The sequence below is a fragment of the Sesamum indicum genome, linkage group LG9, assembly GCF_026168435.1.
Source record: "Sesamum indicum cultivar Baizhima isolate 11 linkage group LG9, ASM2616843v1, whole genome shotgun sequence".
NCBI lineage: Eukaryota > Viridiplantae > Streptophyta > Magnoliopsida > Lamiales > Pedaliaceae > Sesamum > Sesamum indicum.
Window position 1 is genome coordinate 16,794,969 of NC_142665.1, and position 128,644 is coordinate 16,923,612.

General features: G+C 32.2%; 6 protein-coding genes, 1 long non-coding RNA gene and 4 other non-coding genes across 12 annotated transcripts; 4 read left to right on the plus strand and 7 right to left on the minus strand.

Moving 5' to 3' along the window:
• Positions 1-4,252: 4,252 nt before the first annotated feature.
• LOC148786947 (uncharacterized) lies at positions 4,253-5,772 on the minus strand. 2 transcript variants are annotated; one of them, XR_016067477.1, is made up of 2 exons: positions 5,726-5,772; positions 4,253-4,465 (listed from the first exon to the last, which is right to left on the minus strand). It is a non-coding gene; the product is annotated as an uncharacterized LOC148786947 (long non-coding RNA). The 2 variants fall into 2 exon arrangements; XR_016067476.1 differs by having other exon boundaries at positions 4,253-4,495; positions 5,726-5,770.
• Positions 5,773-10,125: 4,353 nt separating this feature from the next.
• Positions 10,126-13,015, minus strand: LOC105178419 (transcription factor bHLH94-like). Its single transcript, XM_011101881.3, has 3 exons — positions 12,428-13,015; positions 11,518-11,901; positions 10,126-10,440 (listed from the first exon to the last, which is right to left on the minus strand). Exons 1-3 carry the CDS (start codon positions 12,851-12,853, stop codon positions 10,345-10,347), a joined length of 906 nt encoding a protein of 301 aa, XP_011100183.3. The 5' UTR covers positions 12,854-13,015; the 3' UTR covers positions 10,126-10,344.
• Positions 13,016-51,968: 38,953 nt separating this feature from the next.
• LOC148786948 (uncharacterized) lies at positions 51,969-52,370 on the minus strand. Its single transcript, XM_088885028.1, has one exon. It carries the CDS (start codon positions 52,368-52,370, stop codon positions 51,969-51,971), a length of 402 nt encoding a protein of 133 aa, XP_088741154.1.
• An 11,049-nt stretch (positions 52,371-63,419) lies between these two features.
• LOC105178274 (putative clathrin assembly protein At4g40080) lies at positions 63,420-64,926 on the minus strand. Its single transcript, XM_011101722.3, has one exon. It carries the CDS (start codon positions 64,717-64,719, stop codon positions 63,688-63,690), a length of 1,032 nt encoding a protein of 343 aa, XP_011100024.1. The 5' UTR covers positions 64,720-64,926; the 3' UTR covers positions 63,420-63,687.
• A 6,832-nt stretch (positions 64,927-71,758) lies between these two features.
• On the plus strand, positions 71,759-73,015 carry LOC105178417 (uncharacterized). Its single transcript, XM_011101879.1, has one exon. It carries the CDS (start codon positions 71,759-71,761, stop codon positions 73,013-73,015), a length of 1,257 nt encoding a protein of 418 aa, XP_011100181.1.
• Positions 73,016-90,276: 17,261 nt separating this feature from the next.
• LOC105178415 (protein MIZU-KUSSEI 1) lies at positions 90,277-91,290 on the plus strand. The gene has a single exon (XM_011101878.3). The coding sequence runs from the start codon at positions 90,361-90,363 to the stop codon at positions 91,033-91,035; it is 675 nt and encodes a 224-aa protein (XP_011100180.1). The 5' UTR covers positions 90,277-90,360; the 3' UTR covers positions 91,036-91,290.
• Positions 91,291-104,551: 13,261 nt separating this feature from the next.
• On the minus strand, positions 104,552-104,625 carry TRNAV-AAC (transfer RNA valine (anticodon AAC)). Its single transcript has one exon. It is a non-coding gene; the product is annotated as a tRNA-Val (tRNA).
• Positions 104,626-106,548: 1,923 nt separating this feature from the next.
• Positions 106,549-106,621, plus strand: TRNAE-CUC (transfer RNA glutamic acid (anticodon CUC)). Its single transcript has one exon. It is a non-coding gene; the product is annotated as a tRNA-Glu (tRNA).
• Positions 106,622-108,469: 1,848 nt separating this feature from the next.
• TRNAV-AAC (transfer RNA valine (anticodon AAC)) lies at positions 108,470-108,543 on the minus strand. The gene has a single exon. It is a non-coding gene; the product is annotated as a tRNA-Val (tRNA).
• A 5,669-nt stretch (positions 108,544-114,212) lies between these two features.
• Positions 114,213-114,286, minus strand: TRNAV-AAC (transfer RNA valine (anticodon AAC)). The gene has a single exon. It is a non-coding gene; the product is annotated as a tRNA-Val (tRNA).
• A 7,250-nt stretch (positions 114,287-121,536) lies between these two features.
• LOC105178273 (Thioredoxin superfamily protein) lies at positions 121,537-125,991 on the plus strand. Its single transcript, XM_011101720.3, has 9 exons — positions 121,537-121,725; positions 122,629-122,716; positions 122,998-123,092; positions 123,679-123,798; positions 123,884-123,962; positions 124,130-124,216; positions 125,055-125,117; positions 125,536-125,608; positions 125,705-125,991. Exons 3-9 carry the CDS (start codon positions 123,037-123,039, stop codon positions 125,716-125,718), a joined length of 492 nt encoding a protein of 163 aa, XP_011100022.1. The 5' UTR covers positions 121,537-121,725; positions 122,629-122,716; positions 122,998-123,036; the 3' UTR covers positions 125,719-125,991.
• Positions 125,992-128,644: the final 2,653 nt, after the last annotated feature.

A 128,644-nucleotide genomic window follows, 5' to 3' on the forward strand; every position in this document is an offset into this window, starting at 1 on the left:
ACTTACTGAAAATGAAGAGGAAGGCCTTATCCTTCCAAACAATTTGTGGAAGTGGAATCCAAACATTATGTGTTGTGCTTGGTGGGTCGGTTATTATCTGACAGACAATAGAATTTTAAGGGTCTGTGTCGATCGGTAGGAGCATGATGACTCCGGTGAGAGGGATGGAGATTCAGAGGCTTCTAGAGGGCTGTATGTCGTTTCTGTTCAATCACGCTATTGACTGAAACAGGGTCTTTTAAGGGTCTCCATGGAGTTTTGAGGAAAGCATATTAATTTTTAATGGTATTCATGAACACAAAACCCCATGCAAGTGCCAATTACTCACTGTGATTTCTTTGTCCATGTCCATGATTTGCCAATGAATAGAGAGGTGGCTTCTTTGATCGGAAATAATTTGGGAGTCTTCCAAGATGTGGAAATGGATGAGTAGGGACGATAGTGGGGGACTACACTTCGGATATGAGTATCTCTTGAGATTAGTAGGCCACTGAAACGAGCTCTTAAACTTAAATCAGTTGGTGGGGAGGAACTCTTGGTGACATTTACATACGAAGGTTTACCAAAATTTTTTTACTTATGTGGAAAGCTTGGGCACATCCAAAAATATTGCGAATTAGTTCAAGGAGGACTATTAAGACCCAGGAGATGACACACCGTATGGTTCATGGCTTCGAGCTGTTCCCCAATTTAGAGGCCGACGCAGAGAGGTTTTCATTACAAACCCCCTTTTTGGAGGTAAGTTGACTATCGCAACTTTCCCCCACCAAAGGAGAAAAATCAGATTTTGGTGAGAGTAAGGACGCTGGCCAGTCTTCCCTGTCCACTTACCGTAAGGTTATTAATAAGGATGCAATGTTGAGCAATCCACGGCGGTGGGGGAGGGGGCGGTTAACTTCCATAAATTCTATCTCAAATGTGCCAGAGACTGACCTTTCATCTCATCTTTAGTTAGCAAGCAATTTAGGACTTCATGGTAAGGGCATTGAGGAGAGTGAGAAACAATTTGCAAGGGCTAAAGATGCTTCTTCCATGATTGATGCACAAACACTTCTTTCTGAAGGATATAAGCCAGGCTCTTTATTCCTTAACTTCGATGTGCAGCGAACACCACTTTTGGGCTGTAAATCGTCTTTGATTAATATACCTTTTCACTTTAGTACAAGGGGGAATGTAAGGCGGGCAGTGGGAGACAGATAGGAGGCAAGCCAAAAACTCAATTGTTAAGAGCAAGTGCAGCTGGGGTGTTATTCCAATTGAGGATAATCCAAATGTCGTGCAAGAATAGAAAAATCCTTAATTGGGGATGAAAATATCGCTTCTATATTAGCGAAGGCTGCCATATTGCAGCCTCGCTGCAAACCATGAAAATATTTTGCTGAAATTGTTAGGGGTTGGGGTCCCCTTGGACAGTTCAATCACTTGGCAATCAGGTGAAGTTCCATAACCCCAACTTGGTTTTTATCTCCGAGACCCCAAGTTTTCTACTAGAAGATGTGAGAAAATTAAAGAATGCCTTAATATGTTCAGTGTCGGGGTCGATTCCAAAGGGAGGGGAGGTGGTTTGTTACTTCTATGAAAAAGGAGATCGAGATTCAAGTTCAATTCTTTTGTAGCAATCACATTGATGTTATGGTTTTAGATTCTGGTAATGATGGGGCATGGCAATTCACAAGTTTTTACGGTCAGCAAGAGGCTTCACGAAGAATGGAATCTTGGGATTTGTTACGTCGGCTTCGGGATCAGTCCGTTAGATCCTAGATGGTAGTAGGAGATTTTAATGAGATTCTCCATGAGCATGAGAAACATGGACAGAAACATCGACCTGCATGGAAAATCGAGATTTTCGGGCTTGTCTTTTAGATGGCAATCTTGTTGATTCGGGTTTTAAGGGGGCCCGATTTACATAGTGCAATAGAAGAGAACACCCTACAACAGTTAGTGAGAGACTTTATAGCGCAGTCATCTCTTCGTCTTGGGCGTAGATCTTTCCACGTTGTAGAGTCTCTGGCATCAAGTTAGGCTGCTTTGATCACCTCGCTTTGCTTATTAATCTGGACCATCAATCGGATCAGTGGCATGCACAACGACAACGAAGATTTTGTTTTGAACCAGCGTGGCTGCGAGACCCTGGTTGTGAAGAAGTGGTCACGACCAGTTGGCGAACCTCCTCAAGCTTAAACCCGACAGAATCTGTCTGGAATAACACTATGGCAGTCCGCGTGGCACTCGTAAATTGGGAATGGAGCAGCTTTGGTAACATTCAAAGATAAATTCGAACTTTGAACGAGGAAATCTGTATTCTGCAGAAGAGGACAACAAATGAAAATGTTAAGAAACAAATTGAGATTAAGAAAGATGTGCTAGAGGAATATTTGGAATGAGAAGAACTCATTTGGAAACAAAGGAGACTTTGCAAAGGAGACTGAAATACAACATTTTCACTCTAACGCTAGAGAGAGACGCGAGCACAATATGGTTTGTTGGCTTGTTTCGAAAGGAGGTTTCTGTTATTACTAATCAGGAGGATATTCAAAAAACGATTTCAGATTGTTTTCACTCTATCTTTCAATTTACTAAGCCCGAACCCCATAAGGTTGATGAGATTCTAGAGGTTATTGAACTGGGGGTCACAGAGGAAGCAAACGAGGAACTACTTTATCCATACATAGTTGAGGAAGTCAAGGCCGCCTTAAATCAAATGTATCCATTAAAATCTTTAGGCCCCGATGGTATATCTCCCGCTTTCTATCAAAATTTTTGGCATGTTGTGGGTGATGATGTTACTGCTTTTTTCTTGACTTCTTAAATAATCATAGCTTTAAAGCTAAAGTAAATGTCACCCATATTGTTCTCATACCAAAATGCATCAAGCCGGAATTGGTCTAACAGTTTCACCGATTAGCTTATGTAACGTTGTTTATAAGATTGGTTCTAAAGCCATTTCTAATCGTCTCAAGCCCATTCTTAATAATGTCATCTCGTAGTCATAATCAACTTTTATTTTGGCTAGACTAATCACTAATAATGTCTTTATCTCTAACCAGATCAACCATTTCTTGAAGTTAGATATCAGTAAAGCCTATGACCTGGTTGAAAGGATTTTCCTTGAGAGAGTTCTTCTAAAGACAGGCTTTCATCCCCATTTGTCGCTTTAATCATGCTTTATATATGTACTGTATCGTACTCTATCATTGCTTAGTAGGGCCCAATTTGGTTACATTAAATCGACAAGGAAAATCTGACAAGGAGACCCTTTGTTGCAATATTTGTTTCTCTTTGTGTAGAAGTTCTTAGCTGACTGATTCAAAGAGAGGAACGAATGGGTCGTATCCAAGGTGTTGGAGTCTGTTATAGTGCGCTTTCTGTTACACATCTGTTATCCGTAGATGACACGTTGATTTTTTCTCAAGCAACAATCGATGCTATGCTCTGCATCTCTTGAACCCTAAAAGATTTCGAAGCTGCCTTAGGCCTCCAAATTAACCTGGACAAATCTGCAGTAGTTTTTAGGAAAACTATCCTAGTTCTAGTCAGAGAAAAATTGGTAGCACGGATTAGGGTTTTGGCAGTGGAAAGACATGATAGGTACTTAGGTTTGCCGTCGATTGTGTGCATGACCAAATGGGAGGTGTTTGCTAGCTTGAAGGACCGGGTGTGGACTAAGATTCAAGGCTGGACACTGCGAAAATTGCCGCAAGCAAGTCAATTGGTGCTCATTAAATCCGTGATCCAATCCATCCTATCTTATGTCTTGAGTTATTGTCATGTACCGGACGTTCTATTTAAGGAATAGAAACATGCAATGAATTTTTTCTAGCAAAATGGGCTCGAACAAAAAATTCGTTAGGTGTTCCGGAATAAATTATGCAAAACGAAGTTGGATGGTGGCTGGGATTTCGGAGTCTTCACGCTTTCAATACGGCTCTACTCACATAGCAGCCTTGGAGGATTTGGAGCAACTCGGATAGGACACTTAGTTGAATTGTCAAACAAAAATACTTTCAGTGGTCTGATTTCTTTGAGGCTTAATGTAAGATTCACCCTTCCTTCACTTGGAGATTTATTTGTGAGGCTAAAGAGCTATTAAGAAGCGGTCTACGCTGGAGAATAGGGAACGAAAAGTACTGTTGCACCCCCTTCGCTACAAGGGCTATATCTACCCTAAACGTCATACTTATAGTAATCCCTGTGTTTATAAACATAAATACACAAAATAATTTAATCCATATGTAACGCAACCTCAACGTCATAACAATCGTAATCAACCTTCAATATCATATATGCACATCAAACAACACAAGTAGTCCATCATAAGTAATCTCCACGCTTGCGTTCTCTCTATACAACAAAAGGTGATTTGTACTCTAACTGACAAAGAGGAGAAAACAACATACTGGCCCGACCTGGCTGAGTATAGTGCGTAGACCTACTTTTCAACAGTCAGACACCTCAAAGTCTATTTCTGAAAGAAAATGTCAGCAGAGGGATGAACCTGCCACTCAATAAGTAAATAACCAGCCCTATCTATATATGAATATCAAACACAGCCCAAACAAGATGTACAGGTAACACGCATGGAATACAATCAATTTAATTCCAACATAATCAGCTTTATTATACCATATGACTATCTCATAATAAGACAATTAACCAAACTCTATTTTTTTCCTAGTTTGCTTACCAGAAGGTGATATTGTGTTTTTCCCAATAACTCAATCTCACCGTTATATAAATTTAAGTGAATCCCCTTGACAACCGGCTCATCAATCTCATTTCGCATCATAGCTCTTTTATTTCGCATCATAGCTCTTTTCACATCACATCTTTTTCATATCGCATCAAAACTCTTTCAATTTCATTTCTTTCTCATATCATATCAAAGATCTTTTTATTTCATTTCGCCTTACAGGGTTTTCAACACATCAAGAGGTATTCACACCACAATTATATTCAATTTCCACTGCTCTCTCATTTCCACATATCACCATTCTTGTAAACAACTAGTAACGTAAAACAATATATTAACATATTCTCATTTTCAGATATCCACAACACATCAAACAACAAACATAATATTTCAACGTATTTCCTCATTCCACGAACACAATACCGTCAATCAAATCAAATCATCCATCACTCATATACTTCAGATAAATCAATGTCAGCAAGAACCACAAATTCATATAATAGTAATACCACAAATAAAGAAAACATATATAGATAACGCCTCTATCTATTCAATAGGTAGTGGTTTGGTCTTTTCACTTTACCCCCATATCCTATAATGAGTTATTAAATCACATTCAGTTAATATATCGAGAATATCGTAACTTCTTTTAAATATAATATTAAATATTATTCGTACGATTTCCAATAATTCTTTAATACTCCACTTCTATCGAAATACAAATCTTTGTTCTAGTTCTTCTCAATAACTAGACACTATAGGCTTCATAAAAATATTTATAATTTATCAAGTGATTCATAGGAATTTATTTAACGAAACCCCTATACATTTATAACTATTATTTTTAATAACATCCTTAAATTAAATTATCATTTTTATATCCGATTTAATATTTAATTCGACCTATTTTAAATAGTCAAAATTATAAAATATTCCGGTTAAATGGTAGATCACTCAATATAATCAACATTTAATAAATAGACTAATTGAATAATATAATTATATAAATTAATAAAAATTAAAATAAAAACTTACCTCCCGCGGCGACTGTCGAACCGACATGGAAATTGCACAAATTTGACATATATTGAATTGTGAGTAATTGAACTCACTTATATATATAGGTGTGTAGGGGGTGGGACGGTGGGTGGTGGCCCACCCCCAAATCCCTTTGCTCCTCCTTTTCTTTTTCCTTTCATATATATATATGTATATGTACATATGTTATTCACATATATAACTTACTAATATATATATATATATATATATATTATATTACTTATTATTATATATATACATATTATTTTTATATATATAATATTATTATTATTTTATTTATTTAATTAAACTTTTCTCAAAATATCATTTAGGTCCTTCCTAATTTTCTTAATTAATATAAATTGCCTCAAAATATTATAACGAACTCCAATTTAATTTATTCAAATGTTATTATATTCCAATTATGGCCCATAATTTATTTACTAATTAACTAAATTTTATAAAAATTTACTAATTAATCTCCCAATTATATATTATAATTTTTGGGGCATGACAGGTACGTTCGTGTCATGGAATATCCATAGCTGCCTAGACCATCCACGTTTAAGCTAATATAGAATCCTTGCTCTTTGGGTCGTCAGACGGTGGTGGCTCAGCTTATGAATAATGATGAAACCACTTGGAATGAAGAATTGAGCAAGAAAAAATTCTGTGAATCTAATGTTGTTTTGATCTTGGATACCCCAATTCAAGGCAGTAACATAGAAGATTGTTTAGTCTGGCACTATAACAATAATGACAAATTTTCAGTTAAAAGTGCATATGACGTTGCGCTATGGCAAGCCACAAATTCTGGTCCGTCTGCTAAAGGGGTGTGGGGGAGAAATGGATGAGCATGATTGGTGTTTCCTCTGGAAATATAGGTTGCCTCCAAAGATCCAATTATTCGAGTGGAAGGTGTGTCGGGAAGCTATCCCGATGTTGGTTAATCTTAGGAAAAGGGACGTCCAAGTTGAGGCAGTATGTGATCATTGTTCGCAAGGAGAAGAGGATTTGTTGCATGTGTTGCTGTCTTGTTCGTTCGCTAGACAAGTTTGAGCACTTTCAAACTTGTCGTGGCATATTGTTTCTTTAACAGGTCAATCTGTGACGTCCATACATTTTATACGTAATTGAAAGACTAATTAATAATTACTAAAAAAAATTTAAATTTAATTATAACTAAATTATATGTTTAAATTGAAATATAATAAAATTTGAACGGAGTAAATTAGAGTTCATTATAATATTTGGGAGCAAATTATATTAATTAAGAAATTAGGTAGGACGTAATGAAAATTTTTGAATTTTTTTTAAATATACATATATACATACATATTTGAAGAGGTGAGGCGGTGGGGGTGCCCCACGCCACTTCCATCATATTATATATGTATATATATATATAATAGAAGTAACATACATACGCACACAAAACACAACTCACACACACAATTACGACACACTTTCACACTTTTATACACACTCACGCGGAACCACATGACATAACGATAAAGTAGAAAATTGAGTAGGCATTGTATTATTATAAATCATTTGATATTTAAGGTAAGTATAACTAATTAGATTTATATATATATATAAGGATATTATATGTTTGTTGTTTATGGATATTTGATCGTGAATGTTGACTATTTATTTGGGATTACCTGAATATTTATGAAATTGTTATTATGTGCTCATGTTGTATGAAAGTCAAATAAATGATTATGTGACTATATAATGGATTATGGAATGAAAATGAATAAGAAAACTATTAACGGGAAAATACTTGTTAAATGAAATTGAATAATGAAGTTAATGATATTGTTGTGAATTGGAATAAAAGATGATTTACCTTATTGGGAGGGGGCAATACTACAATGGCTTATGATGATGCGATGAATGACGAGCTCTGTGCTGTCATTGATCAATGCAGATGATGTGGCATATCATACGAGCTGTTCGTTATGTGATATCGTGGGAAGGAAAGGAAGAGAAAGTATTATGATTGAGATGATGATGAGATAGCCGTCGAAAGTCATTAAGTGATGCACTCCAGTTTGGTTGTATAGGGCCCTAAGAAAAATAAACGATAATATCAAATATTATGTCATCAGCTGATTTATGATTGCGGGCATGTGTTACTTCTTACATATGGTATTGCTATATGATGTATTTGTTGGTAGATGTGATTGCATTATACTTGACTTGTTGCATGCGTATATGTATATAGACTGGTCACTTATATTTATTGAGTAGGCAACTTATCCTTGCCGTACATTTTCAGGGAATAAATCACAGGACGACTATCCAAATTGGATCACAAGCCGATCAACAGTATTACTAGGTGTGGTCATCAGTGTCATGTTAAGTATAGAGTGCGAGCTATATAACTGGATAAACATTAAACATTAGTGGATTTGTATTTTAAGCTCAGTAACAACTAGAAACTGTGATTTTTTCCTTTTCCTATATTTATAAATGCTAAATTTAAAGATAAAATACAAAATTTGATTAAGTGTGTCATTACATAATGTCTGCAGAATATATCAAATAAACATATAATTTATCTTATTGGGTTAAATATAAAATTATCATAAAATGTTATATAATTACGCGGGTGTCGCACAATCTATCAAGTGCTGGTTGGTGGCTGTTAGCAGAAAGCTTGGTTGATCTACTTTTGATTTTTTCTTAGTAGGGTGCTGCATAGTTTCAGGGTTCATTTTGTTAGTGCGGTTTTGGTTTTCTTATTTCAGCTCTTGAACATCTATTTGTCTTACTTGACTAATAAAATTTTAATCGTCTTCATCTCAAAAAAAAAAAAAAAAAGAAAAAGAAAAAGTATATTATTATATTCTGAAATTTGATGTAATTACACGTAAATCTTTTATAATTTGGAAAATTATATCCAGTATTGCTGGCGTTTGTTTCCGTCTAATAAATAGATCCACGTGTTAGTCAAAATTTACGAAATTTACTGATACCAGCAAAACAATTTAATGAAATCCATATTTGCCCCCGATGGACTTACTATTGTCTTAATACAGATCAAATAAATCTTTTCTGAACAAACTACTCTTATCATTTTCATACGCTAATGCATGTGAATATATTTTCAATTATAAGGGTAGCTTAAGAAAATTAAGGGGAAATAATAATTTTGTAAGTTCCACCGTGTAATTATATTGAGATTCTGACAAAAATAAGATATAGAGATAATTATTCTGGTCCTCTTTTGGTGTCATTATACTTAAATTTTTGTTGGTTTGAAAAATTATATTAATATTTCAGGAAAAACGTAAGCAACCCCCTTGTAATATCGTAACAAATTACCCCCTTATGATAAAATAAATAGCGATTTACCTCCCTATATTTTTTAGAATACAACAATTTACCTCCCTATGATTTTTAAAATGAAGCAATTTTACTTCCCTGTATAAAGAAATAAATCGCTTCATTTTAAAAAGTACAGGGCGGTAAATTGTTATATTTTATTCATAGGAGGTTAATGTTCTCATTTTTTATATCATAGGGGATAAATTGCTAGTCACCCTTAATATTTCTAATATTTATTTCCGCTAAACAAATTAATCTTTCTATTAATAAAATTTAAGAAATGTGTTGACATGAATAGAAGAAGTTGAATGATACTATTTTCCCTTAATTTTCTTAAACTCTTGCAAACACTAATTAAACCTGGTACCAACTTATACATCAACCTCTTACTAACCTACAACTTGTAAGAACTGCATCAACGATGAAGCTTCGATATTTCCAACTCGAAAAGCAATCAAATGTCACTGAAATGATTGATATTCACATATATATAAAAAAGTTAAGGGATTATTTTACTTTTCATATCAAAAGTATGCTTTTTTTTTAATTTTAATATATCAAGTTTTCAAATTATCAAACTTAGTACTCGAAGTTTTTGGTTTCATTCACCTGAGTGTTTTAACAGTCAATTCAATTTTGGAGAAAAAATTAGGCAGAATTTGTCTATATAAAAACATGTTTTTGGCTTCTAATTTGTTCAACAATAGAAGCTAGACCCCCCAACCCTAAACTCATTTTTTTCCGAATGAGGCCAAACAAAATTTCAAAGACAATATAAGAAAGATAATCTTCCACTAGATCTCCTCCAACCCAAAAAAAAAAAGAATAAAAATAAAATAAATAAAAGATAAAAAAAATTAATCTTTGTAACAATTATGAGCAAATCTTTATTAAAATCGTCAACATCATTTCTATAATATATTAAATTAATAAATTAGGCCCGATAAATCAGCAAAATTTGGCATTTCTATCGTCGGTTTGCTTGATTCATACACATAGTGATAGATATTTAAATATTTATACACATTAATATAAATATATATATATATATATACATATAGTAGGCAAAAACATATTATAAAATAATGAAACATGTTCCCGAGTAGGCTGTATCATATGGTACAAAATATTCAGAGAGATAGAGAGAGAGATTGTGAGAGAGAGTTCCACCTAAATCTTTAATTAAAAATTTAGACAGAAAAGGAGGCAATGATTAATAAAAAATTTGGACAGGATGAGTAGTCGTCTTGGGAGTGAGTTGTGTGGCGGCCTGTCTCTCAGGGAGACAGTGACTCTTCTTGGATCATTCCCACTATATCATGCACAGTCGTGGCTATTTCATTCACTGTGCTCAACTGACATTCATCCTCCACCTGCAATTCATTCATTTTGTTTTAGATATATTTATTGAATAAAAGGAATTATATTCTATGTTATATGAATCATAATTTATCATGCTAAACTAAAATATATACGAAAATATAAGTTTTGTTCATAATTAATATGTGTCATCATGATTTTATATATGGTCAAAATATACTAAAAGGAATTATGACTTTTTATTATAGTTAATTACTATAGTTGAAAGTAAAAAATAGAAGAAGATACTAATAAAACACGGTTGCATAATGACTATTAGTCGATGTTTTCCGCAAGCGAAGCCAAATTAATATTTGTTGCAACTAATTAAAAATGTGGCAAACATTTTGATTTTAGGTAAAATCATGGTAAATGTTGATTAATCATGATTAAAATTTAAGGTTTTGCATCGATTTTGTCTAACCATGGTAAATAGTATTGATTTACTATAATTTTCAAAACGTAGTGATTTGTACAATAGGGAATAATCAACTTCTTTTTTGCATTGGTATTTTCTATGGTTCTTAGTTGTGGATAATTTTGTGCAAAAACAACGACTTATAGATATTACGCAATCTTAGTTAATTAATTTTTTTATATTTTCACCATGGTAATTAATTCTAATAATGTTTCTTAATTGTGGTGATGGTAAGAAAATAAAAAAATAGAATTAATTAATAAAATTTGATGATTCAATATTCTCTATTGTGCTATGGTTGGAGATGGGTGAAAATAAAATTTTAACAAATACAAAACAAAAATTATATTTGAAAACTTAATCATTCCCGATGAAGTATTAACTATAAAGATAATATAAACTTGTAGAAAAATGCTTAAAATAGTAGTTGGTAGATTTGATATATATAACTTTTTTTTATTTTTAGATGAGCCGTTTAATAATAATAAATGTACTATAGATTCTAATGGCCAAAATAAGAATGTGTCGTGACACTTGCATTTTGTTTGGTTGTATATGTCTTTTCTTTTATTATTATTATTATTATTATTATTATTATTATTAAAGATGTATTATTCCTAATTAAAATCAAATTACAAAGCAAGGGCAGAAGTGGAAATTTATAATTACATACCTTAACACTGAAAGAGTAGAGCACTGACTGATCGACGGTGGTAATGTTGAGGTGAAGAATTGTGAGGCAAATGGACTGAAATCCGGCCACCATTTTCAGGAGCTGTCTCGGCCGTTTTTTTGTCAAAATCTTGATGTTCGCATGACTCTCCACCATCATCACCTCGACGTCGGCCACGCTGGACAGCCGCTCCGCCGCCGCGTCCGCGGCGGTGCTTGGACATGTTGAGTATTGTGGGAAGGTGAAGAAGTTGGAGAATAAGCTGGAGTGGGCGGCGTTTGGATGCTGCTGATTGGAGGGCTTATGGGCCTCGAGAAATTGGAGAAGTTGCTCAAGTTCCTTCACAAAGTTTATTGCCCCTCCCACAATTGATGCTTGATCTCCCTATATTATTGAAAAATGCCAAACACGTCTTAACAAAACTATGTAATGATAATAATATGTACGTATATTTTTAAAAAATTAATAAAAGGGCCCTAAACTATATATAATTAGAGACTATGATAGTTCAATATTATTATTATTATCATTATCACTATTATTATTATTATTAATTTTTCTCTTTCTCAAATTAATTATTAGTATTTGGTGTAATTATTTTCGAATATACACTTATAAATATCCGAATTAATACATGCATGCACACATCAATTTTTATGAATTTAATTCGATTAACTAAAATAATATTTTTGAAAAATTTTGATAATATCAAAAATTAATTATTTGATTTTTGACATTCTTGAGATTAATTAAAATTTAAATTAATTATTATAGACTTGTTCTAGTTTTGTTGTTTTTAATATAGAAATTTTCATCCAAATTTTTGAGTCATATACTATTTATTAATAAAACTTTCTACTGTGTATAGTGTGTGTATGGGTTGGGGTGGGTGGGGGTATAGCGTATATACCCTTTGAGAATAGGAAGGCGGCATCAAGGAGCGGAGGACGGCGAGATAGTCATTCATCTGTCTCCGGCGATTCCTCTCCACCGCAATATGAGTCATCCTCTGGTTCTCCATTTCCTCCTGGTTCTTCAAGCTCTTAGTCCGCCGTCTCTTGCGGCGGCTCCCGGCCGCAACCGGGGCCACAGGCGGAGAGCATCCTCCTAACCCATCCCCGGCGCCGCCGTAAGTCTCCGGGGAAGAAGTGGTGTTCTGGGCAACCGAAGAAGGTGGAGGAGAGTCCCAATAATGCCCACTAATATCAAGATTTTCAGGGTTTGGGCTCTCTTCTTGAAGCGGCGGAAGGCCAAATCCGCCGAACCCTCCCATGTTGTAGCTATAATCTTTGCAGCCATAAATAAAGGGATCGAAAATGACAGCATCAAGAGCCATTCTCTCTCTCTCTCTCTCTGTGTCCCTCTTTCTCTCTCTTTCTTGTCTGAGCACTTGTTTCCTCTTTCTCACGGGAGAACTACACGTAAAGGCAAGGAATAGGGTAAGGGGGTGTTTGTGATCTGCATTTAAAGAGTTGAGCTTGGGAATCAAGTATCACAAAATAAAAACAAGTTGCATCAATATGTACAGCAACTCTCACACGTGAGACTTGGTCACTTGTATGTGAGAGAGACTTTTTGGTCTGTTTTGACTGCCAATAATTACCAAAAGAGTTGCATATATAGATCATAGCATGACACACAGATATATGGATGAGTTCTTGGAGGTGGAAACGTGTAAGCGTGTGCCCTACATGCTTACTACTTGCTTAATTAATTCATTTCATCAATCATTATTTTCCTGCAATTTTCTTATCTTTTATACCAATTAAATATAAATTATGGTAAGGAGCAAGCAATTATATATATTTGATCATTGAGGTGGTACGTAATTCAGTTGGGAGAAATTAGTCCCGTAAATTAAAGGGGATAATAATTTTGATCCTGCTTAAATTAAAATTCACAATTTAGTTCTATAATTTTAAAATTATGACAATTTTAGTCTTTCAATCGAAAAGTCCCTTATCATCAACCATATCGGCATATAAATTTGGCTTCTGGGGAATTTTATGATGTGGCATTCTAAGTTGTGATTTTTAATTTCAATCTTGGTCTTGTATCTTTAAGGAATTGATAATTTTGGTCCTCTCACTTTGAATGTAATGATTTTAGTCATCTATCTTTCAAAATAATAGATATTGGTCTTTAAGCCTAATTCGTCACCATTTTGTCTTTTTATGATAAAAGCTCAATAGTTATATCATATGCTTTTAATAAGACTCAATATATTTTCAAAATAAAATTAAGCCTCGATAAACTTATGCCTTGGTACCAGGCATTCCAAGCCCCTGGGTTTACTAATTTCTTCCAACCACACTATTGCAGTAAATGGTTCACAGGTACTTGGCTAGCTCCTTCAGTAACAAATAACAAAACAAATGCGGTAAGGCATCTACAATCCACCTTGAATTGGGTAGAAAAATTTTATTTTTTAATGCCTGTCATAGAGAGGGTTTAGTACATTTTGAAAAGAAAACCATTATAGTTTTCAATAAAATTGAAGTTCTAGGAATTCTTATTGACGAAATAGGTATTGATCTTGCAAGAGCATATTTTGGAGAAATTTTGCTATTTTCCTGACATTCTTAAAGACAAGAAGAACTCCAAAACTTCTTGGGAGTAATTAATTTTGCAGGAGTCTTCATTAAGGATCTTCAAAATACGGAAAGGATTTTCAACCACTTCTTAAGGAAATAAAAAACTCGAAGTGAAAATGGGAGGAAATTCACACCTAAAGGGTTCGTGATTGAAACAGGCTTGCAATAACCTGTCAAAGCTTGTAATCCCACATGATGAAGATAAATTGATAGTCCATACAGACGCCATGACTACAAACATGCAACAGTGCTCATGAAGAAGACCACTACTGGTGAAGATATATGTAGATGTACAGGAGGGTTGTTCAAAGAACAACAAGCCAAAGTTTGGCATATAAATAAAAAGGAGTTCTTTGTTGTTTAGAATGCATGTAAGAAATGACCTTTATCTCTACTAGCCAAAGAATGTATTTAAAAAGTTGATAATATGATATTAAAGCTTTCCTAAAAATAAACTTGAATAAAAAATCAAGAAAGCTTGTATTATTAGATGTCAACCTAAATATCAATATTATCCTTATAATATTGTTATTATTTAAATCTAATAAAAATGTTCTTGCAGCTTTCTTGGCAAGAGATGGAGGCATCTGAACAATCTTCATCACCATAAGGCTCAGGCATCTTAGAGAAGACCTTGAAAAGTTTGATAAGAAATTTGGACAACTGACAATTAAAGCCCAAATAGTTGGCCAAGTCCAACAAGCTAATCTTGAAACTGTCCCAATCACCATTGGGAGCACCATCATTATGAGACGAGTTACTCGAACCAACTTGAAAGGCATCACTTTCAGTGATGGCTCGAGAATTAAGAGGGAGGGATCTAAACCTGCAGTTAGAGAGTAGGGCCTTAAATATGTAGCACCAGATTCAAGTATTGCTTGCACAAGGCTATTACTAGGCTCTAGTGAAAAGACAACAGTTGAATTACAGGAAGTGCAAACTATTAATAATTGCAACAGAATGAATCCTTTTAATTAAGAGATAAGAATTCGAATTTATTCTTCAAGAAGTACAGTCCTAGAGTTAAAAAGAGAAAAAACTGATACTAACAGATTAAACTACCAGAGAACTGCTTAACTAATAAAGGTAACGACTAGCTAAAGTTGTCAAATAAAAAACACGACTTTCTTTACTCTCAAATGAGTACACTGTAGCTCTATCTTCTTTCTTACCCCTTCAATCAGCATTCTGAAGCTCTGCTCTCTGATCTTCAATCATCTCTACTGGTTTATCACAAACTCTTGATGATTTAAATTAACACAGCATCTCTAGAGTAAAAGAGAAAAAGATTAACCTTAGATCGATGACAAACACTTCTAAGGTTAATATTAACGAATCACTATCTTTTGTTTCCGCTTGGTAGGTGTACTAAAAAATATGGAATAAATTGGTTTTGTGCAGAGGAATCAACCCAAGCAAGACTGTAGTAGACGCATCAGAAAATATAACCAAATTTGGATGCTCGAATGGTCAAAATGGGCATTGAAGGAGACAGCAGCCTTCCTGATCCTAAGAGAAATTCAAGAATGATATGATTTTAGAGCTCTTTTTTCGATTCACACTATGTCACCAAGATTTTTAAAAATCTAAAAGCTTCCGGAATGGATCAGTGGAACATTTATGACTCATGAAAAAATAATCCGCACCTTAAACGAGGAGATATTTTGGAGCTTAAGTTTATTTCAACAGCTCCAGATATCGCAGGAAAATGGTCTCATCCAGTATTCCATTCTATCAAGTTACAGAGACCTGACATGGTAGTGTTCAACAAAGTCAAAGCTACCATAGAGAAATTCCCTTGGTATCATCCCTCAATAAAGATGAAAGATCTACTAGAAGAGCTTGGGGATACTTGGTCCATCTCACTGAGATGGACAAAGTCAAATATCCATTTAAATTATTTTTGAATAAATTAAATTGATCATTTTTGTTAAACTTTATGATAGAGGAAACATCGAGTTTGCAGAGAGCTTATTTGAAAAGAAGAGAATGCTCGTTTGGGAGAATAAGCTGCCTGTAACAAAGGCCACAAAGAAGATGCGTGCAACATGATGCATGCCAAACAATGGTATAACCACATATGCTCTTGTTGTAGAAAACAAGAAAAATCCTTGTTCGACAAAGATCCAGGTTACCTAAAAGAAATTAAAAGGAAGACTATTGGTAGAAGAGGACAAAGGCGCTAATAGTAAAAACAAGAGAAGGACAACAACTAGCAAGCACATGGTCGACAAGCCATAATGACCACAGCCAGAAAGTTGAAGGATCAAAATTGGTAACGAATGCAATTACGTCATCTAAAGCAAGTTTAAAGTCCATCATTAAAGTTCGCAGACTTTTATAAATAAAGAGGTAGGAAGCAGATGGAGGACATCAGAAAACTTCCCCAACACTTCAGAAAAATAAATTGAGTCTTTAGAATTTTAATTATTAGGATTTTTCAGTGTATGAAGATTTCCCCAAAGAGTTAAGTCCTTTTTTCATGAGAGGTTAAATAGTTGTCTCCTTAAATAGAATAATAAATATCCAAATAATATTTCATATATTTCTTCAATAAGTTCAAGGCTTCTGTTCAACTTGCTTATCCAAAATCTTAAATGAAGTCTTTATTTTGCAGCATCTTTACGCCCTAAAATAGGAAAAGAAATAGGTTTTGTTGTTTATTGTTGAATGAGCTAAATACTTGCGAACCATCTGTATGATAATGTGGTTGGAAGAAATCTATAAAATTGAGGACTTGGAATACATGGGAGTAAGGCAGTCAAAAAAACTTATAAAAATTTATATAGGCTTAATTTTATTTTTAAAAGTATATTGATCCTGATTATAAACATAAGTATTTACTTTATGGTATTACTCAACTATTGATAAGTCTAGGTTGAGTCCTACTTTATCTTAAATTATTTTATAATTAATTAGTATTTTATTTATGGCTTTATATATCCTCCCCAAGTGAAAAGGTGCATATTAACCTCTAATATGCAACTTTCCACAAGTGAAGACTAAGCTAGCATGAAAAACACAAAAATTTACATGTGCTTTTTGGTACTTGTAATGCTACTGCTTGTCTTCTTCCAGCTCTTGATTGAGTAATATATTGTGAATGAGGGGTTTTCCCAGACAGGAATTTTTCACTGAAAAAGGGTGGATAAAAAGGTGAAATTTCAGGGGGAAAGTGAGAGAGAAACGCACAGTTAAGTGGGTCAGTGAAATTGTCGTTGGCAGTGGATGGAATCCATGTGACAAACCACACCCAAACAAATGGAAATCTGCCATCCTTTTCTTATGATAAAAGACCACTTTTATTCTCCAAAGACTCTAGAATTACATCTTCTAAATAACACTCCTAATTATTTAAAAAATTATTGAGACCTCCTAAATATATGATGTAATTATGTAATCTTTAGACGATAAGGTGCAAATATGAATTTTATCATTACAGAAATTTTAATTTTTTGAAAAGAATTTTCAAAACATATAAAAAATTTGATGTTTAGCGGACGTTATTATATAAACATCTGATATTGGACAGATGTTATTAGCAAAAATATGTAAAATATTTACAAAAGCTTAATTCAGGGTTTAAAAGCGCATTTTGACAATTCAGTACGAAATTTGGATGAGATCCCCTAACGGAAGCTAACAACATGGACTAATTATAGGATATCGATAATTTTTTAAACATAAAGCGGTAGTTTTAATTGTATGAAACTTCAGGAAAACTCGACGTAATTTACTCCTTTCTTTTCTATTGTTTTTTTTTTTTTTTGTTTTGAATACAAATTAACATTTGCTTGTTATTTTATTACAACCTTAGTTTTTTAAACCTTCTGCAGACCAGTTAACTTAGAGCAACCTAGATTAATTCTCCCATGGATTATATATATTCCCGTGATGGTGTGACCTAGTTCTGCCAGGAGTTCCCTGTTCAGCCATGTGCAATAGGAATGAGACTTACGAGACCTGGATCCTCGAATATATTCTCCTACGGTACTAGTTTATGAGATTTACACCCAAGAACACGAACCACCATTTCACGTAAAATAGTTGATATAAATTATATGTATATAGTTGCATACAATACAGTACTATTTCCTTAAGGACAATCGGAGGTCATTTGTTCAGATCTTTTCTTTAGAAAAAATATAATTTTCATTGTAATATTATCGTGGTGGAAAATAAAAGACGTCATGAATAATCGTTAACTATATATAGATGAGGGACAACTATTAGGGTCTGTTTTAGCATATGCGGCTAAAATAATAATCATAGTTAAATATCATGATAAATATTTCATCATAGGATAAACCATAATAAATGTTAAAAAGTTATGTTTGGTTTCATTTTTAACTTGTTGTGGTGTGCTCTGTGGAGATAGAGAGAGAAAAACAAAGATAAATAAGTATGTGTTAGAGATAGTGTGTATGTTTGGATTTTTTTTTTTTTTTGAGATAATATAAAATAAGTATTGTATGTTTGATTCTGTTTAGTGGGAGACAAAAACTACTATTCATTGTCAAATCATGTCTCTTTTATATATATATTCATATATAATGTATGAGTATGTCAATAATGTTTTTAATTTTAGGGCTTATAATTAGTGTAGACTTATTTTGACAAAAAACAAATGAGGCACTCTTTTAATACATCTCAAAATACCACCAAAACTTTCAAAAGCAATTCAAGAGAAATATTTACCATGTCGGAGATGGGCCAAAAATGAAAACAAATACTATGTTAAGTTTCGACATTGATTTGCTTGTTTTTAGTTGATAACATTGATTTTCTTATGTTTTTAAGCCGTAATAATTTGTCATGTAGGAAGTAATGTTTTTTTTTTAAAGGTAAATTACATTGATATTTTTGAAATTAGGCCAAAATACATGACAAACATCCCGAGTCTTCTGCAAAATTACAGCCACATCCCCTAAGGTTATAATTGTAATTACAACTACACCTACTATTCACTAGCAAAATTTACACAAACAACCCCTGAATGACATTACACCCCTAGAAGATGTAGCTATATTTTATAAAAGCATAAAATATTTGTGTATTATGATCTAACCTCTGAAGGTATCAATACAATTTACCTCTTTTTTTTTTTAAGAGCGATTGGGTATTTGTGTGGTGTTTATTAATTCAATTAAACATTCTTAATGGTGAGCATTAGGACAAGTTAGGTCTGAAGTATGTCTGGTAGAATCTAAGTACTTTATGTTTATCTCTTGAAATCTATGTCACAAGATTGGTAGCAATGCAACTAAGTATTGTTGATAATTTGATACTTTTAAATTATTGATTGATGATTATTAATTGGTTATCACTTAATATATATATATATATATAATAAAATATTTAGCTCAGAAAAATATGATTATTGTCATAGTTAATTATCATAGTTAAAATTAAAAAATGACAACTAATACTAATTAACCATGGTTATGCAACAACGACTAGCCGTTGTCTTTGTAGGTGAGTCCAGAACATTAACCATAAATAAAAACTCTGATAAATATTTTAGTTAAAGTTATAATGAATTAACCATAGTCAAAATTTAAATTTTCGTTGATTTTGTATGATCATAGTAAATAATATAAATTTGTCTTGATTTTTAAACCAAGGTAATTTATAGAAAATAATTGATTTTTTTGCCGTCACTCGTAATAAAAGAAGTTTATATTATGTTAGAGTTTGCAGATTTAGAGTTTCTTCACTTGTTCCCTTTGTTGTATGTGAACTTTTGGTTAGTACTGTGAATAATAAACCATTCAATTTGTACCATTCAAACATATATATTATAATTTTGACACAACAATTTCATGAAATTTGTCCCAGTATTATTATCTAGATAAATCAAAATCCATCACAAAATCGTCTTTAAAATCGTCTCAGTTGATGACTAAATTTGTTCGTTAAATAGGCAAGCTTTGCGGCAGTCTTTGGGATGATAACAATTTGTTCGTCTCAGTTAATAAACCATGGCTATCATACCTAGGCACCTGTATATTATGTGATTATGGTGCAATGGAGACACATACTCATCTATTCTTTCGATGCCGTTATGTCAGAAGATGCCTGACAGCGATTCGACGGATTGTTCGGTTTGAATGGCCTAATAGAGAGTGGTCATGGGACGTTGAGTGGGCTGCAAGGAAATGGAGAGAAAAACATATCATTAACTTGGCTTATCGTGCACTCCTGACTGCTTGCATTTACCACATTTGGAGAGAACGAAATTTGAGACGCTCTGAGCATACGGAGTGACCAGCGAATATCATAGCTACCATTATTGTCGAAGATATTAGACAAAGGATTATCAGTGTTAATTTATCTCGTTCTGTTAGTTCATGTGCGTTATATAGATTATGGCGTATCCCTTAGCCTATCGAAGGATAAACCACTAGTTGAGCACTGTTGTACTGTACGATCTTGTTTTATTAATGAAACTTACATTTACCCAAAAAAAAAATAATTGTTTTTTTCCAATTGGTTGTATTCTGACGTCACTAGACAAAAAGTTACTATAGCCTATATTTTTAATGGTTATGAATTAAAAATTATGGTAGATAACTATTATTAATTATAATTAGATAAAATCGATGAAAACACTTAGTTTATTCACCCTGAATTTTTTTCCATAATTATAAGCCATGCCAAATGTTTTTGCCAGGACTTTTAGCCATGACAAATATTTTGGTCATACTTGAAATCAAAAAATATTACATGACCATGATCAATGATTATTTATTACAATTATGTATTTTTAACCATCATATTAATTATAGTTAAAATTTATATTTCTTCCCCTGGTAATGCGGGTTGCAAATTTTGATATGCGTCGGATTTCTCATAAGATCCAATGCAACATAGTTAAAATATTATTTTGATTATAATTAATTATTAATTATGATTAAATTAAAAAACAAGCATGGGTAAATACTAATTAATTATATTATGTATATAATGATTATTAGTTATTGTTTCTATAAGTGATACAAAAAAACAGTCATCATATCTAATAATTATGACAAATGTTTCGGCCATAACTAAACTATGATAAATATGAATTAACTATAATCAAAATTTAAATTTTTTGTATTATTTTATTTGATCATGATAGATAAATTTAATTTATCATGACACTTAAAATGTAGTCAATTACGCTGTAAAGAATAATCCATTTTTATTTTTTTTTGAGTGGTCAAACTATCAGCTTTTGGGTTCTTGATAACTTAATTTATAATAATTGTCAGATCTTACAAATTATTAAAAATTATTAAAAATTATATGTTGGAGTTATTAATGATGGCTATATATCCGTAATATAATAATAATTTGACAGATCAAATATATATATAAATGTTTTCTTTTTTTAAAAAAATAAAGACTCTAATGTTTGTTCTCCAAATTTCTTAATTTCAAGCTGATTGTTTTTTTTTTAGAAAAATTATTACCGTTTTAATTCTTTTTAGTATTATATCGATTCAACAAATATATCGATATACTAAAAATAGTAAACAATAAATTGCAATAACTCTCTATAACAACCAATACATCAATATGACTGTAAATAAATTACAGTTGCTCACACACAAATACATTTACCTCTGGTGGAACTCAAACTCATAATCTCAAAATTTAATAGAACCTCAATGTATATGTATATATGGATATATTATTTAAAAAGATGAACTATTATTAATTTGAAAAAAACTCGATTACAATTCTTTCTATCAAATATAAATACCTAACAAAAATAATTACAACAATCATACCCTAATCAATCATGTTAGATAAATGAAATGTAAACAACACCTACTATATATGCAGTAGAATAACGCCCCACGTATATGTGGTTTTCGAATCAGTAACTTGGGACTTCAATTTCGTCAATTGAGTTAGGTCTTACTGATGGGACCTCAGCTTTAACATTAAATTAAGACATCATCAACAGTTAGATGGTGATTTAGATAAGAACAAAAATATAATAAATTATTGATTACATAGAGACAAAGAGCCATACTAAGATCAATTGACTATTCTTCTCTTGTTTTTCTATTTCCAGTTGGAATAGTATACTGCTTTTCCAGTTCACGGAGCAAACATTATAGATTTTCCAGTTCACGGAGTAAGTATTATTTTAGTTTGCTAAATATGCCTAATTTTATTTAAGTCTAATAACTACGTCTATTTTTGTTTAGGTCTAGTAACTTAAGAAATTGCTTACTTTTAGTCCTCTGGTTGATTTTCGGACAATTTTACCCCTATGAGTGAATATGGACTAAAACTGTCTTTCAAAAGTTGCAAGGGGAAAATAAGCAATTTCATAAGTTGTTGAACCTAAACAGAAATGGACATAATTATCGGACTAAAATTAAAATTAAACATACTTAACGTACTAAAATAATACTTTTCCCTATATTTTGCCTTAATTCTTTACACTCACTTGCTATAAATACATTCTCATGTAATTAGCTGCTGATGATTTTTTTCATTTAATTTCGTTTTATGAGATTAATTAATACACAATTTGATGAATAAATTGTATACTGCTTTTCCATTTTTACAGTCATCTGTCAAGAAATCTATTATTTCATGATAGTGTAAAGATTTATTTATTTTTTATTTTTAGTTAATTTATTATCAAGATTATTATATGCTAGCGTAAAAATTATTTGGTACGTGTAATTTACCATTATTATGAAATTGATACATGAGTTTTGTATGCATGTCATATTCGAGTTTCTTCATAAATATCAAGTTGCACTAGAAAACAAAATTACTTGCCTATATATTAATTGATATGGACTAAAAGTCAGAGTAAATAATTATTATTAATCATGGTTAAATAAATAGATACAATAACTCACCTTATTCACAATGGCAAAAGTATTTCGTGTGGCTCTTATCTATGGCGAAAATGTTCTTCATGACTTTTAGCTATGACAAATATTTTAGCCACCCTTATCAAGATCATGTTCAGTGAATGTTGCGTGGTCATGGTTAATAACTATTTACTATGTTTATTTTATTTTAACTATAGAAATTAGCCATAATTAAATATTATATTTCTTCTAGTGTTAATATTGTATTGATACCTAAACCTATCGTAATAATTTTATGAAGGCGTATATGTCCTTTAATCTAAAAATAGTTTCTCTCTCTCTCTTTTTTTATGTGAATCAAACCTAGTCGTGGATTCATTTGTTTATTACGGTACATTCCATGGTTCAATAAATTATATGATTTTAATTATAATAATAAAATTATTAGTAGGTATACATATTTTGTTCTTTACTAACCAAATAAATTAAAAATATTCTTGATGGGCGCCACTAGTTTTGATAAATAAAAAGTTATGGGATTTTAAGAATAAGCAATTATAAAAGGAAAAAGTATTATTTTAGTCCGTTAAGTATGCTTAATTTTAATTTTAGTCCGATAACTATGTCCATTTTTGTTTAGGTCCAGTAACTTACGAAATTGCTTACTTTTAGTCCTTTGGCAGATTTTCGGATAATTTTACCCCTATGCAACTTTTGAAAGACAATTTTAGTCCATATGCACTCATAGGCATAATATAATTTTAAATTTTAAGAATAAGCAATTATAAAATAATATTTTAAATTTATTTTTTTTAAACTTACATCTAGAAAAAGAGTAGAATAATATAATTTTATTATTGTACGAAAATAACACAAAGAATTACACTACAATAAATAACGAGGGTAAGAAGTGTAAAAGTTCATAATTTAAAATAACAAATAAACTTAATGTCACCTTGATAAGGTAGATATTTATTGGAAAAAAAAAAAGAAGAAATAGGAGATAAGATTTCACATTTAATTTCTAAAAACTAGAACTTAGGGAGAAGAGTCGTGAAACTAATTTGCATTTTTATTCTTTTTGTTTATTTTACTCTCTATTTTTTTTTCTAAATCATAATATTTCAGAAATTAAATTCAGAAAAAATATTTTTAGGTTAAACTGTCATTAATTTTTATCATCAAACCTCCAAAAACATCAACATAATTATACAAACTACCCTTGTATTTTGGCTTTTAGGGGTAATTTATGTAATTACGTAAAAAAATATAGATAATTTGTGTAAATAGATTATAGATTAGATAATATAAATGTAATTATTCCTCTCACTAAAAAAAATTGAGTTTTCGATACACTATAAATGACCATGGGATAAAAATCGTAGTAAACTAATACTATTAACCATAGTTAAAAACAAAATCAAAGCAAAAAACTTAATGTTTGGATTCGTTTTCGAAGTGTTTTGTTGTTTTTATAGAGATAAAGAGAGAAAAACAAAGATAAATAAGTATGTGTTAGATATAGTAATAAGTATTGTGTGTTTAATGTTGTGTTTTGGAAGACAAAAATTACTGTTCATTGTCAAATCACTATCAAATCATGTACATTTTATATGCATTTTATGTATGTATGTGTATATATATGTATGTATTTATGTCAAAACAGTTAAAAACACCCAAATAAGGTGTTTTTGTATGATGACAAACATTGAGTATGTTTTGACTTATTCTAGAGATAACTTGAAAATAAAAACAAACATAGTGTTTAAATTTTTACCACGATTAATCGATATTCGCCATGATTTTTGGCTATAGGCGAATATTTGCTATGGTTTTAGCCATGGCTAAAGTTTTGGATGCACTTGCAGAAAACAACGACTAATGACCGTTGCAAAGCCGTGATTGATTTATATTTATAACGATTTTTTTCTTTTAACTATAGTAATTAATCGCAGCAAAAATTTATATTTTTTGTTAGTGTTTTTTTTTCTTTTACCAGGCTAGCTAATCATTTTTCCCCCAAAATCTTTCCCTCTAAATTTAAATTTTGAACTTGAACTAGTCCAAAAATTGTAGTTATCAACTGTCCCAACTCTTCATATATTCAAACATGATTAGAACTTTCAATTATTTTTATTATAAGTACCATTTTAATTAAAGAGATCCATATCTATAGTTCCATACTTAAGGGACTCTGTAATCTTCTTCCATGTTTTGTTCTGCACCCACCTCCATTATTACTCATTAACAATGCTATTAATTGTTAGTTGCACTTAACTAAGACAAAGTTAGTTCCAGAAGTAGACCAAACACCAAAGTTTAAGAAGACCACCTCTTTTTAGGACCACTCTTGGTCAGGATTATTACCAATTAACTGTAATTATGTTTATTAATTGTTAATTAAGATCCTTCAACTTGTTCCAAAGATTTGCAAGATCATTTCTACATATATATAAAAGAATAAGCTCTATGAAATCTGTACTTGTGAGGAGATCAGAGATCACATTTTGAGTTATCAGTTTTGATTTTCCATACTTTTATTACCACTAGTTAAGTTAGAAATTCGATACTTTTAAGTATATTTTATATTTTAAAAAATGAATTATTCCCATCACTGTAATGACTGCGACTTAAAATACTATAGCAAATTGATACTATCCACCGCAATATAAGAAAACTGATATAAAAAATTAGGTTAATGAAGATTTACGATATTTTTAACTATAGCTGAAACATTTACAGTGGTTTTTAACTGTGACTATCGTTTTGACCTCGCTTGCAGAAACAACAGCTAATAGTCGTCATTGCCGCCACACCTTTTTCTATTCTTAACTATAGTAATTAGCTATTATTGAAATATTATTTCTTCTAGTGTTATTATTTTTTGATTAATTGAGACGAGCTCGAAAGTTTTGTCGAATAATTTTTTTTTTCAAGTTTGATTTGTTAAATTTAATAAATCAAATTCAAAATAAGCTTTTGTTATATATATACCCAAATCAAATTTAAATGATAAATAGTTTAATTTATTTTTCACCCTACGCACCCGAAGCATGTACCCATTCTATTAGATATTTTTGGTCAGTTTTAACTATACAAAAAATAAATAATATAATTTATAAAATAGTTTATTTTATATAATATTTAAATATTATGTACAAACATAAGATGTACCACTCTTATTGGTCATTAAAATGACATAGGGATATTTTTTTTTTATCATTTAATACATATAATAAGTGGCAATATTTAATAAGATCACTTGAATTATTGTCTAATATTATCTTCTTTGTACTAAAATTATCTGTTCGCTACAAAATTAACTATATATTATTAGAATCTAATGAGACCTGGTTTATTGGTGAAGCTAAAGTCCACCAATATATGTTTATTAAAATCATAGTTATTATTTTTTTTAATGAAAATGATAATTACATGATTGTATCAATATTTTAATTACTAAGTAATTGAGAATATACCAACTCGATCAGTACATCAATATAACTAATAAATATAAAATATATTATAATAAACTCACATAAAATGAGACAAACACTCACAAGTTTGATCACTGATGGGACTCATTCCCGTGACATCGAATTTGTTTATGGGAATTTCAACTCTAAGCATTGAATTAAAACATCATTGATGAATTATTTGTTTGTTATTTGTATTTGATTGGTACTTTATGTTTATTGATCGAAATTTAAGATGTAATTTTAATTGGTTCATTTAAAAAACAAATATATATATATATATATATATATTACTAGAAAAGATTGATCTTTGTGTAATATTATTATTAAAAAAAATTAAAATGAAAAGGAAGTAATAAACCCTTTATTAGAAAAACCCAAAAAGAAAAAATAAAATAATAGCAAAAGGGGTTACTTGTTAGAGAATATTTATTTATAATCAAATAATTATGTATCTAACCTAACTGGCAGCATTTCGATGTGTCCAAACATTTCATTATTCGAGAGATTCGATGCTAATTAAGTCTATAATTAACAACCCACAATTTGATTAATCACACTTAATTAAGCCTATAATTAAGCTCGACCATGTACTTATATAAATTTTAATATTATTAGGACTTACTTAGGTCAGTCTAACTGCGTAATTATCTCAATTTTAAATAATAAAGTTATTCTCTATAACATAATTCCAAGGGAAATGTTGTAGAAGCTGACATCTTCACCAGTCAACTTTCACTTTTCTTGGTTCTGAAGAGGACTGAAGGGGTTGATAATTGCAAATTAGGACAACTTAATTATGAAAATTAAAGACCAATGACGACTTAATTTAATAATTAAGGTTGAGTTTGGGATGGTAATGAGGTAAGTTTGGGATGGATTTGTCAAAACTTAGGACTAATTGCCTGGTCAAGAAAATTTTGAACCCGGATCCGGACTCGATTGACCCAGTAGACCGATTAATATTTTTAAAATATTCTGGTTTTTCAATATACTATCATACTTCATAAATATAAGACGATAATATTATTAATAGGATTTTTTTTAAAAAAAATTATATATGCATGTTTTAGGCATTGAAATATTAAAGTTTTTAGAATATATGTTACTTATACAAACACTAAACCACTCGTAAACTTTTTTGTTATTTTAGTTTATATATGTAGAAATATATCTTATATAAGTATATATAAAATATATAAAGAATAATTAAAAAAATAGTCTGGGCAGGTCCGAGTCCAAACCACTAAGATTCGAAACTGGCTTAAGGCTCCAAAATCGGCCCAATTGGGGCGGCTCTGGGTCCAATGCGGCCCCATTACCATCCCTGCTGAGGTTCCGTGAATTGATTGAACATTGTGTTAGAATCTCAACAGACGTGTGAGTGTTTGTTTTATTAATGTGGGTTGATTATAATGTGTGTTTATCTGACTTAATGAGTTTATTGTAATATTAGTTTATTGTACCGTGAGATTATTGATTGAATCATTATATCTGTCAGTTTATTAATATTGATGTAATATATTAAAAAATGGTGGAAATTTGTGAAAAGAAGAAATTAATTATTGAACAGATTAATAATACTAAGAGGTTGTGGGTTTGAGTTCCACGAATGTGGTATATAGTCTACTTTTCATAGTGGCATCTTGTTTCTCGATTTACTTTGAATATGTTTATTGATTTATATATATTGATTTATTGGATTAGTATTGATTTTGAATATAATTATTGATGTAATAATAAATTGAATTTTATTAAAAAAATTATTCAATTTCATTCTATCACGTCTTTTTATAAAAAAACATATTACAAAACATCCTCATTCAAATATATATTTATTTTATCACGTCCAAACACATGTTCAATTTTCATACAACACCTAATATGAAAATAAAATCAAATTTTGAAAGAGTTTTATATACATCTAATGTTATTTTTTTCTTCGATTATCTATTCTGACCAAATATCGAATTTTTCTTTTTATATATATATATTTTTTTTAATTTTTCTTATACACTCATTTTTTACCTGAATTAAACAAGCTCAAATTAAGAATTCAAAAAATTGAGCACCCGTCAATAAATTTAAAATAATAAAATAAAGTAAAATCAAAATTTGCAAGTATAATAAAATTTCCAATGAAGTCGTAAATCTTCTTAAAAGAGTATTTATTTTTTTCCTTAATAAAGTACTAAAATAAAATAACGTGTACATGAGTGCATATGGCTCAAATTAATTCCAACAATTGAACTATACTCAGTGTCGGTGCTTAAAATATTCAGCAAAATTAGTGTGCATATAATTAAATCATACATATTTATTACATTTAATATTATATAAACAATTATATCTTTTTCAATAAATATAATATTAGTAACAAAATACCCAGTGACAATTTTAAACTTGTCACTGAAAATCTACACTAATTGATGATGAAAATTTTGATCTTTTCATAATATAATTATTGATGATTAAAATTATGTATAAGATTATCACTGTAGATAATTAGTGATACATCGATAGCGACAACTTACTGAAACATAAGTATAATAAGAATAATTAATTATTATCACTATATACACATACATCACTAATTACATGCTCTTCTTAGTGACTATTTTTTATTCACAGTTTTTTGTCGTGTGAATAGCAATTTATCCCCCTGCAATATTAAAAATAAGCATATTACCCTCTATAAAAAAATATAGTAATTTATCCCCCCCCTCCCGTACTTTTTAAAATGAAGCAATTTACCTCCTTATACAGGGAGGTAAATTGCTTCATTTTAAAAATCATGGGGGGGGGGGGGGGGATAAATTGTTGTATTTTAAAACATACAGGGAGATAAATCGCTATTTATTTTTTCATAAGTGAGTAATTTGCTCATTTGTAATATCACAAGGGGGTTGCTTGCATTTTTCCCATTTTTTGTCACTAATGATAATTTTCACAATATAATTGTGGTTGTTAAAAACTATAAAATATATTATTGTCAAAATATATTTTCTTTTATAATGACAATATCAAAAGTATCACTTAATATTTTTTCCACTAATCTTCCTTTTTTTTAGTGTCTATTTAAATATACTTTGAAAATAAAACTCTATGAAAACCAATAAAATTTGCAAAGTGATTTGTGCCTCTAAATTTTTTTGATATATTAGTTATTATATTTTCTTAAGTACATTAATATTCGAAAAGTGTATATAGATTAAATCTTTAATCGAATTCTAAGCATAATTATAATTTATCAAGTGGTTTAACGAATTTGATTTTGAATTTTTGAGGGTTAATTTACAATTAGAATGTCACAGTACTTCAGGTCATAAATTCTATGATTAGAGTTCCAATAAATTATCCCAACCAATATTAAACGAATTATTGAAAATTTAATATATAGTTTAACAAAGTTATTGATCGTACGTTACAGGACTACAAATTGTATTTAACTCAAAAAATAATAAATTGGGAGTAGTAAATGTAGAACAAGAGGAGTATTTTTTAAGTTAATATGTAACAATTACATTATAAATTTGAATTATGAGCAATCTGAGTTAATGCACATAACAGAATTAAATGATACAAACATGATGATCTACAAATATATATTATTACCACCAAGAGGAATGCAATATCTGTATGTCATGTCTAATTACTACAACAAAAAAAAATTATGATTAATAGTAATTAATTGCAACAACTATTGAATGTTGCTTTAGCTAACGAGAATAAAATATTAGTCATAACTAGAAACCGCCCATGGGAACTGCTTCACACACACACTCATGTATATATATATATTTGAAAATCATGATAAATACTTTGATCATACATAATTACGACAAAAGAAAAATTATTTGTTTAGTCCTTTAAGTTTGTCTGCTATTAATTTTAGTCCTTCAATTTTATCCATTTTAGTCCGATAATTTTCAAAATTGTTTAATTTTAATTCTTCGATCCAATTCTTGACAATTTTACCCTTATGTAGCTTTTTAAGAGCAATTTTAGTCCATATATATCGATTCATTTTACATTTCATAACTAATGCTTGCCTAGAATGTGAGTCTAAATTTATTGGAAAAATATTTATTTATATTACACTTAGAGCATTAGGATGGACTAATAGTCTTTATCATCAAAAGTGCAAAAGAGTCATAAATTAGGATAAAAGACCAAATCTACGCAAAATTAATAGATAAAGGACTAAATCTAATATTATCAAAGATAAAGGGCTAAAATGAATTCAAACCAAAGTTATAAAGACGAAAATTTTCTTTTTTCCCTTACGACAAATGTTAATTAGCATGGTCAAAATGTAAGTTTTCATATCGATTTAATTATTTGATTTTATTTTTGATTAAATTTTTAAATATCATATTCATTTATAATAAAGAGAATAATTCTTTTTTTTTTTTTTTTTGGGTAGCGTACCTCATAAACTAATTGACAATAATATTCGCCTTCATTTCCTGAAATCTTGTTGTTTTTTGACACATGCACTTAGATTAATCATTGTGGAATGCACTCAGAATTGTAATGATGATGACTGCAAGGATTTTTTATTTAATTTAAGCATTTTTAGGTCAAGGCAAAGCAAGAAAAATGACGAGTTTTTGCTGAATAAAGGTAGAACATTAATCAATTTCTAGCCTGCATTATATATGTTGGATATTTTAATCTTGTTTGTGTCTGTTGTCTGTTGCTTAACCTTTTTCCTTCGTCTAATTAAGTTCCTTAGATTACAGCTAATCTCTCTTTGAATATGAATGAAACCCGTCTTGTCATTATATTATATGTATCTGCTAAAAAGGGGCAATTCTTGTTCGGTAGTAGTGTTCTTTACTCATACGTTCACACTTCACATCTTGAATTTTAATAAAAAGAAAGCAAGAAAAAGGTATCATCAATGCATAGGTGTGGAACTTGTCAATAGGTAGGGGAAAGGAGCACTAGCCTAATTATTTTTGGATGTAGGATATTATGTGTATTTAGATTCATTATGTTTGTGTTAGATTTGGATCAGAACTCATATTTATTACAATAAATATTTGGAGTACGGGTAGGGTCTAAATCCTAAAATACTCGTTGGTGTGAAATGAATTTATTTGTTAACTTAAAGTCATTGTGATATTCATAAAAATGAGCTAGTCTAAAAGCAAGAAAGATATTGTAAGAGACTAGGAGAATGTAAGGCCTAACAGACATTAAAAGGGCCGGGAAGCTCAGTCCAAGTAAGGGCCCCTAGGGAATCCAGGTGGCAAATCCACGCAAGATTACCTACTGCGTTTACCTAGAGATCTGTCGGAATAGATAAGTTCCATGAAGGAGACAAGCTGGAGATGCCTCATCCTGAAGGTAATTGCCTTCTCGAAGATTAAGGAGCCCTCCTTGAGGAGGGATATTTACAATTGGATCTCGAAAGATGTAGGATTTTGCCATCTCATTGATGGTGTCGAAACAAAAAATAATTCCTACAATACTTTGCAAAAGTGGGAGTAGGGTCAATTCCGCAGGGACTGGTTTAAGTCGATTTCTTTAAAAGAGAAAGAAAATAGTCGGGGGGGGGGGGGAATGTTTGATGGTGGAGAGAAATAATTAAAAATTAAAATGAACTAGAAAGCAATTAAAATTATGAGGTGAAGATATAAGAGGGGACTTTTCCGGTTAAGGTTAGGTTCATGCTTGATTCTTTGAGTTGATCATTGATGCAAATATAACACTTGTATAAACAAACAAATCAGTTATGGTCATTGGTACGACCTAACGACCTCACATTTCCTTACCTTTTCGTCAGCCAAGGTACAACTGTTGGCTGGATTCTTAATTAACAAACAATTCTGGGAACATCCATAAGATTTAAGCTATTAACAGTATTAAGAATTAGAAATGTCTAATTCTAATTAACAAATTCCTACGAGGATAATTGGTTTAAATTAGATCATGCATTCCCCATAACATAACTAACTACTTTGACATAATTAATTATGCTACGTTGCTACTAAGTATTGAACTAAACAAACAATTTTACACGGATTTGTAAAGTTCAATTAGCTAAGCAAACCTTCTTAATAATGAACAATTGGCCATATTATTCATAAATAAGATTTTTGTGGATACAGAGAATAACATGAATACTTATTTAACAAGAAAGAGCATATTAAATCTCACAACAATTTACGAATCAAGCAATCACCATAACCTTAACCAGAAAATAATGAATTTAGCCGGACATGTTAATGGAAGAACACACTAAGAAGTGAAATTCCATTAACCCCAGCAACGAATTAAATTAAAAGAGAAAGTATGAAAGTGAAGTAATCTATTGAATTCAAAGTCTTCTATTCAATTCCAAGTGTGTGTGACAAATGGAGAGACCCCTCTATTTATAATAAAAGCCTCCTTCGAATGTAGATATGGGGGGGGGGGGTTAAGTACATGATTGGTTCCAAAAATGTCAATAAATCATCAATTGCGTATTTAAGGGAGTCCCTTCCAAAATTCAGCAAATCATTTCCTTTTTTCTCTTGCGAAAATTGCATCTTTTCTTTCTTCATTTGTGTTGACCAAATCATTGAGCGTCACGTTTAGTCAATCCTGCAAAGCTACCTTGAAATCTTTTCTTCCCCTTTTGGTGCCTTCAATATCCGTTTTTGGCTCGATTTTGCTATTTTTATCCCATATCATCCCTTTTTAGCAGAATATGCAATAAATTCACAAGATTATGAGTAGTTTTGGAGCAAAAAGGAGGATTAAATCACTCTAAAATCATGATAATTTGCGTAGTACCCCCACACTTAGCTTTTTGCTTGTCCTCAAGCAAAATTAAGATCAATTGTGCATTCAAAACTACCTCCAAATTTGAACATACTCAAGGCAAATTGTAATCATGTGCAAAGTGAATGACCCAGTTCATGAAAAAGATAATTCAACATGTATCCAAACAAGTTTTCACATAATGACTATTATCAAAACCAATCATATAAAACTAGTGGACTATTTTTTCTCCACTTTTCATTCTCTCAAGTGTATATATGGCTCAAGTGTTTCTCTCGACACTTACTACGACAATGCTTCACCATAAGCTTGCTTATACACCACATCTCCACCATTTTGATATATGCACATAAATAGATCAAAAGATTTTTTATTTTGGTTGTAATGAGGCTTTGGTTTGGGGGTAGATATTAAGGGTAACGAGGTTAAATTCCAAGAAACCAATTAGAGCACCAAAGAATCGAGTGAATAATAAATCAAAGCCCTCAAAAGTTACTCATTTATCCATTTCTTCCCTCAAAACTTTTGACAATTCCTTGAACTATGCTTTTCTTATTTTTTTGTGAGAGTTCATACATTTTTCTTCCTTTTTTCTTTTTCTTTCATTTTTTTGGTGGCAAGAAAATTGCTTTCTTCTTCTTTTTTTTTTTTTCGCTCTCCTTTTTCTTTTTTTGTGATAGGCATAAACAAGAAAAATGATGTTAGCTCCCATATAGTATAAAACCACAATTTTGGAACCCCCACACTCATTTCGAGATATCACAAAGATTACAATGATCATTCCCCCATTTTGAGAATTTATTCTTTTGAATCCATTTCCCTTGATGCTCTAATGATTCTTGGAAAGGTCAAAATCAAGGGGTTAAATGAATGACGGAATATGTTTGTGTATAATGGATTGTATCAACAAAACAGGTCAAAAGGGCTCAAATGGGTTCTCTAAAGTTAAAATGTAGTGTGGTGGTCAATGAAGGCCGAAAGTGGTTTCTAATGCCTTTATCATATCCAAATAAATGCACATTTGTGTGGTCACAATGTGGTTCAAGGCAAGTTCTAGGAAGACAAAGCCACAGAAGTGTTTTTCTCTCAAGAAAGAATGAAATTTTACATGGATATGTTAAGCTCAAAATCTCACGATGTGTGTTTTAGTCCACTAATCCTATATCAAAAGATTTCAGCTCAAATCATTTTGGTAAAATAAGTTTTCAACTTGTGAATTATCCTTAAATATAAAACATGTATTCTTTTGTACATAAAGTCATTATGCTAAGAATAGTCCAAAATTGAAAGGGTTTCATTATGCCAAAATTTTCCACAAATTTTTCAAAAAAATTCCTCATTTCACTTCAAAAAGATACCAAGCACAAAAATCTTTCCAAGCATATTCAATGAACATATTCAACAACCAACAAGACCAACAACAACCAAATTCAACAAGCATACTCAACAATCATACCCCCACACTTAAAATCCACGTTGCCCTCAATGTGGACCATGACACGCAACTCAATAATTAAAATTAAAATGAGAGAGAGTTGAGGAAACGTCCCTGAGTGCATGCTGCGAAGAGCTCATGGCGTGGGTGGAAGTTTTGGTATTAGCCCCGATGTGCTTGAATAGGTCTATCAAGTTGGCCTCTATTTGAGTGACTTGTCGGGCGATATCATCCAAGGTTGTTTGTTGTGGGTTTGGTGGTGGTTGTAGTCTCTCCGTGTTGGTCTCCTCACGTTGCTCTCTTTCTTTATTGTTGTCTTCTTCTTTTTCATCGCTTTCTCTTCCTCGGTGTGATCTTCTCCATCATTGCTTTCTTCTTCCTCGGTGTCTCTATCCTTGTTTGGGTCATTGTTGTGAGATGTTCTTGAAGTGGAAGGTGTATCTCCGGTAGGTGAGCCTCCTGCATCCATAAACTCAAAAAACCTACCATTTCGAGTGACAAGGCCCATTCGTATTAAACTGGCCATGTCCAATGGTTCCAACTCACAAGCAATGTGGAGGTTATGATTAGAAGGACGAAAAACACCAATATTTATTGCAATTAAAGTGATGTAGGACCAAGAATTAAGGCACGATTTCGGTTCATGGATGATTGAAATTGTGTTGCTAACCAAAATCCAACATTAACTTTAATTCTATGTAACATACACCACAGAAAATATAATTCAGCTTTTGAGCAAATTCCAAACGTACCTCTACGACCAAAAAAGTTGAAAGCAAGGAAGCGATGAACATATTTGAGCATGGGATTTTTCAAGTAATGGCTTTTGGATCTACTAGGATGATATGCAAGTAAACCAGTAGATAATTTTCGCCATTATTTAACAGGATTAAAGTCCTCAACGGTAATCACATAAAAAATTTATGTACTCATGAGTGTGTGCACGTTCAGCGATCTTGAAGCCCAATGCAATATTAAACTCAGTTAAAGACATGTAAAAGTTTCGTCCCATGAAATGAAATTTAACTACCCCTGGTGTGTCTAACGTGAGTGACGGTGCAGTAGTAAACTCGTAAGCGGTATAGAATTCTCGTATGAGTTTCAATATATGCATGCTCAGTGCAATCAAAGAAACAGGCCAACCAATATTTTCGATCAATAAATTACTACTCTCAACAGCAAGCAAACTTCGTAAAGTATCAATATTCATTACCTTGCCAGGTACGATATTACGAGTGCAGAGTAGATTGTACTGATCCTTGGCAGAGCGGGTTGTGAATTTGAGGTTCCCGCCAAGTGCTTCGGAGGACGGCGGAAGTATGCTTGGAAAGCGAGTATTACGGGAATGAGGTCCCGATTTGGAAGAGGATCCTTCTTTCTCGACTTTGTTTGCGGCTACTCATCCTTTATTATCTCAAGAGTCAATAAAGCAAGAGGAAATGAAAAATTAGAAGAAGATATAGAGAAAAGGAATAGAAAAACCATGCATTGGCGGAAATGGTCTCGGAACAGCAGTGGTGGCGGCGGTTGGTTGCGAATGAGACAGCAAGGTCGAGGCAGAACAGAGACGTGACAGCAGCGAAACAGCAACAGCGGTTAGTGACGGCGGGCTGATAGAGAAACCGAGACCGTGTGAGCGGCGGCGAGACAGCAATGGCGACGGTTGTGACAACTTTGTTAGCGGGAGAGAAGACGACGGCGTGGGTGTCACGACGACGAGCTTGCTGCCACGGCGATGGCAGTTTTCAGCGGAGTTGGGCGAGGTGACGACGAGCAGAGGTGGAGTGGTGGTGCGACGGGCTTGAGCTGCGACGGTGGGCGATTTTCGGAGAGACGACGGCAGTGGTGAGGTCGCAGCTGTGAGAGAGATGTTTGGTCAAACACTTTTAAAAAAGATGAAGTGGTATTCCAAATAGATATGGATGCTTCATTAAACATGACACGCTTCGCAAAACTTCAATAAAAACAGTAATACTAAAATCGAAAGAAAAAAGAAAGGGTAGAATTTCATGGGTTGCCTTCCATGTAGCGTCTTTCTTTAACATTTTTTGCTAGGCTTAGAGTGGTGTATTTAGTTGAAAATGGGTTCCACAAGTTGAATTTTTCTCAATTGTTGGTGCTTGAAAATCCTCGTAGAAAGGTTTGAGCTGATGTCCATTCACCTTGAACACCTTGTGTGTTGTGGGACTCTTGATTTCAATTAGGCCATGAGGGAAAATATTAGTGACAACAAAAGGGCTCCGTCGAAAACGCAACTTACCTGGAAATAACTTGAGTTTGGAGTGGAAGTTCTTTTCGAGAAATGGTGCGATCATGGAATGCTTTGGTCATTTGATAATTTGTAATTAAGTTTAAGGGACTAAAATGATAACACTAAACTTAAATTGACCATTTTAACCTCCAAAAAGTCACACTCCAGCCACATTTTCATCGAAAAATGGTCATAGAAACCAAACTGAGACAAAAAATAAAGTTCATGGATGCTAAATTAATTTTAAAGAAAAACTTAAGGGACCAAATATAACATTTACCCTATTTTTTATCATTTATTTATTCATATGTAATACATTATTAATAAAAAATTATGATATTATAGGTAAATTTTTAAATAATTTTGCATATATCCAACTCCATATATGAAATACAAAAAAAAAGTAGTTGAATGTATTATTTGTATTATATAATTTATTTGAGAAATTATTTGTTTAGTCCTTTAAAATTTGCCTGCTATTATTTTTACTCTCTTAAGTTTACATGTTTTAGCTTTAGTCCGGTAAGTTTTAAAATTGATTCGTTTTAGTCATTTGATTCACTTTTCGATTATTTTACCCTTACATATCTTTTCAAAAGCAATTTTAGTTCATATATCCATTCATTTTGCATCTCATAGCTAATGCTAGCTCGTTTAGAATGGTACAAGAATTTAGGTTTATTGAAGAGATATTTGTTTATATTACACTTAGACTATTATGATGGACTATTAGCATTTATTATCCAAAGGCAAAAGAGCCATAATTAGGATAAATGACCAAATCTACGCAAAGTTGATAGATAAAGGATTAAATCTAATATTGCCAAAAATAAAGAACCGAAATGAATTCAAATCAAAGTTATAGGACGGAAATTTTCTTTTTTTTAATTTATTTTAGATAAAAAAAAATATGTTAAATTATCTAAATTTACAAAGATATTTAGTATTACTTACAAAAAAAATAGTTGAATATATTATTTGTATTATATAATGCATTTTGCATAAAGAATTATATAAATTACTAAATTTTAAATTGATAGTACTTAATTAGAAGAATAAAAATTTAAATCCAACAAGACGGGTCAATTCGGGATGGGGTGGCGAGCGGGTCGGGGGATTTTACGAAGTGGGACGGGTCTCGAGTGCGAACAGACCAGCCTCAGACCCGCCTTGTTGTCATCACTAATGTTTCATAGAGATTGTGAATGATAAGGTCTTTCTGTTTCCACAATGTAACACTTGAAATTTAACGGCAAATGAAGATAGGTCGTTCATTAGATCATTGGAAATGAAAAAGGGATTCGTACAGGCATCAATCAGACAAGAATTGGTAATAATCATGAAATAATCAATGCCAAAAGGAAATAGCGTTATGACTACTCTTACATCATATTAGATGCAGAAAAGTTTATTATAACTATTCAAAAGGTAAAAAGCTTAGAAGCTTATTGTGGTTCTTCAATGAATAGGCTTTCAGAGTTTTAAGTGTCCGAAAACTCAAATATACTAAAACAGAAGACATACAACTTTTATATTTTTGCTAATTATCACTAGAAGAAAATGCATTTATTATAACAAAATAATTACAACAAAAGTTTAAATTATCATAAAATACTAATACAACTATACATGTGATTAACTCTATACTAAAAATTGCAAAACTGCTCCAACTCAATTAGATCGCCAAATACGATTTTAATGATTATTCGGTCGACGGGCTTAAGTTAAGCTTTCTAAAGATTATAAATATTGAGTTGGGTCGAAAAATTATTTAAATTAGCCAACCTATACCACGTACACTCCTACTTTTATAGTACCTAGGACCACGAGTCGACTTATAGTTAAACTCTCTGAAAATAGTAGCTAAATTTCCTATGAAGCTGCCCCTGAAATGACATAGATAACATAGTAGAGAAAATTATAGTTAAGTTTAGATAAATAGCATATAGTATAGGGAGACAAACTAGTACAAATCTATAATGAAGCAAACCGTTGATTGCGGGCAAAAGATTCTGGCATGCCATGCCATGCCCACTTCTTGTTTTCTTCCTTACCATTATGTTTTTATTTGTGTAGTCCTCTATTGATGAACGCCCAAATTATGGAGAATATGTCAACCACGTATGCAGGCACCTTGTATTATGTTATTTTATATACACTTCTCTCTCCTCTCTCTCTCTCACACACACGCACACTAACTTTATCTATTAAATGACCCTTGATTTAAAGGGATAATTACACTTCTCTCCCCTAAAATTTGGTTTAATTATATGTATACTTTATATGGTTTGAAAATTATATTTTTGTACCCCTGAAGTTTGTTTCCATCTAACAAATAAGTTACTCCGTTAGTCAAAATACATTGAATTTAATGATATTAACAAAAAAACAGGATAAATATTCATATTTACCCCCGATTGATTTAAGACTGACTTATTGTAGGTCAAATAAATCTTTTTACGACCAACAAATTCAGTAAATTTTAACTAACGGATGGAGTTATTTATTAGATGATAGCAAATCTTAAAATATTAGATATAAATTTTCAAACTACAAAAAAATTTATATATTAAATTATACTAAACTTCAATAAAGAGGAATATAATTATCCCTAACTTTTATGCCACGTTCGCTCAATGGGCTAATCATCTAGAATTGAAAGTCAATCTTGAAGCCGTGTCTGATGTTACCTAGTGGTTGCATTTGAATAAATTATTAGCTAGAAAATATCACTGGGCTTGAAACCTAGTTTAATGATGTGAATGTTATGAAATGTGTAAACCTCTTATATTTTAATATATTATTATTTATAGTTTAATTTCATAATTATCTTAAAAAAATTCAGATCTACCTGTCCATCCACCAAATTACAAAATAGTAATGCTTAAGGTTTATATATTCGTCATTGCAAAAGAAAAAAAGAAAGAAAGAAAAAGCGTGGGAATATTTTAAATTGGAAACAGACAAAAGTTTTGGAATGTAATAACGTCGTATGATAATGCAATATACGAGTCGAGGCCGTACATGTACCAACAAATATAATTGGATAATTATCGTATATTTAAATTAGGCCATGAAGTATTAATTAATATATGTATACACTCTAATATATATATATATATATATATATTGTCCTCGTATGGACTATATGTGATTTTGCTAGATCTGCTGAATTCACTGGTGATGACATGCAGATTCTGCGATGAATTAAGTATATGGTAACTTGGTACTTATATATATTTAGGCTTGCAAGGTGTCTGTGTGTCATTGCACATGCATACAACAATGATTAAAGTGAGTTCAACATAATTTATGGGGAAAAGTATTATTTTAGTCCAGTAAGTATGCCTAATTTTAATTTTAGTCCGATAACTATGTCCATTTTTGTTTAAGTCCAGTAACTTACGAAATTGCTTACTTTTAGTTCTCTGGCAGATTTTCGGACAATTTTACCCCTATGCAACTTTTGAAAGGCAGTTTTAGTCATATGCAGTCATGAATATGACTAAAAGTATTCGGGTAATTTTCGGGTAAAATTGTCCGAAAATCTGCCAGAGGACTAAAAGTAAGCAATTTCGTAAGTTACTGAACTTAAACAAACATGAATATAGTTATCGAACTAAAATTAAAATTAGACATACTTAACGGACTAAAATAGTACTTTTTCCTAATTTATGATGACAAATAAAATATCGACTTGACGAAAGTCAATATCATTTTTGGAAGTCATGATATCATTGCTAAAATTGCAATGGGAAAGACCTGTCCACGCTCAATCCATCCCAAAACGTGCTATATAATTGCGATGTTCACGTGGTCAAAAAAGTTCATCGTCAATTGTGATGAATTTTGCAACAGTTTCGACACAAAATCCGTCCCAAAGTTGTAGCAAATGCATCCTACATGTGTCAAAATTTGTGGACATACTCGTAATCGTCGCAAATCAGGATGTTGCATATGACTTCGACATGGATTCCACCCCATCATAATTTGGCTATAAGCTTGGGTTGATTAAAGTGTGTTGTTTACTTGTACGAAATTAATTTTGTGATATAATTTGCGGTGGATTGTGTAAATTGGTCTCTAGTCAATTCTAGAATGAATTTGCTACGGATTTTGTAACAGATGTGCATTGCACAAGTTCATCATTTTCTTTGTGATTAATTTTGTGACCTTTTTCTCGTATGCGGATTACTAGTTTCAAAGACATCGCAAATCCGGTTGCAAATTGGAGGGTATTTTTGGTCCTAAAAATTATAAATAGTTTTGTTTATAGTGTCAAGAGTTTTTGTTGTATGATATTATTATTAGGGTATCTTTGTCAATAGATCATATAGTATGTTAAATGAGGATTAAAATTGAAAGTTTATATAAAATTATTGTCGATATCAATATTTTTCATTCAAACCCTAATGGGAGGGGTACAATCGTAAATGGAGAACTTTCAAAAGGGGTGAACCTATAATTTCAAAAGATTTTTTGGGGGGAGTGAAATTTTGTATATTTAAAAGAGGTTTAATTGTAAATAACCCTATACCATTATAACAAAATAATAATAATAAACTGCAATGATAAAATAATTAGAACTGACGATAATATATTAATTAAGTGACAAAAGTTTTTATTTTAGTACGATAATTCATGATTCAAACATATTAATTAAAAAAATTGGCAATAGCTATTGTAAGTTTCACCGTTGATACATTTGTCCTGATTTTTAAGTACGATCGATCAATATTTTAGATTCACTTGCAGAAAATAACGGCTAACATCCTTTACATAGTTGTTGTGAATTTGTAGTCGCCATGATTTTTTTCTTCTTACCACGGCAATTAACCATAACGAAAATTCATATTCTTTCTAGTGTTGACCAATAATTACTATTACAGTACACCACCAACAACTATCATCAAATCAGACCAATCACTACACATTAACGGGACTCGAATCCCCAGCCTCTAGATCACAGAACCTAAGCTTCACCGACTAAACTACACCTCATTAGCAAAAATTCGATTAAGGGGAGAAAAGTTCTAAATTAAATTGTGGGCAAGAACTAATCCAGCCTCCCTTCACTGCATCAGGGAGTCGACGGCGGACATATATATATTGTAGTTTGCTGTTCAATTTGTTTTGTCTATTTCCTTACACTAGGCGGCATGTGGACAAGGAAAGGCAAATGTATGAACATCAGATGAATAATATGTCGGCACACAAATTGTCATAATAAGAGTGATCACACCTGACGGGAAAATTATTAATAATTCAGAACAAATGCATGCATGTATATATGCTGCCAATGTCATTCTCATCAGAAACATCTTCGATCACGTCAAAAAAACAAAGGACAAAACAAATACTCTGTTTTCTGTTGCCAAAATTGTGGGCTGAAAACCAATAGCTAGCTAGGGTTTGTGAAACAAGTGGTGCTACTTCAAGTTAATTCAATGAAAACCATCTTGGTTTTGGTTTGGTGTTTTGTCTTTTGTTGTGTGTGTGTGGCCGTCCGTGCGTGCATGTGTTTTTGTGATGAGAAAAGGACCTCAAAACACTAGAATAAAATAATTGTAATTGTTCCCATCGGCCACAATTGAAAGTTCATAATTGTTCAAAAATAAATGAATTGCAGTTCCCTCGTCTACATAATCTAAAATTGTTTATTGTATTTTTGTTTAATTCAATTGAATAAAATTGAGATAAAATGAACAATTCACCAAAATTACTAGAGTACTTTAAATTGAAATTATATTTTTTTCTTAAAGAACTGAGGTAATTACACTTACACCCCCTTGAAAGTTCTCTATTTACAGGTACCTCATTTTATTAGGGTTTTGATGAAAAACAAAAATTTTTAGTTTTATCCATCATTTAATATATTTATGTATTATTTTATACTTATAAAGGGATAAATATAATATATATATATAGGGTTAAATGTAATTTACCCCCTGATATGTAAACAAAAAAAGCACTGTGAAAAAAAAAAAGTAAATTATCCCCTTGTGTTTTTTAAAATGAAGCAATAAGTGGGTAATTTGCTTCATGTCCCAAAATACAACAGAGTAATTTGCTACAAAAAATTTATAGGAATTTTTTTGCTCATTTCACATATCACAGGGGCCTAAAATGCATTTAACCCTTTAATATATATATATATAAATATATTGATACATACCGTGGTCCGACTACGCCAAGGGTCGAAAGATCTCAAATATTATAAATTCGCAGGACCGTAAAAGTGAGCTAGAACGTGGCTAAAAACTGAGGGAAAATGAGAGCGAAAGTATGAGAGGCTTAGTTAATAAAATGACTACAAAAATATCTCTATCTATAATTAGAATCAATTATACACTGTTGGATAGCTACACGTATCATTTAATGAGCAAAAGAATCAAATTAAAGAATTTTTTAGAGGTCTTGCCCAGTTAACCCTAAAAACATGGGAACTCGTTTTCCTGCTACTTGATGAATTGATTAAAGCTGGCTTATGTAGTTACCTAGAAATTTTTTTGGTATGGCATGGCTTATGATGCCATAAGTATGTATGATGTGTCGTTCCTATTGTACATTGAATCGCTTTGCTGGATTGGCATCGTTTTTTGGGCCTACCAAGTTAGAAAAAATAAATATATCCTGGGCATGATTACCTTTAGCAGAGTCAGGCATGCTGGGCTACTTGGAGGAGGCTCACTACCTAATCTTTTGGGTTTTGAGAAAAAATATTTGACGGGTATCATATAAATAAATATATATATATATATAAGGAGTGGGGTTGAAATTATTATATTGTTCTTCTTATAAATAAAAATTATTACATGAGAATATTAAATAAGGGTAAACATCAACATCGTTCGTTCAAATCCTAACAAAATAGAGTTAGGTATAAACGATAAATTTTCAAAAAGAGGCCAAATATAATTAACTCGAAAACAAATATATGTTTAAATGTATTTCAATAAGCACACATTTTATCAACCAAAATTCAGTTGCTCTAACACCCTCATATAGAATAAATAACTAGCAGTTATGGCACATTCAATGTATGTGCAAAATATACAAGGAATATTACTTATACTAATATAATTATATAATATTAATTAGATACAATAAATGTAATTTTTTGTTATATAAGTGGTATTGTGTTTTTTTATGAAATCAAATAAAGAGATGTGGTAGTTTTTATTAATTCACTGCAATGTATTTACAAAACGAATTGTCATTTGTTTTTACCCATGAGGATCATTTAGTACATATGTACGCTTGCACACCAAACTTGTTACTCTACACTTCTCAACTGTAATACTAAATAAGGATCATTCAGTATTGCATGCTACAACTAATGGATATCAGCTTATGCTCCCTCCTAACTTCTTATATTCATAATTAAACATAGGATTAATTTTGATTAGATTAGATACGGAGTCCAATCTAAAAAATTAAACAACCCCTTAAAGCAGATTTTGAACCCACAAATTAGTATGGATGACAACGGAGCGGGGTTACCAAAATTTAGGATCCGCCAGCCAAGAAAATTTTGGCTCCGAACCTTAGACCCACTAGATTGAACCCGATAAGCTCGATTAATATTTTTTAAAATATTAAAAAAATATTGTGTAAAAATAGCAGTATCCTAATTTTATAAACATAACACAGTAATATCATCGAAAGGTTAATATTCTTTTACAAATTTCTTTGTGCATGTTTTAGGCATTGAAATATAAAAAATTTAAAATACATTTTACTTATAAAAATTTTAGAATGTTTAATTTATAAACTATTTGTAAAACATTATTTTAATTTATAAAAATATTAAGCTTATGTAATATATGTAAGTATAAGTAAATTATGCGTATATTTTACGTATATACAAATATATCTTATATAAATGGTTCATGTTCGGATCCAAACCACTAAGTCTTAAAACCGATGCCCAATTGGCATTGGTTTTGGGTCCGAATTTGGTTCTAATTCCAACCCGAATGTATTGTCATCCCAACAAGTAGATGAAACCAGTACCTTTACCGCCCACCCACCATCGTTAAAGATTCACAGCCCAATCTAAATTAGTGCACTTACACAACCATATGTTTGGAGCCTTTGGGCATAGATGTGTTTCGAGGTAAAAATAAATAACATAAAAAATTACACGATAATAAACAATTAGACTGAGAAATGTAATTAAGGTTCACAATTTAAAATAATAAATAAATATAAAGTCACCGTTGATAAGGTAGATAGTTATTAAAAAAATAAAATTAAAAGAATAGAGATAAGAGATGAAATTTTATATTTAATTTCTAAAAATTAGACATAAAGAAAAGATTGGTGAAATTATTTTTTATCATATTTTTTTGTCTTACTATATTTTTTTCTTAAGTTATAATATTTTAGAAATTAAATCCAAAAGGATTACTTTTGGCTAAACTGTCTTTAAGTTTTATTTTGAAACCACAGCTTCCTACCCAATCTATTAATATGCCAGTTTAATTTGATATTTATTACAGATTTATGGTCCAATTATTATAATAATTTAGTTGCAATTTATTGAGATTTAATAAGTATTTGACTGTTTATATATTTATGTGGCCTATTTATAATTGAATTTATTATAATAAGTATGAGCTTTAATTAGGCCACTTAATTAACGGTCAAATTTTTACTACTATTTAAATGGCTATTTTAGCTTTATTCATTTGGCACATTAAAAGAGATATATTTTATATAACTTATGAGTTTGACAAACATATTTATATTCCCATAAATATTCTAGAGTTTTGGCAACGTGACTATGGACTAGTTGCTAGTCTCCTCATGGTCGTGCACATGGGATAAGACACTTTGATAGTTAATGGAGTTTTATTCTAGAGTCATGGTCAGTCGTAAGACCTTGCTTGTAGGAACACAATCATGGTTTTATGTCAGGGACAAGTGTCGTGACTCTCTGTCGATGCAGCTTTTCTAATTTCTAAGTATATTTCATTTATTTCCTTACTATATTTAATTGTGATAATTTATATAATGATGTTTTATATATAAAGTTATTCTGAAATATAATTATGAACACAAATCACATCATTTCCACAACAGTAATTATTGTTTAAAAGTTGTTATTATCAATAGTAAATGACCAAAAAAAATATGAAAAAATTATCATTATATATATTTTGTCATTAAATTGTTATTATACATAGATGTGACATCCAAAATAGTTCCATCCCAACCATGAAAGATCAAATATAAATATTCCCAGCTCCAATTACAAAATGTCATATATTTAAAAAATTATTATTTTCTACATTATAAATTATTATAATTTAAAAATCGTAATAAATCAATATTATCTACTACAGTCAGATAAAATTGATCTAAAAACTCAAATTTAGACATGATTAATCAACATTCATCGTGATTTTTTAACTATGACAAAAATATTTATCGTAGTTTTTAACTACAGAATCATTAGCTAATACCTTATACGTAATCATAATTAATTAATATTTGTATTTTTTTATTTTTAATTATAATAATTAATTATAATAAAAGTATATATCTTCTGGTGTGTGTAAAAACATCAATAGAAGCAATGAGAGTAATAAAACTTAGGATGGGAGTTAATTATATTAATGAAAGTTGTGATGATGTAACTTGTGAAGTGACAAAAGATATTTATTATGTCAAAATAAAGGTACCTATGCTAGTTATAAAAGTCTCAAATGTTTAAGTGTAAAGGCTGCCAATTTTGATAATCAATAATTAAGGTATATATTGTCCGAATTAATGTAGTCAGAAGAACTTTCTTGTCAATTATTATCATAATAATGCGTCATTAATTATTGATAGTAACAATTAAAAATTTACAAATATCAAAATGCAATACGATTTTTGTGAATTGTAATATATTTTTTACCGTAAAGTATGCATATAATCACATTTACCCTCTAAATTATAAAAGGTAAAAAAGTCCACCTGCATAATATGGATCAAACTTTTGTGACGAAAACGCTCTTATTATTTTGATCCCTTAAAATATGTTTCTTGTAATTATTTTTCTAAAATATGATTTTGTATTATAAAAAAAATTATTATTTGAACTAAATCCCGAGTAAAATTTATGATTTTTCATAAGTAGTATAGAAATCACTGTAAACTCTTTAAATTTCCAATCCTTATAATTTTAGTATAACTATTAAAACAATTTACATAAATTTTTGCCTTGTATTATTACATATATAAATATTGAACTTCTTTTTGAAACAAAAAATTATCAATACAATTTTAACATATCGAACATATTTATGTACCGTAAAATATTGGATTCATACATATAATTAATCCATATATTTTATAATCTTGTGAGTAAAAATATGATATATGTTTTAATTATTTGTACATGGAATTGAATATATGATATATTTTATATAACATATTTTTTTTTCTGTTATATTACATGCTTAATGTATATAGTTACATCATAATTTACACATTTACTTGTATTATTAACATAAATAATTTACTGTGCAAAACATATTTACATTTTTTGAGATTGTTAATATTTTTTGTAATATATAATTTACAAAAAGCTATCAATTTTAAACATTATTTGTTAAATAAAAATTTGAGTAAAATTTTAAAATCACTAAATGTAATTTTTAATACATATGTTGAGATTCTAAATATTAATTGGTAGAATTAGGATTAGAAAATTATTCGAGTTGAGTCGAACACATCATTGTTCAGACTAATTTGAATTATTATTGAGTTTTAAAAATTGTATTTGAATTTGGTTGGATTATTGGTTCGATTGAGCTCAGACAAAATTTAATTGATCAAACATAAGTAATGAGTCGAACTCGAATAATTTAATATTTTTAAATATATTTTATTATTTTTGAACTAATTGAATTGAGTTCTAGTCGAGTTTCAAGTTTCGTTGTTGAAAAGGGATCAAGAATTGATCTCAGATTGAAGAAAAGTTAATGACAGAGAACTAATCGTGCAGCAGATTTACAGAAGGAAAAATTCTGTATCTATTTTTTTTTTGTAAGGAAGGACAAAAGGGGCTCTTAAATACAGGAAGAGCCTAACTAACAATAACAACTACTGAGTTGTTAATACACTTAACGGATATATAAAAGTGCTACTGTAAAAAAACACAACTTTGAGAACAAAGTGAAACTAAACTAGAAGCTACTGCTCATTCTTTTATTTCTCTGCTTGCAACTCCTGTTCTTGTGGGAAGTATGAAATGGATGGATGGATTTCATCACCCCCCCCCCCCCCCCCGCCGCAAGATAGACTTGGGTTGAGGTCACCAAGGATAGCTTTGGACCGTAAATGGAGGAAAGAACTGCAAGACAATGATTTTGTGAAGGTGTTTGCAATTTAGACACCACATAAGTTGGTTGAATCAATCATTCCTTGAATTTGTTACGCACCACATGGCAGTCTATTTCCAGGTGCTTCGTCCTCTCATGGAAGACCGGATTTGCTGTTATGTGAAGTGCGGCTTTGTTGTCACAGTAGAATGGAATAGGAGTCTTGACTTCAACACCCAAATTCTTCAGAAGGTACACCAGCCATGTTACTTCACAGGTGGTAGTGGCCATACTTCGGTACTCGGCTTCAACAGATGATCTAGCCACCATGGTCTGCTTCTTGATTTTCCAAGATATGGGAGTCTCTCCCACAAAAATGCAGAATCCTGATAAGCACCTTCTTGTCTCTTGGCATGCAGCCCAATCTGCATCACAGAAAGCTCTAAGTGAAAAATCAGTAACTGAGGGAAAATACAAACCTGTTGAGATGTTGCCTTTCAAGTATCTGACAACATGAATTGCTGCCTCCCAATGCCTCTCACAAGGATGTTGAAGGTGCTAGCTTAGTTGTTGTACAGCGTAGCACAGGTCAGGCCTGGTGAAACTCAAGTATAATAATCTGTCAAGCAGCCTTCTATACCTGGAGGGGTCAGTGAGAGCAGTCCCTGTGTCAACTGTGAGCTTCAGTCCTGGAGGTAATGGAGTGGCAACATGCTTGCCATTATTGAGCCCAACATCCTTAACAATATCTTGAGTATACTTACGTTGAGTGACTACTAGACCTTCAGGGGATCGTGCTAACTCAAGCCCTAAGAAATATTTAGCATTTCCCAAGTGCTTAACTGTAAAAAGGTCATCTAAGTAGTCCTTGACAGTGATTATGGAATTTTCAGAAGCAGCAGTAATTAGTATATCATCAACATAAATCGGTAATGCAATGAGGTTAGTGTCAGTCCCTTTTGTAAACAAGCAATGGTCATGACTACATTGTTCAAAACCAAATTTTCTTATCTTGTTAGTGAATTCTTCATTCCACTTTCTAGATGCTTGTTTTAAACCATATAGGGATTTTTCCAGTTTACAGACCTTGCCCTGTGGGATTTTATAACCTTGAGGAGGTTCCATGTATATATCTTCATCAAGAGTGCCATGCAAGAAGGCATTATTAACATCAAGGTGGTGGATAGGCTATTTCTTTCCCACAGCCACAGCTAAGAAGAGCCTTATAGTGACTGCTTTTGCAACAGGTGCAAAACAGTCATTGTAATCCTCTCCTTCAACTTGGCTATAGCCTTTAGCAACTAACCTTGCTTTATACCTTTCCACAGTACCATTAGGATTGAGTTTTACCTTATACAGCCATTTGCATCCAATGGCTCTTTTGTCAGAAGGCAAATCTATTACCTTCCAAGTTTTGTTCTTTTCAAGTGCATTGACTTCTTCCTGCATAGCTTTTCTCCAGTCAGCCTTCTCCTGAGCCTGTTTGAAGTCCTTTGGCTCCTGCACACTTAACAGATTCTCCACAAAGCAAGAATGTATATGTGACATATGCAAATTGCTAGAGTTTTTTGAGTTGTAGCACTCATAATCATTCATCCAGTTCGGTTTATTGGTAGGTCTGTTGGATCTCCTAGGCATGTGAGTATCAACCTCAGGTTCTATGACATCATCAACTAACGGCTCATTACTGATTTCATTTTCATCCACTTGATCAATGGCAGGCAGAGGACAAACTATGTCACTATTATCATCTTTGGAGGTTTTAAAGGGAAATGTGTTTTCATGGAATGTTATGTCTCTGCTAATATGGATATTGCCTGTGCTAAGTTCCATTACTTTATATCCTTTTATGCCATGGATATATCCTAAGAAAACACATTTCAAAGCTCTAGGTTCAAACTTTCTCTTAGAGGGTGAGGTATTAGTGATAAAGCAAAGACATCCAAAGACTTTTATATGATTATAAGAAGGTTTTTGGTTGTAAAGTAACTCATAGGGGGTTTTCCAGTTTAAGGTTTGAGTAGGTAACCTATTAACCAGAAATGTAGCCATTAGTAAAGCCTCAGTCCAGAATTTTAAAGGCATGCTAGCTTGAAACATAAGTGCTCTAGCAATTTGGAGTAAGTGTTGATGCTTCCTTTCAGCCACACCATTTTGTTGAGGTGTGTGGATGCAAGTTCTTTGATGTATTATACCCTTTTCATGAAAGAAAACTTGACATTCCTTATTAACAAATTCAGCACCATTATCAGTTCTGATTCGTTTGATCTTGGCATTAAATTGAGTCATTATCATGTTATAAAATTGTTCAAGCTTAGAAAGAGTTTGAGATTTATGAACCATCAGGTAGGCCCAAGTAGTTTTGCTAAAATCATCTACTATTGTAAGCATGTATTCGAAATTGTTTATGGAGTACTCTCTGTATGGACCCCACACATCTATATGAATAAGCTCAAAAACAGATTTAGTTTTGGATTCACTAAGGTGAAAAGAAGTTCTGTGTTGCTTTGCCAATGGGCATATTTCACACTCAATTTGTTGAATGTTGTTCTTATTACAAAAATTCATACGTCTCAATACATCTAGGTTAGTGTGTCCTAACCTATTGTGCCATAGAATTTCATTACACACAGTCTTGCATTTGTTCATGTTACACATGCCAACAGATAGATTTTCTTCACTGACAGAGGTGTTCAAACTAATTGGTTTTGTCATGTGATGCTGTGGTTGTCTTTCTAACACATAAAGTCTCCCTCGTTTACCTACAACAATCATCCTTTTACTCTCAAGGTCCTGCAAAACACAAGTCTCATTTGTGAAAAGAACACTAAGGTGACTATCTTTACACAATTTGTTGACAGAGAGGAGATTATGCTTAAATGGAGGGACATATAGCACATCTTTTAGTATGATGTCTTCTGTAATCTTAACTTCTCCAGAGAATTTTACTTGTTGGCTAGTTCCATCAGGGAAATTAACAAAAACCTCATTATCAAGATTATGAAGGTGTTTAAAAGCAGTTATAGATGCACACATGTGGGCTGATGCCCCACTGTCAATAATCCATAATTTAGAGGTGGTAAGTGTGTTGTCAATAATCCATAATTTGGAAATCAGAGAAGTTCGAGCTCATTCGGCTGCTATTTTGGTCCTGCATGATTTTGAGCATTTCTCTCCTGATCATTTCTAAAAAGTTAGTGTCAGGTTCACTATTCATGGTTGTCTGCAAACTGTTGGCTTGTTGATTGATTCTCAGGTTAGTCATCCTTGTATTTGTAGGTCTGCCAACATTTTTCCTCTGATCAACCATGTTTTTGTACCAATCAGGGTAGCCCACTAGTTCGAAGCATCCCTCCTTTAAATGTCCTTTCTTCTTGCAGTGATCACATTGGAGTTGCCTTTTATCAGTAGTAGGTCCTTTCTTGAAATTTGTCCTCAGGTTTCCTTGTGTCTTTGTCTCAGTAATCTGGACTGCCATAACTCCTTCCCTTTCTACTTCAGCAAATTCAGAATTAACTTGTCTTTGTCTTTCAACTCTATGGACCATGGAGTATGCTTTTGCAGCGGAAGGTAAAGGATCCATGATCAATATCTGGTTCTTGGTATGATCATATATATCATTGAGGCCCATGAGGAATTGGAACAATTGGTAAGGAGCGTTTCTTTCAGACATTCTTTTGCTGGCTCCACAAGTGCACACAAGTAGGGGGTCTAAAGATCCCAATTCATCCCATAATCTCTTGAGTTTTGTAAAGTATGTAGCTACAGCGGAATTTTTCTATGAGATGGATGCAATTTCCCTTTGTATTTGATATAGAAGTGGACCGTTGCTTTCACCAAAACGCATCTCGAGTTCAACCCACAAGTCCCTTGCTGATTCTGCGTACAAAAATGCTTCTGCAATCTCTTTCGATATTGAATTCAATATCCAAGAGACTACCATGTAATCATTTTTCTGCCATTGCTCAATGGCTTCTTTGTCTTCCATCGATTTTGTTTGTGTGCCATCAATGTAACCCAATCTTCTTCTTGCTCCAAGGGCTATCTTGATGGATCTTGCCCAAGATAAGTAATTGTTCTCGTTCAATGATGCAGATACCAGAGATATGCTGCGATTATCATTTTCTTGAAGTCCCATATCAATGGAGATTCTTTCTTCTATTTCTTTTCTGTCTGTCATTTCTTGTGTCAATTCTTGTTTCAAGAAATGAAGGTGCGGTGTGTGAGGCTAGGTATGAACAGAATGCAGAAGCAGGCAGAGTATTTTGTTACACCTGCTCTGGTGGCATGTTGAAAAGGGATCAAGAATTGATCTCAGATTGAAGAAAAGTTAATGACAGAGAACTAATCGTGCAGCAGATTTACAGAAGGAAAAAGTCTGTATCTATTTTTTTTTCTAAGGAAGGACAAAAGGGGCTCTTAAATACAAGAAGAGCCTAACTAACAATAACAACTACTGAGTTGTTAATACACGTAACGGATATATAAAAGTGCTACTGTAAAAAAAACACAACTTTGAGAACAGAGTAAAACTAAACCAGAAGCTACTGCTCATTCTTTTATTTCTCTGCTTGCAACTCCTGTTCTTGTGGGAAGTATGAAATGGTTGGATGGATTTCATCATTCGTCTATTAAACTTAGCAAATCGAAGTCAGAGCGAACTTTTAATAATGTTGAGCTTCAGAAAATGAACATGGGAATTTAATAACAAACCCAATAAATTTAGAACTAAAAATATAAAATAAGAGACAATTTTTTGAATTATTATTTCAAAACGCCAGCTATATTACTTTCTTTTATTATATTGAGGTAGGGCATACAACGTCTTATATTTATAAACCAAAGATATTTTAGTATAATGGTTAAGGTTGGTGTTCAATAAATACTTCTAAAATTATAGTTCAAAATTTCGAGTATTTTTATCAAATTGATGTATTAATTGAATTGAGATATTATTTCATTTGTTGATATATTGATATAATTATATAATTATCGCCCCTATCAACAAAGGAAAAAGAATATATTAAAAAAGAATATGGGTAAAATGTATCCAATTGGACAATTATGATTTTGGTCTCTATACTTAACCACTTATTATTTAGTTTTTCGATCCCCAAACTTTTGGGTTTGATAATATTAGTCCTCAAACTGTTACTTTTTTAATAGTTTTTGCCCCTGCCATTAGGTTTGGCATTACAATTGATGGAGAAATGTTTGTCATGTGCACGTGAGGCATAAATACTAGAGAAAAAATAGGGAGAATTACGATTTTGATCCCTAAACTTAACCACTTATTCCATTTTGGTCCTTAAATTGTCGGGCTTGACGATATTAGTCCTCAATCAACCATCTTTTTACCAGGTTTGTTCTCTCAATTTTTCCAATTCGCCCATTCTTTCCTAAAGGACCCTAGCTTGATTTCCAATTGATTTTCTCAAATTCACTGATAATTTTCTGTTATTCACTAAATTAAAATAATTTTCCTCATTTTCCTTCAAAACCCATTCGAAACTTTTGAGTTTTTAGCCCCAAATCCCCAAAGTGTAAAACCTTCAAGCGCTAATCATGATTTGGATATACATGAATTTTTCTACCCAAATTACGAGGAGCCCATGATGTTAAAAATGGAAGTTTAAATTTACATTTGCAGAATAATAGAAACTAGGCTTTTGAGGAGATTTAAGAATGAGAATATTTTTTCTCCAATTATTTTTCCAATAAACCTTCAAACTTAAACAAAAATGGTGGATGTTGTTTTTTCCCTCCAATGCCGCCTCCCAATTCTAACTGAAAATATAACGACAAGAATCAAAATTATAAAAAAAAAGTATCAATTTGAAAACTAAAATTGTGAAGCTGAAAATTTTGATAACTATAACTAAATAAGTGGAGACCAAAATCATAATTCTCCCAAGCCAAAGTTACTCATTTTGTAGCTTTAATCTAGCAATTAAACAAGATCCAAAAACATGCTTTTTAGACTTTTCTCACATTGGAGTAGGCATGGCAATTGGCCCTTGAAAATCGGGGCCCCGACCCGGACAGGGCATAAAAATTCCCGGGTCCGGGGCTTCTTAGGCATGCCCCAGCCGGGTCTGGTGTGGGGTACGGGGCTTGTGCTGACCCACCACCCACCCCGTGTATATAAATTTTACATTTTTTATTATATATTATTAATATATGATACATTATTATTAAAAAAATTACAGTATTATATAAATCCTAAACAACTCTATATAAGAAATACAAAAATAAAACATTAGTTGATAAGAAAATTAATAATTTAAATGAATGTATTCTTTGTCTTATACAATTCATTTTAAATTGAAAATTATATTAAGGTATTTAAATCTAAATAGATATTATTTATTAAAAAATAAAATATTAATTGAATGTATTTTTGTATAATATAATTCATTGTAAATTGTAAAATGATAATAGTTGATTAGAAAATTGATAATTCAGTTGAACGTATTATTTGTCTTATACAATTCATTTTAGATTGAAAATTATCTTAAGTTTTTAAATTTAAACTGATATTATTTATTAAGAAAGAAAATATTAGTTGAATGTATTCTTTGTCTTATACAATTTATTTTAGATTGAAAATTATATTAAAGTGTTTAAATCTAAACTGATAATATTTATTAAACAATAAAATATTTGTTGATATATTCTTTATATACTATAATTTATTATAAATCATAAAATGATATTACTTAATGAAAAAATTAATAATTTAGATCAACATATTACTTGTCTTATAAAATGATATTACGCCGCCGGCAACGGCCGCAGCTCGCCACCTTCACTCACCCCGCAGCAGCTCCCCGACGTCACTCGCCCTGCAGCATCTCGCGTGGCTCGCCCTTCACCAGCTCGCAACCGCCGCAGCTCGCAAGTCAAAACCCCTCTGTCTCTATTCTCTTCCCTTTTGGTTTCTTTCTTCATTCCTCCTTTTCTTTTCTTTTTCTGTCAAAGGCTACTATTCCAGCTCTTATTTATCCCTTTTTCTTTTGTTTTTTCCCCCTGAAATTTGGTACTTTATGCTGCAATTTATCGTTATTATTTGATGTGATAACTTAATTTTCTTGCTTTGATAAAATAATTTTCTAAAATAAATTTTTGATTCGTGCTGTAATATTTAAATACGTTGCTAATTTTTCTTGCTAAAACCATGATATAGTGGGGCGAGCCAGGACCAGGGCGGGGTGGGGCGGGGCGAGTCTCGAGTCCAGGCGGCCCCCGTAACCATTTTTTAGCGTTAAGTTATTAGGGACCTTCATTCCCCAAATGGGATATAATATCATATTATAATGATAGTTAAGAGGGTAGACGTGATTTCTTGGATAAATTGAATTTTGGGAAAGATCTATCAGAAATATATCAATCTAGCGGCGTATTTTATAGGTCTATAACAGTTGATATGAATTTCGCTCTTAAAAAAAAAAAAAAAAAGATGGATATGGATTGTAAACAAGTTGTAGCTTAATATGAATAGTGAATTGGATTGGGTTAGATCAATTTATAATTAAATTGGCTCCATAAAAAAGAACGGATTGGACTAGTCCAAGTTCAATTGAGACGGGGCTACTCCCATATATCAAACATGGAAATGGCCCAAGATTACCTGGGCTTCGGCTAGGCTAATGGATTGGCCCATGAGAGTTTTTTTTCTTTTAATAATGCATGACATATAATTTTTACTTTATTATTTTAAGTATGCTACTCTTAAATCTTTTCAGAACTTATATTAAGTCCTTTTTGGACATTTTACTATCTGTAGCTTATTAGCCAAATTATTATTTAAACTCATTACATAATCTTAACTTCTTCTCTTTCTAGTTATGAATTCTTTATTGAAAATTTTTGCTTGATTTAATTACTATTTAGTTATTTTGTAAACAATCATATAAATTTAATTAATTGTCAAAAAATACCTCAATTGCATGAAAAATAAAATAGGCACAATTGAACCTGGTCAAGGCCTTGTCCGATTTCAACTGGGACAGTCCATGATCAGGCTTGAATTTAAACACGAACCCACTTGAAATCATTTAAAGGCCCAAACCGCCCTAGAAGCAAGCATGAATAATATGGGCCGGTCTTGAGACGGGCACTTCGGGGCTGGTCCTCCTCGACCCACTGTCCAGTTTGAAGCGTAGCTCAAGTAACGAAGATGAGATTTTATAATCAAAAGTTTGTCAATCTAAATTTTTCTAATGTAAGGGTATCGACTACTTTAATAGTATTTATTGATTTACTGTAATAATAACAATTAATTAGTAATGCATATTTAAACTATTTATAATTAAAATTCATAATTCTCATCTCTCCACTCAAACTATATATATATATATATATATATATATATGGATTACTAAGGTTTGTCAATGGACTTTCTTTCTCATTTCCTTTTAAAGAATCAATTCTTTGGAGACTCATTACATTTCGGTCGATTCGCCAACTACATTTGTGGGCTCGTGTAATAAATTACTTCACTGGACAAAGTTTCCCCATAATTCTTGTGGACCATATGGATGAATCACATAAATGACATGCAACTTTCAAGGTATCATTTACTTTTACAGAATAAATAATTGATTGGACATGATTAGATTATTTATGGGATATAATAATTTAATAAAATTATAAAGTATTCTTTTATATGAATTAAATGATGGATATAAATATTATATAAAATAATGTTGTGTTCCATCGTTGCCACTTCTGCTGCCACAACTCCCCTAATTTTCTCCTCGACCACAGATCCCATACTACCCCCTTCAACTCAAATTCATAACGGTAATTACTGTGGAAATATCATTTAGTTCACCTAGATCTGTTTGAACAACCTCAGTTAATCTTGTTTTCCTTTGATAAGAATCAATACGATCTTTATAAGACTCCCCCTTTGAATGAAATTCAATGGGATGCCATCACCTAGCACCCTCCCCCTTCTCTCTCTTCTTTCGCCGCCTTTTACCCTGCTTTGGCCAAGTGCCGCCACCATCCAAACTTGCTCATTGCCTGCAAGAGCTATAAGAGCATTGAAGATGTTTTTAAAGACTTCTACTTCGTTTTAATTTTATCTGTTGGATTATTGTGTATTTAACTTTAAGAGAATTGAAGATGTTTTTAAAGACTTTTATTGTGTATTTTTAAACCAGAGTCTAATTTATCTGTTGGATATATCCGGTGATTAGTACCAACCTCTCAAGCCTAAATCTGTTGCGCAAAAACCGACGGTCCCCTAACATGTGTAGCATTGTTTCCTTGGCCAATCAACAGTTTGCACACTCCTGCATGAAATAAAATAAAGCACAATTTTTATAAATAAAACCAACACTCGGAGAATCCTCTTTTATTGACACTTAACTACTCACCAAGTCTACAGCAAAAACACAAAATTAAATTAGACTTAATTTTTCAAGACTCCCCCTTGGTGCATACTTACTATCAACTACTCCAAGTCCAGCTCTGGAACTTTCAAACTTAATTAGGCTTTAGCCTTCATAAATACATCAGCAACTTGTTACTAGCTAGTTTGACTTCCTTTAAATTGATTTAAGAACCTTCTCTCGAACAAAGTTTAAGGTTTAGGGTTTAGGGTTTAGGCACTACATAGTTGACCCTATTCCTATTGAACGCTTTAACCAAATGCATTCTCGTGCAGTTGTTGCTACTGTCATGTACTCAGCTTCAGTACTTCATAATGCAATAGTTGATTGCTTCTTGCTACGCTACCAAATTACAACTGAAACACTTTCAAAACAATAGCCTTAAGTTGGTGAATATCATTTGTTTTGCCTGCCAAATCAGCATCTGTAAATCTTCTAAATATAAAATTATTACTTTTCTTGTACATAAGACGGTAATCAAGAGAGCTTTTTACGTAACGCAAGATTCTGTTAGCCACATCTACAATATGCCAAAAAAAAAAAATGATTTTTAGGACAGACAATGTCCATCGCAATTTGAGATGGATTTGCGATGGATGACATCACCAATATCATTCAGATGCAGTTGACAAAATTTGAGATGGAATGCATAGAAAATATAGATTCGTCACAATTTATTACAAAAAGCGTCCCAAGAAGTGACATGTCCTACATTTGGGATGGTTATTTTGTGAGGGACGCCATCCTTCTCAAATTAGAGACAGTATTGGTGAATTGGAGATGGGTGAACAAGAAAAACAAGACGCTGCAAATCAGTTGCAAGATCCATTCCAAATTTGAACAACTTTTGCAACAATGTTATCACTAGTTACAAATTTATGTACCGGCCGCAAAAATCCTTCTAATTTTGGTTGAATTTGAAAATATGGATGGAAATTTCAAATTTGGTATGGAGTATTTTAAAATAACCATCCTAAATTCCGTCCAATATAAAAAAATAAATAAAAAATTTTAAAAACCTAGGGAAATGAAATCCCAAGAGCCGTCTCAAAATTGGTCCCAAAAGTTGTGCAAAACTCATTAGTCTTATTTTTCGAATACGACATCTCTACATATCTACATTATTTTTCGAATATGATGGTCTGATTTAAAATTGGATGTCCGATTGAAGGATTCACTACAACAATAGAAAATCATAGTAACATCAATCCATTACTTACAACTATGAAAATATATTTGTGAGATATTAAAATCATATGAATATGATTATACTTCTTTTTTATATGTCATTCAATGTGTTGTTTCACAAACTTATTACTTTCTATGTTCATTTATGTTTTTAGAACAAATATCTAATTACTTTCAATTTTTTTTTAAAAAAGTATGTACTAGTTATAAATTACTATTGCGACGAGTTTTGGGACCAGTGTTGTCTTTTAAAAATGGATTTGAAATGAAATGCATGATATAATATCACTTTTATTTTTTGAATAATTATAAATTAATATTATGATGGTTATCGTGATGAATTTGGAGAGGAAGTGTCAAATAACTTCGTTATAGCCTGCTTTAAAATGACATCAAAACGACATCATTCATGTATATTTCTGGTGATTTTTATAATGGGTACCCGTACAAAAAAACTTTAATATATACTCAACAGTTAATATATAAAATTTGTTTGTCATAATTTCTTTGATTTTTATGATTTTTTATGAAATTTATTAAATTTTCCTGCAATATATATTGATGACTTTTTTTATTTTTTTGTAATTTATTTACATATATCATTAGTTTTTCTATATTTTCTGTATTTTTCTTTATGTAGTTTTAGAAATATTAAGAAAACGTTCGAGCATTCCCAGCGTACAACAAATGACTTGATACCAAGTGATGAGTCTAATGATGATGACTACCAGGACGAGTATGCCGGTTTATATTAAGCTTTTTTTTTAAAAAAAAAAATAATATATATTTTCGTTTAATTGTGCTTTTATTATTTAATTATAGTTCACTTTATTTAATATTTCAATTTATAGAATTTTAAGAAAATAAATTTATAAATTCAAACTCAAAAAATTTATTATAATTAGAATTTTTAGTTTTAATTATCGAAATTAAAATTTAGAAATAAATTAATCTAAAACTAAAATGATTAAAAATATATAAATTCATAAAATTCAATTTACTAAAAATTAAATTAAATTAATTTTTAAAAAATAATTTTTTAGAGGATTTTGTAACGGATTTTTTTTTAACAAAAGTTAACATGTAAACAGAAAACCGTTTCAAATTTTGCCACAAAATCCTTTGCAAATTTAATTTAACTAATCTTTGCACATCGGACAATATCTATGACGGGCTAACAAACTTGTCTCTGTCCGTTCCAGATTGATGGATTTATTTAACCTGTCATAATTTTTTTCCGACTCTACCAGCAAGGACGAATTTATAGTTTTCCGTCACAAAACCCATTCCAAAAATTCATTTATTTGTTCCAAATTAATTAAAATCCGTTCCAAAAATCCATTTTAAATAGTTATTTATTTTATTATTTTTTTTGTAGTGCTAGATAAGGACTTCGTGGACTTTACATGAATTGCGGTATAACAGTAATTGAAAATGCAATATTTGGCCTTGTAATTGTTAAATAATTTTTAGCTACCAACAATTGTTGAAATCTTCTCTCATTTTCAGCAACTTCCCTTCTTCTTTATTCTGCTTAAAATATGGTTCCATTTACCAAAATGCTCCAAGAGATTCTTTGCATAATTTCTCCGAGGTATAAAAAATCCCTAGTCCTAAATTTTTCATTTCTCATATGAGAAATTTCAACTTTATTCTCTTATGTGATCAGCATGTCGTTTGCATATAAAAAAACCAACAAGTGTCCCTTTTCGTTATGATTCAACAATAATATATCCACAAAAGATAAAATATTGATCCATTTTACTGTACGAAGGACGTGGTGCTTGTTTGAGGCCATACAATGCATTTTGCAGCAAACAGACATGATGAAAAATTCCTCAGAAACAAATCATGGAGGTTGTTCCACCAACACCTCGCGATCCAATTCGCCATAAACAAATGCATTCTTTACGTCAAGTTGCCAGATCTTCCAACTCTTATAAGCTGTATGGGAAGAAAATTGATCTTTGCTACTGGACTGAAGTCTCTCCATAGTCTACTTCGTAGCTTTGAGAAAAACGATGAGCAACAAGACAAGCTTTTTACTGATCAATCATACCACCTGATTTCTTTTTCAAAAAATATACTAATTTGCAATGCGATCTTTCATTATTGCTTCCCATTCTAAACAACCTTTAGTTTTCTCATAACACTCAGGTTCCACTGCAAAAAAGTGGGGTATTTTGGATGAGTTTAGGCACGATTTTTTTGGCTTTTGGCACGGTCATAAATTAAAAAAATTATTTTGAACTGGATTTTAAAATGCTTCACGATATGTCGTTATAGACGGTATTACAAAAATATAGGAATGATTGGTGAAGGACCATACCCAACTAGAACGGATATTTTAATACACTGGTGCTGAGCGTTCCTATTTTTTAAATAGTTTTTTCATTGGAACGCATTGGATAAATTTTGGAACAGTTATGTATTTTAATTTCAGTTATATTTGGAACGGTAATAGTAATACTTATGCCTGATTTTTGAAATAGTATGTATTTGTCCTGGTGATGTATTTCGAAACTGTAATTAGAATTGTATTGTGATCTAAATGTACAATTTTGTTAGGCATTGGTTTTTTTTTTTTTTTTTTTTTGGGTTTGGAACAGTCTTTTGCAATTGTTTTCGGAATCTTTTTTGGAACACAATATGACGCTTGAATTAGTTTACGTTGCGATACATTTGAGAACGGTCAAGCCTATTTAGGACTACCTCTTTGGAACTGTTTTCCAAATGGTTTTAGAATGATGTCTTTTTTTTAGATTTGTAATGTTATCTTTACATTTACTAAAAACGTTCCAAATTTTTTATTTTATAATAAAATTTATGTTAATAATTTAATTTATATATTTAAATTTTTTTAATAATAATTTTTCGTTTTTCTTTTTGGTAATTTTTAGTAGACTCCAAATATGCAAACTTCACAACAAAGTAAAAGAAATTAACGTGAACATAAATGATTAAATACAAAAAGAATAAAGGTCTTTTTTTAGGTGAAAGCAATACACTGTTATTATTATTATTTTTACTAAATTAATTACAATCATTAAATATCAAATATTTACATGTAATAAGTACCGACAATTGTAATAATCATATATTAATCATTAATATCAAATAACTATATTTAATAATCAATTATATTAAAGTAGAACAAAACTTACTATTAAAGTAGAATAGCATCCCACACATTTATGGGGTTCGAACCATAACCTTAAAAATATGAAAAATCAATTTCGCCAATCCAACTAGACCTTGTCCGCAATTTCTCTATATATAGAATTTCAAGTACCTACAATTGCAAACGTGCCTGTGTGTAAATTTAATTACAAGAAATTTCATGCGCCAAGAACAGAATGAAACATTTATGCAAAATGATATAAGTGACAAATGCCAGTTTCCCCATATTGATTTCCCTATTAAATCTTCTGATACGTACATAAAATAAAAGGAAAACAAGAAAGATATGAACATAGAAAGGTATATTTGGCAATTCTTCAAGCGTTATATTGTAAAGCCTGTACGTATTATATACATTCCAGAAAGGCAAAAAGTAAACCTAGATACAAAAATATTTGATGGTTAAAAAATATAATAAGGTACAGAATATCTACAAACAAATGGTTTGCACCCTTGGGGGAAAATTCTTATAAAGACTAGATTTGACTAAATTAAATTAATTATATAAGGGAAATATATTTTTTTAGTCCGTTAAGTATGTCCAATTTTAGTTTTAGTCGTATAAGTATGTCCATATTTTATTAACTCCAGTAACTAGTAAAATTAATTACATTTAGTTCTTCGATGGATTTGATTTATAATTTACGCCGGAAAAGTGGTTTATAGTCGTATAAGTACTGACAAAGGGATTTACGCCGGAAAAGTGATTTGATTTGATTTATAGTCGTATAAGTATTGACAAAGGGACACCTAAATGCGTTTTTGTCGATTTATAATCCTATGTGGCTAAAATCATGAGGTGGAAGACAAGTTAGCCATCTTTTGGAGGGAAGAAAGTTAACTTTTCCCTCCAAAACACTTTTCCTAACCAACAAAATATATTTTCTTCTCCCCATGCTTGCACAAATCCAATTTTCTCTTTTATCTCTCGGTTCCAATGTCTTCTTCCATGGAAGGATTACTTTTTTATTACTGCGAAAAGAAAGCAATGGTTCAGACTTCTTAGACTAATCAAAATCCAAGAAGGAGGTTCCATTCCTGTCAAGATTACAAGGTAATAAGCTCACTTTTTTCCCTGATCAAATTTTGTTTAATTTTTTTCGAATTTTTTAAATGAATTTAGTTTTGTAGAGAGAATGATTTGCCCAATCAACATACATGCCACGTATGCAAACATGTACTCTCCATGTGGCATGACACGCGGTTAATTGGCCAAAAATTGGACCAACTAATTTATACGTTGGCAAGTTCCAGATAAATTTAAAATTTTGGCAAAAAAAAAAGAGTAAAAAACCCTCAAACGGACTAAATCTAATCAATGTTACAAGTTACTGGAGTTATTAAAAATGAACATACTAATTAAAACTAAAATTGGATATACTTAACGAATTAAAAAAAATATTTTTTTCATTATATAATAAGTGTGATATTAATTATATAATGAATATATAATGAATATATTACACTTATTACACAATTAATTTAAACGAGTACTAGGATGTCCCCACCTTTGACATCACTTATACCTACCAGAGCATTTGAAAAACCTTATATGTACTGACAAAGGGGCAGGTTGTGCTTTTTAATTAAATGAATCATCAAAACCTTCCCCATTACACAATATAATATCTGCAGTACGCAATTATCCTATTTTTCTATAGTAACCCAAATTCAAAGGAAAAATACACAAAAAATGTAACAAGTTCTATTCAAAACAACCAAAGAAAACTATAAGTCCTGTCTTATATCAAACCTTCCTGATCGAAAACCGACCGAGTCAACAGCCCCCAGGACTCGCTGGTCGAACCGGGCCGACTCGCTTGCCTTCAAACTCAGCAAACTCCCACCTTCTTTGTACACCTTCAAACTCCCAACTTTATCCTTCAATTCTTGAACTAAACCCCACATCATCTCGATTGAAGGCTTTCTCACCAAGTACAGAACCGATAGCCTTTCTTGACAATCTTGTAATCTCTTCAACGCACAGACGAGCTCGACCGAGTCACCGAAACTCAGCCAACCCAGCCTCTCGGTTATCTCGCCGAGTCTTAGTAAAATCTCATTAACTGATGAGATGTAATCGTTTAGCAGCAATCCCATGATTTCTTTTACCAGCATGTCGTCTTCGCGTGCAAGAGAATCCGGCACGTTGCAGATTTCTTCGATCAGTGTAACTATGGAATCGATGTCTTTGATCAGGTCGAGGTTCAAGAACGACGAGATTCTGTGCACTTGGTTTTCTTTGACCATGCTGCATGAAGACGAGCAGGGAAAATAGCCCAATACCCTAGAAATGGAAAGCAGGGTTTCCAGATATCGCGCGTACCACCGAACCCATGAGGAAAGGGCCCACGTGGTGGCGGTGGCGCCGTCGCGGAAGGCCGACAGTTTCAGGTAGTTGTATCCGCCATTGGCCGGATAAATGGAGAGCTGGTCCTGGAGAATGAAGGGTCCCCGCTTGATGATGTGATGGATGATCAGAAGGCACTTCAGGGCAACTACGCAGTTTCCGGTGCGGTGGAGGCGGTCCATGAGGGCGGTGATGATAGGGGATGCGGTAGCGCGTGAGCTTTCCCCGAGGAAGAGGAGGGCGGAGATGTGGTGGTCATCTGGTGGGGCGCAAGGAGTGTGCGTGGTGGCGCGCAGGACGGCGAGGCGGATGGATAAGGCGTTGGGTTTGGAGAGTAAGGCGGCTTTGGACAGAGAAGCCTTGTCTTTGATGAGTCCTAAGAGATCTCTGAAATTAATAATTCTTCCCATGGATTGAAGGAAGAAATTGAAAGGAGTCGTGAAGAGTGGGGAAGACGATTACTACTACTATTTAATTTTGTTTTACTTGTAAAAAAATATATATAGATATAGGTGTTTATATTTGAAAAGGTCTAATGAGTTTCCTTCTAATTACAATTAGGTCTAATGAGGGATATTTGTGTTGAATGGTTAGATAATTAACTAATGTCCAATGTCATTAAGTTTAATTAAGTTACTTTTTAAAATGTTGGATTTTAATTTTTCGATTATTTCAAATTCACATTTTTATATATTTTCACTTGTTGATGCGGTGTGGAATATTTTTAGGTGATAGTTAAACGACTTAAATTTTGTGTGTTTTTATTTTATTTTGAATTAAGAGTGTATTAAGATTACCTCTTGCACTGGAAAAAATATAATTTTAATTCTGTAATTTGGGGTGATAATTTTGGTTCTACACGAGCTGATTTTCACAGCTTAATCATGTAACTTTTAAAATTTTGGTACTTTTTACCCTTTTTCGGCCAATTTGGACAAATAATCACCGGTGACTTGCAATAATCCAATTATATTGTAGTTTTAGTCCTATAACTGAGTTGGCATTAGTTTTTTAGTCTTATAACTTAGGAGAGTTGGCATTTTTGGTCCTACATGAATTTATTTGCAATTTCCTGCCAAAAGGACTAAAATTATCAAAATTATAAAATTAAAGGACTAAATTATAAAAAATAATTCATACAAGACTAAAAATGTTATCTCTTAATTAGTTAAAGGATTAAAAGTGTAATTTTTTCCTTGCATGAATGGTGAGCTTGATGTCTTACAATCAAGAGGTTATGAGTTCGAGTTTCACGAAATATACATAATTAGTCTACTTTGAATCACTAGATGAAACATAACATTTAATTATTGACCACAATTATGCAATGATTGTCGCCTGTAATTTTCGCTAGTATGGCTAAAATATTTGTTATGGATAAAAGCCATAACAAAAATATTTTCATCGCTTACGCAAAACATATTATTCATCTGAATAAGCTAAATTTTTGCATCATTTCATCTAATTATGGTTAATAATAATCATTCACCACGACTTTAAGTCCATATATGGCCACTAAAAATATAGGCAATAATAATTATTTCTCTAGTGAATATATAATAGCATGTTGTTTCTTTGTTGACTTTGAAATTGTTTCTTTATTTATTTTAAGTTAATTTAAAAATATTGATCTATTGTGCATGATTATTATAATAATAGTATCTGAATTGATTTAGAAATATCGATATTTTTTTAAAAAGATAAAAAATAATTAATGAGTGAATATGGAGTGGAAGCTATAAAATATTTAAAAAGTAACTTGTAAAACTTGTTTGCAAGTTGCAAACCTCAAAGAAGTCAATATTCGTACAAAGTAATTTTTATTTGAATGGATTCTGAAAAAAATAATGAGGTATTCTAACTTAGGTCAACAGGTCTTAAATGGGCTAAATTTCGGACTAATTGAAAAAATTATAAAACTTGACTGAAAAAATACCTTATTTGCAACAATGTAGTAAAATATTGACATGAGCAGTAATCGGTTAGATTTTTCTAAAAATTTTAATTTTTTAAGTTAAAATTAAGTTATTGTGATTTGAAATTTTACCATAAAATCAAACACTTCAGACACTATAATTTTGATTTCTATCCATTTAAATACTCTCAAAATACATCCATCCGTAGTTCTACATTAATTTAGGGAAATATCCTGCACATTATAATTACATATAAGGACTAAATGCATTATTTGTCCCGTGATTTAGGTTATTTGACATTTTCATTCTTTAACTTTCTAGAATGGTATCTTGGTCTGAAAATATTTTAATTTATAATTTCAGTCATCTTGTCAGAAGGGTGAACTTCAAGAAGAAAACAACTGAAATTGCAAAAATTAAAAGATATAGGACCAAAATGCTACCCTAAAAAGTTAAAGGATAAAAATGCTAGCAGAAATGGGCCAATAGGAACAAAAGTACCAATTTTCAGATGTCACGTAAAAGACATGCATTTTTCCTGTGAAAAAAGTGAACTCCAACAGAAAACAAGATTAAAATCACAAGAATTAAAAAGACAATGATCCGAAATGCTATCCTAAAAAGTCAAAAAAGACAATATCAAATAAATTAAGTTACGAAACCAAAAATACATTTAACCCCCACATATAATAAGGTAAACTAAAATTTTCTTTTGTTTTTATATATTATCTTAGCAGTATGACATCAATATATATATATATGTTCAGTAGTATATATATATATTTTTAAGAAAAAAGTGAATAGCAATAAACAATAAAACCTTGGGAGGAAAAGCAACGGAAACCATAATTAAATTTGAAAAAGAAACAGAGTATGCATGTCAACGAGGCCTTGTCTGAATGGTGAAATTGCGAATCTCATAAATATGGCTTGGTAGTCTATATTTAATAGTAATATCTTATTTATTTATTTATTTTGAATATATTATTTGATTTAAAAATATCGTATATTGATCAGTAGTTGAGTTTTCATCTACTATTATATCCATGAACAATATATATGAGGGAGGAAAAAAGTAGAGTATTAGGCTAATTATTTATATATACATAGATGACATTTCACCGTATAATTCAATTTAATGAGAGAAAACGAGTGATGGGCACTTTACGGGTCCAGCGGAGAAATACTGAGTATTATTCGTCGAGTTAGGGCCTACTCTTCCATGTGCATGAATATGGAATTAATTGAAATTAATTATATTGAATGTTCAACTCCTATTGCATAATCATAAGTTATTTCATACAATATAAATGATAACGATTTGAAATATTTATAGTAAATCAATATTTTTTTACTAAAATCAAACAAATTATCAATCTAAAAATTTAATTACTGATCATAAGTTTAATTATCACTAAGATGTTTGTTATGATGTTTAGTTATAATTAATGTTTTGACTTTACTTGCGAAAATTAATGATGTATACATAACGTTTGTTTAGCATTCACAGTCATAGTTTCGGGGATAATTATATCTACACTTGCTGACCTATGGTCTATTTATACAAATTACTCACGTCGTTTGAAAAATTATACATACACCCACCAGAAACGTTGACGTTGTTTAGATAAATCATCCTTACTTTATAGAAAATTACATAGACATCTCTAAGAAACGTCAACATTATTATACAAACTATCCATGTTTTGTCAGATGTGGTTTCTGTAATTATGTAAAATATAGGATGGTTCTGGTCGATATAATATTAAAATTTTCAAACAAAAAAATAGAAAGTATATTTCCTTTGATCTCTATTTATAAAATCTTTTTATATATTTATGAAATGCTATTGAGTTGAGCTATAACTATCAATTAATTAATATAATTAAAATTGTCGGTGGGCCAAATTCCCGTGGCACAAGAGGCCAATTGTGAAAATCTTTGAACAGACAGGTAAAAAGGTGATAATTATTTAATATGATCCTATGTTTATGAACTATTTTTTTTGTATTGAGATAAAGGATAACATTATAATGTTTAATATATACAATCAAAGTCAATGAGGTCCAAATCAATTGACGAAGTTGAGACCCCATAATTTTAAAGGTTGTGGGTCCGATCCCTTGTGCCTATATTGACTAATAGGTATTGTTTCTACTAAATAGTAAATATTGATTAGATTTCATTTATTTGATACTATTGATTAGAATATATGATTGTTGTAATGATTGATTTCCGACATGAATGATTGTAATCAATTTATTTCAATTAATAATAATTCGTCGCTCTTACTTCAATATATATATATATAATCGACAATGTTAATTTTATTATATGTTGTTCAAGGTTTTCTGGCTACTTCAATATATATATAATGGACAATGTTATTTTTACTAGGGAGAAGTATTATTTTAGTCCGGTAAGTATGCCTAATTTTAATTTTAGTTCGATAACTATGTCCATTTTTGTTTAGGTCCAGTAACTTAAGAAATTGCTTACTTTTAGTCATTTGGCAGATTTTCGGACAATTTTACCCCTATACAACATTTTAAAGGCAGTTTTAGTCCACATGCACTCATAGGGGTAAAATTGTTCCAAAATATGCCAGGGGACTAAAAGTAAGCAATTTCGTAAGTTACTGGACCTAAACAAAAATGGACATAGTTATTGGACTAAAATTAAAATTAGGCATACTTAGCGGATTAAAATAATACTTTTCCCTTTTTATTATATGTTGTTCCAAGTTTTCCCAGAAAACCTTGTTAGCATCTCTAATTATTTGAACTCTGAATTCGTAGCTTCTTCGAGATTTTTCTTGCACTTAGTTTATGTGCTATATATGTAGGTTTAATTGCATTTTTAATTTTATAATTATATATTTTTGGTATTTGAGTCTTGAAACTTGCTATGATGTTAAACTGATTCTTTATCATTACTAATTTTGCCATTTGAGAAATTCTCAAAAATGGTCAAAAAATGACATCATAATTAAAGTCAATTTTAAAAATTTCGATAAATCTACAATTCAACAAGTCATAGAAATAAAGCGTTAAATAACTATAATTATAAGACTAAAAATGCAATTAAATTTTACATATTTATGTTGTACCAACCTTCATTAAAGAATGAACCGGTGGCAATAATCTAGTTCATATTTCAGGATGAGGAATAGTGGTCCTTGTTGACCATATGAACTATGATGTTAGCCAATGATGCGACATGCCAACTTATTCAAAAATTAAAATAATTTTAAATTTGTGTTAATTAGCTTGCACATCGAGTTGTCAAAATCCCACTAGAGCGTTCACAGAATTACATAAAACAAATAATGCAAACAATATATTTAGACATATATGTCAACTTGTATGTTATGCACTTTTTAAACGAGTCGTTATGGCACGTCGTTTTTGTATGTATGTAATAAATAATTATTTATATTTTAAAATATATTATAAATAAAAATAAGATATATAAACAGACACATCATATTTAAAAATAAATAAATAAATATAAAAAAATTAATTTAAGGATAAACCGATACAAAAAACATTACTGTGTGCGAATTTTCATAGCAGTACAGATAGATAGTATAGATCATATAAATAAGAAGAAAAATTTGAATCGGGGTGGTTGAAAACATAAAAAGACATTTTTGATAATTTAAAATAAATTCATACCATGAAAACATTATTAACACTTAATGCAAACAATGTCAAATCAAAATAAATTATGACAATGGAAGCACAAAAATAATATAATAAGTTTGCAAAAATATATGTACATCCATAGTTTTAAATAAAAGTTCGACATTAATAATCAGAATCTATTTCATGATCAAAATTATTTTTAAATAAAGAAAAAAAGAAAAAAAAAACTCATTGTCTTCATCTTCTTGTAAATCTTCATCATCATTGGAAAAGATGTTTTCAAATTATCCATCCATACCATCGCGGTCTTCTTTCTTCTCTTAAACATTACTGAACAAATCAGTTTAAGGTTGTCAAGTTCTCTAATTTAATTATTTCCTCAGACATGCTATAATAATCAAACATATGATCAGCATTGGAGCTTTTCCACACGTAGACACCACTATTCGTTATTGATTTTGAATTTCCATAGTATTTTATGTGGAACTTGAATTTGTTCACAAGGTAGTTTTTATAACATTTTGTCAATTAATGTGGTGAATTGAACATATGAATTATATGTTCATCAATACTATATTGAGGATCCACAACCTATTTACAAGTTAAATATTTTAATCAATATTTTATATATAATTAGCAATAGCTTGTTAATATTTAAGAAATAGATATATTTATATATTTATTTAATTATTCTGCAAAAATTCGATCGCGAAACATTCCTAGTTCAATAAGGGTTATTGACGGGTTCTCTTACATCAAAATTGCTTCAAACTTTCTGTACTAAAAGTAAATGTTTGAAAGTGACCTTTTGATTAGTAAGGAAGAAGAAATTTGCAAAATAAGGGACTTATCAATTTTAGAATTGAGCTCTGCGCAATTTAGCAATACATATCTACATATAATCATCAATTCATCATCTTCCAAGATTCTATCATGAATTGGAGGACTTAATGGTCATCCTGGATGTGTAAAAATTCATAGACATCATTAGCATCTACACATCTCCTGTCATCATTTCTTGGCTCGAGTTAATCTTGTCTGCACAGTAGACTCAAACTAGACATTTTTTTCAATCAATGGAGGCCTCAACACATGCTTGATTTTTACTTTTTTCTTTATGTGGTGAAAAATTTTGAAGTATTATTATTAACTTATATAATTGAACTATAGACTTTTAAAAATGGATGGGAGTTATATTAACTTTTGAAAGGATACATCCATCGATATTAGATCAGTCCTCCGACCCTGGCTTCGTAAGCAACATGAATAGGTAATTAGTTTTTTCATTGACTTAAAAAATAAGAAATACATTTTCAAGTTTACAAAATGTCTCAACAATATCTACTGAAGTTGCTCTATATCTTTCACTCGCAACTTAAGTGTACAACTTTTTTCTAAAAGAGCAACTTAGCTCGGTTATGTAAAACTACAACTTTTATGGTAGTTCAAACTGTTGTTGGTTGCTGTTTCCAGCTGAAGAAGAGAAACTCACCAGTACACTGTTCGTGCAGATGAAAACATAATATACAAAGTTGCGTTTCTCTTATTTAGAAATGCGCTTTTATTAGTTGTTTGTTATAGCTAGTATTGTATTTATTAAACGTGAGCGCACCTTTGTTAGTGAGAATGCGAGTTAGTTATAGTCAGTTGAGAGCTGAAATCTATATATATGTAATCATCTTCTTCAGTGAAGAAAACAACAAATCAGAGCTATACACTCTTGCTGTAAATTTCTACTTTGAAGAATTCCTCTTTTCTATCAGAATGATTTTCTACATTACTTCCGTTGCAAATTTTACATGGTATCAGAGCCATCATTGATGGTTTCTGATTCCTTCCTGCTTCATATCAAGAAAATCAAGATTGATACCTTTTTTATCACAAGAATGGCTGAGGACACAGAAGCCCTCAGATTACAATCCAACGACAATCAGGGCTTAAGCTTGGTTTCCACTCCCTTAGATGGAACCAATTTTCTATCTTGGAGTAGGTCAGTAAAACTAGGCTTAAGGGCGAAGATGAAGATGAGCTTCATCAGTGAGGATGGAAAGAAATCTGAAGAAAACTCAAAAGAAATGGAGCAATGGGACAGAATGGATTCCATGGTTACATCATGGATCTTGAACTCAATTTCAAAGGATATAGTGGAAAGTTTCATGTACACCAACACCTCAAGAGAGCTATGGATTGAACTTGAAAACAGATTTGGACAAAGTAATGGTCCAACGGAGTACAGGTTGAAAAAGGAACTTGGAGCACTGACACAAGGGTCTTCATCTGTTTCAGTCTATTTTTCAAAAATCAAAAAACTATGGGACGAATTGGCTTGCATTACCTATACACCAAAGTGCACTTGTGGGGCGGCAAAGGAAACTGCAGAAATTAGAAGCCATGATCAAACCATTCAATTCCTCATGGGATTGAATGATATCTATGATCATGTGAGGAATCAAATCCTCATGATGGAGCCTTTACCAGCTGTTAGCAAGGCATATGCAATGATAGACAGGATTGAAAAGCAAAAGGAAGAAAGCACTGCACAGCCAAACACTTCTCAAAACATGACAATGCAGGCTTATAAGAAACCTGAGATGCAGAAAAATTTTCAAAAGAAAAAGAATGTGCAAGATAAAAGACAGCAAATATGTAAAGAATGTGGTAAATCAGGACACTTAAAGGAAGCATGCTTCGAAATACATGGTTACCCAAAATGGTACAAGACATTGATGAAGCAAAGAAAAGGGAACTCACATGCAACAAACAAGGTAGCTACAGCTGTGGATGTTGGAAATAATGTTGTGGATGTGAAGGCCATAACTGAGATACTGAGGAGTGAGTTCCACAAGTTTCTTGGAGGATTAAAACCCAAGACATTAACCATAAGGGATGAGGACAGCTATGATTTCTCAAGTATGACTGCAGAACTTAATTCCTCCAATATTGAAAATCTTGATACATGGATTCTTGATAGTGGCACTACATCTCATTTGTGTGGAAATGATCTTATGTTTACCAATGAAAGAACTGATTTAAGAGATGTTTTTGTACATTTGGCTGATGGAACTAGACATATGGTCATAAAATCAGCTGACATAAGATTAAACAATAGAATTACTTTTGAAAGATACTTTATATGTGCCTGATTTAGAATTCAATTTACTGTCTCTCAGCAAAATATGTACTTCCCTACCTATTAAGATTGAGTTTCTTAAATCTTATTGTATTATACAGGACCATAAGACTAAAAAAGTCATTGCAGTGGCCTACTTAATAGGAAAACTATACATCCTGAACTCACAATTTTTTGACAAGAAAATTATAGATTAATACCTTTGCAGACATAGTGAATTTGGCCTTCATGCTTCACAAGTTTCTTTGAGTATATGGCACAAGAGACTATGACATCTATCTCACAATGTGTTCTTGCACACTGGATTGTCTAAACATGTCAAAAATCCTATTTCACATGTGAAATACGCCCACAAGACAAACAACAGAGGCTGCCTTTTCCTACAAGTGTTTCTGATTCAAAAGAATGTTTTGAATTTCTTCATATTGATCTATGGGGTCTCCATAATAAGTATTCTATATCAAAATGTACTTATATGCTTACTATTGTGAATGACTACTCTAGATGTACATGGACTTATCTTTTGCAACAAAAATCACAAAATGTGGAATTACTGAAAACCTTTTATAAGATGATTTACACTCAATTCAACAAAAGGATTAAAAGAATAAGGAGTGATAATGGTTCTAAAGTTTTAGGAGAATAATGCCAGAACTTTTTCAAAAATGAAGGGATAATACATCAAACAACATGTACATATACTCCACAACAAAATGAAGTTGTGGAGAGAAAGCATAAGCATCTATTATAAATGGCTAGATGTCTGATGTTTCAAGCAAATTTACCTAAGATATTTTGGAGTGAGGCTATTTTAACTACTACCTTTTTGATAAATAGAATACCTACCCCCATACTGAAATGGAAAACCCCTTATAAGGTTTTATTCAATAAACCTGTTGATTACTCTTCTTTTAAAACTTTTGGATGTATGTGTTTTGCTACAAACAACATGCCTCACAAATCAAAGTTTGATGTTAGGGATGTGAAATGTGTTTTCTTGGGATATGCTTCAAATTAAAAAGGCTATAAAGTTTATGATTTAAAAGGAAAATGAATGATAGTGTCTAGGGATGTTACATTCTATGAAGATGTGTTTCCTTATGCAAAGGATTCTAATGATCCTATTACTTGTACACTACTTGTTATGTCTGATGATAACTTTGATGATGCAGAAATCTTTGAAGAACCTGATATAGTAACAGAAAATAATACTGAAGTACAGGATAATGAAAATCAGAATGCCACTATCATTAGAAGATCCACTAGGCAAACATCACAGCCTAAAAGACTTCAGGATTATATATGTTCTCACACAGACACTAATCTAAACATGTCTGCTATTATACAGTCTCCTTACATCCATAAATGTTTGCTTACAGCTACTAATAATCCTGCAGAACCTAGCAATTTTAATGAAGCCATTAAGAGTAAGGAATGGAAAAAAGCCATGAATGATGAAATAAAGGCTTTACAGGATAATTGTACTTGAAAAATAACATAACTACCCAAGGATAAAAGGGTTATAGGTTGTAAATGGGTTTACAAGCTTAAACTAAAACAAGATGGAACTGTAGATAGATTCAAAGCTAGGCTTGTTGCAAAAGGTTATAACCAAATAAAAGGAATAGACTATCTTGATAGTTTCTCACCTGTAGCCAAGGTTGTAACAGTTAGAACATTACTAACTATAGCTGCCAAACAAAACTGGCATTTACACCAACTAGACATAAACAATGCCTTCTTACATGGATTTTTAGATGAAGAGATTTATATGTTTCCTCCTTAGGCATATTCAGTAGCAAAAGATCATGTTTGTAAGTTAAAAAGATTCCTATATGGATTAAAACAAGTCTCTAGGCAATGGAATCAAGAGTTTACACTACAATTAGAAAACTATGGATTTATTCAATCTAAGTTTGATCATTGCCTATTTACAAAACAAACTGAAAAGGGGCTATATTGTCTATTAGTATATATAGATGTTGTGGTACTTACAGGACCTTGTGAGGAAACCATAACACGCATTAAAGATTACTTGGATAAAATATTCACTATCAAAGATCTGGGAAAGGCCAGATTTTTCCTTGGTTTGGAAATTTGCAGGTCAAAGGAAGGAATTCTGCTATCACAAACCAAATACATAAACGACATTATTATAGACCTGGGGCTGACACAAGCAAGGGCTGCAAATACACCCCTTCCAGCAGGCATCAACCTCTGCAAAAAAAATAAAGAACAAATGCAAAATCCAAAATCATATAGAAGACTGCTAGGAAGGTTGGTGTATTTGGGATTTACAAGGCCTGACATATGCCATAGAACTCAACAATTAAGCCAACATATACAATATCCATGCAAGTCACATTGGGATGCAGCTATTCACCTAGTCAAATATCTGAAAGGAACAACAAACAGAGGGCTATTGTTTGGCAGAGATGATAACTTTGAACTTCAAGTTGATTGGGCAAGTTGCAAAGACACAAGGAGATTACTAACATGTTATTTCATATTTATTGGAAAGGCTTTAATCTCGAAAACAAAGAAGCAGACAACTGTCTCCAGATCATCTGCTGAAGCAGAATACAGAAGCATGGCTGCTACTATTTGTGAGTTGGTTTTGATTTACAATCTGTTGCAAGACCTCCAGATTATTCCATCTAACACCTATTCAATTTTTTTGTGACAACCAGGCAGCTCTTTACATAACAGCTAATCCGGTCTTTCATTAAAGGACCAAACATATTGAAATAAACTACCATTTAGTGAGGAACAAATACAAGCAAGTCTTTATTGCACCTATGCATATCTCCTCAAAATTTTAAACAACAGACATTTTTACTAAAGCTTTACTAGCCCCAAATTCATGTATTTAGTGTCCAAGTTGGGACTTGTCAACATAATGACAAGCTCCACTTGAGAGGGGTGTGTAAAACTATAGCTTTTATAGTAGTTCAAACTGTTGTTGGTTGTTGTTTCCAGCTGAAGAAGAGAAGCTCACTAGTACACTATTTGTGTAGATGAAAACGTAATATACAGAGTTGCGTTTCTCTTATTTAAAAAGGCGCTTTTATTAGTTGTTTGTTATAGCTAGTCTTGTACTTATTAAACGTGAGCGCGCCTTTGTTAGTGAAAATGCGAGTTAGTTGTAGTCAGTTGAGAGCTAAAATCTATATATACGTAATCGTCTTCTTCAGTGAAGAAAACAACAAAACAGAGCTATACATTCTTGCTGTAAATTTCTACTTTGAAAAATTCCTCTTTTCTATCAGAATGATTTTCTACATTACTTCCATTGCAAATTTTACAGGTTATGACTTCCCAAACCGCCTTACATAGTAAATTTCAGAATACAAAAATTGAAAGTAACCTCTGCATAAATATGTGACAATCATGATTGTTTGACCCATGATATTTGAATTCAGCTTCATTTTCAAGTCGAACTATATTTAATGCATAATCATCTGATAATTTTAGATGTTTAACCCAGCTACACACTTACTTCTTTGCTCCTTAGAGTAACTGCAGAGTGCTTTAGGCTTTCATTACTTACTATTGGAATCATAAATTAAATTTGTAATTCTAAATCAACGCTCGCATTAGAATTATCCCTTATTTCGTCTTTCACATCCATAGTAGTGTAGAAAATACTATTAAAAAATTTAACCTAGTTAAGTGTTTTGTTAAATCCATCAATATTTTCCTTATCACTTTGTATACTAAATATGATGTCAGGAAGTTTCTCCACACATTCGCACATTTGCTCTCCAGATAAATATGGAGGAGGCATTGTTGTAATTTGATTTTTTAAAAAATTACCTCGACTTTTTTATAAATAAATTATCAAAGGACAAGAACTTAAAATGATAGTAAACCAAGATGGTTTCCTAAAGTTTTAAAGTAAAAACGACTTTGTAAACTCCATACGGTAAAGACAAGTCATTAACCCATTAGTACTCTGCCCCGACACATAGCATTAGACGTCAGTAATAGTCAATAAAAGCGTTGCTCTCATTTTTTGGAAAATTATCATTCTTGCAAATATCGTAGGTATGGATACCATCTGTTTATAACATCTTTAATTGGTCTCTCAGAGGATGTAAGAAAACATCCAGGTATTTTAGCCCGAGGATAACTATACACAAGAACATGTTTGCTTGTTGCATATGCATGCATGGTAATAAGCATAAAAGATTGTTACTATATTAAATTTTGAAGTGATACAAAATTCTATTGTCGCTATTTGTGTGGCTGATTATATATAGTTAGTATTAAAAAGGTGTTTAGGTAGCAAGAAAATATTTTATCACTTTATAAAAATTATAACATTGTGAATAAATCAATCTCTTATATGATTTAATGAGTGACAAGAAATAAATATTGTCACTTAATATGATTGATTAATAATTATATTTAGTGAGACTTTTTCGTTACTAAATATATATATTTCAATGTCATAGCATTATATATATATATATATACTTTAGAAATATATCTTGAAATCCAAAGGAAGAAATACTCCACAACTCATGTATTATTGAGTTTCACCAAGAAAAAACAATGCTCTGAGCAATGAAAAGTAAATGAATAAGTGGATTGGTATGATCTGTCAATGAAACATCCAGTCCAATCCCTTACTAAAACCAACTGCTAGTACAAGTGAATTTTCTACCTTCAAATTCAAGATTATCAAAACTGCAATCAAGCATCATATTATTAATTAAAAATCATAAAAAATGCCGGTCGCCATGACTATTATAAGTTGGAACTGTCGGGGCTTGGGGGGGCTTTGACAGTGCTTCAACTAAAAAAGTGGGTCCGAGAATGCAGTCCCCTGTTAGTGTTTTTGTTGGAAATAAAATGTGAAAATTACATATTTGAGAAAGTAGCAGAGAGATTGAATATGTTTGGAATATGTGTGCTAGCGGTTGATGGATGTGGGAGACTTGGGTGTTATTCTGGAGCAAAGAAACCGTGGTTCAACTAAGATCATTCTCAACTAGTCTGCATAGATGTCAATGTTCTAACGAATGCACATTTAGCAAACTGGAGATATATAGGCTTCTACGGAGTACTAGATGTGTCAAAAAGAAAACATGTGTGAGAACGACTGTTGCAGTTAAATTCTGAATTTGATGCATAATGGTTGTGTATTGGAGATTTTAACGAAATCTTATCCAATCATGAAAAGACTGGAGCATCACGTCTCCAATGGCAAATTGATGATTTGTACAGAACGTTGGATGGGTGTAACTTGTGTGATTTAGGTTTTCGGGGTAACAGGTGGACATGGTTAATTGACGTTACAGGTTGGCGACTATCTGGGCAAGGTTGAACAAAGCATGTGTAAACTCAAACTGGAGTTATCAACATCCAAATACAACTGTTCTTCATTCAAAAACTCTATACTTTGATCATTCGATGCTAGTGATAGAATGAGACTCGATAGTAAACAATCAAGGCTGACAGAAAAAAGTACAGTTTCAGTTTGATACTAATTGGACACAATTTGAAGAGTGTGTGAAGGTTGCAAAGGATGCTTGGGATACCGAGGTAGACGATGATCCTGGTAAAAGATTATTTTAGAAGATCCAGAGGTGTAGCATGAAGCTCCTTTAGTGGAATAGGGAATATTTTGTGAAGCCTGCGTAGGAGGTTAAACAGTTCGTGGCGATTTATGTTATATTACAGGAAGAATTAATTGGGTTAGAGGAGTATAGGGAGATGGTGAATATTCGAGAACAACTTGAGGAATATCAGGTAAGAGACATGTTGAATGGAAATAAAGGAGTAAGAATTATTGGTTGAGTGATGGTGATAGAAATACAAAGTTTTTCTATACTTATGCACCTACTTAATACCGTCATAACATCATTGATAGACTGAAAAATGAGGCTGGGGTCTGGAACGAAGATGAGGAAGATATACAGGAGATTTTGTTGTGGTATTTTACAGGAATCTGTGACAAATGAAGTTCTATCAACTATGCAGCCGTGAGTAACTTTTGAAATGAAGCACTCCCTTGTTGCACCTTTCATTGACGCGGAAGTCAAGAGGGTTGTTTTCGGTATGTTTCCTCTTAAGTCTCTAGTCTTGATGGTATGCACCTCTACTTTTTCAACAATATTGGCATATTATTGGTTGTTTTGGTTGTCCTTCGCATTTTAAATGAGCATATAATGCTGCAGAAATTCAAAATGTGGTTCTTGTTCCTACATTGAACCTGCTTCCAAACATCGTCCAATAAGTTTATGCAATGTCATTGTCGTAGTGGATATATATGAAATTATAACAATAATATTCATATAGATTATATTAAATATATATTAATTTATAGAAATAATATTGAAACTTACAAAATTGTTCATTAATCTTGTCTTTAGATAATGTAAATAAAAATACCATATTTTATTATTATCTAAAATTAAAATAAGAAATATATTGACTAATATATCTAATATATGGTAAATTTTAAATATAAACTCGATATAATATTAAATATATAAAAATACTTAAAAAGAAAAAGTGTTAGCTCGCGATCCAACTTGCAAGCTCATGAACAAAAATAATAGAGCTCGCCAGCAGCTCGAGCTTCAAATTAAATCGGCTCAACTCATCTTGCGTCTATACATATTAAAATGAAGAATCATTTGAGAAAACTTCAAAATTAAAATTAAAAGAAAAAAAAAAGGTACGGGACCACCTAGCAATTTATGTCTAATGTGGACGAAACTGAATTTTACTCCTTTTAAACCATCATCATGTTTAAAGAATGAGTTTTTCCGTCTCCTGTCGTTTTCTTCTCAAAGCAGACATATCATCATCGAAAAGGAAAAGGCAAGAGCAGGAATGCAAATCCAGGCCACACCACATTACTGTTTTGTTATTTTAAACGTGGAGTCAGTCCAAACTTAATTCCAAGAGTAGGGGGAAAAATTTACTTAAATAAAATACCATTCCTACGAAATCAATGAGTGCATAAATAATGAGTATTTAATTTGAAGATATTTTCTTTTAAGCAAAAAAATTAATTATTTTCTATACCATGAATCTATATTACATACTACAATTAAGTAAAATCGTTACGTAAAATTAAAATTTGACTATATTTTTATCTATATCGGCAATAATTTTAGATATGGTAAAAATATTGATGATAGGTTTTTAATTATAGTTAATATTTTTAGTATCACTTGTGGAAACAACGGCTAATTTTAGCATTTATCACGATATTTTATTTTTAATTGTGAGATTAAACTAACAAACTGGTTTTGAATTAGAGTTGTGAGTTTGATTCGAAGCAAAAGCGTATTTTTGAGAAATTTATATCAATGGGATATGTTTCTTATGCTTTATATATATAGGGTGAATAGCAATTTATCCCTCTATGATATTGAAAACGAGCACATTACCCCTTTTATAAAAAAATATACCAATTTATTCTTTGTACTTTTTAAAATGAAGCAATTACCTCCTTATACAGGGAGGTAAATTGCTTCATTTTAAAAATTATAGGGGGATAAATTGTTGTATTTTAAAAATATAGGGAGATAAATCGCTATTTATTTTTTCATAAGAGGAAAATTTGCTATCTTTTAAAATTTCAAGTTCTGTATAATAATGATATAACTTATCATTCTTGATCAATTATTAAACTCCGAATGTCAAAGAAACTACAATTTAACTTTAGAATAACTTACGACTGGCTTTTACGAGATCTTGTTAATTTTTAAAAAATTACGAATACCTCTTCGAATAAAAATTAATTATGTACGTAGTTCCTAAATAGTGTGGTGAGTTTTGCTAATTTACACATGTTAATTTTTCTTTTGAAAAAAAACATTTTTGAAAAAACAATACCTTATTATTATTGGAGAGCACATCTATTGTGTCAAATTTTTTTATGATCTGTCATTTTTTATTTTTTAAAAAAAGTCAGTTTTTGTTTTATTTTTTCGTTTTCTCAACTTCCAATTATGTCTCTCCCTCAACTTCCATATTTCTTTTTCTTCCCCCACTTTCTCTAAATAACTACTTATAATCTTTATTTTTTAGTGTTATTTATTTATTCAATTAAAATATATATTTTGAAAAAGTAAGAATTATATTATTTATATATTAAATTAATTGCACACACATTTGGGTGTGCCACACACACTAATAAAAAAGAAAAAAAGTGACGGTATGTAGATGAATTAAATAATCCATAGAGCATATTATTACATAAAATATCGTAGAAAATTTTAAAACTATATAAAAGGTTTTACCGATTCATTAAAAAAAACTAAATAAAAATTTGATAGAAACTAACAGGATGAGTTCGTTACAGATGAACGTTAAAATTAGAGGTATTTGTATATATTTACACAAGCAATGAAAAGATATTTGTAATATAATAAATACAATGAGTTGTCCTGAGGTTTTTTACATACTCCCTCGTTGTTTAAAAATTGACGAATACCCTCCTAAAATTAATGATCGTGCACTACAAGAAAATGACTAAATAGCAAAGAAAAAAATTGATGCTAAAATCATTGTCGAGCTAATTAGCAAGTACAATCTCGTTGCTAATCTACATATTGGATATGCATTTTAAACAATTCATTATTTGTTAGCAAGTAAATTTTCATTGCTAAATTCATTATCAAGTAAATATCTTGTATTAAATAATTTAAATTAGCGACGAGAATTTTACTTGTTAATTAACTCGGGGCTGATCTTTTTTCATTGCAATTAAGGGATTTTCTTGTAGTGGCGACAGTCTATTGCATGGAATATTTATTAGACGACCGTTAATCTCAAATGGTAATTTATAATTTTCATATAATAAAAAATATTTGTAATTCGCTTTTCAATTATATAAGCCTTAGTAGAGGTGGCCATAATTTACTTATAATTTTAATTTCCCAGAGAAACAAGAAATGAGGTGGGGATCTTATTCTTGTTAGCCGGAAAGAAAGGGTCAGGACAAATTCTCATGTATATAATATTACACGAACAGTTGTAATTTAGAGTTGTTTGGGACAAAGCAAAGCATCCATAATTGACAAAAAGTTGGAGGTTTAGTTGTGATGTTTGTACGGTATTTGTTTCTTCCCACATCATTGCAACATTTTAATTTGTTAATTAATTACATAAACATAATGAAGTGCTAAATTAATCTTGTAAGTGTACTCCAGAAAAATATTAATTTGAAAATAAGTTGGGATTCTTACTTTTCCCAAAAGAGATAATATAAGTTACTAATATTTTATTTTCAAAAATTTTAACAAAACAATAATTTAATATCTATACTATTATAAAAGAAAATATTTTTTTGTATTTCAAACAAAACAAGATGAGCAATACGAGGAGAATATTACCAACTTTCATTTCAACACGATTAACTTTATGTCATACTCACTCAACTTTTTTTCTAGTTGTATTTTCATACTCTTTTTAATTAATATATATATACACATTATGTTATTATTTGCACTTTTAATATTTAGGAACAGTTTAATTTATTTAAATATTTTAATTTTAAGAATTTAAAAAAAATCAATTAAAATTCAAATAATTATTATAAGAGAAACTCATATTTGAATTATTATAAAGGAAAAACATATATTTGGTGCTATATAATAAGCTCATTTTTAATTTAGTCTCATATGTTATACTTTTCTCATATTTCATCCCATATACTAAGAAAAATTCTCAACATTAGTTCCACGTGACTTTTTCTCTAAAAATTGGATGAAAAAGTCATGTGGCCGTTAGTAAGTGCACGTGAAGCTGGATTTTGGTGGGGGAGAAAACGGCTTTATTACGGAGAAATGGAAGCTAGGGCTCAAACCAATATTTTGGCACCCAAACACTAATTTTAAAAGTTGCAAAAAAGCCCGTGTCAACCGAGAGTAGAAGAAGTTGGGTGAATAAAAATCCCACATGTTATTGTGGGAGAAGGGTATACTTGACAACTTCGTGGTTAAATAATAATCCAAGTAGAAGATTTTATAATTATGAGGATGTTACAGGTGGGTGTGAAATGTTCCATTTCTTTTCTTCGCAACCTAAGTATAACAACACTAAATCTTTTATAAATTGGTGGATCTTGCCAAATAAAAAAAATCACACACTTGCAAAATTCTCAACGGGAGTTATGACAAAATTAATAACATATAAATATAATAATCGTCACAAAGAGCGTCACTCAACAATGCTACAAAACCATTTCAAATAGCATTGCAAAATTACGAACAGCATCATTCCAAAATTTGCCTCACAAATCGTTGCAAATTCAATTTAACTAATACTAAATTCAACAGAAAAGATGTTACAAATTCGTCCCAAAATATGTTGTAAAATTATAAACAACAACAGTTCCAAAATTCACCGCAAAACCCACAGCAAATTCTATTTCAGTAATATCTGATAATGGTCAACACTTGTGATGGATTTACAAACCCCTTAGAAGTCCGTTCCAAATTCGTGACGGATTTATTTATCCTGCCATTTTTATTTTTCAACTTTACTAGTAAGAACGGGCAGTTGCCCGTCGCCAAAATCGTTCCGAAATTCATCCAATCGTTGCAAATAAATTCAAATCCGTTTCAAATTATTATTAACGACATAAATAGTTAATAGTATAGAATTATTAAAACTCATTTTTATTTATATTGATGAAAGTATTTAAATTTATAAATTGAAGTTCAGTAAATTAGTTTTTTATTTTGATTTTCTAATGTAAGTTTTTAACTTTCAAAAATTGTATATACTTTTTAGGTACTACGTAGTACGTACAATAATTTTGATTGATTTTTTTATTTTGATTAATTTGAAACGAGGAAGATAATACTGGAGAGGAACAAACAAAAAATATGAAGAGAAAAAATGCTCTCATTTTCCTTTTTCTAAAAGAGTTTGAATACTTGATCGGATAAATCAAGTAGAAGAATACTATCCAATAGCCAACACGAAAAAAAAAAAAATATATTGAAATATCGATTTTCCTAAATACTTAAATTATTTCCAAAAATTCCATCAAAATAGCCTGAACTTTTGATCAGTTGGATGGGAGCTCCAACTACCCGACCTTAAAAGCCAGCCCTATCGCACTAGAGAAGTGTGATTTTTTGCTACAATTAATTATTATAGTGAAGAAAAATATGGTAAAAATAAATTAACCATGATTTAGTAACGGTCATTAATTATTATTTTTGGAAGTAAGTCCAAAACATTAACCATGGCTGAAACGTATTATGGAAAATGTTTTCACTATAACTCAACAACAAATATTATTTTATTATGGTAAAGATTTAAATTTTTTGTATTGATTTAATAGTATTAATTTACTATGATTTTTAAGTTGTGATCATTTATAATGTAGTAAAAGATTAATTTTTTCTAGTGTTAACAGATTTATGCATCAAAATTTCCATACATTTTCTATTGAAACTAAAAACAATAGATTTTTCTTTTGAATTAATAAAAATGAAAATAGATAACAATTTAAAAATTACTTAATTTCTTCCTTGGGTACACTCATTTTGCTTTAACATTTCGATTATAGCATGAAATCTCCGGATTTTTTCTTTTTCTTTTTCTTTTTTTTTGAGGGGGGAACATTTTCTGATTTTCTAATATAATGATATGAATTCAAAGTGTCATCCAGTAAATATTATATTTAGTAATAATGGATGTATTGTCATTTTAAAGTGTGGTAGTAGCAGTGCAACTTTATAAGACATTTATTACATAGTTAAAAATAATTAATTGCTATAATATTTTAGTAGCTACAAGTACCTCATACAATAATTAATTATTTTGATTGGTGTAGGATAACAGATAAATGTAAATCTATTTAATTGTATATTTCATTGTATTTTTATAATTGTATGAAAAAAATATTCTATTACATTTGTACCCTTAATTATAAATTTTTAAATTAATGCAATTTTAATATTATAATTTTTTAGACTTTAATATATTGTTAAAAATTAATTATATATAATTAATTTATATAAAATTTAATTAAATAAAAATTAAAAAAAAGAATGGTTGAAGTTGTGATTTTTTATCACGACTTCATGTCGTGATCAGAAATCACGACATGAAATATTTGGCCAATTTATTAAAAAAAAAACTTTTAATGTTGAGTCGTGATTCTAAATCACAACTCGACATATTATTATTAATGAATTAATAATATTAATATAATTTTTTTTTATTAATAAATAAATAAATAACTCCACGTCTCTCACTCTCAACCCCCCTCACCCGCCACCACCAATCTCGCCGTCTGCCGCCTATGTTCCCCGTTGGAGCTCTTCGACCTCCCCCACCCACGGCCATGCCATTTTTACCACTTTTCGTTTGCAATATTTCTTTTTGCGATTTTTTGTATTTAAAAATATTTTCTGAAATTTTCATAAATATTAAAATATTTTTTCTTGAGTATTCTGAAACTTCTTGAGATATTAAATTATTTTCTAAAATATCAAAATATTTCATATTTTTCTGAAATAATAATTTTTTTTTGTTTCTTTTTTTTTATTTTTTGTTTTTTAATAATAAATTATTTTAAGTTTTTTGTTTATGGATTTCTTTTAATTTTTTTGAAATATATTTTGCTGGGTATACTTCTGAAATAGTTAGGTATATTTTGTTAATTGTAGGAAATATATTTACGAAATTATTTTTAGGTATGTTGTATTTTTTCTGAAATTATGTATATGTTGTATCAAGATGATTGTTGATTGTTAAAAATATATTTTTGAAATTATTTTTATGTATGCTGTATTTCATTAATTATGAATGTGTTGGGTTTATTTTGTTAATAGTTGGGATTAAAATATATGTATGTTGTATGTTTACTGCAATTTTCTAAATATATGTTTGTATTTACAGAAATATTTATGTAATTTTTCTAAAAAATATATGCAATTTTATAAAAAAAATTTCTATTTATATGAAATATGTATGCAATTTTATGACATTCTTGGAAATTTTAGAAAGTATCAAAAAACTGATAATTCAAAAACAAATACAGAAATTAGGAAAATTATTTAGAAGTAGTACAAATTTTAGAACAATTGTTGGGTTTTAGTCTCATTATTTTAGAAAAAATAATGAGGGTTTTGCGCAAATTTTAGGAAAAATATCGAATTTAATGCAAAGTTTTTGAAAAAATTATGGAGTTTAATGCAAATTTTAGGAAAACTATACTCTAATGAAACTTTTAGAAAACATATCGAATTTAATGCAAATTTTAAAAACATTATGGATTTTAATGCAAATTTTAGAAAAACTATGGACTCTAATGCAAATTTTAGAAAAATATCAAATTTAATGCAAATTTTAGGACAATAATGGAATTTATGCAAATTTTTAGAAAATCTTAACATATTAAAAAAATATAATTTTATACATAATACGATACAACTAATAGTTTTTAATATTATCATTTTTAAGTTATGGATCCACGATTGTCGGTGGTCCGCCGCTCTGTGACACGGTTGTGGTCGCAACTGCTGCTCTCCCAACCCTCCTGTCGCTGTTGAAGCAGATGCATCTTCACTGCCAGAGCTTGCATCGGTAACACAGACCACGGCTGCAGATCCCACCATAGTGAGGTCACAAGCTTCAGGGGCGAGCAGTTCACAGCCCCCCTTCCCCGGCCGTGGGATGCACCACGACCACCAACACCAGCAGTGGCACCACTGTGTGCACGCCAATTAATCAGCCTCTGCGATGGAAGATAACGTTAAGAAAATTAATTAAATTACTTTCAAATATTTTGTTATTTTTTTATTTTCAATATTTAATTATTTTTTCAAGTCGAATCGAGATTTTCACAGCGCGATTAATGCTACAATCCGCAACCATATCTTCATCCTTGGGAATCCATATCAGATTCTACTGGAGTATCACCTATTCTGATTTGATAATTTAAAGGGAAGAAATTGTCGTAATTACATTTTTAATGATGTTTTCAAATGTGAATATTTATTTTTATCTATTACTTATAATTTTTTTTATATGGAAAATTTGCAGCTTACTTACTGATGGGACTGCAATGACTCCATGTTCAAGGTTTTCAAGTGGGAGACTGGTAAGTTCTTGCAAAAGGGACAGACACCCGAGTTCAATTGTCTTGGTTGTTGTGGCTAGCTGATTAAATCTGGTGTCAGCTGCTAGAGTATTGGGCGAGCCTAGACTTTCAGGCCCAGTCGGCAAAGAATAAGGCCAATCGGGCAGCCAACCTACCGCAGCAGCTACCATCTACTGTGGGAGATCGTCCTCCTTTAGGACGCACAAGCATAAGTTGGTAAGTTATTTGCATTATGCTATTAATTTAATTTAATTTTTTAATTTACTAATTATTTTTTTAAGTTGTTCTTGGAGAGGAGGCACAACCCAATCACCCTGTCAAGAAGATGGAGGTGTTACAGAAAGAAGGAAGACGGACAATGGAGTGGCCCGAGGGCAGTGGAGGTCACAATAAGTATATTAAAATTTTATTTTTGAATTCAAAAGAATAATTATTTTTATTTTACTAATCAACTTATCTGTTCGCATGAGTTGTTCCCGAGGATGATGGACGAACAACAGACCCAGCCACCGAATGATCAAAATCCTCCATCATCTTCTCAATGCTCAATGGCCCCGACCGAGCAACAGCTGTGGATGTCAGCAGCACGTGGCCGGAAGAGGGGTCGTGTATTCGATCTCGACTCCGAGGCCCACCACACGATTGTTGAACCATTACAGCCTAGCTCGTCTACTGCTCCATCGCCCTCGCCAACTTAATCGTATAGCCCAGACTTTGGTGATTGGGTCGCGAGGCTCGAGGTTATGATGGAGCGTTGGGCGACCACATGGCCGGCCTCTCCTATTGTCCCAGCCTCCAATTGATCCCCTAGCCCTTAATGATGAGGCCGAGGACGGTACCAACGCTATCGACTGGGAGACCGATTTAGATTAAGATTTTTTTCTTCTATTTGTATGTATATATATTATAAATACAATATTTAAATACTATTTTAATTTTGTTAACTATATTATTATTACTTTCTTGCTAAGTTATATATTTCTTATATAATTTTTACGGTTAACAAATTCAACAAAATATTTATAACAAAAAAGTCCAAAAAATATTATAAAATAAATATTATAACGAATTAAATATAAATAAATTATATAAAAAAAATATTCTCATTTTGTAACGACTTCTCTGTAACGATTTTTAGAATAGTTTTCACTAGTAAATAACAAGAAATCAATAACTAAAGCCATACCTAAATAGTTACAAGGCTCCAATGAGGCCGTTTAAAAAATCAATACTAAACTAGAAACACAAATCGGTACAAAAGCCGTTGCAACAACAAAACCAACATTCCCAATTGACGACAAAAAAACCATTATACCATGTGGTACAAAACTTATTACAAAAGGAGGTATCAACAAGCATTAGAAAATAGTTTCTGGCCATTACAAATTAAGTTCAAGAAACCATTCCACATTTGATGTACTCTTGTACCAATATGTGTTTCAAAGGCAGTCCAAAACTAGGTATACTAAAATAAAGGTTGGTTGTTCCAAATACAGTTCCAAGATCATTTTCTTATTTCAATCACTTATTGCAATGATCATATCAGCAGTTATAAAATTCAGTACAAGTTGGAATGACTTACGACTGAGCTGTTATAAATTTTTAATAGCACCTATTAAACAAACGAAAATGTGCCTTTTACAAACGCCATATTTGAAAAAGCTGTTATAAAATTTAAGTTGGCTGTTAAAAAAGTAGATCCAATTAAATGGTTCTTGTTTTTTTAGTGGCATATCAATAGGGACTATTTCTTTCTTAAGGTTAAAACTTAGCAACTATTCACTATGTTTGTTTTTATTTTCAAGTTATTTTCGAGACAAGTCAAAACATACTCAATGTTTGCCATCATTCAAAAACACTTTATTTAGGTGTTTTTAACTGTTTTAGCATAATTACATGCATATATATATACACACACATATATATAAATATATATAAAAAACACATGATTTGACAATGAATAGTATCTTTTGTCTCCCAAAATATAACATTAAACATATAATACTTATTTTAAATTATCTCCAAAAATAAATCCAAACATACATACTATTTCTAACACACACTTATTTATCTTTATTTTTCTCTCTATCTTCACAAAAAACAACAAAACACTCAGGAAACGAATCCAAACATTATAATTGTGTTCTTATACATTTCAATCTATCTTGTACTTCAGACTTTTGCATGCTTCGTTTTTTTTTTTTATTATTATAATTTTTCTTTTCGTGTGTCTCTGTTGTCCTTTTTATTAATGCACTAATTAAGATTTTTTTTTCAATTAATTATTTTATTTGCACATTAAACTTTCATTTCTTGGCGTGATAGTTATTTCTTTATTCTTTCATAACCGATGATAATGTTGTTATATTTGTAATTTAACTGAACTTATTTATTTTTATTTGTACTTATTTTATTTTTTTCATTCATGATAATTATTTTACTCCTAAATATCTTTTTTTTTTTCAAATTGATGAAATTAATGATATTGACATTTCAAAATTAGTTTTACTTTTTCATCGTTTATGTTTTTTTCCTCGTTAGTTTCTTGCTTATAATTCATTAAAAATTTCTGTTCTTGCTTTATATTTTGTTTTTTTATTAGTACGATCATTTAAGATTATATATGTAATTTAATATAGTTTTGGAAGATGATGAATTGTAGAAACAAATAATAAATTTAACTAATTCATTATTTTTATTTTTATATAAGGCTATATATATATATATATATAATTCGATCTATTTATATATAAAACTACTATGTACCTATATTAAAAATAAAAAAATTATTTTTGCATAAAAGATTCATTTAATTTTAAAAAAATGAAACCATATATAACTTTATATAGCACGGGTTCTACGCTAATATATATATAGTAATTGTCTAAGAAAATTAGTCAAAATGACTAGTCAAAAATCAATATATAGTGATCGGGACGTACAATTTGGGAACTTTTGATGAGCAAGATAGTATTCAATTAATATTCACAAAAAAACAAGCACAGTAGCATAGTGGCACAATCCCCCCACCAATTATTGTTTTTTTCTATCTTTTTTCCAGCCCAAAAGGCCATACAATTATTTGTCGAATCAAAATTCCCACTTTATACCCACTTTACTAAACACCAAACGCGACGGGGGAAAAAATAAATAAAGAAAATCTAAGCTAAAGGAGCATAAATGCATATTCTCCACGTATATATAAACCACTCTTCAAACGAACAATTCCTTGAGAGCCTAACCCCAACATCCAAGGTCCTCCACATAGCATGATGATATCCTACTCAGTTGACGGCGCCGCCGCCAGTGTCACCACCGTCGACTGCCAGAAACAAGTACGGTCATGGCGGCTCCTCCGCGCCATCGCCGAGCTCCTCCTCCCCACCTGCAGCAACTGCATTGTCACGCAAGAAAACCAAGAAACTCTAGGCAAAACCTACTCCCCGAAATACTCCTCCACCATCACCGGCACGCTCTTTGGCTACCGTCGGGGAAAAGTCAGCTTCTGCATCCAAACAAACCCTAAATCAATATCACCAATCCTCCTGCTAGAACTTGCAATCCCCACGAATGTTCTTGCCAAGGAAATGAAAGGAGGGTCGGTTCGGTTCGCCTTCGAGGGTAAACGGAGCATGGACTCAGACTCGGACTCGGGTTCGGGTTCGCTCTTGTCCATGCCTTCGTGGACAATGTATTTCAATGGAAGAAAAGTAGGGTTTGCTGTGAAGAGGAAGCCATCAAGGGCTGATATGGAGGTGTTGCAGCAAATCGAGACGGTGGCCGTCGGCGCAGGCATCACAAGAGTTGAGCATGATGTTATGTATCTGAGAGGGAAGTTTGGGAGGTTCCATGGATCAGCAAATTCTGAGTCCTTTCATTTGATTGATCCTGATGGAAATAACAATGGGCAGGAGCTAAGTTTTTACTTCCTTCGATCACGTTGAATAACTAATTTCTGGATTATGATCAGAACTATTGTAATTTCATCCTTTTTTTTTTTTTTTTTTTTGGGGACTGCCACCCATTTTTTGAGCTTTGCTTTTTGCATGGCTTTAATCCATGTACTTGTGGCTTGGGTGTGCTAGCAACCAAATTTCAGTTAAAAAAGTGAATGGTTTATTATGGAGTGACGTCTCTCTTTTTATTTCATATGTATATAGTATTGTTTTGATTTATTTATTTTATGAGTTCTGGGCCAAGTTGCAAAAATTAAGTTCTAGTCGTGTTATTTTGTTGGCCACAACTGAATTAAATAAATAATACTTGTCATAGAACACAACTGAACGACTTAATTTGATTTATTTATTGTTGCTATAAGATATATGGAAAAAAATGAAAATAATAATAATACAGTGAAATCATATATACAAAGGTACATCTTAAACTTTAACCTGTGGAATGATTTAATCACGGCAAGGGGGAAAAACAACAAGGACGTTCACATTAAGTTATTGTTGCAAGATACTAAGTAATAATATATTAAGTGATCATTATATTTATTTCGCATACTTATAATTCTTAAATTCGCATAGTTATTGAAAAAATTTGTCGCATTTTTTTTGTGTAATTAGCAAAAAGTGGTAAATGTAATTATTCTTTAATCAATTTGTAATTTGTAGTTGATAAGAAATGTTAATATGAAATGCGATGAATATCAAAATTTAACGTGCCGAAAATATTTAAATTATAATTAATGAGTAAATAAAAATATATTTATGTAAAAAATAATTTTTAAAAGAAAGAATAAAATTCTAATTTTGGGTAGTTACCTACTGATGCGACGTTGTTTAGTAGGGTGTTAGTATATCCTATATATGCATCTTGGGCGGTTGGAGGCTCGTCGGCTAGGGCGACTAGTGGCTTATCAGTACTGGCGGTTGTAGTCTCTTTTGGAGGCCCACTAGGTAGCCAATGTATTCAAGGTATTAAATTATATATGTTCTGTCATATAACAGAGCTCATCTATCTTGTTCTGCATGATCTATATTTTCTGCGTGTATGAAGAGCCTACTACAACTGATGTGTCGAGATGACTGATGATGCTAAATGGGCATCTGCAACCACCCCGATGCCCGCTCGTCCTTGTGCCCACCTACTGCTGAAAGCCGCTTAGTTGCATCGAGAGCAGGGAGTTGTGTTCCTCGACCAAATTTCTATGATTCTCTTGAAGGGAAAAAAATATAAAATTAGTAATAAAATTTTACATGTTAAAGCTAAAATAAGAAGAAGACTACCATTACTTCCGCGACCCTCGAGCCACTCCAGCACCCATCAGTCTTCTTCCTCCAATAACCGAAAAGACCTCCATAAACTTAGGTAATCTCCCGAGCTAGGTCTCTTGCGCAAATATTATAAAATGATAAAAAAAAAATAGCTAAGTATAACAAATTTGTGAAATTAAATTAAGTTTGATTAAAGTATTAAACTTACTAGTTTCTCTTGTGATGACAAACAAACGAGGACCCACCTTATTATATTTTGCTCTTTAATTATGGATTACCCAACTAGTAGGACTTGTTATTCGTGGACTTCTCCTAGATCAATTTTGGTGCCGACCAGATCAAGATTTCAACAAGGCCTCAAGATCTCCTCTATTATCCAATTCAACATTTCGTTTCTCTTCCTTGCTTTCTGAAGGCGTGCGGCTGCAAAATCTAGCTAGTTGGTTGCCTGTGAGTGGAACACTTTCTTCATCTCCCATTTCGGGTGGTCCCAACAGTGAAAGAGTTGCAAGAGAGGAAATTAACATATGTTAATCAAAAACAAATATTAGAACTTCTTTTAGAAAAATGACCCAAGTATTTACCTTTCGCTTAGCGAATCCGAAATCCTTATATTCCACCGAGAAATTGGTGTAATTAGTCCACGCTTGTGTGAAGTAGCCTTATATGACCCCCTCGATGACGTACTGACAGCTAGCCTTGTAGAAAAGAAACACAAGACTTAGTATACCACATAATGGAATTAAAAACATATTGCTACAGTAAAAAAATAAATAAATTGAAGCTTACCTTGCATCCTAAAAGGTGATGAACATGTAGGGTTTTGGGAATCTTAAAGCTAGTGGTTTTGCAACAGACGATTCAATGGTGAGGGGGCGTGGAAGGGTCCAGCCTCTGATGTACCAGTCATGGATGATCAGCCAGTCAATGCACTGGTCCTAGATGACCCAATCGTTCATGGTAACAACAAAATATGAAATGATGATCCTACAACAAGAATGGGGTAACTGACTAAAAATGGCATGAAGACTATGCTTCCAGAGCTCTAGAGGCATCATACTAGGTAAGAGATTACCCTACCTCATTCCACAACCCAACCACAAACTGGGGTGATGTCATAAGAAAATTTAATTAGGTGCCTTTAAAAAAGTTTCAAGAATATATTTGTGATGTTTTTGTTTCTCAATTGAAAACTTTTTGTTGTTTTGCATTTCTATTTTATAACAACTATTTTTCAAACATCATTGGTGTCTAGGTAGGAATTTGCTGAACATCTACCCATGTATTAAAAGTTGTATCCAATATTGACAAAGCAACACAACCACATTGTCACCTAATGATGGGGGCCATAGTACATATTTTGCAAAGTTCATCCTGAATGTTGTTCATCCCAACTTTGACCTGAAATGATTCCATGAATAATATAAATTTCAATAGTTAAGTAAAATATACAACATACACCTACAGTTAAAAATTAGCATTTCAACGTATGTGACATTTGAACCATCCTTTGATTTCGGTGGATAGAAGTTGTTTAATCATTGTTTTAAATCCGAATCGGTTGGTTCAACCGAAAACTGGTCATGCATTCAGTTCGAGTCAATGGATAAAAATTGAAGGCAGTTGATCCCGTGTGGACAGGTCAAAACAGGTCCAATCGGGACCGAGTAACATCAATTTTGTATTTTCTGAAAAAAGAAAATAAAAATAAGAAAGGGCGGAAATGTCCCAAGGGGGAAAGAGTTAGGGTTTTTTTTTTGGGGGGGAGGGGGGGGGGGGCACAAACTACAATTTGCAATTTTTCCTCTCATCTCCCTCCTCTTCTTCCTCAACCGCTCTCAAGTTTAACTAAAATAAAATCCAACTCATTCCCAAATCTCCAAAGATAATCACCCTTTGTCCCCCTTCTTCAATATAATGTATGATTTTTTTAATATTAAATACGTAAAATAATACAATATATTGTTTATTATTGGTGGAGAAGGAGTCGCCTTTTGTGAAGCAGCAAGCAACTTCGTCCTGTTTCTATTTAATTTAATTTTAGAATTTTGAATAATTTTTATTATTGTGAATGTTTATTAAAGTTATTCTATAAATGTTGAAATTATGGTAATGTAGTATTTCGGTATAAATGTATCAACTTTTGTTGAATATTTATTGAAATTATTGTCAAATGTATGAAATTGTTACTGTAGCATTTGTGCATAAATGTATGAAATTTTGTTGAATATTTATTAAAATTATTGTATAAATGTATGAACTTTTCTTCAATATAGAATATTTATTGATATATGCATTGTATAAATTGTAGTATGTTTTTTTTGTTGTTCTAATTGTTGATTAATTTACTTATTGATCAGGCTCGAAATGGCGGATCGCACTCCGGGCTCGTTGTCCACCTTCCGCTCCCAATCACCGATATTCTGAGAATGAGAGAAAACGTTATCTAGCCGGGGAAAGTCCCGGCGAAGATACTCCGACGCTCAAGTCAGTGTCGATAATAATGAAAAGGATATCACCCTCCGAAAAATAGAAATTACTCTCTCTTAATGTCAAGAACTTTACCTCTTTCTCTGAGATTTTCTTCCTCTTATACTGAACACACTAACAGGCTGACGTGTCTCCCCACGATCTTCATGTCTGTTCCCACGATTATACATAATGCGCTCAAAGTTCGGTATTAGGGGCATTAACTATGCCATTAAGTATCTAATATCTTATGCAGTTAATACTCAGTCAAATCCCTCCTATGTTATAGGTTATTCTTGCCCCTATTTTGGAGGGTACATCTGTTTTTTTCTGACTCCCCCTCATCATTACTCCCCCACTTCTTTGCAGGATGGCCAATTGGGAAGGACCATTCAAAGTCATCGAGATCGTGGGAAAAGGAACATATAAGTTACAAGATACTCAAGGCAAAGAATTACCACGACCTTGGATAATCTGTGAAAGATCGGCCATCGTTCAAATGCTGCAGTATAGTTCTGTTTGTCACCTCTGTTTGACCATTCGCTTGGGGATGTCCTACAGCCGTAAAATTCTGCTGTATTTTCAATTCCTGGAGCCATGCAGTTATCTGTCTCCCTTGGAATTGTGTCCCATTATCGAATATTAGCACTCTGAGAATTCCAAACCTGCACACTATGTTCTTCCATATGAAATTTATGACTTCCCTTTCAGTGATTTTTGAGACAGCTTCTGCTTCAACCCATTTAGAAAAGTACTCCACTGCCACTATAATAAATTTCTTCTGAGCTCGACCAAGTGGGAATGATCCCAATATATCTATGCCCCATTGGTCGAATGGGCACGTAACCAAAACGGGGGTCATAGGTATTGCGTGCGTGTGAATTTGAGAGGCGAATTTCTGACATTTCTCACATTTTCGTACAAATTCCTTAGAATCCTTCATCAACGTTGGCCAAAAATACCCTTGTCGGGTTACTTTCAGTGCCAACGATCTAGCTCCAAAGTGGTTTCCACAACTACCCTCATGAATTTCTCGCAGGACGTACCTAGCCTGTGGATCATCCAAACATTTGAGAAGAGGTCCTTCCACCGTCCTTTTATACAATTTCGTTCCTATTAACGCAAATCTTGGAGCTTTAAACTTTATTCACCGAGCATTTGCGAAGTCAGTAGGTAAGGTCCCATCTTTGAGGTACGCTGCGATCTCTTCTATCCATGGGCATTTCGAAATTACCATATTAGTTTCCACCCGCTCTGAGATCGCGGATCGCTCCTTTATCAGCACTGTGATTTTCCTATCTTTGATCCCTGCTAGCGTAGCCCCAAATTTCGATAAAGCGTCGGCGCTCTCATTTTCGCTTCTCGGAATTTGCTGAATAGAACACTTGGAAAACTTCTGCATCCACTCCTTTGATTTTTTTAAATATTCCATCATCGACTTTTCTCTGGTCTCATACGTCCCTTCAATCTGCATAGCGACCAGCTGTGAATCTGTGAAGACTTCAAGGACTTGCGCTCCAGCTTCAAATGCTAACTCCAAACCCAGGACTAGGGCCTCATACTCAGCTTCATTATTTGTTGTAGAGAAAGATAACCGTACCGCGACCTCGATCTCAACGCCACCAGGTCCTTCGATCAATATCCCTGCTCCTCCATTACTAGCATTGGAGGATCCATCAACATGTAGCATCCAAATTCCTGGGTCCTCTGACGCGCCTGATATTTCTATCACAAAATCAGCTAGGATCTGAGCTTTCTCTACTGTTCTATTCTGGTAAGTAATGTCGAACTCCCCCAATTCGACTGCCCACTTTATCATTCTCCTTGAGGCCTCTGGCCGTGAAAGGATATTCCTGAGGGGATGATTCGTCCTTACCACTATCTTATGCGACTGAAAGTACGGTCTCAACTTCCTGGCAGTCACCACAACAGCTAATGCCAACTTTTTTATTTCAGTATATCTGGTCTCTGCTCCTTGTAACATTTTACTCACATAATATACTGGGTTTTGAATCTTATTCTCTTCTTTTATAAGTACCAAACTGACAGCATTATCTGAAACAGCTAAATAAAGATACAATACCCCCTTCTTTCGGATTTGCCAAAAGGGGGGCGACCTCAAATAATTTTTTAATTCCTGGAAGGCTTGCTCGCATTCATCGGTCCACTCAAACCCTTTTACTTTTCTTAATATCTTAAAGAAATGTAAATTGCGATCAGCAAATCTAGAAATAAAACGATTAAGAGAGGCAATCCTACCTGTTAGTTTCTGGACCTCTTTGATGGATGTGGGTGACTTCAAATTCAGTATGGCCTCTATCTTCTCTGGGTTCGCTTCTATTCCCCTCTCGCTGACCATGTAGCCCAAAAATTTTCCTCCTGCCACGCCGAACATACATTTATTGGGATTGAGTTTCATCCCGTGTTCTCTCATGATCGCAAAACTTGTCTTCAAATGCTCCAAGTGTTCATCTGGCTTATGACTTTTAACGAGCATGTCATCCACATACACCTCCATGGTCTTCCCGATCTGCTGGGCAAACATCTTATTCACCAACCTCTGGTAAGTTGCACCAGCACTTTTCAATCCAAAAGGCATAACGTTATAGCAAAAAATACCCCGATCAGTAACGAAAGAGGTTTTTATCCGATCTTCTGTTGCCATATAAATTTGATGATATCCTTGATATGCATCCATCATAGAGAAAACTTCATATCTTGCCGTTGAATCTACTAGAACATCAATCCTTGGTAATGGGTAAGGATCTTTCGAGCACGCCTTATTTAGATCTGTAAAATCGGTACACATTCTCCATTTGCCACCTGGTTTCAGTACCAACACCACATTAGCTAACCAGTTAGTGTATTGAATTTCAAACACATAACCCGCTCTCAGCAGCTTATTTACTTCTCCCTCGATGATGGTATTTTTCTCACCTCCAAAAGTTCGTTTCTTCTGTTGGACAGGTCGAATAGAGGGATCGACATTCAACCTGTGTACTATCACTTCAGGGTCTATACCTCTAAAATCTGAGGGGTCCCACGCGAACATATCAACATTACTCCTCAGAAACGCGATCATGACACCTTCAAACTGCTGTAGGTTGGGTCTTATCTTTGTTGTCTTCGATGGATCTCCTTGTATCAACTCAACCTCTTTGTGTCCAACAGGTTCTAATCTCCCTGTCTTCAATGTCTGCCATTCATCCTTATTTGCTTCTTGAGGTTTCCTCTTTACCTTCTTTTCGCCCTTTCTCAGGGACAAGTTGTAACACCTCTTGGCCTCAATTTGGTCGCACACGACCTCCCCTATCCCGTGTTGAGTAGGAAACTTCATCTTGAGATGGTATGTTGACACCACTGCCCTGGAAGAATTAAGCCCAGGTCTCCCCAGGATAACATTATAAGCAAAAGGCATATCAACAACCAAAAATTTTACCATCAAAGTTTTACGCGTGGGCTCTTCTCCAAGGGATGCAGGTAAGTCCACTGTCCCCAATGAAGCGACCTCGCCTCCTCCGAAACCGATCAACGGGGTACCTGCCGGTTCGATCTTTATGTTGTCAAGCCCCATCTTACTTAGCACATCTTTGAATATTATATCTGTTGAGCTCCCATTATCCATCAGAACCTTAAGGATTGTGAAATTTGCAATGTCTATTTTTATTACCATAGGATCGTTATCTGTCCCAATTCCTTCGCCTGCATCTCGATCTCCAAATACGATCCCAGGGTTGCTTGTCACATTTATCACTTGTTTGCGTCGTTCCAACCTATTTTCTCTTTCAAACCTCTTTCTAGCTCTTCTAGACCATCCTTCTGATCCCCCTGCTATAGTATGGATGATGTCTTTCACATGCGCATTCTCTCTTACTTTCTGAGCCTCTCTTTCCGCTACCCAACTCGACCTTCCATCCCTGCTTCTCGACCTACCTCGCCGATCACTTCTTTTTTCTTCAAAATTATGAAAACTCTGCCTCCTGAAATACCCTTGTCGAACCAACCGCTCAATTTCATCTTTCAACTGGTAGCATTCTTCTGTATCATATCCTCTCTCTCTGTGAAACCGACAATATTTGTTCGAATACCTTTTTGCTGGAGTAACCCTTGTATGCTTCGGCTATCTTAGTACATTATCTTTTTCCACCAACATGAGAGCTTTGGTTATAGTCATATTCAAAGGTGTATACTTGTTGTATTTCGACTGGTGAGGTGGTTCTCTTTCTTTCTCCCTCTTAGATCGCATATTTCGATCTTTACCAGAACCTCCATCTCTTGCCTGCTCCGAAGCAATCCTCCATTCCTCATTTTTCATTGCATTCATCTCCTCTTCATCAATATATTTCTGTGCCACAGCCATCAACTATTCTATATCAACCGGTGGGTCTCTTGCCAAAGCCGATGCAAAAACCCCTTTTTTCAACCCATGAATGAGGATATTAGTCATCATATCTATTCTGAGGTCCTGCACTTCTAATGTTTCGTTATTGAAACGCCCCATGAAGCTTTTCAAACTTTCATTCTCTCCCTGCCGAATGGTGAATAAATGCGTGGCTGATCGTTTTTGCTTTCTCTTACTCGCGAAATGAATTCGAATTTTTGTACCAACTGCTCATGCGACTCTATGCTGCCCGGGAGCAGATTCGTGAACCACTCTTGAGCTTTTCCTGTTAACGTAGTAACAAATAATTTAGCAATAATGGAACTTGACTGTCCATAGAGATTCATTACCATGTCGAAGGCAGCCAGATGTTCTTGGGGGTCTCGCGTTCCATCATATTTTGGAAGATCAGGCATCCTAAAGCTCGGATTAACAGTTTCAATAAGTATCTTATTGCAGAAAGGCGAATTGCGATTGTGTGCTACTATTTCCCCCCGCTTCTTGAGCTCATCAATTTGCTTCCCCAACAAAGCTATCGGTTTACTAACATTGTCTACCTCAGCTCGTGATATAGCTGGTCCCCTTGGAAGACTTCGAGCTTTACTGCTGGACCCGACCTCCAAAGGGGGATGACATTTCTTGTTCGCCTCCCTTTTACTTGTCCCCTCAAGATCTCGCCCATCATCTCCTTCCTAGAACCTTTTTCCTGCTAACTCTCTTTCGAGTGGGGTAGCTGTTCTCCTTTCGTATGCAACAAGGGCGTTTCTTCCAGCTTCTTCCATCATCTGTTGCAATTCTCGTCGTGTCAAGTGTACGGTTGGTTCTCGGTCATCCACCGGAGTCTCCATTTCTCGTCGTGTCAAGTGTACGGCTGGTTCCCGGTCATCCACCGGAGTCTCCATTTCCGGCATATTCTCCTTAGAGCGTCTCTCCGTTACCTACTTACTTTCCCACAGACGGCGCCAAAATGATCAGGCTCGAAATCGCGGATCGCACTCCGGGCTCGTTGTCCACCTTCCGCTCCCAATCACCGATATTCTGAGAATGAGAGAAAACGTTATCTAGCCGGGGAAAGTCCCAGCAAAGATACTCCGACGCTCAAGTCAGTGTCGATAATAATGAAAAGGATATCACCCTCCGAAAATAGAAATCACTCTCTCTTAATGCCAAGAACTTTAAAGATTGAAAGTTACCTCTTTCTCTGAGATTTTCTTCCGCATATACTGAACACACTAACAGGCTGACGTGTCTCCCCACGATCTTCATGTCTGTTCCCACGATTATACATAATGCGCTCAAAGTCCGGTATTAGGGGCGTTAACTATGCCATTAAGTATCTAATATCTTAGGCAGTTAATACTCAGTCAAATCCCTCCTATGTTATAGGTTATTCTTGCCCCTCTTCAGGAGGGTACATCTGTCTTTTTCCGACTCCCCCTCATCACTTATAGTTAATGGAGACTTCGGATTCCCAAACCACACTAAATGAATCTCAATTAGTTAGTAGATTCAGAGTAGGACAACTATTTGTTGGTCACCTTGTGCAATTTACTGTGTTAATTTAATACTGAAAGATATCGATAGTTGTCCCGTATCAAAGATTGTGCAATACTTGCATCTAAAGTGACTTGTTACATGTATAACAATAAATGACACTCAATTGGTTGAAACGTAGAGGGGTGGACAGAGATTATTCAAATTGGAGATACTCATTTTGCCACAACAATTATTGCATTGAAGAGTTTAAGTAATCATAAAGATTATTTACAAGCAATAGTGACATATCAAGATTTTAAAAAGTTTCTGAAGAGGGATATGAGACAAAACAAGTGAAACAAGTCATAATGTAATATTATTGTCAGAGTTGGAATCCCTCTTGTGCGTTTGTTATGTATTTGTGATTTTAATGAGAAAAAATATTATTGGGTTATGTGTATGAAGGATTGTATAGGACAAAAAGGACTATCAAAGTTTTATTTCACACAAAAAAAATTATCTTACCAATATGTTGATATTATCGATGCAAGATGGAATAAAATATTGTGAAAAACTTTGCATGTTGCCACATATTATTTGAACCCAACTTTGGATGACAAATAATCTTTTAGAGATAAGACAAAGGTTATGGAGGGCAACAAGGGGGGTTTGCCCAAACCTGAGATATTCCATTCTTATATATAATATATTTTAAAATATGAAAAATTATTTATTGTACATACACGGAAACAGCATACCAAGATAGCTAATAAATTTATAATAATAAATAGTATAGTTGAGAGAAAATTTGAAATTGTTGATGTTGCTTGTAATTTAGACGAACCCTTTGCCTATTGTAAAGAAATGGACCCCAAAAATATTCTTGCACACGAATACTTGGGAGCTATAATCAGTCAGAACTTGAATCATGCAGATAAAACTTGTCATTTAATTAATTTAAATTTGATCTAACTCAACAATTAAAACTTCCTATGCGTAGCGCATAGAGGTCCAATTACAATAGAGGAGAACGATAACATCAAATCCGTTGTAGTCTTGATGGTTAGGATACTCGGCTCTCACCCGAGAGACCCGGCTTCGAGTCCCCGCAACGGAAATAGTGTTTTTCTATTAAGTCATTTTGGGTTGTTGGGCCACTCTAAGAAATTCTTTCAGTTTCTATATATTCACATTCTTTGACAATCCTCTTTTCTCCTTTTCCTCGTGTGAAGAAATTTATGAGTTTAAAAAATTGAAAGAAAATAATAGAAGAACAAAAATGGGAGACAGCAAAAGGGTACTCTCAGTTAATAATACTATAGAGATGTGGATATATTTATCATCACCCCAGTCATACAACACCTGTTGTAATATTTTTTAATTAAATTGTAATTTAAAATTTTAGAGCGGGACGCAATTAAATTAAAGAAGAATGAATAATTAATAATAAAGAATGTAACAAAATTTAGTATAATTTTTACAAGAAAGAAAAAAATAATCCTAATATAATGCGGCGTCCTCCTGCTGCTGGTGTCGTTGACTGTGACAGAGTCGTTGGTTGTTCATCAGTTGTGAAAGTGTCGTCTGATGGAGGTTGGGGCAGCTTGGGTACTGATGGGATGCCCAAATGAGACATCATGTGGAGCACCATTCTCTCCATCCCCTCAATCCGCAGCTGCAGACAAACTGAGTGCAGAGCTGGTGTCGTGCCAGTGGAGGTGGCACTATCCCCTGCAATGGCCTCGCTTGCAAGGTTTGGGCCTCTTAGCCCATCTCCAAGACTCTGCCCTTGTTTCGGCCCCCAATGTCTTGATCCACTACTGGTCCTCTATTTAATGGACTACGGGGAACTAAGGGCGATGCTTGGTTCTCCAACAGTTTCTCGAATAACTCTTGAAATGAAAAAAGAAAAAGGAAGATGAAAAATCAAACAATTAATTTTATAAATTTTGACAAATTGCATAAACCCCCTATGTTTTATTCTTTTAGCTACTCCTCCCCCTGTGTTTTCCAAAATAATTCACGTTTTCCCCCTTTCGTTAGTTTTTGCCGATATGTTGTCAAAATTTTTAAGGAGTTATCTGTTTTATCCTTATTAGCTATTGATTTTTAAGGAGTTATATGTAATAGATATGTTATATCTGTATATATTAGAGAGTGGTTGCGACTTTGGGTAACGATAAGGTCGCCGCGAATCTCACCATCAATTAGGAGTGTACGTAGTGCGATTTGGGCTAATTTAGGTAATTTTTAGATCCAAGCCAAAGTTTGTGGCCTTTAGGAAGCTCTGCCCAAACTCAACCCGACAATCATCAGAATCGCACTTTACGATCTAATTGGACTAGGGCGGGTTCTGCGGTCTTTAGTATACAGTCAATCGCATATACAATCATATTAGTATTTTGTGACAACGTATACTTATTATTATTATTATTAGTAGTAGTAGTAGTAGTAGTGGTGGTGGTGCGGTCGAACAGGGTCTATGTGGTCTACATAAATATAAAATGAAGCTCGATTGCTAAAATGCGATTTTGTTTTTAACTAGTTCGAGACCAACCCAACCTACTCTTAGCTTGCTAATTGTGGTGCGGTTTGGATTGGACCAGTCGATTGGGGCGGTCCGCCAATTTTATTGAACACCCCTACCATCAATCAAAACAAGCAAAAGGGTGCAGCAGTGATGCTGTCGTCATCCCTCGATCTAGACGATAGAGGTCGCCCATTTTTACTCTAGGCAATTGCCATCACCCAGGGGTGGTGGAGGAGGCGAGCCAGACGAAGGCAGAGATGAAGATGGAGATGGCAGGTAGAGGTGGACGGGAAAGGCGATTATTTTCTTTTATTTATTTATTGTTATTATTTGTACTCTTTTTATTTTATAAATTTTTTGTATATATTATTCATGTAAAATAAAATTTGATACCGTTGATTGGGAAAAAATACTGTTAAAAAGTTTAATTTTTTCAAAATTTAGAAATAGTAAAAAATACAAAAAAAAATTATTTTAAATATATATAATGGTAATCTTAACTAAAATGTTATTTATAGTAAATAATATAACTTAAAAAATTAAAATATTTTTTTGATATTTTGATATTTAAATAATATATTTTATATATAAATATAATTTATTGAAATGCATTTATGCTAAACCATATTTTATTTTAGTTAATAATTTATAATTTTTATAATTGATAGAAGGAATTGAAAGAAAGAGGGTCTAGAAGGTGTATCCACTCGCAATTTCTTTGCAGTCGGCGATTTCCCCACAAAAAATCGATGAAGAAGACGATGACGGGGATGGGCTCTTGGTCATATGTTATCGTGCTCTTGAGAGGAGGTGGTTGTAGGATTGTGCAAACAAAGAGAAATGGGGAAAACATGTGTTCTCGAATCGTGGAAGATGAGGTTTCTACAATGTGAAAGTTGAAGAGAGAGAAACAGAGAAGGAGGGAGCTTGAAGACCTCTAAAAATATAGAAGGGTATTTTTTATATCTAAAAAATTTTTAAGGGTATAATTGGCAAATAAAAAATTGATGTAGCTGTATGAAAATTGTCATTTAAAAGTGTAAAATACCTTTTCTTTATAAATAGTATAGATAATATAAAAATTAATGAGTAAATAAGTATAATATGGAAAGTAAATAATAGGAGTAAATATGCACAGCGTGAAAATTAATTAATAAGAGTAAATAAGTGTACTGTAAAAAACAATTAATATAAATTAATAAGTATATTTATTTTACATTTTATAATTTGAAAAAATAACAATAAAGGATTAATTTGGTTGAATAAAAAAATCAAATAATTTTTGAAGTTGATAATTTCATATAAATTGTAGTCTATGATATATAAAATATCTATTGGCCAAACCAAAACCAACCTCATTAACTCAAGAACATTGCAGGAAGTGGCGTCGCCCGGACTCGAACCGGAGATCTTCAGTGTGTTAGACTGACGTGATAACCAACTACACCACGACACCTTGCTGCATGTGTTGCACGCTCTGTTTATATCCCGTCATCGTACAATTAGGCCTTGCTATGCTTAGGTTTCGGTAATTGAACGCCCTAATATGAAAGTTTTCGTAACTCCCAATCCAAATTTTGTGCCAATTATAATTATTTATAGTAAAATTATAATATGAAATTTCAAATAAATTACAAAACAATATGCTCTTTTCTCATACTTAATTATTATCATCAAAAATGAAAAAGAAAAAAAAGGTAATAAATAGAGTTAATTTTAAAAAATAGAGGGGATAAATTATTGTACTTTAAAAAATATTAGAGGATAATATCAACTAATTTGTGCATGTAAAGAGATCAGATAATCAGGTAGCTCATGCTCTTGCCAAGTTGGCGAAAAAATGTTTCAGTTTGTAGTTCTCTACCCACTGATGTAATCTCTGCCATTTTCGTTGATTTATAAAATAATGAGATTGACACATCAGGAGAAAACAAAATACAGGAAGATAAATTATTAATTTTTCTATATGGTGTAATTTACTCATTTACAATACCACAGAGGGGTTGTTTGCATTTTTCACTCAAAAGAATTGATTATTCTTACGTTATAGTAAATTAATACTTTTTACTACTATCACACAAAACCGATACGTAAACTTAAGTTTTGAGTACAGTTAATCAATATTTGTCATGATTTTATCAATTGCTAAAATGTTTTTGGTTGTAGCTCGCAAATATTTTGGACTCGTTTATAAAAACAATAGTTAAAATAGCCATTGCACAGTCGTGATTTATTATTATCCATCGTAATTTGTTACTCTTAATTATAATTATTAATTATAGTGAAAAATCATATATTGTAATTTTAACCACTGCCATTGACCATCAGAACAGCCCGAAGCAAGATCTTCAGGTCAAGTGATTTTACAATTTTTACTAACAAATATTGTATTACCTACAACTTAATTTCTCACCACTAAAATTTTCTATTTTTAAAGTTATTAATCACGGGTTTCAAGTTAGTGTTATTAAATATTAGAATATTTGAGGGTTTACATGCAAAATCTGAACTATTTTTTACATTATCAATTATTACGTTTAAAAACCTTGAAAAACTAATACCTGCAATCACGGTAAATGATAAAAAAAATATGGAAAAACCACTTAATTAATATTTATCATAATTTCAGTTTTGGGCGAAATATTTGTCATGATTTTTAACAATGATATTTTGTTATTGCTAGTAGAAATAACAGTTAATAGTCGTTGTGCATATGTGGTATAGTAGCATTTTCTATGATTATTATTTTCAGTCGTAGTAAATTGTTTTAGGTCGTAGTAATTTATCATAACAGAAAGTCATATGTCTTATAGCGTCTAAAAATAAAAATACTTAAAAGATATCCGACAATCTAACAAATTGATAGCGGTGTAACTTGTTTTATTTTTCAAAATACAAGAGGATAATTTGCTAATTTTTTTTATAGGAGTTTTTTTTTTTTTTTTTTTTTTTGCTCGTTTCTCATATCATAGGGATAAATTGCATCTTTTCCCTTATTAAAAGAAAACGCCACAACTTTGATTCATAGATATGCCTCAAAATTGCGCCCCTTTTGTATACCATCCTTTTCTTTTAATTGATTTAAAATTTATAAAAAAAAAATATAATTGAGGAAAAATTCAAAGCACCAAGAAAACTCAATTTAGAGTTCGTTTGATTCAAGTGAAAGGAAAGAAAAAGTCAAAGGGGGAGGAAAAAAAATAATAATTTTCCTTCAAATTATTTGATATAATTAAAAAAAGAGTAAATTTTAAATATTTTTCTTTTTTCGATACGAGGAAAAAAAGGACTAATTTTTATAAATCTCAAATTGCAATGCGGTACGCTGCAATTATAGGGAAAATTAACAAATAAAATCTTTGGGCAAAAAGCTAATAAATCCGTTGTAGTCTAGATGGTTAGGATACTCGGCTCTCACCCGAGAGACCCGGGTTCGAATCCCGGCAACGGAAATGGTGTTTTTATCTTCTCTGAATCATTTCTGGGTTGTTGGCCCATGCTAGGTTGGGTCTCTATTCCTCTATATATTCACATTCTCTTGCCTCTATAGTCTATTCTTCCTCTTCTCTATAAAAGTGTAATTTTATTTAGTCATTCATCATATAAATTAAAACAATTTAATATGAATAAATAGGTAATGTGAAAGTAATTAATAAATAAAAATGCTATAAAAACACCATCGATTGATGCACTTGTGCGTTCAATTTACTTTCGTTAATTACTAATGAAAATGATGTTTTTATGAATTTTATAAAAGATAGGGGGAATTATAACCTAACTTTAAAAGACAAAAGGGGTTTTAGCTATTTCAATAAGACGCAAAGGGGTTACATGGATTTTCAAAAATTTATCCATTTTCTGAAAATTAATATACATATATATATATATATATATTTATATAATAAATTTTATAATCAATTTTAAAATCTAAACTTGTTTATTTGTTTGAGACCAAAACAAAAAATTACCAAATAAAATAATGAAAATTAAAAGAATCCGAATAATAAACAATAAGATTTGGCATAAAAATAAATTTCTTTCAATCAACTCCCACATTCTTTTAGACACTATCTCCACAAAACTAAACAAATTATCTGAGAAAACTAAATTTTATTTTATGTTATAAATCAAAATGAATTACAAAATCAAAAAAAGAAACAAGTTGGTCCAAAATCTAAATACATAAATGAAAAATAAGAAACAGAAAGCATAAAGCTAAGAGGAATTTTGGGCTAAATTATATTGTTGTTGAGAAAATTACAGTATGGAGCAAAAAGATTTTGTTAGTTAAGTTAAAGTTATGGTGTTCTAACTAATGGACATAAAATTTAGGAAAAGGTATTATTTTAGTCCGCTAAGTATGCCTAATTTTAATTTTAATTCGATAACTATGTCCATTTTTGTTTAGATCCAGTAACTTATGAAATTGCTTACTTTTAGTCCTTTGGCAGATTTTCGGGCAATTTTACCCCTGCAATTTTTAAAAGGCAGTTTTAGTTCATATGCACTCATAGGGGTAAAATTGTTCGAAAATATGCCAGAGGACTAAAAGTAAACAATTTCGTAAGTTACTGGACCTAAACAAAAATGGACATAATTATCAGATTAAAATTAAAATTAAGCATATTTAACGGACTAAAATAATACTTTTTCCTAAAATTTAAAAGTGGGAGATGTGGAAGGAATTGCTTTCCAGACAACAATTAAGGTCTAAAATGAATAGTTTAATAGCTTTGGGTCAAAAAGTTAATTATCGATAAGCTTTTTACAACACACTCAAGTAATCAAGCTTAACTTTAAGAACAAAGGATTTAATAATTCAAAAATTGCATGATATTGGACCTTTTTTAAACTTGAGAAAACTAAGACACTTGATGAAAAATAAACACCGAATTAAGAGTCAACGAATAATGCCTAGTTAGGTGAAAATTATATTTTTCAATCTCACAAACTAGAGGAGTTTACACTTTTGGTCCAAATATAATGGCCTGATATAGAACACGTGATTTTACCTTTCAATTTTTTCCTATCGAACAAAAGTATAATTACAATTGATACAAAAAATTAGGGACCTTTCAAAAAATTGTGTAAAACGATTGAACAGAAGTATCGACCCTTTATTCGGTGGGACTAATAATGCAATTTTACCATTGATCTAGGAAGGGAAAAATAGTCATACTTTTGGAGTTGATGATTTCATATAACTTGTAGTCTCTCACTTGTAAGATTTGGACTTCAATTTCTCTGCAGTGTTGCAAAACCAAAACCAATTAACAGTAACTCAAGAACAGAACAGAAAGTGGCGTCGCCCGGACTCGAACCGGAGACCTTCAGTGTGTTAGACTGACGTGATAACCAACTACACCACGACACCTTGTTTTTTTTGCTGCATCCTTTTTAGACAAAACGTAGAGTTATGAAATCATTCCCAACCCAGATTTTGTATCAATTGTAATTATATATAGTACAATTATAATATGGAGTTTCAAATAAACTACAAACAATTATAGTCTTTTGTAACACTTAATTATTATCAAGTAAAAAAAAAGTGATAAATAGTAGTTAATTATAGCTTTGCAACGACCATTGATGATTGTTATTTTAATAAACGAGCTTAATTAATTATTTATAATTAAAAATCATGTCAAATATTTTGTTCATAGTTAAGAACCATGACAAATGCTTTAGTCCTAACTAGGCCAATGACAAATATTTATCAATCACCTCCAAAATTTACGTTTTTATATTAATTTATTTGACCATGGTCAACAATATTTAATTATGCGACTTTTAAGCTTGTCATTTATAATATAAGAAACATTCAATTTCAAAACGGTTCCACCGTCAAAGCACCTCATTCATATCCCCACGTTGATTCATAGTTGTTTCAACGTCATTATAAGTTTCAAAAGAGCCTGGCATGTAGAGTGCAGTAGAGTGAAGTACTCAATCTTGTGATGCTAGAGCGGTTTGGATCATTAAAGCACCATCCACGGATAAAGCATTTTTGTCGTAGCTTAACGACGTTCTAACCTAATGTCGTTATGGCCTAATGATGTTTTGACCTAATAAAGTGTGGTAGTAACTTGAGGAAAATGTATGAAACGGAACAATAATTCGCTCACTAATTAGGACACCTCATCTTTGCGACATGTTGTAATTGATCTCGAAAAAGTCTAGGGATTGTCCACAGTTATAAGTGTTCTCACAACTACTGTACAATGGATGTCAGAAGTGTATTCTATTATAAGTGAGTAGCCTTCTCAATGCCATCTACAAAGCCTGATTCAGACCCCACTGCCTGCCATGCTTCCCTTAAGCTCCTTCGATAGACTAACTTCAGTATCTTGCTAAGGGATTTATGGCTTCTTGGATAGGATTTTGACTTCGGAGGATTGAAAGTTCTTTGTTTACCGTGACACAAAATTATAACCCAAAGTTCATAGTTTATACTAAAAGGCTGGAAACCCTTTAAAAGCTCAAAAGGAAGAGATGCTAGTTGAGTGAAGCAACTATGGAGTGAAGCATTATAGAGGGCCAATGCATGAATATCCACTGATTGTGTGTAATTGCTTAGTTGTAAGTCTATTATGAGCTTTAACGCTACTTACTAGAGTTGCTTTTGAGTGAGTGAGCCCGTCGAAGATTGAGTAGGAAGAGAGACGCTTGCATACTATTATAAAATTGAGTCGACAACCTAAATACATTACAGTCATAGCTCCCCTGCAGTAGTTCAAACTCGGGCCCCCCTCGCCAAAATGATTCAACCAAGTTTGGATCCGTAGGCTCAACAAACTGTTGGAAAAATTTAATTACAATGTTGTTTTTCCATATTGAAATTTACTGATAAAACTGACTTGAAAATAGTCATATTCATAGAGCATATATATATATATCACATTCAATGAAATAATAATGACTATTATACTGAATAGTTAAAGCAATAATTATCAATATTTGAGCTGTATACCAACAACTCATTACCGGTTATACGTCTCATCTACAATACTGTCATCATCGTCATCCAAATTCCATGGGGCCCTCTTTAAGATCCTCCTTCGGTTCGTCGGGTATCATCTTAGCTAGTTGGTCTATGTGCTCTTTGAGATCATCTACTTGATCACGAAGTTGTTGATTTTCCTGTTGAAGTTGTTCAACTTCAACTTCTTATTCTGCTTTCACTGTTTTCTATCTCCCATCGGGGAATTGATTTCTTGCCATCCAACTCATCAGCCCTCCTTTTGGCCCAAGGATGGTAGGCCTGTTTGAATAAATTGTTCCGTAATTCCTCCATCTCATAAAGCCTGTCTCGCAATTGTTGTTGTAGTTCACTAATGAGGCTGGTGAAATATTCATCAGGATTTGACGACAACGAACGATTGGGGTTGACTGGAGACAACATTTCAATTAAATTATATCACACTTAACCAAATCGCAGTAGATTACTTGCCTTGAAGAAATTAATGGTCCCACATAAAGTGCTTTGGATACAATGTTATTCCTCTCAAGATAAGGCGATTGCAGTTCGTTTAATACAACACTATACTAACGAACACCTTAAAAAACACTCAAAAACCTTTACAAAAACTTAAGCTAAAAAACTCTGACTTGAGAGCGAATATTCTCGTGAGAGAGAGAGAGAGAGACGAGAGAACTAAGAGAGACCTTGAGAGAGAAGAGAGATGTGTCGGTGTTGGTGTGTTGAGAATGAAGTGAAATTAGCCTTATATAAGCCTTCCAAACGCAACATTAATTTCATGCAATTAACCTGTCATAAAGCGTCCATGTTAAAACCGCCGATGGCCATTAACTTACCAACCGTAACCGCCAGAAACGACTGACGGTTACAACACCAGTTAGTCAATCCTTGGCTTATGTCATGTTAAAACATTTGATATAAAATATTTGACTGTTACTTGGCTTATGTCATGTTAAATGCAATTTCTCTACTACAGAAAGATATATCATGAGATTGAGATATTCGCCCAAACGCCTGCCCCTTGGAGCCAAAGCTGGAGCCGCGCCGAGTTGGAGAGTGGGGCAGCCGAGCTACGTGCGTGTGGGTGCCCCAATGTTCACTCTAGTCTCCATAATACTCCAAACTCAAATTTGGACTTAAACTTAATATAAGAAGTTTATTGTATCAATAAACTTCTTATGTGGGATAAAAAAATATGAATATAATACACTCACTTCCACAATCCCTTATTTACTGATCAAATCCTTCCAATTTTCCCATCATTTTTCAATCTGGGACAAGCACTTTCTTTTCTTCTCATTTTTTCAACCTAATCCACAAATCCATAGATTTGAGCTCAAGTTTCTATGATTTGCTTTAAAAAATGGTACCTTTCGATTTGAACCACTGTCTAAGTTATCTAACGTCAACTATCACCAGGTTAAATGGAACTAAACCTTGAATTTGAGTCTTTAAGTGTGACAATGTCTGTTAGTACCAACAAGCCACCGGCTTTTTGTTGATCTTTAGGGTTGACATTTAGACCATGTGTTCTGATCCATTCATGAATGCTTTCAGAAATAACTTAATTCCTTAATTGCGGCCAAAAGTCTATATTTATTTAGTTGTTCATCTCTAGGGATGTACCGCTAGCATCTCGTCTAATAGACTTGGTCCCATTCAGAGTTAAACTCTTACTATACTTGCAGTACTAGCACCTTCCAAAATTACAGGGGACAGACTCCAAATATAATGTATCAGTGTATTTTGGTGCTCTAACATACTCTACGACTTGTTAATACTATATTGAACCTTCTTTGTGAGATTTTCACTTAGATGGTTGGGTTGCCAACATAGCTATATTGTTGATGGGTTTTCAGTCTCATCTCCAATCTGAATTTATATATTTAGGACAGTTACAATCCATTCGTCAACGGGTTAGCCACAATGTCCTTTGTTCCCACAAAGTCAATAACAGTTACTTTGTCTGAGACTATTGCCTTTATAGATTTTACTCTAACTTGGATGTGTCGTATGGTCTCTTTGTTGTATTTATGACTACGAACTTTTGTAATTGTGGTTTGGCTATCACAATATATAGCAATAGGTGGAAGAGTCTGGCTTACAATGAAAAGTTGTGATAACAACCCAAATAGCCAATTTACCTAGGTATCAGTCGTATCCAATGCACACAACTTGGCTTCAAAAGTAGATCAGATTTTCAAAGTCGGTTTTGCAGACTTTTAGGAGACTCTGCGCCCACCTAAGATAAAAACATATTGTGAACACCCATTGCTATTGGAGTTTTTGGCTATCCAGCTAGTATCACTATATCTCTCAAGAACAACAGGGAATCTTCCATAATATATAGCAAAATAACATCGTGCTCTTCTGATACCTTAGTACCCTATCCAAAACACCCTAATGGGTTCTGTTAGGACAACTAGTATATCCAGCCAGCTTTGAGACCGAAAATAATGTATATGGTCTCATGCCATTTGCTAGATACTGTAAGCTCCCATTAATTTGGAAATGCCTTAGTTGTGCAATCGGAACACCACTTTTATTTTTAAATAGAGCTACAAAAGAATCATAATGTATCTTAGCAATTCTACTATTTTGATAACCAAATTTCTCAATTATCTTTTCAACATAGTGAGATTGACAAATGACTATCTCATCAGTTGAACGAATCAACTTTATACCAAAAATTACATCAGTCTCGCCCATATCTTTCATTTCAAACTTATTTTTCGAAAATGACTTTGTTTTGATAATTATATCTAAATATGATAGTCAGATCTTCATTCAGATAAAATAGAAGAATTTATCATCATATTCCTAAGATACTACTAATCCCACAAATAGTAGTGAAGCAAGTAATAAATGGAGGGAGAAATTATTTTAATAATATCAAAAAAGAAGAAAATTACAATAGTGTTGTTTTGAAACTTTTAAAGATATAGGCAATCGCAGTGCTTCCATTTTTATTTTTTTTAAAAAAAATTAGCTGTCTTTTCTTATTTTAAAAAAAAAAAAGAAAAATTCAGTTTTCTATATAAAAAAAAATTTAGATATTTTTGTCCCTAAGGGTTGTGCCTGTTCCATCTTCAAATTAATAATACACATAATTTATTTATTAATATGATACAGATGGTTTATCAATTTAGAAATTAATTTAGATAGTTAATAATATGGGTAAACTACATTAATATTTTTTAGGTTAGATCAAATTATACAAACACTGTCTGTGTTTTATATTAAATTAAAATTATTTTTTTTAATAAAAATATATTCTAATAATAGTAATAATATTAATAATTTTTTACTCAATATCGTTATTAATTAAGTCACGCGACATAATTACTGTTAGTTTTAATATCATTTCTTTTAAGATATAAATTACGAATAAATTGTCTTCTAAATATTTTAATTAATAATTTACCTTCTTATTATATTACATGTTTTCAGATGGAGCATCACTCTTGCCAAATTCGCTATCAAATTTCCAATAGATGCTACTCTTATCCCACATTGAATGACTAATTATGTGAGTTGAATATTCAACATGAAATAGTTAAATAAATTTTAAGTGCTTGATAAAGCATTATTCAACTTATTAAAGTTCAAAAAGAAATCAAAACAAAAAAAAGAAAATTATACAGGAAAAACTACAAGCAATTCTCTGTGATATTGCAAATAAGTAAATTATCTCCGATAAAAAAATAGTAATTTACTTTTTTGTATTTTTTAAAATACAGTCAAACTTACTTCATTTTGAAAAGTATAAGACGTAAATTGCTATTATTTTTTCATAAGGAGTAATTTATTCATATGTAATATTATAAAGATAAATTACATTAAAACCCAACTTATATATATAATTCTTGATATATTAATTACAGTTGGCACGTTAATCCGTAACTTAAAATAATATTTTATTTTAAAATATTATGTTTTGGAGTGTGGTAAATTTAGCTCAGAAGTTGAATAGAAAATATTTTTACAGTTTGGTGCAATATGAGTTCAGCTGCACATAAAGACAAGAGTAACATTAGGTTTAAATTTGCACGAAAAGAAGAAAGTGGCGTCGCCCGGACTCGAACCGGAGACCTTCAGTGTGTTAGACTGACGTGATAACCAACTACACCACGACACCTTTTTGTTGTGGGGCAGTTTTTCCATATGGATTACGTTTGATAGAAGTAGAACTTCCCCCGAACAGAGAGAAGGGTTCAAATTAAATTTAGTTCAACCCTAATTTTTGGAACCCATTTTATTATTTAAATCGAAATTATTAATATTTTTTCTTTTTTCAGACAATCCCAAAAATTATTCAAATTATGATTTTTATGATTTTAAGAATCATACAATTTTGTGAAAATTGTAATCTTTTGTAGCATTATTGCATTTTAAATACACTACAAAAAGTATGATTATTTTTTTTGTTCTCTAAATGTTATAGTTAAAGTAGAGAAAAAAATTGTGGTGAATAGTAGGATTACTTACAAAGAAATAAATGTTACATTGTTTTCTTGTATTTTTTAAAGAAGAACACGCTACACCTTTCGTATTTTTAACTTAAGTTTGAGGGTGCAATGAGTAAAATGCTCTCCATATATATATATGTAACATGATTGTATGCGTAGACCAAGGGATAGTGGGAGTCTTTTACTCACATTGAAAGGTCAAATGTAATTAAGCCTTATAAAGAATAAAGAAAGGCCTTAGATGAAAGATTTTTTTTGGTTGAGCTATTTCCTCTCTTCCTAATCGATCCGAAGAAAAATTGGAAATTTTGAAGAAATCTTAGTTGTTGCCCCCCTTTAATCCATGCTCCCGAATTTGTAGCAATTTAATCCACGTGAAAACTACATAAGAATAGGGGTGGGTGTTCGAATCGGGTAGTTCGGATCCTGACTGAATTCCGATATTTTTTTAAAAAAAAATTGGGTATGGGTTACCTGATACCCGAATTAAAAAAAAATGAGTCGGGGTTGGGGTAGGATATACCCTACCTGAATACCTAGTCGGGTACTCGATCTTTTTTTAAAAAGATATATATATATATATATATATATGTGTGTTATGTAATTTTATTTTTGTACTAGCCTAGGATTTTATTTTCTCCCCCTTCTTCTCTCTTCCTCCCTCTTCTCTCTTATATGTTATGTAATTTTATCTTGTGATACTGCATGGTCCAGGATCCGAGCATCGACCGCACTTTTTTCCCACCCAGCATACACATAGGTGAAATTCATATCGAAATCACATATTGCTAGTATGTTTTGTGCTAGGCGGCATTTCCACGATCGATATCGATTTTGGTCAACTCAAGGGACCAAGCTAGGTACCAACGTCCCGTCTATCGCTTCGACGCAATCCTACATCGATGTCAACAATTAAGTATAGTTACATGCATGAAATAGTATGGCGAACCAGCTTGCATTAATCATGTGGTGGTGAAGACGATGCGGTGGTCTTACGACAATGAAAAATGCGGTATGTACCTTGAAGTATGGGCCGAAATCTTGGTTATTTGCCACTCTCCTATATGTGTTTGTAAAATTCGGATGAGTTATTAGTTCTGGCGCCATAGCGCACAAGGCAGAAAGCACTCGGTGAAATCTACAATTAATAGCCTCCAACGAGTGTTGAAATTGCTCCATACTGTCGTAGTGTCTTTTATGCATGCCGACCGTTTGCATGAAAAGTGCAACCTCCTTGATTGAGGTAACTCTAGACATCTGATCATGAGGCAGTAATCCTCTAGAAGTCAATGAATCAACCAAATCATAGAAGCATGGCTTGGTTATGCGAATGTTATCAAAAAACGGTCCTTGGTGTGGGGTTGTCATAATCTCCGCAACCCACCCTGCTCCCTGTTGTGCAGATGTGTTACGTGACACATTTTTCCTAAATAACTCTGGGCATATTAAATCTCTTAATGCGTAAAATTCCTCTGTAACATCATATTCATTACTTCCTGGAGTCCTGGCGTCCCGGGTTTTCACTTGTGGAGATCGACTCTAAACTTCCACCAACATCCGGGCTTACTATATATTCGGTCACAGTTGTATTGCTAAATAGAAACATGCAAAAGTAGTGTGTAAGTTACCTGCAATAGACATTCGATGGCTAGGGATATGCAAATACTTAACGAGCATGGATACTTGGTACGAGTGCAATCTAAGTAAACCGGTATGACACATACATTCAATTAGTCGTTGGGCATTACATTCACTTGCCCAATGAATACAACTAGTAGAGTTTATTCACGTCGTTAAGACGTAAGAAGATCGTGCGCGTGTTGTAACTGTGAAAAGGCTCTAATGCAATGGTGAAGACGATGTCCGACAGATTCTTAAACTTTGTCAACTCATCTACGCACCACTCAATAGATTCAGTAGCTTTGGGCCCGGTGCGGTCAATCTTCCCTTGAAGTGATTCAACCTGTCCATCATCGCATATTTTTTAACTTGCAACTCATTGCCAACTTGTTGAAACCGATGACCGCTTCCAGACGGACCAGCGAACGCCTGCGCTGATCCCGGTGAAGAAAGTATTCGTTTGGGGACGTCATGGGGTGTGATTGAGAGAATGTCGTATCTTCGTACTCATCTCGTGACCGACAGCTGCCCGATTAAGTGTTATCCATATGTTCATCGTCTATGTGGTTGGTGCTATGGATTATCCAATGATGTTGGGATGACGAACGCGCAAACCCACCAGATACGGTGTTCTGTGAGAACATTTGAGTGCATAGGTCAAACCGTTGAAACCCATCCTCAACTATCTTTTTATATTCCAGATTTTCCTGCATTCATTCACATTGTGAGGATATGTTATTAGTTTGTGAAAGAGTACACTCGTTGCATTCAAGAGAGTCTTTGTGCAAAAATAGGTGGTTACACGAAGATAGAACGAGAGCACGATCAGATGTTTACCCGATGCAGCTCCTCCAAACGTCCTACATCGTCTATTATCGTATTCCTTTTCGGGTCCCACCCCCACTCGATCCCCATGTTCAGAATGTTGTTCAACAAACGCTAAGCATGACGCAGTCTGTTAAGTTTGCTTTTTAGTTGTACCGTCGTAAAATGACAACCCCGACTCATAACTGAGTTCATAATCTCGATTATACGAGCCCACACCGACGGTGAAAATGTGGAGGATTGGAGTCGGTGTGTGATGAACTCCTCGTGCATTAACTCAATGAACACGTGTTTCATTTTCGTGTTTCATAACACTTTATCATACCGAGATGCCTAGGAGGAACTAGCGTCGTTTGGGTGTTGCATCTTTGTGGGTTGTCTTATATATCAAAGTGTCGTAAAAAATAAGTACAATAATTTATATATCCATAAGAAAAGCAATTATGATTTACAATTTCACAATCTTTGAAATTCATCATTTGGATTTTCCACGTTATACTATTATATCAATTAATTACTATAGATTTGAAAGTAGGACTGTGATTGAGGCATGGCGACATGTTTTATTTTTGTAACGAGTATTTTTTGATTTATTTCTTTTAGTAAATTTCTCAAAAAAATGGCGAATTATATTATATTATTTAAGATAAAAACCAACTAATATTTCTATCTCTCTCTTAGATGTCATGTGAGATAGATAAGTTAATTAGATTAACTTTTTATAAATTATTGCTCCTACATTAATAATTGCTAATGCTTTTATGTTAAAATTAACAAAAAGAATAGTACTAGTAGTTAAAAATAGAAACGACAACATCTAACTACATTAAAAAAGAGCAAAATTATTTTGATAACTGAGTTTTAGCATTATTGTTAAATTATTATATAAATTTTTGTAAATGATCCAATTGATACCCGAGTTTTCTCATACATATCAAATTGATACATGAATTTTTGTAAATGCTTGGATTGATATTTGAGTTTCTCTATAATTATCAAATAGATACCTATGTCTATCTTAAAATAATTTTGTAAAGACAAATATGTCCTTTAATCTAAAAATAGTTTTTCTTTCTTTTTTTCTTTTTCATTTGAATCAAAATTAGTGTAAGCATTTATTTATTTATCATAGTATATTATATGACTAAATAAATAATATGATTTAATTATAATAATAAAAGTATTAGTAAGTAGTAAGACATAAAAATTTTGTCCTTTATTGACACAAAAGTTAAAAATATACTTGATGGGACCACTAGTTTCATAAATAAAAGGCTAAAATTTAAAACTAAATATAAATATTAACTTTAATTACTTTAAAGTAACAATATTTAGAAAAAAATAGTAGAATCTAATTTAATTATTATACAAACTTACACGATAATAAATAATTAGATCGAGAAGTGTAAAAGTTCATAATTTAAATAATGAATAAAAATAAAATCACCTTGATAAGGTAGATAAAAAAAATAAAAGAGTCGATATAGGAGATGAGATTTTATATTTAATCTATAAAAATTAGAACTTAAGGAAAAGATTGGTGAAATTATTTTTTTATTATTTTTTGTCTTAATATATTTATTTTCTGGAATTATAATATTTTAGAAATTAAATCCAAAAAATTACTTTTTGCTTAAAATATCTTTAAATTTTATTTTTAAAAACACCACTTCCTACCCAATCTTTTAAATGTTAATTTTAATTATTGAATGAATATTCTTATATACTAAACTAATTTACTACTATTACTCATTGTTATCATTTAAATTGTTATAATAGTATAGTTTATTTAATCATTGGACTATATTATGCTGTAAATAAATGGATATATATAAAAAATTAAGTTAGATAAAAGGGTAATTTTATTATTATAAAATATTCTAAATAGAGATATGCATCTATCTGACTTTTATGTAAAAACTCAAGTACCAATTGGAGCATTTATAAAAACTCATGTATCGATTCAATATTTATGAAAAAAATAGATGTATTAATTATATCATTTACAAAAACTCATGTATCAATTTAACAATAACACTAGAACTCGAGTACTAACACAAATTTTACTCCATTAAAAAATATTTAACTTCTGTAACTTTATAAATGACATTAATTAGTAGTAGCAATATTAATAGAAAGATAACATCCACATTAATATATAACACATATAACCCTTGGAAAACAACGACTACCCACGAGTAATTTAATAGAACTAATAATTCTGTGTACTGAGGTCCAAGAGTTTGGCAAGTGATAGGGCCAAAAAGTAAAAATACGATGCTAGTACGAAGATAAATTAGACTTACAGAAATTAAAAAAAATGCAAGAGTGTAAGAACCCAACTAGACTTGAAATATTACGTTAAAAAAATTAATAAGTACCTTTTTCAGTCAAAGTACGAAGATGATTGTTCAAATGTAGAACAACACAAATGGAAGGTGGAATGCAAGATACAGTTCCCGGACTGCAACACAATTTCGGAACATGTCAACAAATGTAATGCCAAGTTACCGAATATGACCCCTTTTCCAATGCTCAATAAGCAATATCAGTGTTTGAACTTTGAAGTTTAGATTGAGTATTCTCTATAGCGCTATATATGTATGCTATATATATAGAGTGTAACATTTCACTCGTTTTCTCAAATGTACAAATGTTGGAACTGTGAGGCATGTGAATGCAGTGGTACAGAAAACAGGCAATTAAAAACTCAGACGTTTTCTCAAAGTACAACTGTTGGAACTATGAGGCATGTTAATGCGGTGGTACATAAAGCAAGCAATGAAAAGCGCATTCGAAGAAAAGGTAAAAATTTCAACACTGGCACATTGACGTAGTATTAGTCGAAATAATGCACCCACAATCAATGCAATGTTAAAAAAAAAAAATTTTAATCGTACGTTTATGGTAACTACATTTGATACACATTTCAACACTCATCTACAAAAATTCCTCAATTATTCTCCGATCTACAGTGTCATAAAACAATAGAACACAACACAACTCATCAATTTCTGAAAATAGGTCAAAAAATGCAATTCACTGCATTAGTGGTAATTTTTGTCAAATGGAAGTTAAAAATAAATCAAACAAAGTTTAAAATTTCTGGAGGAAAATTTAGAATGACCAATTATATCAAAATAAGGTCCAATAAATTTAAAGAATGATAAAAATAGTCAATTTTCAATATTTATTTGACTAATAGCTGATCGATTGGGGGGTCGCGCGTGCGGCGTGTCCATGCGCTATAATGGGTGGCGCGTCCCTAACGATTGTCGTGCGACGACCAACGGATGGAGGCACAACCTTTACTCACGCCTGCACGCGACGTTCTCTTCTCAGGGACTGAACTTGCAAGCAACGACAACAATCGACGGCGAGTGGCAACAGATCTGATGCATGACGCACGCCAGACAACAACGCTGTTAAGTCCGGTGGTGGCGGCCAATCAACGTGGCGACGAGGCGACGAGGCGATTAGCAGAGAAGAGACTGTGAGGGCTTGACTGCGACTTGAAAAAAGAAGAGAAGAGAAAAAAATATGATGTGAGACGTTGTCAAAAAAGGAAAAAGAAGCTGCCTTTCGATTTGGGCTAAAAAACGAAGCAAAATAAAAACACACTTAGACAAGGTCATAGTGTTTGGTTTCAGTTTTGACTCATCTCGGAAATGGGTGAAAACATAATAAATGTTTGGTCTAATTTGTTTTGGGGGTTTTTATGGTGTTTTGAGATATTTTGAAATAGTGCTTAATTTATTTTTTATTATATAAGTCTAATTAATTATAGGCCCTGCAACTAAAAAAATTATATGCATACTCATACATATATATATAAATATATATAAAAAAGACATAATTTGACAATAAACAGTACTCTTATTCTTCCACTGAACAATATCAAACATACCATACTTGTTTTATATTATCTTCAAAATAAATCCAAATGTATACACTATCTCTAATACATATTTATTTTTATTTTTATCTCTCTATCTCCACGAAACACACCAAAATAAGTTAAAAAATAAAATCAGACATAATGAGCGTGTTTTTATTGAAACCAAACATTGATTTGGTTTTGGCCCATGTAATACAAGTTTTCCAACCATCCAACCTCAACAAAAAATTCTTCTCTTTTGCTTAAAATCTAAAATTTTTAAATGTTACGAGAAAATGATGAAATTAGAGGTTCAAATTCAAAGATTAGATTATTTTAATATCTTTTATTATTTAGTTAATAAATATTTTTTTTTATATAATTGAAGCTGTTTCAGCTTAGAAGCTGTCGGAACAACTTCTTTTTTTTTTTTTGTTTTTTGTTTTTTTTTTTAATTTATTTTTTTTAATTTATATTATATTTTGTAAAATTAAATTTTTTAAAAAAAGGGAGGGGAATTTCAGGTACCCGACAAAATCGAGTCTGGTTCGAGTATTTTATTAAATAAATAAATAAATCGAGTAATGCATTAAAATTAAAATTGGAAGAAAAGAAAAAAGCTGAAAACGTAGAGAATTGCCTATTAGAAGTGAGAACTCAATCTCTCTCTCACTCTCTCTGTCGCGCGAACTAAAGGGAAAATTGCAGAAACTCCAGAACTCTAGCTTCACGTCCACGAATCCATCGCCACACGGCACTCCTTCGCTCTGACTCCACCATTAACAGGTGATTTTTCTTTTTTGTAAATTTCTTTTAAAATTTGTAGTAGAAGCTTTCGGAGCAATTTTGCTTTCAAGGTGTTTGATGAAATGGCTGATTGAATTTTTCTTGATTTTGTTTGGTTGTGCTTGGACTTTGGCTGGATTTTTGTTATTGTAGTTGTGCGTATCTATGTTTTCTTACACAATCGTTTTGATTTAGAGATGATCTTTTGTTCCTAATTTGTGTAGTAGCGGTATTGATCTTTTGAAGTGTACTCTCATTTGCACTGGTAGTGACTGAGTGGTGACTGAGTGTACATGTAATACTGCATCTTGACATTGTGTGCTGTAAAGCTGATTTTGCATTTAGCTCTTCTACGATGTTTTTATCGATCAATCTGTTAGAGATGATTGACCATCGAGGTGAGAATTTCTGCTCGGACGTATGAATGATGATTATATAAATAAATGCTTCCAGACTGGTTTTATGATCAATGGTTTCAGAAGAGGAAAAGGTTTTCTCATTTTGTTTTTGCAATCACTTACATGCCCGGACTACAATTAAGCCTTGTGAATAAGTGGGTAGGTGTACGTGTTTCTTAGTTTCCTACATTTATTGCGCCCACAACAAGGATTTTGATAGAAGAATATTTCATAACTCTTGATTATCAAACACTTACTTCACCGGCAATATTGTCTTCTGTAATTTTAAAAGAATTTTGGACCTGAATGCAATTTTATAGAAGCTCGATATAAAGTAGTCGATTTAGAAAATGAAAAAATTTGTACAATTTATACGTTCCATCACCGCCCCATGGCCTTTAGCAAAATTCAAAAAATTACTTTATCTTAATTTACCCAATTTCTTATTTTATTAAACATATTTTTATTGTGACTAGCACGATTTTGGGTTTCACTATGTAATTAGGGAGGACAATGGAGATTGCGCTTTAGTCGTAGTTTCGAAAGGAGCTGTGGTCTCTGTACTTGCTGCTGCTAGCTGTTCCCCGCTGCCGGTACGGTTTCTCTCTTCTTCGTCGTCAAACTCCTCTTTTCTCTTTTCCTTTCTCGCTGCCTCCGACGCGGAACTGCCCGATATACATACAGAAGAGCTCTTTTGGATTTAGAAACTTGCAATTAGAATTCCGACTCATATGTTGGTATCAAGACAAGTTCAATTTTTCATTTAAATGGGAATCTTTGGAAAAAAAATTCTGACTTTCTGCTTATTGGTTCTCACAAATTTCTGCTTTTTGTTTTTCAAAATAATGCATTTGATATCTTGAGATTAACGCAGGTTTGCGAAATCTCAAACTCTTTTTTCAAGTTCGGTGCAATGGAGGAGACGTCGTTTCTCAACAAGATAATGCTGAATCTTCGTGCAACCTGCAGGTAAGTTGTACAATTGACGCCCAAATAATAACCAAGTATATATAATACGCGTATCTGTTTCTTTTGCAAATTTGTGCACTGTGACTGAGTCTGAGTTTGTGAAGAATATCTAATTTTCTCCTGGGCTCTGGATGGTACTTTTATGATACTTATATTTTGGTTCTCTTCTTGCTAGGACACATGAGGTCCTTGAAAATTGCATAAGTGATGTTTCACAGTTTCTCTTGGAATTAATTTTTTTCTTTCTTTCTAGAATTTATATACTGGTGGAATGATATGTATTTTGCTATATGAGCGGTACTGAATCAGGTTTTGCTTTCGTGCAGTTATTATTTTGAGATTTTTAGTCTTTTTGTTCTTTGTCAGAAGTGGCTGGTTGCAGGAAACTGTATCTCTGCATGTGTGTGTGTGTTGGGGGGGGGGGGGGGGAGGAATTTCTTCGTCTCTTATCCGGGCTGATGGTTCTTGATCTGTTATTTTCACTCAATTTGAAGATTCGACTAATGCATTAGTTCTGAAAGTTTGTCATATCGGTGCTTTACATTTTTAGTTATTGTCCAATTTTATTTTTCTGTAAAACTTGAAGGTACTATACTGGCTTCCCAAAGGATCTTGGACCATCAAGAGTTATTCATTTCACTTCAGAGCGTGAGTTTGTGCAGCTCCTCCATCAAGGTCACCCTATCGTGGTTGCATTTACAATCAAGTAATTCATAAACTAGTTTATTCATTTTTGTTTAGAGAATCGATGTACTTATTCAATAATTTTATTCGAGCTTTTACTGTTGCAGGTGTAACCTCACCAAACATCTTGACAAAGTACTCGAGGAAGCTGCTGCAGAGTTTGATCCACATGTTAAATTTATGCGTGTAAGTTATCAAGGGTTCTCTCTCTGGGAACTTTACATGTTCCTTGCGTAAATAGATACCCAGTTTTATGCACCGGAATATTCTATGATGAAGTAAGACCATAAAGTATCTCTGTGATGCTGTCAAACAATACTGTTCAGCCTATTTATCCGTTTTTGGCTTCTTAGGTAGAGTGCCCGAAGTATCCTGGATTTTGCATTACACGCCAGAAGAAGGAATATCCCTTCATAGAAATATTTCACAGCCCAGAACAGGTAAATTTGGTCAGCCGTTGTACATTCTATTATAAGTATGGGAGTGCTTCTTCATTAGAGGATCGTTGTTTCAGTTTTTGCTTGATGCATCTTGAAACTGTTATGTTAGATGATTCACCCACCATTAAGATTTTGTCTGGTTATTTCTGGCTCGGGATTGAGCTGAATCGTGAATTCTTAAATTGATCGCAACTTCTCAGGCAGGAAATCAATCAGAATCCATAACAAGCTTGATAATTGTGGAGAAAGAACAATAGAAATCAGTTTATATATACTATCTTCTGCTACATTTTGAATCACTTCTGAAAGTTTCCCCTTTGGCTTCCAACATTTGGAGTTTAGCTATTCTCTCCCATTCATGGCCCTCTTAATGCTGATATATTTTACCAAATTCTGCAAGTACACAGCATCTCTTTGTGACTCCCCTAGCACTGGACTGCCTCCTTCTGATAAACTTAAACTGCTTTCCTGAACTTGCCTGCAAAGGCAACTGTGTTATTTCTGGGGAATTTGTTAAGTATATTGGATAGTGGCGTGAGAATAAAATGAGGAATAACATCTGACAGTCTCTGTGACGACTTGTTTGTTGCTATGATAATGGTATGGTATTCCTTTTGTAGAAAACAAGAATATGAAAAATTCTATAAATATGCTTACCCTGCAATTTGGTCCATTTATGCTTGATTTTACCTTGTTTTAGGAAAATCATGTTAGCTTTTCCTTTTTGTACTGAGATAAAGTTCGATTCATAGTTTCTAGTTTTATTTCTCGTGCCATTCTTCCCTTGTTCACTTTCGAGTATCTCTGGATGTGATGAACCACTGATATTATTACACAGGCAGCTAATCAAGGAAAGGCTATTGATCCAAATATCACAAAATACTCTGTGAGAGTTTTACCAGTAAGTCTCTGGAGTCGTTTCTATGTATCCATACTAACGTTTTGTACTTGTACTCGTGCTCCAATTTTTTGCTTCGATATTGTTGTCATTCACAAGATATGAGAATTAAACTTTCCACCACTCGGAATCTCTTTCAAAATAACGTTCGTTGTTTTTCTTGGGTCTAGCAAGTAGGTTAAATAAATATATCCAAAAAGAAGTTTTAAACTAGTAACTTCTTTTTCAATGTTTCAAAAAATATATCTGTTTTAGCAATACGTTTTCTGTCATTTTGATCCCACACAGGCACCTGACTAATCCTGTTGCAATCTGCATGCGTTGATAAAATGACACTGTAAACATATCTTTCTGACTATCGAAACAACTTACAAACACAATGTTTAAGATTGCTCTCTGAAGTCATTGCTGTACTTGCCAGTTCAACTATGACCTCAGTGCTTATGGATTCAGAGAATTTTTTAAGCGCCATGGCATTCGCTCGTCTGACCCAAGTGAGTAGTAATGTCGCTACGTGTGTGTGTGTGTGTTTGTTTTTGCAACATATGTCGTTCCTGTTTGCAACATCTCTTTTCTGGAAACAAATGCAGCTTTCAACAAATGATTCACCATCGACACACACTGAATAGGAAGACAGCTGCCTCAATATCAATATATATCTGCAGGTTTGTATATGTTATGTTATTTTAGGGAGTATGTTGAGAAGACTTTAATTCAATATATCATCGAACACCAAGAATTTAGGTAGGAGTTGAAACTAGAAGATACTACAGGATCTGTATGAGGTTTTCCCAATGAATTCCTTCTGAATTGGGGAGTGTAAATTCCGACCGGTTGTCTTTCTTTGTTGGATTTATCCGTTAAGTTTATTTTATCATGTTTGTTCGTACAAAAAATTATTACAAAATATCACGTCTTTTACTTTCTGCATAGAAATTCATTATGGAACATTTAATTCAAATACATTTATGTTTTATTACTTTTGTTCGTAAGAAAATGTATTACGAAAGATACTAATCCGAAGGAAATTTCATTTTCATACAAAACCCAATACAAAAACAAAGAACTCACTTGAAAAATAAAACGTGAACATGTAAACAAAACCAAAATACCGAATTATAAACATTTATTTAACTGCTATAGTTGAAGAATTACCATTTTTTAACACTTTTCGTCCTTGCCGTTAGTTGAGTTGTTAAAATAGATGGAAAGCCTTACGTGATCTATGTGTTGTTGAAAAAAGAGGAGAAAACAAGGGTTACCCCTTATTTCTTCTCCACAACGATTTTTCTTAACCCCCTTTCTTCACCATAAAAACCCTAACAGAATTTTACTTGTCCCAATTCCATCGATTATTTTCTGTTATTTTAGTAATTAAACACTGTTCTCTCACAACCAAAAAATGCGTTATTTGTAATGACTATTGTAACGGATTGGACGTGCTGATGTCATTGAGGAACTAATAAAAAATATTTTTATTTTGTAATTGCTAGAGTCGTTACAAAAATCATTACAAATATGTGGTGTGCGGAAAATCATTATAATTTATTGGTTGTTACTAATTTACTACGGTAGCCGTCACAATGGCAATGGGAAAAAACATGAAAAAATATACAAAAAAATTAGAAAAATTTAAAAAAATTACAAAAAAATCAGAAAAACTTTCACAAATATTTTATGGAAAAATTTTCAGAAATTTTTTCAAAACCGAAATTAATTTTTTCAAAAAACTTTCAGAAATTTTTTTCGAAAAACCAAATTTATATGGAGAAAATGGCCAAATTGTTTTTGTGAAAACTTTTTGAAATATTTTTTATAGGGTTTATTTTTATACGAAAGTGGGGGAAATGAAAGAAAAGTCTGGTAGAACAAAAGAAGAAAAACGGGGGGGGGGGGGGGGGGGGGCGAAAAACAAAAAAAAATGACCATTTGATACCACTTACCTCTAGACGGCAACAGACGGGAGCGAAGCTGAGTACTATGTGAGGGAAGCGGTTGATCAAGGAGAGTGAGGGAGAGAGAATGAAGGAGGAAGAGGGAGGGAGAAATGAAAAAAATTATTAAGTGTTGTATATATATTAATTTTTGGAGCGAGTTTTGGAACAGGCAATTAATAAAAAATCGTTCTTAAGACCATTCCTAGCAAAATAAACGACGTCTTTTCTGTTGCCAGAATCATTTAAAAAGCCGTTCCTATTGTTTTAACGGTTTCAACAAAAACAAGACGATGGCGTTTTGTATCGAAATGACGTCGTTTTGGTATAATATTATGCGACCATTTCTAATGATTACAAACCGTTCTTAATTGTGTGCCAAAATTATTTTTTCTAAAAGATTAGAAAAATGAAAAATATAGAAAAAATCGTCTCAGACATATTAATTAAGGCCATTGGAAACATATAATGCATTGATTAGATTGAGACATATTCAATAGATCAAGTATATTTGTATATATAAGATTGTTAGTCTTACATAGATGTAAGTAGCATCTTATACTGTTGTATTGGATGGCCTAATCAGACCATTAAAATTTTATTCAGACCGTTGGATATTATTAAATCGAAAAAATACTAGATTCGATGAAGTTTTTGATATTTTTGTTATACGGATACTTAGGTATCGTATCTTAAATACAATTAACGAGGTTAAAAACGACATAATTGTCCATTAGAACATGTTAATTTAGATCAGACCGCTAGATATGTTCACGTATGGAAAGTATTGTTATGCGTTTAAGTTTGGAATTAATCAGGATCCCGGATGTTGAGATATCGTAACCGAAAAGTGAACGAGGAATCTGTGGACTTATTTAGGGACGGTTTTAAAACTGGTTTAGGAACGGTTTTTTGTCAATCATTTTAGGAACGGATATTTTATACATTTAGGCACAGTTTAGTTAAATTCATCTAAGGAACGGTTAAATGTTTAAAAATTATTCCTAAGTTTGATCTTACCTCCACTTTTCATTAGGCGCGAATTAAAATTTTTGGAACTGATTTTGAAATTGTCAAATAAACTGACCGTTCCTAAATTTTGATTTTTTTCTTTTTAATTTAGGATATTGTAATGTAATTATGAATGGCTTTTTCTTTTTAAAGTCCATTCAAAGTCGAAACTGTGTTTGGAATGGTTTTTTGGTTTTCATATAGTTCCTAAACAGTAAAAATTTTTTTGTTTTAAAAAATAATTTTATTTATGTGAGAATATTATTTTACAATTGGTTACAAAATCCATTCCAAAAACCATTTCAATTTGTAATGAATTTTGGAACGATTTTTGAAACACATTACTTTTTAAGTGAAACTCATAATTTGAAACACTTTTTAGCATAATTGATTAACTGTCATGTTTTGGACAATTATTGTTGCACATATAGAAACGGTCATTGCAAGACCGTTCCTAATTCTAATAATCTATTCCAAGAAGAGTTCCAAATGTTAACCGTTACTATTTTGGAGCGATTTTTGAAATGGATTTTGTAACGGTTACTTTGGAATATATGTTGGAACGGTTTGGCTGTTCCAAAATTA

Bases quoted from the DNA above. Each gene is read 5' to 3' on its own strand.
- LOC105178419 (XM_011101881.3), bottom strand. From the start codon at position 12,853: ATGGCTCTTGATGCTGTCATTTTCGATCCCTTTATTTATGGCTGCAAA. The intron at 11,902-12,427 runs GTATATACGCTA...TCAATAATATAG, and splicing joins CGCCTTCCTATTCTCAAAGG to GGAGATCAAGCATCAATTGT. The intron at 10,441-11,517 runs GTATGTAATTAT...AATGAATTGCAG, and splicing joins TCTACTCTTTCAGTGTTAAG to GTGGAGGATGAATGTCAGTT.
- LOC148786948 (XM_088885028.1), bottom strand. From the start codon at position 52,370: ATGACAGACAGAAAAGAAATAGAAGAAAGAATCTCCATTGATATGGGA.
- LOC105178274 (XM_011101722.3), bottom strand. From the start codon at position 64,719: ATGGGAAGAATTATTAATTTCAGAGATCTCTTAGGACTCATCAAAGAC.
- LOC105178417 (XM_011101879.1), top strand. From the start codon at position 71,759: ATGGCTGAGGACACAGAAGCCCTCAGATTACAATCCAACGACAATCAG.
- LOC105178415 (XM_011101878.3), top strand. From the start codon at position 90,361: ATGATGATATCCTACTCAGTTGACGGCGCCGCCGCCAGTGTCACCACC.
- LOC105178273 (XM_011101720.3), top strand. From the start codon at position 123,037: ATGGAGGAGACGTCGTTTCTCAACAAGATAATGCTGAATCTTCGTGCA. The intron at 123,799-123,883 runs GTAATTCATAAA...TTACTGTTGCAG, and splicing joins GTGGTTGCATTTACAATCAA to GTGTAACCTCACCAAACATC. The intron at 124,217-125,054 runs GTAAATTTGGTC...ATTATTACACAG, and splicing joins TATTTCACAGCCCAGAACAG to GCAGCTAATCAAGGAAAGGC.